Source organism: Anguilla anguilla, chromosome 5 (assembly GCF_013347855.1).
Source record: "Anguilla anguilla isolate fAngAng1 chromosome 5, fAngAng1.pri, whole genome shotgun sequence".
NCBI lineage: Eukaryota > Metazoa > Chordata > Actinopteri > Anguilliformes > Anguillidae > Anguilla > Anguilla anguilla.
This window is the reverse complement of record NC_049205.1, coordinates 45,656,160-45,787,927: the sequence shown is the minus strand read 5'-3', so window position 1 is coordinate 45,787,927 and position 131,768 is coordinate 45,656,160. Positions and strand designations below refer to the sequence as shown.

Genomic DNA, 131,768 nt, shown 5'->3' with positions numbered 1-131,768 from the left:
TCTCCTCATGAAGGTCATGTTGGATTAGTTGGGTTTGGAGTCAGCTCGGCAGCAAATATGGCTCACTATTGCAGCGTCCATCCTCAACCGGAGATACTGTACTTATGTCTATATTAAGTTTGTATTGATATTCATTACTGGAATGTAAATAATTTTCCGGTAGTTCCTGTTTGTATCCCTCCCTCTGACTCTGGTTGCTAGCATGGCCTTACTATTATGTCAGATGTAAAAATATAAAAAAGAGGCTCCAAAAATATGAACCTTCAGTATTGTCACCTTAACTTGTTTGACTTTTGGCTGCCTTTTTCCAGAGGGAAAGAAACCTCTGTCTTCTGTGAAATATGAGAGATGATGTTTTAATAAGATGCACATTCTGTGGAGATAGTTGTTTACGTGTCCATCTCCCCTTTGAATGGTCTATTTTGAAGAAAAATTGGGTCATTTGTTTCTTTTAGATAGCTAATGATAACGAATGGTGATTGCATATTTTATTCTGTGAAAATGAATTTGGTTTTATTTCCATGGACGACTAACTTTAATTAAAATGCAAAGAAGTAACTTTGCCTTCCCAAGATTAATCATAATTTAATTCCATCACCCTTGTCTTTAGTTCTTTGTAAAAGCAATAGGGGGAGAAAGTTTTTCCCAACTTCTTCTTGGAAATCATTCAGTTACATAGTCATGCATTAAGTGTTTTTAATTTAAAAGCTAAGTAGTGGACAATAATGCTTTAGAAATATAAATTAAGTTATACAAGAAAATGTAAAAACTGCACTGGCAACCAGTTTCTTTTGTAATCTTTTGTTTGCAACAGTTTACTGTAGTGGGACATGGGTTTTAGTTTTAAGTAATAGAATGTTTTTTAACTACGAAGGTCAGCTGATTACTGATTACTTTTACAGTGATGAACTTGGGAAGAAACAGATATAAAAACAAAGCAGTCAACTGTGAGATGATTTGGTGACCGCAGTGAAACTGCGATTTGATCAGAAACTGTTGTTCACACCCCTGCCGTTGGATATTAAATAGTTTAAGAGTCAGGACCTGGCCCAGGTTTCAGGATAGTGGCCACCCGGCTGTAAAAGGGAAGTCAAGTCACATCTACAAAAATTACTTTAATAACCTGCATGCTTTGCTGAGCAAATGAGTGAGTAATTCTCATAATAAAGTAAATGGCCTCTCAGAAAGGTCACAACAGTTAAAATAGATTTTTCTTGGGGGTGAAGCAGGACATTGCATAGCATGCTACCAGACCTCTCACAGAGTGGTTGGAGAGGTCAGGCATGCCATCATTTGCTGTGCCTCTTTGTTTTTTTATCATATTCAACATCTGTGCATCTTCTTCATAATTTTCTTTCTCTGTGCTGGAATAACTGTTGTCATGGATCAAGAAAGGTAATCCATGACAACATAAGTGAAGTATTGCATGTTTCAGTCTTTTTTTCACACATCAAAGCAGGATGAGTTATACCTCTGAATGAAGATTCAGGTTCAGAAAGTAAAAGTCATTCCCAGTATTGTGTTCCAATCACCTGGAATTAGCACAGTTCTTCAGCCAGGAGGTAGAGCTAATTAGTGAAATCAGCTGGTTGAGTTCATGGGTGGAAGAAATATATGGCAGGACTTTTACTTTCTGGCCCCTGAACAAGCCGCTATAGGATGTTGCTGTTAGACATTGCCAATGAAAATAATTTCTAATGAGGAGCACATGGACTGGCAGTGAGTCGTGTAAGTATGTAGTGTTGTTTGAAGGACAGTGGACGTGTTGTGAAGGGCCCACACAGTGGAATGGTTCTTCATAAATTACACTCCAGTAGCTGACAAAATAATAAGGAAGAGGTATCATAGGTGCATCGTCCCACAGAATGAGCCACTGATGTCTTTTTCATGGAACAGAGCAATGTGGTATATGGCATTTTCTCACTTGGAGCTGTGCTGTTGTTATTATTTTTCATTTATTTGGCAGATTGTTCCAGTGTGACTCACTGAGTATTAGAAAACTTGGTGCTGAATACAAACAGCTTGCATGCAAAGGGCAATACAGCCCATAGCCTTCAACTGCTTAAAAAGCAGATCTATCTTATTGAAGCTCAAGGTCAAATGTTTGTTTAGTTTCTTGTATTTTTTATTTTTAATACACTGACCTTTGCCATTTATTGTGAAAAGAAACAGGAAAGGACATATTTTCATTTCAAAAGAAAAACCCTGGAATCATGTCTGTCTTGTTAATTGTTGTGCATTTTGTGATATCTAGACCCACCTGTTGAGAATAAATCTTTATGAGCCATTGATTTTACCAGCAGTTTTGAAATGTTTGAAACATGATGTACTTGGTGTTGGAGCAGTCCAGGAAAGACATAAGTGGGAAAATGAGAAAAGCTGTTATTTTTCCTTTGTTGTTTTAGAGTATGTTTTCAAGGCTCTGGCATAGTCTGATGGTATGGCCTTGTGGTTGGAAATTGCAATAACAAAGAAGGGTTTTATTAATGGTGTGAGACAGATCCTTCTGTCAAACTCATCAGTCCAGTGAAATTCATTTTTCACTCCCTCTAAAAGGGTTTAGGATGTGGACAGCAGTGTGTACAGATGAGCTCAACACTTTAAAAGTTCAAAGTAAAGCAGTTTGTTATTTGTATTTATGTTTTTTCTCTCTTTTTTGACAAAATGTGTTCAGTTATCCTGGAAAGTTTTCCTGAACGGTTTTAAGTTTTGATAGTTTTAAAGCAGCTCATGAAGAAAGGGACAGGGTTCGGCTGATTTATTTTTAGAATTCTACATAAAGTAAAATGGCAACAAGAGAAAAGAAAATAAAGTTAATAAAAGCATATTGCATAATTTTGTCTGTCATGTTTTTGTACCATCTCTTCTGCCACCATCCACCCCTCACTCAAATACCCCTCCAAACATTTGAAATCCCCCCAAAATGTTGCTTATAAAGGGGGAAAATCCGCCTCAAACCAAAAATGAACTTTAAGCCTTGTGTTAATTGGCTGAAGTTAAGCACCCAGAAATAGTCCCTAAAGTAAAGAAAGGTTTACATTTTATGTTGTTGTAAGATAGGGGGGAGAAAATGGTGGCGGGAGAGGGGTGATAGGCTTGAGCAATTGTGGTTAGATTTATTATAACCCTCATTGATTGCTTTGGTCCGATTACATTTTTTTTTGTTAAACTTCATTTTCAATACACACACACACACACACACACACACACATTGCCACAGCTTCCCACTTTTAGGGACAGATCTCCACATAGAGTTCAATCATCGTTTATAAGGATTGTTTATAAGTATAATGATATATAACAGCTGCATACCAAAGGGGTGTCACCAGCAGCAGACCCAATGGCTGTCACCATGTATAATCCTTACTGAGGACGTTCACACTTGGCAATTGCTACACCTCTGACCAGGATACTTAAACCCTCACTTGTGGCTGTCTTGTTGAGATTTGGACGGAACGCTTGTTGATGCTCCTTGCCGAGTCTTCCTTTGCATAAAACCTTTTTTATTCGGAAAGGGGTCATAAGTGTGTTACTTCACCGGTCCCGACTTGGTTCCACAAAGGCATAAGATTCCCAATAGGGGGAGCATGGTTGCACTGATTGGGTGAGGTGTGTAGGAGTGGTGTATGTTTTAGCAGCAAGTTGACAAATTTACTTATCAAATGTTATCAAATGTTGTGGGAAGCAGGGCTAAACACTATGGTATTATTATAAAATGATTCATAGTTTTAACCTATTTTTAAAGAGACCAAACATGAATATGTCAGAAGGTAATCTAGCTCAGCTATTGGATTCCTCTAAAGAAAACATGGGAATTTCCTTCTGCTTCTAACAACAGAGGTGATATTTGTAGCCAAATGTAATAAAACCCAAATCGTGTGGGTTTCCGCTTGAAACTGATACTGCATATAAAAATGTAGTTTTCAACTATCAGGCCTCAACAACCATTATCTATATAGATATTAATATTTTCAATCACTGATATCAATTAAATGTCACAGATTGCATTCAAACTTAAAATCAAAAGGAACACGTCGTTGTGTGTTCTTTGGCCATGCTGAGCCCCTGGCCCCATACATAACTTTGCGTTCTGTGTCTTCCAGTAATGAAGGAATTACATACACCATGATGCGATTTTATGCCTATTCCGGGTAGGGGGAGAAACAAAGGCCATCAGTGTGACTTCGATTGCACTAAGGATGTCTCCTTTGGTGTTTTTGATGAGGGGAAGAGAACAGACAATATTCCTATGGCTACACAAAGCAGGTTTTCCAGATCAAATTAGCCTATATTGTCTGTTTCTCAAAGGTGATAATCTAAAAACCAGGTATCCAAGGTTGAAAATAATGTGTAATGTGCATTTAGAGTCACTGATTCCTATTTGGTTCTTTATGATTCTGTATGTATTAGAAAGTGACATATATCAGTTGGCCAAGAAAATGAACAATCGATGCAGTGGTGCTGCTTTTTAGTTAATTAATTAATTATGTTAATTATGTTAATTAATGAATATGTCTGAATCTACAAGTTTATTTGAGTGTAGGTTAGTCATTATTCTGTTGTCCCTTTTCATCTCCTTTGTCTTTAGTAATGAATGTCTGTAGTAACTAAACTGAATCACATATATCATCTGTACTTACATTTGCGGTATGATTTCATGCATTTTTATTTAATTAAACCCTGAACTTTAAACAAAATATAGCACAAACAATGAAAAAGAGATGAGCAATGACACGTTTTTGGCCATGTAACAGTCATCAGCATGAATGTTTCCTCTATAAAACTCAGCCTTGCGCATGCATGCTGGTAATGGTCTGTAGTGAGGACATAATGAGGGAGAATTGCTCCATTCATTAAGATAATCCCCAGGGTGACCCAGTGGTTGTCACTGCCAGTGCCTAGCAGTAATGCCAGGGAGAAGTGTACAGCTGAAAGAAATGTGTTTGTTTGGTTGTAGTAAAGGTTCCCCATGGAGTACCTTTGTAATCTCAGCAATTGAAAGACCCAGTTAGTTGTGTGAGTTGTGTGTTTAGTGTTGCCAATTGAGGCAAGCACAACATTTCTGGAAAACAATGCATGTTTCATGAACATCTGGGAACATGGTGCTTAGCTGATTTTGTTGTGAAATAATGTTATAATGGGATTTTTCCCCGAAGAGTCTTAGAATGTATCTATTGTTCAAAGCAAGTTTTGTCAGTGTCCAAGTGTGCTAGGCATCTTGTATACAACAGCGACTTACTGGCAACCTCCCCATGATGGTTATCATAAAAAATATTGAAACTATATTTTAAATACAATTTCAGAATGGTTCAAATGCAATGGCAGAATTGCACAGCGTTGCCTCAATTTCTTATAAAATTAGATGAATTACAAAAATGATTTGGGGACATTCCTGCAATGTTCATTGTGACTTAAAGATAACATTCAAGGGACATCCAAGAAGCTATAAACATCCTGTATGTGCTGGAAACCTTCCTAGCATTGAATGTTCCAAGTACCAAACATTGTTAGCTCAAATGGTACTACTGCTCTAGAGAAAGTAATACTTTCATATTCAGGTATCACTCAATATATATCTTATAGATATTAGGATATTGGCTGGTAATGCGATGCACCCAAGAAATAATAAGCAGATTAAATGTGTGGTGATGGGGAGGGACACTTCTGTGGCCTTCACCACTGTTCATGTCTAGCTGATCCAGCAACAGCTTTGGCGATTGGGGTGTTTTTTGGCTGTTCCTCAATAGGAGGGAAAAATGATTGCAGAGATGTCATCCTAGAAAATGGAGCCTATCTGTCTCACAGACATGGCTGCTGTACTTCGTCTGCTGTTGCTTTTGTTTCCTGATGTTTTTGTTGCCGTTGCTCTTTGCTTACTAATTAAGACCTTTGCTAATTTCTCCAACCCCTTCATTAACAGAAGAGGGCAGTAAAATATATCACATCACCCTGTGTTTTGTAGTGTTGATTGCCATGGAAAGACCTCATGGTCCTGATTTAGAGTCTTTATCTCTCATTAGCTCTTTGCTTGACTTCATCTCTAAAGTGTCAAGGTTAATTACAGCATTTATATGGTTCATATTATGTATATCAAACTAATGTGTTGAAAAGAAGTAGATTGTTGCTAAGGACGGCTCGGAGCTCCATAGCCACTCAGTGTACACTGATCAGTACCTCCTCACTCTTTTGCTTATCTTTCTTTTTTTAAATCTCTGGCTTGTTTTGTGCATTCTTTAATTGTATTTCAGCCATGTGTGTATGAATGTGATGAGGGAATTACTCTTTAAAACTTGACAAAGAAACCCACATTTTGCAATGCGTATCTTTTACTCATTTGATTGGAATTGTTACATTAGTATTGATTGGGAAAATCTAGTTGTATTACATTTACATGAATTGTAGCAAATTGTCTCGTAATTCACAAGACCTTTTGAATATTTGTTACTTAAAAACTGATTAAAATATAATATGAATTGGTGATGCATTTCTCCCAGTAGAAGCACTGTTTTGATAAAAGAGGTTACCTGTTCTCAGTATTACAGTGTGGGATGCAATGTACTATAAATAACACATGCCTTGCTGTGTTCCTGCTGTTAAAGTGCACTGCATAGATCTTATTGTCAACTTATTGTCAATTAGGGAAAGCACAGTAAAGGTGTGGACAGCTATCAGTAATAGTGGTGTCCTCTCCTAGTGGGGAACAGCCAGTGTGGGTGCAAGCTTTTATTGTAGCCCAGTGCTACTATGTTTCACTTTATGCATTGATCGTGGTGATCAATTAAGATTTTGATTAGTTGAATTGGGGGTTTGTGCTGGGATAGAACAAAAGCCTGCACCAACACCAGGCCTTTTCAAATAGGTTTGGACCCCTCGTCTCGACACTTGCAGCCCCATACTATTCCGCTGGTCAGTCCTTTGACTGCTTGCCTCTGATTATTACAAGACTGTAGCCTGCAGTTTATGCCTTGAAAATAAGGATGGGACTACTGGTTAATTGTTTCTCAGGTCACATGTTCAGGAAGAAAAACTCCTGACCCCAGCAGTATTAAATGTGACAGTTTTTTAAGTGCAGGGGTGCTTGGCAAGAGAGGCCTTAAACCATATTTTGATGATAAGTTATAAGTGTGATCGTGTACGTTACAACATGTCAAGATGAAATAAGTCAACAATCTAAATTTGAAGCCCTGATGATTTAATTGTTCCACACAGCATCAAGATTAGTCCATACTATTCCCATGGTTCTATGCAAAATGAAGTGGAGAAATCCTGTCTGTACACACAGTGAACTGACAATTCAGCTTTATTTCAGAAACATCTCGTGTTAATGGTGAATACAGCTGAATGAGTTTAAAGTTCTAGCTGCTATTTCAATTATGAGAGATTGTAGTTGTTGTTTCTTCACTAAATGTCTTCATCATTGATAAATTTTAAGTTTGAAGCATTCAAGCCTTTTCTTCCTCATTTTATCAAGACATTGGTTGGTAGTTATCTTTCCCTTTTTCATTTGGATATTGAATTTTTTAGGAAAACTTGTGTGGTGCAGGTGTGTGACTGAATGACTGTGAATGCTAGATTAATTACATTTCATTGCCTCATGGTGCTAATTGCATTTAGCTGGATTTAGGAAGGAGCACTCCTCCCATCCGTAATCAATCCATACCGGAGGGCTCAGAAAAAGAATTTGAAAATTTGATACCGTCTTTTTGTTCATTTTAGCTCAAAGTCAGAATGTCGCAGGAATTAGGGCATCTTGGAAGACACTTGACTCTTCTCTGCAACTTCCTGCTTCCTTAATCCAGTATTTGTGCTCAGAGTGTATCTGGATGGCTTTTAAGCTTCTCATGGGATTACTTCTGCTTTTATGGTACTTTCTGTCTTAGTTCTCTTTTACTCAGATCAGTGGTTTTACATAAGTAGACAAAAGTCTGTGCTCCATTTTGGATTCCAGCTGAGGAACTGTGGCATCATGACTGGAAAGAGGTAGTCTTCAGTGGGTCTGGTTTTAAAGCCTTTTAAAATGATTACAAAATATAAAGCAATCGTATGTCTGCATACAAATACTTGTACTGTATGTACGTATGCCAAAGTATCATAGAAGATGATACTACCTTTGACTCCAAATAATTGCATATTATGAAACAGAAGCTGAAAACCATAGCTAACAGCATTCACTCACTAGCAAAGATGCTAATGAGGAACACTGCAGCTATAATGCTAGTTAAACTGTTGACTAAATATGAAGACACATTTTTATGACATTACAGCATTTTATCTAGGTTATTGGCATAACCTTGACATGTTCATGGGTGCTTATGTAACATTTCTCACCTTAAAATAATGAAACAATCCATGTAGGCCTACCAGTGGGCTATTGCTCCACTGGCAATAGTCACTGTCATATAGGCAGTGGGAAATTTTGTAAACTGAAGTTCTCTGCCAAACTACCATGAAAAAATAACGGGACCCAGACAGACGTGATTTTAAAGTTTGTTTTATTTGAAATGGATGTTTGATATTTTGTTTGAATTTTGTTTTGGTCATATTTGTCAGTCACGCCACACCATTTCTGTTCACTTTCCAGCAGCTCTCAAACGATGTGTAGTCCTCAACTAAAGAGCTGTAATGCATTTTAATCAGTAGGCAAAGTACCAGGTTTTCCTCGTAGTTACAGTGAAAATGACTGTTACAATGGGTAATTACTGGAATGTGGCATGTGGTAGCATTGTACATACATGATAACATTGCAGATAATCTGGCTGTTTGCAAATCAAATAGAGCTCAAAGTACCTTTGCTGTGCTGCTGAACAATTACCATTGATAAAATGTCTCTCTGGTGCATTTCAAATGATAATGTTCAACATGTGCTCTGATTTATTAGCATTACATCATTGTAACATCATGTTTATCAGTTACAGGATCATCTGTTGGATTGTTCTCTCTCAAACAGCTGAACCAGTTTTTGTCAGTTGACAGAAAGCTGTTGATCCTTTCAAAATGTACAATCAAATGCCTATATATGTAAAAAATAATTTGTTGTTTCTTATATCGATGAAGACAACATTGCAGTTAAGATATTGGTCACTACAAGTAATATAAGTAAGAGTATCAAGTGTATAAGCAGATGTGACTATTAGCGCTGGTCAGTGTGTCTCTGGTCTAACAGAGCTAACTTGACAGTTTAAACAAATAGGAGCTTATGTCAATCAGAAATAGAGGGTTCCAAAAAGCAGAGTATTAGTTTATTCAACATTGTATGAATACCTAGAAACCGTGATAGCTTCTTGGCTGCTGCAGGAATTATGTCTCCAGGAATCAGATGTTCTGACTCAGCTCAGAGTCAGAGATATGTGTGACTCGTGTTGCTCTTTTGAGTGTGGTTTTGGAGGGCTTTATGGGTTCAGGGTAAAATATGGAGTGTTGAATATGCAGCTGCTGGAGGGGGATTTCATCTGCAATGCAGCAGCTTCTGGCTTTGTTTAGAGCAGCGAGCTCAAACCCAAATCCTGGAGGGCTGATGGATCTGCTGGCTTTTGATGTGCTCCTGCACATACAGTAAGCCATTGATTGTGTATGCACAGCTTGTTTCCAAGGCCTAAACTGGCTGCTGATTGAAAGGAAATCCCAAAAACCTGCAGTCTGCAGCCAGGAGTGTGAGACCCCTGGTCTGGAAACTTGAGTTAGATACAGAGTACCCCAGGCAACAACTACCAAATATTTAGGAGCTGAGTTCTGCTGAACTTCTATTTCTCACCATTAATCCAATGCTCTGTTTTATATTTTACGGATGAATCAAATTGTGGGTGCTGTGTGGTAGGCAAACACATTTTGTCATATTGTCAGAAATGTCTGACTGCATAAAAATGCCTTGAAACATGTAGATTTTTGGGGCAGCAGAGGCATAAGGTTGTCTTTAAGGACTGATATTTTATAGTATTATTACCATGACTTATTATTCCCCCTGCTCCGTCTTCTGGGATTTGCATTGTGTTTTTCCAAATTCTATTCATCCAGGCTGACTCATGTGCATTTACGTATTTACACAGGCGAATGTAGGTCGTTTTAGAAATGAATTTATGAGTTATTTCGCAGTTTTGTACCATCTTCTCAAAAGGAGTAAAAGACTGTTGGTGAAAATTAATTTTGGCTGAGCTAAGTTGGCAGAATGACATGTCTTTCCTTTCTTTTTAAAGTTAAATTAGCACATTTCCCTTTGTTGTCACTTGATGGACTGTCACACAAAACACGCTGAAAAAAGTGAAGACAGGGACCTTTGGATCGGGATGAAAGAAGACTTCATTTACTTGCCTCTGATATGCAGCCCTTATAATATGCCTGTCTAATATTCTCAAATGTCAAAAAGGCTGAGCCTTTAGAGTGTCAATCATGAAAGAATTTCAAGTTTTGTCCACACTGGATTCGCTTGAAAAAATGTAAAAACGGAAATATATCCAGCAGCAGTGTGTGACATTAAATCACCATGCACAGTGTGTGGCCATAAATTATGACCGTTTTGTTGGTACACAATAGAGATGATGTCCTAGACCTTGAAAGGACCTGAATGGCATATCTGCTGTGTTAATGGATAGAGAAACAAAACAGCCTGCACGCTTTGCAGGGTCCTGCAGAACAGTCGATTTTTCTGGCTCTGGTTCACCCGTCCACATACTCAGTAAGCATGCCTGCATCTATTCAGCAACAACTGCAGGCTTCTACAAAATGTACTGAGTCTGGTAGCTGTGCACAGGATTTCAAATGAGTAAAATCAACAGACGATCTAATTCTCTGGGTCATATGACATATGATTGCAGTGACATGCAAGTAGGTCACTGAGAAAAGCTAACTGTGTACTGGAGGGGGTAATTGTGAAGTGGGACAAAGGCAATAGCGTCTGTGTTCCTGTTCTGGTTGGGCCAGGACACCGGTGGAACAGAGGTGATCATTTCAGCATGACAGTACCCCACATGAGTCGCACATCCTCATTCTTTGGTCACTATAGAAACCAGAGCATCACCCAGTTAAGACACTGTTCTAATGCATGGATGGCCCCCCACAGTCCAGGAATACATCCTGACTGTACCACTTCTGACTGTGGCTGGTAGCCCTGCAAGGCTGCACTGTGCTCTGTGGGGTGCTTATGTGACAGTGTTTCTGGAAAACATGCTATACAAATAAAATTGAATTCAATTGATGAATTATCGGTAGCATAATCCAGAGTTGGAGAGGCTTCAGTCAGCTGGAATTCACATCTCATCGTTCTCTAACGACCCCCTCTGATTGGTTGGGCTCCCCCAGCCTGCTTACTAAAGCTGCACATATGAAGTGTTGTCCTCTGACTGATGTCTGTGCATTTTTGGCTTGTGGTCTGTGGTGTGAAAATGAGCAGCTGGCAATATCACAAGTTTAGGAGGAGAGTGCATGCCTGTCTACATTCTCCTGCATCAGCTGTGGAGATTTCAGAATGAGTGCAGCTGTGTACGTTTCAGACTGGGTAGAAAATGGGAGGAAAAGCATTAAAAATTCTTGTTTTCTTACTGCTGATAACCAAATAAAACGGACAGATGTTCTAATCTTGCAAGTCGGGAGCCGCGCTCCATAATTCCACACATTATGATGTGTTTCTTTCTCGCAATTGCTCTGCATATGGGGAAAATTTATTTTTGCTTTGAATGCATATGCGGAGGCATGGCACAAAGGACACTATCTAGAACGTGTATGGAATTAAGTGAGGGTAGAGATACATTTAGCGCTGCATTGAACCAGAGGATTTAAAAAAAGATCTTGGTCAGTATGAAGATTGAGAGAAAGCTTCAAGTCAGTGTGGTCCCTGGTGTCTGCATAAGGGAAGGAGCCTTTTCACTGCGTGAGCTCATTGACCATCTGAATGATAAGTGAGTTTTGCACTGACCACACTTACTCAAACGCGCACACACACACACACACACACAGAGCAATTTCTCAGATATATGTGTCCTTTATGGGCCAGTAGGGGGCGTAGGATGGTCATTCCTGGAATCCGCTTCTCCGAGTCCAGCCCTGAGGAGAGAGGAAAGGAAAGCAGTGAGTGATCGACAATTAATGACTGTTGGTTTGAACATCAGCCATCAGTCTTTCCTCAGTGTTACGGAAAACCCCAGGAATAGGGACAAATTCTAGAAGACTGATATTGAGTGGAATTGATCCAGAGGCCAGATACAAGCAGGGAGTTTAAACTTCAATTCCTGGACACATTTAGTATACATTGCAGTCTCCCTTTGGTATTACTCCTTAACATAGGATGTGTGAAATTCTGCTTTTACTATTTCGGGTCAAAGTGATGTAAACATAAATGTTCTTCAAATCCTCTGTTTAAATGTTGTGGTTTCCGCTGTGGTCTAATGAAATGTAAAGGTATCATGATGTTCACAGGATGTGTTTTCATGAAAGGAGCATTTGCTCCACTAGTTATCTGGAGCATAAAGTACAACACAGTTGCATAACAGCTATCATGACGTAGTGTTTGTTATTCTGTTTATAATACCAGTGAAATTCTCAGTTTGCTTCTGCACGTTCCGTTGCCTTAGTGCATTAGTAATTAGGTATTCAGCCAATGATCCAAATGAGGTTTTAAATTTTCAGAATAGATCTGTTATTGGAAGGAGAAGTTTGCAAACGTAATGCAAGTTCCCTGTGTGAACAATTGTGGTGTGTGAAAAGGGTGGGTATAAAAGTGAGAGGGGGAGCAGAAGAGAACGAGACACCACAAAACACGGACAGAGGAAATGTGTATCAGTTGTCGCCTGAGGTGACGCTGGGCTGATAAATTAACAGCAAGGAGCGACACGGCGATGGCACCGTGCTGTCTTCCCAGCAGACGCGGGCTGACCGTTATCAATACCGTAGCCACTGCTGTGCCACTGCCTTCTCCCAGTGTCACATGTGTTTTTATCTGCGAGCCGAGGCTTTCGCTAAGCGCATTTCACTCCCATCCGGGGGGGGAGGGGGGAGGGTAGGGGAGGTGGGGAGTGGGGGAGTTGCTTTCCACTGATGCGCTGGGTGGGGGGGGTGGGGGGAAGCAACTCTTGGAGTCGAGGCTGGGGGAAGGCAGTAGCAGTCCATCAATGACTGCCACCCCTTTAAAACAACCGCGAGGCATGCTCTGTCCCAGAAGCTGACTGCATCAGCATCGCGGGCTACTACTCGCACAGAGGAGAGAAAAGAAAGGGACCCCAGGCTGTCAGTTGCAACATTTAAGCACCGTAACCAGGAGAAGAGGGGGGAGCGGAGGACAGGGGAAGGGCTGATTTCTGCGACTCCGGATTGAGAGCTATGAACTGTGCTGAAGGTTTGTGGCTCGAGACGGTCCAGGTTTGCAGAGAGCAGTTCTGGGAGCGCTATGGAATTTGTAGGAAAACGCAGAACCCCTCGCTGACGGAGTGCCGGTCTGCACTGGAGTTGGGCTGTTAGGAGGCTGCTTCATGTCGCGCTGCACATTTGCTTCTTTTCCCAGCTGAATGGGGAATGCCTCGTCCGTCTTTTCTCTCCGCTTGCTTCTGCGTTAGTGAGGGGAGCTGAATTGCAGGAGCTGTTGCTGGTGGGTAAATTTAGTTGGCTTTTATAAGGAGTCTCAAAAATCAGGTATGTTCAGTAGTTTGAAGATTGACTGTGTTGTGGTTGTACATGGTTTGTGTTCCTCATTGCTTTCCAGCTTTTTTATATGCTAATACATACATGCTTTCACTCATTGAACCGTCAGGTTCAGTGGTTATAAATGAGTGAATAATTCTTCTCAGTAAAAGGCTCTATTATTGATACCAATCAAATGTAATCTAATTGAATCTAAGTTGTGTGATGGTGATGCATGTTGAAGGCATCTGTATTAATTTAATAGTGCAAATAATTTAATAGTGTAAATTATTTTAGCATGTGATTTTTGTTTCCAATGTCTAGTTATTCACGCAGTGCATTAAACCATAGGGTGCATTTTGTTTTGGGTGAAACGCATAGCTTTCATTTGGGAAGTGTTTCAAGATGAACTGCTTGCAGCGCTGCTCTGAAGGAATAGCATGACTTCATTAAAAATTCAGCGTTTTCCTTGACTAAAAACAGAAAGCCTCCTAATGCCATAAGCTTCTACGTTTCGTTAATCTGTCACTCTACCCTGCCAGATCTCACAATCTGCGGGAGAAGAGGAGCATGGATGGCACGGTGATGCAGAACAGCAGCAAATCAGCGCCCATTTAAAGCATGCATATTGAAATAGCCCTTTAGCTGCTTTGATATCCTTTAACATTCAAGTCTGTAATCCGGAGGAATTCAAAGTCTGTTCCTTGGAATTGAATCGTAATTGCCTTTGTTCCCATTAAGCAATTGGGTATGAAAATAACGAAATGGCATACATTAGAAGCGTTCAGGTGTCCCCCCAAAGCTTTCGACTGTGTTAGTGGGTGGGGCTTACTGTGGGCCCCATAGTCTACCTGATGAAGATGCTGTCATGCAGGCTAAAGTTTACCTAATATATGGCTAAGACTAGGATTCACAGATCAGGTGTTCTACTTTGACCACAAGTTGGTAATTTTTGAATTCCCATAGTGAGAGAGCCTGCCACACACTTGAATAATCTTTTACTAATGTACCAGTAAAAACATAAACTTTCCTTTTTCTCATATTGCACCCCCTACACACAACATCTGTATACATAGCTTTTTTTCATAGGGCTTGACTTGATTGATCAACTCCATTTTTCCAGTGTCAGGCATTATGAATCATGCTGCTTAGATCTAAAGGCGCAGTAATAGTCTGTGGAGGTGGAAAAGAGCAGGCAAAATTGGTGTTAATAAAATGGTTCAGAGATTAAAGAGCCTTATTAAGAAGTGCATGGCTGCACTGAAGTGTTGGTGGTACTGGACCACAATGCAAATTCTAATTTGAAATATGCACTTCCTGGCATTGGGGTTGTCACCCAGTTTTTATGTTGAAGTTCATCTGACCCCAGTAAGGAACTAATGTACTAATTTTCATAATTCTACAAACTTACTGTATGTCATCTCAATTTTCATTTGCCTCTGCATCGCTGCCTCCCTAATCATATTATATGAAATGTCCCTAGGGTGACCTCATGTCATTTGCATGCACAGTCATTCTACATACATGGAAATTGGGTATTGAATATAGTAGATTCAGAGTCAGATTCAACTGTCCATTTCTTTGCTGAAACATTAGAATTCCAAAGAATTAGTAATAAGTATCACTAAGTTTCAGTATTCTACATAATGATGAATTCAGCCTTCATGTAAATACAGCATGCAAGTGGATGCCCCTATACAGTACTCAGTACTTTGCACCTACCGTAATATAGGCATTTAATAAATTGTCAGATATATTTTTGAAAGGTAGTCATATATGAGCAGTCCAATTAATTCATTTTTTTATGCAATATAGGCTTGTGCTGTCAATCTGGCCATTTTATTACATGTTATTTGTTTAACTGTAACAGGATGTAGTTCTGTAGCATTACACCAGGAATAGTGGGCAGTTGGAGAGCAGGTTGGGATTTATGGCTCAAACTCTTCTGTTTTCTTCCAGATCTTATTGTTTCCTCATTGCTTTTTGTACTGTATTGACTCATTTATTACTAGAAATAGATACCAGTCATTTATTTATGGTCTCAGACAAAGTAGGCTACTTATTCACTGTCTTTAAAGCTAACATGTCAATAATGATGTACACTGATGCTATTGCATAGCACGCCCAAAGATTGAGGAACATAATATTTTCAATAACTGAAACTACATTCACTAAGCTGTTTGTCATACAGAGCAGCACAGGCACACAGTTCTGTAGTACACACATCCACACATACAGGTTAGTTGTCATGTGGTGTCTTGTTCAAACCTTTCAGTGTCACAAATTTCAAGTGACACTGAAAGGTTTGAATGGCATCTTAGGAAAAATGCAGAAAAGCAGTAAGTTTTGAAGCGAAAACAATTCACTAAACTCACAGCTAGATATAATTTCATTGTTTTTAGTTCAAGCCATAGAAAAATGTTATGGCTTGAATAGTTATATAGGCTGGCCTTCATGGTGTCCTTGTTGGTCCTTTGGATTGAATAAACAAATTCTCAGTTATATTTCTATTTATATACATTGGGATGTGCTTCCTCAATGCCATGTCCACAGTTCAGCAGCACATCACTAATAAGGATTAGGCCAATTCATGTAATTGCTGTGCCCCCTGTTGTAAAAGGTGCATTTTGGCGAGGTTCCTGTTTATTGACTTTGATAAATCTATACATCTATATCCAAGTGCCAGAGAGCATGCCTAATGAAGACTGCCCAAGCAGTTTTCTGCTGTGTTTTAAAATGCAATGAGTCATTGTACTGCGTTCACCTCAAAAAGAAAAATCCACAAACAGATTCAATTGACTACAGATATAATGATAATGCATAATTGTGCTATTCCTCCAGTTCTGGTGGCGGTTCGTCTTGAAAACATTGTTTTGTGTGGTGCATAGCTTTTTAAACTATGAGTAATCTGTGATAAAATTGATCATTTGGGCACCTGATATGAGCAGATAAGTGTTGTGTTGAATAGTGATGAAACAACTGTGTTAATATACTTATATACACTTATTTTTCATGTGTGCAACTGTGTTTAATCTTTATTTTATATGTAATCAATGGGTTTCCTTTGTAGAGCAATGCGGTTAGCCACAAGGAGAGTCACTGGATTTTACAGTATTTCTGGGCCTCCACTAGGATGTACAGTTTTTGCGGAGTGGTATGATCACCTTTGAAAGCAACCCGCTGAACTTTTTTATCCTGTCACTCAGGGTTAACATAAAAAAAAAAACTTTTTAAGTGCTCCTTGTATATTTTGTCACTGCTGGATTTATAAGTCAGTCCAGTTTTACTACGTTTGGAAAGCAGCACCAAAACATTGCCCTCCATGGTTTCTGCCCTACTCAAGAGCCTCCCATCATACATTGTAAAGATTTGCAAAGGAATGTTTACAAAGAAATTGGCAAATCCCACAAAGAAGAAAGAAAGTAGCGAAAAAAAAGAACCAAAATTGACCCTGGAACCGCAGGCACGGAATCCGACTTTTTCCACAGCTCTGAAAAGCACAGTCAAAAAAATCTCCAAATGTTCCTCAGCTCGCAACATATCCCTTGAGGAGGACGACGGAAAAAACGATCCCTCATCACTTTCCCCGACATTCAGTTACCGAGTTGCAATAGCTAATGGACTTCAAAAAAACGCTATTTTGTTTAATAATAATGAGAGTCAGCTCCAAGAGGTCTTATCTATCGATAGCAGTTACTCTGACTCTCTGAGTGAGGTTAAACTTGCCCATAGATTCGATGAACAAAAAGCCCACACTATGCCAGTAAGACGGAACAGGAAGAGTTTGACCAGCCTGGCACCCTCTGATGGAAGTTCAGAGGGGGAAAGGGTGGAACGAAGCAGTCTGCACACCCTCCGGCTGGGAGCTTTGCGAAAGCTAAGAAAATGGAAAAAAAGTCAAGAATGTGTCTCTTCAGATTCAGAGGTCAGCAACTGGAGGAAAACTCTAGGTATCCGGAGCAAGTCTCTGGACAGGGCTGGACGGCAGCAGAAGGTAACCTCGCTGGAGCCTGGATCCAGCTCAACAGGCTGCATCAGCCAGACTCAGGACGTCATGGAGATGATTTTCAAAGAATTGCAGGGGATCAGCCAGATCGAGACGGAGCTCTCTGAACTGCGAGGGCATGTCAACGCCCTCAAGAACTCCATCGATGAGATCTCCAGCAGTGTGGAGGTGGTGCAGAGCGAGATTGAGCAGCTGCGCTCAGGCTTTGTCCAGTCGCGGAGAGAAACGCGAGACATACATGATTACATCAAGCAGGTCCACCACCAAGGTAGCAAAGCCACTCTGAGATTCATAAATGTGCCTGAGGAAAAGCATGAGAAAACTGACAGTCTTATTTACCAAATTTTAAAGGAAAAAATGGGGTTTACTGAAGCACACAAGACACTAAAAATTGAACTTGCCCATCGGTTAGGGCAACAACGAGAATGTCCTAATGCTAAGCCACGTCCCATCATTGTTATCTTTTCCACCTTCCAAGACAGGGATTTAGTTTTGAAAAAGTGTTACAAGCTCAAAGGCACGGGCATTTCAGTCTCAACTGATAGTCTTGTACATGAACCAAAAGACAGGAAAGACAAAGGGATGACCTCATCGCAAACGTACGAAAGCATGGACATAAAAGTCTCAACGAAAGAGAAAACAGATACTGATGACTGGGACTCTATGGACAGTGATAAAGAGTTAGAGGACTTGAACAGAAATAAATATGCAGTTGTGACTAAGGCCGCAGTCAAAGGCAAGTCTGATAAAAAAAAATCCCACGATGGACATAATCGGTCCACTGATGCCGGCATGTATTCTGGCTCAGTGCATTATGCTGAAGATACCTTCCAGTCAGCAGGATACGAAGACCAGGATAAGCAAACAAAGCCTTATTACACAGACCTGACTCCCGTGTGGCTTTCCCAGAGTGACTACTCCACACCCAAACTCAGTCGCTCAGAGTCAGACTGTTCAAAACTGTGCCAGTCTTATTCTGAGGATTTCTCAGAGAGCCAGTTTTTCACTAGGGCTAATGGCTGCTCCTTGCTGTCATCCTCAGATCAGGAACTTTGGCAGAGGAAGCAGGAGGACTTGGCATCCTCTTGGTATGCAAGCCCACCCAGCCAAACCCTCAGCCAGGAAAACCCACCTTTTGTGGAACCAAATGAAGCAGAGACCGCAGAAACGGTTGACAGCGGTGTTAGCAATGGGTTAGTCTGTGCATCAGGTGACAGGAGCCACTACAGTGGTTCTCAGCTCTCTTTGCAGGCTGACCTTTCACCATGGAAGGACTGGCACCATTTAGAACAAGGTGCTGACTCAGGCCTCGATGCTTCAACTGAACAGAACTTAGTTTCTGAGATCAGCAGCCCTTTTGACCCCACAGCTAATCCTGGTTTCCCTGAAAATATTACAAAATGCCAAGAGGTGGACCTGCAGTTTGAGGGTGAGAGCTACATGACACTTGATAGCACTCCTTCTACTTGTCCTGGTGTGGAGAGTGAATCTGCAAGCCAACCTGATGTCCAGAGTGACCCTTTCCCAGAAGTCAACATTAATCACATTTATCAAAATCAGAACAAGACAGCCACTATGTATCGGAGTCAGAGCGAACTTCCCATTGAGAAATGTGAAGAGGTTCCCAAATCCTGGCACAGCCGGCTCAGCATTGACCTCACTGATAAATCCTTCAACTTCCCAACATTTGGTTCTACCCTACAGCGAGCCAAATCCGCATTAGAGGTAGTCTGGACCAAAAGCTCCCAGAGCGTTAGTGCAACAGAAGAACCAAGCAATTCCTCATTCATGAGTCGGTTCAGAACTTTATCCCAGTCTACTGCAAATGATTCCAGCACAACCATTGATTCAGATGTGTACACTGAGCCGTTCTATTACAAGGCTGATGAAGAGGAGCTCAGTGAACAGCCCGTGGACAATGAGACACATTATGTGGAGGTCATGGAGCAGGTACTTGCTAATCTGGAGAACAAGAAAAATGCAAATGAACCCCAGGAACAGGACCAGCCGGAAGAGTGCCAGGAGGAACAGTCTCCACAGGACCTGATCCAGGAGGAACAGTATCAGGAAGATGAAGAACCTCAGGAAGAAAGCATTGTGTTAGAATATGACTGTAGCTATGATGAGCAGTATGACGAAGAGTACAGCGAGGACTACGATGACAACCAAGCAACAGAAGAAACACCAGAGATTGAGTCAATGGTCTATACTGAAGAAACCGAGGACACTGAAGATTTAGAGGAAAGTGAGGGAGCAGTTGAACAACAGGATGAAAATCTAAATGTTACAGCAGAACCATCGGGTGAAACTGCACCCAAAAAGAGAATACGACCAACTTTCAAAGAAGTAGCACTGAGGGCATACAGGAAACAAATGGCTGAGCTAGAGGAACAGATTCTTGCTGGAGGTACATACAACACTGTACATTTCATTTTATTTTGTAATGCTCAGTGTAAGGCTGTAATGATTTGAGAAACAAGCAATATTAAAAAATTTGGAGTAGGAGATATACACACATACATGATATACAATATAACATAATAGCATATTAAAAGGAAAACATACCTATGAAATATTATACCATTGAGATAAATTTGTCTTTAAGACATACTTGACACTACAGTAGATGGAATAGGATTAGTCTGTCACTTTTACTTCAGAAATACAGTACAAAATCATCAGAGTTTTTTAAACATTCTGAAATACATGGTAGCTCTCAGGCATAGAAGCTGAAATGATTGGAAACCCCAGACTCTGTTTCAGTGGTGTAAGGGACGTCAGTGAGGCAGCTAACATGGGTTGTCATCTGGAGAGGTCTTGTTTTCTCTTGGTCTAATTGGAGTTGATATTTGACTTTGTGTGTGGTGATGAATAGGCAGGGGTCAGGTATTTCATGCATAATAGATGATGGCAGTACGCTCTACTCTCTCTCTTTTTCTTTCCCTCTCTGTCTTTCTGTCTCTCTCTCTCTCTTTTTCTTTCTCTCTTTTTTCCGTTAGATTAGTAATTGCCCTAACTTTCCTGTACGTCTCCCTGAAACGGTTCATGAGTCTTTAAACTCAGATATTTATTAGTCTTGGTCATGCTTTTTTATAAATATGTAACATTTGAATGGTGAGAGCCATGCATGCATTTTAATTGATTTTGAACATTGGTTTTATTGTTAAATGGATGGACATATATGCATAAACAAATTATGAAATCAGTATGCCCCATAACACCCTGATGTTGGCAGGTCTTTCAGATAGAAATAGCTGCCCAAAACAGTCCATGACAAATTTCCACCTTGATGGCACCTCAATGGAACAAAAATAATGAATGGCTTTTAATCACTAAATTGAAAGTGGTGTATATATAACTTTTATGTTTGGCTTATTATACTAGTGGGGCATGTTTGCTATTATTGGAAGGTAGCAGTTGATCTGTTATTTGATGGAATGACATTCTTATATGTAGACATTTTAAAAATGGTTTGTTGGGAAGCATGTTTGCACTTATTCTTGGTGTACTTATTTAGGTATCTTAACATCGGCCATTGTTTTCTCTGGATATTTTTTTATAATCATTAACGACCAATCAAGTGTTTCAGAAGCATGAACAATAACTAGATTATTTCCTCACCATGAGGCTGTGGTACTCCTTCCAGTGCTGGTTGCATGACTTCCTCCCAGCTGGCTGTGATATGTCTTCCATATGCATATTGTGCTGATTCTTTTGTTGCTTTTTCTATTTTGATTTGTTATTGCCTATTGATGAATCATTTTGGGAATAAGCATTTTATCATTGATCTATACAGCTCCTATTTATTTGTATGACTAAATGAATATTCTCGGTCATAAATGCATGTTTGATTAACAGTTTTTATTTATATAAAATGTTAAACACTGCTTTTGCTGGCTTTATTTTGAGACACAAGAATAATGTAAAAAAAGACTGGCATTGTCCAGTTTTCTGAAGCAGGACAATGACATGAGAAATTTCATGGCATTGATTCTCACCAAGGTTATGGTGGATATAGTTTTTCTTTGCACAATAGGGTTGTATTAGTGTCAAATTACAAATCATTTCGTAACATGCAACAATTGAAACAATATCTAGACAGAACTGTGGCAACAGCAAAATCATTCTCTGCTCGATACACATGACAGATATTGACCGAGAGACAGGAGGAATGGGCTTAGCTGTGCGATGGGCTTAGCTGTGGAGAACAACATACTCTGCTTTGAGGAGGACACACTTTGGTAGTGGTTTTCAATTACAATCATCAGAGAGCCAATGGACTCTCTTCCGCCTTATTCAGAATGCTCCTAACCCAGATTTTTGAAACTTGAACACAAAATACAGTACCAGGGTCCCATAGTCAGGCATATGATATATAGTTATACATTTTGGTGTTATGGAATGGCAGGTATTTACAGGAGCTTAGGTTTAAATTGGGGATGCTCAGAACATACAGTAGACCAGGGCTGCTTGGGTCTTAAACAGGGCAGGGCCTGCCAGAGCTGTTCTTGGCTTTCTGTGTGATCTGCAGCCTTTCTTTTTGGAGAGCTGTTGGAGGTTAGTTGAGTTAATTAGCTTGCCGGCTTGCTAAAGTTAGTAGCATATGGTAACCGTTGTGTATATTTTATTATAAAAGGAAGTGTATGGGTACACCAGCCACTGTATTCACAATAAAAACAAAAAAATCTGCTGGAATTGTACTAGCCTGCTCATATAGTTGTCAGTGAATTTTAATATTGGTGTAAATATTCGGGTTGTTGTGTATACTGACAAAGCTTTCACTGTATAGGGTAGCCTGCTTGCACTCAATAAAATTTGCTCTGTGTAACACAGAGTAGAAGATCAGTATCCCTGTAGAAAATAAAGACCCTGATTTGTTTAGTTGTTATGAATGTTTAAATACTCAGTACGTGGTGTCAGTTATTTTTAACAGATTTTAAGATTTCAATATATCAAATTTTGTTGATTCAGCTTTAGTTGATTATCATGATGGCACATGTTTAAACAATTCTTGCTCAAGGAAAAAGCTATCTTCATTAATTAAGAGCAGAAAAGCACAATGAATTATTAAAGTGTATGTAAATTACTAGGTTTCTAAGTTACAAATGTCTGGGAAAGCCCAGATTGGTCAAGAGAGACCTTTGTCAGAGCTCATTGTGGGCAGCATGATTATGATATGAGTGCACGTTTGTTTAAACGTGCATTTCAAGTCATCTTCAGCATAAACTGGTGCCCAAGAACACAGCAGTGTAGAACAACAACAGAACCGTAGTGTGTGAACATTTGCATTTATATTCTATGCGCACCTCCAAAATCACGCTGTTCATGTTCATAGCTTGGCAGCCGAGTCTTGATCTTCTTGCATTGCCTGCCAGCCCAATCTTCACTTTGCTACAAGAGGCTACTGTATTCAGATGCTAATTCCTCCATCCCAGGGGCATTTTTTAACCAGGTCAGCTTTGTTTAGAATATTTATTGCAGTCTAGTAGTGGGCTGCCATGTGTTCTGAAGATGGGCTGAGCTCCACTCCTTCCCTCTCTGTATCTGCTTCGTGCAGATGGAAGGAGCATGCCTGCTCCAGATTTCAGTTTGAACCTGTCATTAAAAATAGAGGTCTCAATGAGAGAGGGCCATGTTGTTTTATCTACTGCGCAAATACGATTTGTGAGATACACATTTACGTGGTTTTCTTGTGAGAAATGGGCACAATTTTTTTTGTAAATATTCTCTAGGTATAGTCTCTGAATTCAAACACTTTTAACTGACTGTTTATGAACATTGAGATGTTCACGCTATATGTCTTTCCTTCTTTCTTCTTCCACACTCATACAAGAAGCACTGCTAAGTAATATGCACCCCATCAATGTAATTGCACTTGAGGCGACGTATATTTTGTACACTTCAGTCCGCTGTTGGTATCTTGCCATCTTTTCCAATCTACTGTTGATGATCTTTTAAAATCCAATATCTTAATATTTGTGTGATTGAATTCCATAGTCCTCCCAGGTGGGGCTTTATGTGTTTTTAGACTTCTTTATAGATTTCTTTGTTCTGAAACTCTGCACGTCTTCATTTGGAACTCATATATATCGTTGTTGTAGACAGTTTAGGCAGAATGTGGTTGCAATTCATTCCCCAAGAATTTCTGGCTGACTGAATTCTAAGTGTACTTGTTTTTGGACCATTCCTTTTCAAAATTAACTGTGTACTCAGTGACACACATGCCCTAATGTGCCAGCCAGTAACTGTTCTCTCATTGAAGAGTGCTCTGTGTGGTCTTACATGACCAGGTGGTGTTTTTTTATAGTAAATAAGATTGCAATGCCAGGCCATGTCCTCTTATACAACACACTGATGATGTGCAATGTGGGATACATTTTCTGGTGTGAGATACATACATACATTTGGAAAATTGATTAATGCCAAAACACAATACAATTTTTTTAAATTTTAAAATGGGATGGCTACTTATTTCTCTATGTTTTTAAATGTATTGTTGTCCTTCACTGTTTTTGGCTCTTACCCAGTGATTGCTCCTGCTTATAATGCAGTTTGTTTTGGTTCCCATGAATAATATTGATATGATGATTTTTTTTAGAGAATTACAACTGGGATAGAGGTAAAAACATCATCTTTTGGTATTGTTACCTCACAGACGGAACCACTTGAAATAACACTATGTGTGTTTGTAGATGTGAGGCTGTTATCGCAACACAGTAATTGTGTGTAGATTGCTTTAAAATGACAGGGACACTGAATTCAAAGAAGATAAGTAACCTTCATTTACAGTCTGATGATATCATTAGTATCTCTTCAACCTTTGAATATAGTCCCATTGACTGAATTCCAGCTGTTTCTATGGTAAATTCCAGGGTTTCCTGTTGGAAAATAGTTTGTCTCTGTGGCAAGTGCTGACCTGGGTGGGTGGGGAGTTGAGGTGGAGGTGGTTGATTGAATTGGGAGGGAGGGGGTCTGTGTGGTTCGTCTGCTCATGACAAGTTACAATCAAATGTCTTCATATCGACCTTTATTGAACACACTATACTATTTGATTTAAACATTGTAGTTCTGTTTTCCAAAACGTATGTGCAATTGTTTATAATACTGTGCAATCCCACTACTTCCTTTTGTCCAACTTGCACTTTGGGTTGCTTCATGCCATTCTTATGGGCACTGTATGTCAAAGAATATTTACAGCACCCTCTGGTACTCCATGTCCTCTACTGAAGGCCATTCTCACACGCATGCACAAGTGAAAACTTTTATTTTTTTGGGAAGTACATGAGATGTCGATTTTGGCAATTATGTCGTAATCCAAAAGAAACGGTTCACACAATACAAGACTATAAAAAGTCACTTTCAACTATTTATTATCTTATACTGTAGCGGCAGGGGAACAAGATACACAAACAGTTCTGCAATATGCCTTTTTCAGTGTATAAAGCTACCATAGGTGCAGCTGACTATAAAAGTGACTCAGTTGTTACTCATTAACGAAGTGATAATTAAATAATTGGCACCAATTTACTCTCCAGGGACATCATGTTCATTTACACAAATCGAAAATAGAGTGCAAACCGCACGATTTGCAATTGTGAAATATAGCAGCTCACCGCAAATTGGTCCCGGTGTACTGTTGAGGCTAAGTAGGTCTGAGGGAAACCCTGCATTTTGATAATAATATTGTTGGTTTATTACGAAACAGGCTGGTAAAAATATCAGCCCTTGTGTGGGCTAACAGAAGGGGAGTGCTCTAGATAATGCTTATCAGTATGGTGTTTAACCATCCATGTCTGCTTCATATTAACAGCAGAGATTTAGCTGTGCAGGCTATTTCATAGTGGTCCTGGCATTCCTTTTAAGGCGAGTTATACTTGTACTTCATTGCCTTATGTTGTCTAATATGCAGTAGCCTTTTATGACTGTAATACTCATTTGTTTTAGATTTTGTTTTATTTTATGTAATTGCAAAAAACCAAAAGCAGATGTGTACAGATTCTGGGGTTTCTATGTAGACAACAGGACATTTATACCAGTTATATTGATCAGTGGCTTATTGTATGCAATGTTTTTCAATTGTCAACTGCAGAGGATATGAAATTTATTCGAATTTGGTTAAGATTAAGAATCTGGAGCAGTGATACATAACATGCATGAAAAATGAGCTGCTCTCCACAATTCCCTGATGCACTGGCTGGCAGACAGTTCTGAATTATCTAGATGGAAGCACGATTAATTTGTTGATATCAAAGATGAAAACATTTTCAGGGTGGTATAAACCGAATGCCTTACAGTGGCAACAGTCCCTGTCACAGAAAAAAAATACAGAATAGCTGCAGAAAACACCACTGACAGTTTAATATTTATTCCAGGGTTTCTTGTAAAGCCTGAATGATTCAATACCAGAGGACTATTAGTATTATGAATGCAACAATTCACAGTCAGATATCCCTAGGGGCACTTTCACATTTTGCAAGAATAAATCTCAAGTCTTACAATGCCGCACTTGTGCGAAAAACACTTAGCATTGTATAATTCTCAGGAAAAGTCTTGTCAGAAAATACCCCTTAAAGGAACTTTTCTAATGTTCTACCTTCCTGTCCTTGGCTCTCTTTTTCAGATAGCACTGCTTTGGATGCACAGGTTTTAAATTTGCTGTTCCTCATATTTCATATTTAATATTTATTTTATCCTCATGTTCTTTTTCTCTCTTTCCTTTCTTGTCAGTGTGGTGTATCCATGACCATTTCATTCAGTCACTGTAAAGCACTGCATGTGATTGGAGTATTTTCATTAAATTCTTTCTATGTATTTTTGTTAATCATTCTTTTATTTTAACGCCATCGCTTTGTTTTCTTTTGAAAATGCAACTTGTTGCATTTGTTAGACAGTTCTCCAGAATCAAGGACATTCTATCACGTGGTGCATTTTACAAGTGATGGTACCCAGTTCAGTAAAAAGCATGCATTATAAATGAGAAAAATAGTGCTCAAAACTGTGAGCTGGCACTTCAAACTTAATAGAGGCATTGCTCAAATTACACAGAAAATAATAACTGATATTGTTTTCCCTTTCCTGGATTTTGACCCAGTTCTGCTCTTTTTACTCTTCTGTGCCTGAACCGTCCTGCAGATAAAGTGCACCACTCTAAATAACAGTCAATTTGATATGTATTGTGTGTGAAGTAATATTGGAGGGGCTTTACTGTCTCTAAAACAATGGCGTGTGATAAGACTCCAAAGTAACATTTTCACTGTCTCTTGTGTGAAGGCACGGCTTGTAAGCAGCAATGTCCTGGATCCATCAAAACTGGGGAGTGCTGGAGGGTGAGTGGAACAGATTGTTAACAATCAGCACTGGGGGGGGGGGGGGTTATCTTCATGAAGGGCTGATGGTTATCAGATCCAGTTATATTTACGGCATATGTAAATGTGAAAAAAAAAATTGTAATTTCAGAATTACAAGCATTCATTTGGTACAAATTGTTCAATGTAGAAGCATGGAAAATGTGGAGCAATATCAAAGGCTAATGTGGCACCCTTCATTATTATCACATTTGACATAAACAGTTGAAAATACACAAAATATATATTTTAATTTGTGCACAAAGCTAAGGGAAGCAAATAAAAGAGCACACTACCAATGTAAATTGAATGTAATTTAAACAGACATGGTTTTCTTTTTTAACTACTGCCTAGTTTAGCTAGATGACCACTTGAGTTATCCTCTACAAAAACACACTCCACAGAATTTAGAATTGGACATTGGAGGAATTATCTCATAATTTATTTGCATATTCACACGTTCATTGAACATATATATGCATGCATATAAGACAACCAAAGTCAGGTCATAGACATGTTGCCTCTTGTTTTTTTTTCTGTACATTTTTAACCCTATTACAGGAAATGTAAACAGGACAATGTGAAAAGCACATCTGAAGTAATTAATGTTAGAGATTATGGCCTGCTCTCCTGTTGATACTGTGTCCTGCCAGCATTGTGCAGTTAACAAGCTGGTCCAATGGAAATGTGTTCTGGCTTGATTGCTTGCAGAGATGCAATTATAAACATCATAAAAAAATAGTGTTATCAATGTCAATGTTATTTGTATAGCAAGAGGGAAAGAATTTCTGCCAAATGTGCTACTGTTTGACCTTTCTAAAAGTATAACAACCAAGTATTTTCACCTCCAAGTTGCATGAACCTAGGTGGTAGTGTGCTTTCTGAGCTACAGTTTTTTCCATCTGATAAATCTCACATTATAGTGACTTGCGAAGACACTGCTGAAACAGTATCAAAATCATATGGCCTTTAATTGGTCAAAGGGCAGCAAATGTGCAGAGCATTGTTATGTGTCTCATTCAATGCACGGTCTGGTATACAGTTATATTGCTTATAACTGCGGATGATCTGATGAGGAAATTTTCAGACTGAGCGAAATGCAGTGTTAGCGTGGGTTCAATCAGTGTCTGCTCTTTTATTTGACGAACACATGCAAATGTTAGTTTTTTTCCAACTTGAGATTACTACAGCATGCTGCTATTATATGTGCATCTGTCAGTTGAGAATTTTCAATGACCACTCCTGTAGGCAGGATTAAATAAGATTTTATTTTTGTTACATTTTGTTATTTTCATTCCATATAATGTAACCTGAAGTCAAAAACAAGGCCATACTGCAAAGCATGAGGACTAAATTTCACTTGCTGGCAGAGAGGTTCAGACAGTCGCTGTTTATCAGAAATTCCATCAAATAGAAAAGCACTCTCTCTCCAGACCACGCATAAGTGTCCAGACCGCTCCCTGAAAATGCAGTCCGCACAGGTGAAGTGTCTGGGTCACTTTTCACACAAATGCAGTCACCCTATGTGGCTGGGGATCGAGTGCGCGTCACCTGGTGGGACCCCTGGCGGGGCTGGGGCGTTCCCTGTGCGACATTGACACCCACCCACCTGGGCGTGACGCTCGCCCCGCGCACCGCGGCGGGAAGGAGCAGCTGGGGGCCGCGCAGCCTCCCGAAAGCTGCACCTGAGGATCTCTGTTTAAAGTCACCCTCGCCGTCACTCAGCTAAAGCCTGCCCTCCCGCTGTCGAGCCCAATGGCAGTGCCTGCTTCACTGCGCTGCGCCCTGCTGGCTTGCCATTTGAAGGAGGAGGTGTAAAACGTGTTAGCTGTTCTTACTGTGGGGCCACGCAAGCCAAAACCGTAAGACCAAAAAATGAAATGACGTACGGTCGGCGCCGGGCACCGGTCACCGTTACCGTAAATCAAATAATCCTTTCTCTCTCAGTCCTGTTATGTCTTACATGTACAGTGCACAGCATTATTATGATATTAATATGCACTAAATCTGTCTGCTCCACCAGGCCGGGCAGCATACTTTACGGTATCGACAGCATGCCAGATTTACGACGCAAGAGAACTATGCCTATTGTCCGAGACCTGGTGAGTTATCCACCTCAACAAGGTTACTCCTGATTTATGGAGAATTTATCTGGCTTCCAATATATTATGTAGGACAAGTGTTATTATAGCCTTTGCCTGCAACAGCTCCTTGTGTTAGTATGTGCCATTATACTTCATAGACTTGTAATTCATTCATGCGAAGAATTGCCCAATAGCATTTACCGTATGTGTGTCTGATCATTTTAGTATTTCATATGTTATTATTTTATAATTGGGCTGCATAAAGTATGTTCAGTATAATTCATGTTCATAGCACATTGAATTGTAAAAGTGTAAAATTGTTGAGTAAATCAGTACAATTAATGTCCTGCCAAAGATACAATGGCTATTTGTATTAATTGACAGCATAATGTAAACAGAGGTTATTGCTCTGATATTTTTTACATGACAAATGCTTAAACACTGAAGAGCAAAAGTTGATGCTTGATGATTGTATTTGTCCATATCTCTCATGAAATAAAAAAACAACTTTTATCTGGGTAAGTATGGGCTGTCATATTTTGGGTTTTGCGTATATATTACCATTCCCACATGGCCCCATAATGACTATGGGTGATATTTTTCAGTGAGTTGTCAGATTTCAGCCCGAGTGCTATTCATCATCCCTCTGCCGAACAGGATATACGTAACATTGGCGCCATTTGAAATGTTGACAACTCAACCCAAAAATATATACGAGGACTTCATTGAAATCTGACTGAACTGTGCCAAGGCTTTTAGTCATGTACATGTGATGCGCCAGAAAGCCTTCCGCACCCCAGATGAAGTCACCGAACGCAAGCGGTTTAATCCGGCTCCCGTCCTCCCATTCCTCTCCTCTGTTTTCTCTCCTCAGTGGGCTGTGTGATTGCTTCAGTGCAGCAGCAGTGTTTAGATAATTTGGGGGAGGGTGAGATGGGAGGAACCTGCAATAGGGGCGGGGAGGAGGTTGTAAAAACATATAGCCAGCCCTGTTTAAAATTTGGATGCGCGTCATCCCGATGCCTGCAGCAACCTCGGCTGTTCTACACTGCATGACCAGGAGACTTACATCAACATTTACGTTCATGTACAGCTCACTGTAACCCCTCACCTACATTCCCGTGCTTTCGAAGCCTGTGGCATTCCATGAATCTTTACCATGATTCTGGCTGTAGCTGAGGGGCGAATGGTAAAGAAAAATCCAATATTGTCAGCTGTCAATGCCTGCATTCCTATTGTGTTGCCTGGACTGGTGCCAATTGTAGCCTACCTTTCTTTAACCACTTGGGCCAAGGTCAAAATTCACTCCTCAATGTAACTGCGTCAGTCTTGTGTTGCTGGCTTCACAGTGAAGGATTATAAGGGCCTCTTGTCCGTCGGTCTGCGTCCTTCTGAAACTGTGCATTATAGACAGCAGAAATATTATAAATTCCTTCTGTAGCAGGCATAAGAGATATTGCAAAGCATGGTTGAATTGGATTATTGCAGTCTGTAATGCTTGCATCAGTAATGACTTTTTGATCATTTCTCAGAATTATATTTTAAAAGTGCTTTCATGAACTTCACGCTCTCCTCCTGTATAATGATAAGCTGTTTTTGCATGGCAACAGAAGCAGAATATACTGTGTGCGCAGTTTGTGCAGGGCTTCTGTTGATATAATTTTAGATCTTTTATTCTCGTCCTTTCCCTAACTGAAATTTTTTGTCTTCTTCTTTTTGCTGCTGGACCTCTCAAGGCTTTGGTAAGAGCTTGTTCTTGTCTTATTTTTGCTTTTGTCATTATCTTGCTTAAAAGGTAAATTTTTTTAGAAGGTATCACTCAGCATATCTCTTAGCTGTTGTCCTACAGTATACCAAATTACAGTTCTATTTACATGAACTTGTGTACACAAGTACACACACACACACACACACACATGGTATACATTGTTTACATCACATTTGATAGATGCATGACATTATCCAATTAAGGTATTTTTAGCCATGCTATTTATGGTAGGGAGTCAGAAGAACATGGTGGAGGTGGGGCTCTCCGTGGGAGGTTCAATCTGATCAATTTGACTTTAATTGCTTTGGAGGTGTAAATCCCTCTGTACTCTGGGGGAACCATGACCAGTGTATAATTTTGCATGCTTTTGCTTTCTTTAATTGGCTTGTCTTAACTGATTATAATTTGAGGAATTATGTTTTGGCTTTGGATTTTAGAATTAATTCCCCTAAGCCATATATTCACATTATAGAGAAAAAGAACAGAGATTATTTTTTCATTTTTCAATATAGAAAATGAATATGTGTTATTTCCATTAGTTTTCACACTAAACCAAAACATGCAAAGCATTTAACTGTTTTGTTTCTTGAGCTATAAAAGTTCTGGAATTTACATCACAATTGTTCAGCTATACTGAATTCAAAATAACAGCTTTCCTTAAACCCCCTCTGACTTCTAGGAGGCTCTTTATCTAATTGTAACACTAAGGAAAAATATTCAGTTTATCGCAGACCAAAGGGCTGTGGCTCTTTGTGATTCTTTTTTACTGCATGGCAGTTAGCAGGAATAATAGGAAATTCTCTCAGAGCAAAACAATCAGGCCAAATTGTTGAATATGTGATGCTCTGGTAACCCACCCTCTTATCACAAAGAGACGCCTGCATGCTGTTTTATTTTTACTGCAGAACTCAAAGGAAGGAGAATGCTTTTGCCAGAGAGGAAATTTTCTCCTCTCCAAAAAACCCACATTTAAAAAAAAAATTTTGTCTTCATATCTTATAGCTACGAATCCAGCATGGCATTAACAATGGAAAATGTATAAATACTGTCGTCGAGGAAATTTTGAGAAGCAAATTTTTCCTGTATTTGCACAGTATGTTTTTTATGTCCTGTTTTAACTGACTGTTTAATTTGACTCTCATTCTCGGGGTCACATTATTTTCCATCTGTTTAATTTCTTGCAGACATTGGCTGCTCGAAAGGCAGGCATATCTTTTGCCCTTGTGACCCGATCCACCTTAAACAATGAAGACCTGGTAAGATTTCTGATGCTCTGCCGCTCTCAGAAATATTGCACTTAAATCAGAGTCTAGAGCTAAACGGAGGCAGCCAAGTGTGACTAATGTAAGGTAATCCCAACAACTGAGGCATTCACAGGAAGCAGGGTTGTGGGAGAGGGGACAAGGCCAAATTCATACTGACAGACCGATTCACTGAGTTCAAACAGGCAGGTTTTCTCAATTTGACTCGTAAAAATACGGAGTTGTTGGTTGGTGCACTTCTAATGCATTGAAGAATATAAAAAATAAACTAAATAGAGCTTTGCAATGAAGTGTTGTCTTCAGAGTCACACATCCAGTGGGTTGTGCTGCAATTAATTCATTTTCAGCAAAATTTCTGAAATGACCTGCTTCATTTTCAGTCTACTCTAGATTGTGAGACTACTGTTTGCAAACTGCTCTAGATTGTGGCAACAGTGGAGCTTTGTAGAAGGCTTCAGTCAGTGAAGAGATGACCTATCTCATCAAATGTAAAGAAAACCTCATACAATATAACAAGCTAATGTTAGTAATGATTCATGCAATGGAAGATCACATCTCTTGGGAGGGCACTTTAACAGGGGTCTTATGTCTTCTGGATGTATGTACATCACGTCATCTTGTTGCATCAGTCCTAATTTAATGTTATTTTTAATACACGGGGAATTGTTGAGGGAATTTCACCGTGCAGAGAAGCATCTTTAATGTATTTGTTTTGGACTTGGCGTTGTTTCCTAACAAGGCTAATCCTGTCCTTTCCATTTGCGAGTGGAGCTGGTTTGAGTCACTGGATTTATGGGGGCGACGGGGCATAGCTCAGCTCTAAACAGGCAGCCGCGAGCGCGGGCCACAGGGGTGCTCGCGGGGCCTCAGATCGCGGTGGCGGCTATAGGAGTAATTTTAGGGCCGGCCAGATGTCCGCGTGTTAGCCGCTGCGTTAAGCACACAACCGCGCGTCCCTGTGAGGAATCCCTCTCCGGCATGTTCCGGCAAACTGAGCCATATGTTTTACTGGGGTTACAGAGGAGAGCGACATATCCACCCTGAGCCCTCCATTTGATTCGGCAGTCTCCCTCACATTTTGGCAAAAAAAGTATGCTTCCCTGCATGGGAGGTGTAGTTTTACCCAGCTCCTCTCCCTCTCTCACATCTGCTTTAGTGTATATTGCTGTGGCTGTTTTGCCCAAGGGAAAGCAAGCTACTGCAATGGAACACAATGGGCCACATTCACAAAACTTTTCTTAAATTATTCTTACTTTTGTTCTTTAAAATGTTCCTACGAAAAACCAATATGGGATGCATGACATATGTGCAGACCTTTGTTTTTGTGCGTATCCCAGGTGTGTGTGATGATGAATGCTAACTGTTTGTAAATTTTATGCACGATCCTGTTTGTGTGATTAACATAAAATAAGGAAACAGCCATGAACAAGTACAGATTAAAAGGAGATCGTTCTGCATCGCGTATCGTGCCTAATTACCCTACACTTGTGTTGTCACCGCTACTTAAAGCCAAGCGTGTTCCTGTTAAACATCATTAGTGTCTTCAGTGATGTTCTAAATGGGCTTGTTTCCGTATGTCTCCTCAAGTATTCAAGGTGCCGCAGCTTGAATTTTCCATTAAGGTCTGCAGGTTTGCTCTTGCATTGCGCATGTCCCAGTAGGAGTAAAGATGATATTGTTTCCCATTGTGTAGCCCTCATCAATCTCAGCAGCAGACAGGATCAATAATGCATGTGTCAGGAATGTATCTCCCTTTATGGCACGCCTGACATTGTCACTTCCGAGTCAAAAATAAATAATCAAAGAAGCGGAATTGATGCTGTCTAACCACAGGGCACGGAATATGGATTTTTAGCAGATTTCAATACTAACGTCCCAGTCTCCACACCGCATTAAACTAAAAAAGCTAGCGTGATACACTGTCAGCTATTTACTACAGCAGGTGAGTCATAGGCAGTGTAGTAAAACAGGGATGGGATTTCGAATATCAGCTTAGACACAGTGTGGTTATGTCAACAGAACAGTAAAAAAAAAAGGCCGGTGAAGCAAAAAGCTGTGGTCAGATATAAAAGACGTAGTGTAAGACGATGCCAAATGCCTCGTTTCATTAATGGCGGCTGGCAAACGACGGGGTTTATTCATGAGGTTTTGAAATGAGCCAACCTGAAACCATCGGAACCATTAGAGCTTTCGGCTGTGTCTGTCTGAGTGTGCCAAGAAGGATTGGGAAAGTGTGGTGAGACCATGGAGGAGGGGGGAGAGAGAAAGAGTGTGTGTGTGGGTGGGTGGAGCTCACCATATTGCCCACACTGCTTAGTGCATGTATTAAAACGCTCAGCTTTGATTAAATCTGTGGATGAGAGATTCTTACTGTGGCATGTTGCCAGGATGTGAGCTCAGCAGATAATGTGTTGACATCTGGGTTGTCTAAACTCCTCTGGATCGCATGTGAAGTCATTTGCCAATCACTGCTGAGTGTTGGATGTTTTATTAAATTACAGTAGATCACCTCACCCATCTTGTCAGCTGCTATTGGCTACAATAGGTCTCTGCTTTCATTCCACAGAAAGGTATTTATATGTTTGGTGGCTTAACATTCAATAAAAATCTTTTTCCACCATTCAGAAATATGAATTTGAAACTTTGGTCATATGTTTTGGTCAACTTTGGTCTTATATTATAAATAATGAATGGTATGTTATGGAGCACTAGCAGTTGTCGGTGGGGTGTAATAGATGTGTGGGTAGTTGACTGCTTGATGGGGCCCTCAAGCAAGCTGAATTACACTAAAACTGGTGCAGCTCTGTAAATGGGTCGTGGGCTCTCACATGTACAGTACAGTTCACTGAAAATGTTCAGTGTAATGTGTTTGTCTTTACCTTACTATAGGTCTGCATATTACAAATCAGTGAACCAATTTCATGCTTAAATCTAACTTTCCTTATGGAATAATGTTGAAATCTGACACCAGAGGCAATTCTATGCATTTCAGTGATCCAGAATGGTTTTTAAAGAATGAGAAAGAACAATGTGATTTACTAATGCTATTTGCAGAGATAGAGGGAGAGACAAAGCAATTGACTCTGGGCTGTTTATGAATGATAAACAATGAGGCTTGTAAAGAAACCACAAAATCATCTCAAATTGGATGGTGTTCTTTTTTATTCAGACAAGCACCCATAAAAATCTGTGCAAAAGGCTAAAATTCATATTCAGAGTTTTTAGACATTCTTCACAAGTTTGTGTAGATAGCTAGTCAAGCGCATATATGACATATTGTATTCATAATATTGTAACTGTATACATTTGTATACATTTAAATAGGGACTATTTAACTTAAATTTAACTTAAATCTCAAGCACAACAGTCGAGGCTTATGAAAGAGAGAAGGTGCTCTCAGTATGGGACGGTACAGTATATATAGAATAGTATTAGTATACCTTTGTTGGTACAGTGTATAGTTCCCTGTGAATAAAGGTGGTTTTGGTGATAGGTGTCTCGTAAATATCAGTGTTGTTCTCTTTTGGGATCCTTGCACTTGTAGTAAACAGCTTAATATAAATCAGTATTGAAAGGCAGTAGAGGTATTAGCCTAATATAAATCAGTATTGAAAAGCAGTAAAGTTATTAGTTTAACATAAATCAGTATTGAAAGGCAGTAAAGGTATTAGCTTAATATAAATCAGTATTGAAAAGCAGTAGAGGTATTAGCTTAATATAAATCAGTATTGAAAAGCAGCATAGGTATTAACATGCACATCCAGGTTATTCTTCCCTCCTTTGCTTATCAAGCAGAGTATGCACAAGGCAAATACAGCAGATGTTATTTCCTCAGTTTAGTTGTCACATGACAAAGCCTCTCAGGACATTTAGGCAATGGGCAATAAATGTTCCATACTGCAATCACTGCAGTCTGAAAACTATTTACATCGCTTTAATCTTCACTTTTCATGTAATCTGATATAGGTCTTAGTTTTGGATTGACTTTAAAATATATGGTGAATAACAAGCATTTAGTGTGACATCCCAGGAGACTGGCAATTATCTTTAATATGGTACTGCATGTAGCCTTTAAAAATAAGGATTGAACTAGAGTATATCATTATGACATTGCGTTTCAAATTGGTTTATGACATTAGGATTCAAATTTTCAAGTTAAATATGGCTCAATGGATGGATGCTGTTTGAAGTAAAGTTTCTCAGAGGTTTTAACAACTTTAGAAGTGAACAAGCGGGAGGAAACAAAATGCTAAATTTAACTCGATCTCCTTGGTGGAATAATTTTATTTCTTCACAAAGTGCTATTCCTATTGTTGCCCTGCAAGAACCCGCATCCTCTCGCACCCTGAAAGGTTCCCGTGTGTTTGTCTCCTTCCAGAAACTGCACGTCTTCAGGAAAACTTTGCAGGCCATGATCTACCCGATATCCTCCACCACCCCGCACAACTTTGAGGTGTGGACGGCGACGGCGCCCGCGTACTGCCAGGAGTGCGAGGGCCTGCTGTGGGGCATCGCGCGGCAGGGCATGCGCTGCTCCGAGTGCGGCGTCAAGTGCCACGAGAAGTGCCAGGACCTCCTCAACGCCGACTGTCTGCAGCGTGAGTGCCACGCGGCAGCGTGAACTGCATACCGCCGTCGCTGCTGCTGCCAGCTGAGCTGCGCTGCAAACCGCCACTGCTCCTGCCAGCTGAGCTGCGCTGCAAACCACCGCTGCCACTGCCAGCTGAGCTGCGCTGCAAACCGCCACTGCCACTGCCAGCTGAGCTGCGCTGCAAACCACCGCTGCCACTGCCAGCTGAGCTGCGCTGCAAACCGCCGCTGCTGCCAGCTGAGTACTTAATACGTGGCTAATGGCCGGCTGCTATTAATACAAACTGTACAAACTAAAAATAAATCCGTGTAGTGCCCGGGGCCAAGTTAACAAGATACAGAAAGGAAATGCAGTCTTCTGGAATGTAGGATGGCCAGAATCATGCACATGCACAAGCCTGCATGCATGTGTACACGCACACACGCGCGTACACACACACACTCACACACACACACGTATTGTACAATACAATTGCATTATTAGTCCTATTTCATTGTATGTTTGGGCAAGAAGATTACTGGTACAGTGTAGTGAGGTTAGGTCTTAAAGGACTTTTACAAATGTTTGGGGAGCTTCTCCTCTATCAATTTGATTTTCTGGGAAAGGTGAAGTAAGGATTTGCTATGTTTCCCTTGGCTTTAAACACATAATGGTGTTGAAAACCTCTTACAATAGATCTGTTATAAGATCATGAAGCAGATGACCCCCTTAAGAGCACGGCGAGAGGCCTGTATGCCTGTTAGCTCATGCCATTCCATTCCATTCTAGCTCTCTCCTCTGCAACAGACTCATGCCAAATCACAAACTGTTGTTCAATGTTCTGTATCTGTAACTCATTAGGTAAACATTCACAATTGGGAATAATCAAGGAAAGCCTACCATCATATTTGGACGCAGTGTTCAATTATACTTTTGATTTGCCAGAAAGGAGACCCTGGTCATTATTTGGTGGTATAATGTGGTTTCTTAACACACTGTCGATATTGACAATGATTTCTGCTTTGATGGAGTTCAATGAGGGCAAAGCTTGGCTCAAGTCTTCTATTGTACTCTGCTGTTTGAGAACAACACCTCACCACAGATGAGATGGATTAAATGAAAGAAATAATGTGAAAAGCTCACTTTTACTGGAGAGGCAATTCTTTGAAAAAGGCTTTTACTGCATGGCTATTATGAAGTAGGCTCAGGCTCTAGATCCTCAGGCTCTAGATCTTCTGCTCAGTAATAAATGGTACACATAGCGAAATAGGTAAATGAACTCCATTTGATTTATTGCTGTAGCACTCAGTGTCATACTAATGCAAATGTGCAAATACAGCAGGAGAAATTATTCTGCAGGATGCCTTTAAGGCCATGATTATCATCATTCTATTCAGTGTAAACCATTTATTTTCAATAAATGAGATTAACCATGCTCAAATTGATTTTCAACTGATTTTGTTTGCGAAATGATGATACATTTTTTAATTTAAAATCTAATTTGAGTTCATGGTCTCAGATGAGATGATTAACTTGATAAATCAATCAGAGCCAAAAAATAATACGAAGGGGTCACTATTACAGAGATACATGGTATGCAAAAAGGCAGTGGAGTGGTCATTGTCTTCATTTCTTCTGCATTGTTGTCGTTCATTGCCTTGACATGATGTTTGGCCCGGACATGATGTTTTCTGTGTAGGTGCCGTGGAGAAGAGCTCCAAGCATGGCGCCGAGGACAAAACCCAGAACATCATCATGGCCATGAAGGAGAGGATGAAGATCCGGGAGAAGAACCGGCCGGAGGTGTTCGAGGTCATCCAGGAGATGTTCCAAATTTCAAAGGAGGACTTTTCTTCCCACCTGAAAGCAGCCAAGCAGGCAGTACTGGAAGGCACATCAAAGTGGTCTGCGAAAATCACCATCACCGGTAGATTTGCGTTAATTTATTCATAACTCTTTTCATATCTGTATCGAAATTTTACTGTGCAAATAGCATAGTAGTACTTCTGCTCATAATACCTTTACCAGCGTTGTTTCAACACAGAAGACTGAAGCAAAACAGTCCCCACCCCTCTGAATGTATTTTTTCAGAAGATATTGAATTTCCTATTTATGAAAGCATTCATTCATTATTTATGTTACTTATTTGCTGAATAGAGACAAAGCTTTATTGATTTGCACTAGTTTGGCAAGCAATGGGAGAGAAAGCGATAATATTACAATATTGGCATTATTATAGGATAATTCCAGCCATCGATTCTGAATGCCCCCTTTCACACTGCAGTAGGGAAGCGCTTGCAAAACTCTTCACTTAAGCAGCCCTGAATATTTCCACATTGATACGTTGGGCCAAATCGGACAAACCAACCTCCCATTGTTTTCTTATAGGCAGATTGTACTGATGCTTCATTGCTCTGAATGTTAATGCTGCATTTTTCTTCCTTGTGGCCTGAGACCAGTTTCCAGTCAGTGCTAGGCGTAGTAACCACTAGCCGCAGAATATATATGTAGGTTGAATAATTAAACACGTCACTCATTTATATTTAATGCTTGGCACCCGTGAAATACTACTGCCTCGGTGAGTAATAGTAGTGTGGTCCTCTTGGCTTTTCACTGACTGACCCAATTTATGTGACTATGCACACTGTATAACAGCATCACTTGGCTCATGTGCTTATGGGTTTATAACGGTCTCTTATTTGCAAAACTAGCTTTAGCCCCAGAGACTGTATTATTGGGGCTGATGGGACCTCTCCTCTTTCCGCCCAGTCTTGTGTGCTCAGGGTTTACAAGCCAAGGACAAGACTGGCTCCAGCGACCCTTATGTGACCGTGCAAGTGGGCAAGACCAAGCGCAGAACCAAGACCATCTTTGGGAACCTCAACCCTGTCTGGGATGAAAAATTCTTTTTGTGAGTATTTCTGCGAGCGCTGGATAGCCGTACATTAAAGGATTTCCAGCCAGCTACTTTCTTTTTTTTTTTTGGTGGTGGTGTGCTTCTCCTGACTCTGATCAGCCTATTGATGTCAGGAGCCCTGCAGCCAACTGAGCAGAGCCTATGTCACAAAAACAAAAAATATAATGTTTTTGGGGGGTCCAGACAATCTGATAAATAAAATAGATTCTTCTTTTCCGGGGTTGTCACGTGTGGGAATGATAATAGCTGTCTCAGTCAAGATCAAATGTTGATATAGGCTCATAGACGTCTGATGCTTCATCTCTCTCACTGCATGTATTGCAGAAAAAGCAAAAAAAGCAGCAGGTCCAACTCCGAAGACTCTGTCTTCATTATTTAAAAACCTGTTGGCCAGTACAAAATGATTTTAAAAAATGTTTGCTTACCTTAAAATGCTATTTAATTATGGCATCCATGATACAATGTGTTAAGTTTATTACTGTGATCAATAAACAGATCATCATTCATTTCAGAATACTCCTGGCAGGACTTGATTGGTTGGGCCAACTTTCTTTCCCCCAATAGCATTGTAGCCTGATGTGAAATCTAAATATGCAAGAAGTTGGCAAAATGTACACCCCCCTGGTCCCCAGCTGGCCACTATTCCAAACCAGCTGGAAATTGCATACACTAGTGGAACTCCCCAGAACATGGAGGTCAGGAGAAGCGCTGGGCAATAGACAGGAGCCTATGAATTAATTATTGAGAACCACTGTTCCAGAAAGTGAGTAATCCTAAAACATTTCCCCTAAATTTCGGTGTGACTCAAAGCCATTTCACTTTAATGTGTGACGGGCTTCTCCCAGAACTGCGAATGCCTCCAAACTCTGAGACCTGGGTACTGAAGAATAATTTGTCCTGTGTGCATTCTAGCTTTTTCATATTAGCAAAAAAAAAATTAATTAAATTAAGTGGCTGATATAGTCTGCCTCAATCATTATAGTACTACTTGAAAGCACTTCAGGGTGGCCGAAAATGTTTCAAGTCAATTTACTATTTCTATAGGCTGTAAAGTAAGATAAGGTACTTTTGACTGTTTATAACTGTAAATATATGCCATTTAAAGTATAAGGTGCATACTACACACATAGTAGCTGCACAATGTGCTGTGAATGCCTGCATATTGTCCAAGGAATGCAAAATATTGGCATTAACGCTTGATAATTCTTTGCTGGTGTATTCACGCACAAGTTCCTATGTGCAGAATGTACAGCAGAAGCTGTGAATTAAACAGAATGAACGCATGGGCAATTATTACTTTTTAATTGTTGAATTATTTGACGACACCTACATTTATGTCCCTGCTGAGTTTTTAAATATACTGTCTTTATAGTGTTTTTACAGACTGTGGCTTAGCGATTAGAGTGCTTGTCACTTTTATGTACACAGTGATGAGTGTAGCTAATGGCAGAAATTCCCTTCCCTAGCTGTCTGCGCAAGCTAATACCCTGCCATTAGCTTTCTGACTCTGAGTTGTATTTTTTCTGTATGAATGTGGATAAGAACAACATATCACAGCTTTCATTGGTTAGAGTATGAAGAATGTTTATCACTGAAATTTTATCCTTTAAATCATGGAAATCCTCTCTACAAGCATCTCCAACTTCATAGTTTGTTTACACATATCACATTCACTTTTTTGTTAGTTATACAGTGGTCATAATAGTTATGAAGCAGTGACTTCTTAGAGCGAATTTCTAAGCTGTATAAAGACATGCACATTGATTAGATTTAACTGCTTATTTCTTCATAGTTAAAATTTTCCATGTACAGACCACAAAGTCCTGGACTTTGTCACAGTACATACTTTTGACTCACAATTAAGCGAGTAATTCTATATTTAAACAAGTATAACTTTTATTTATTGGATGGTTAAACTTGGGAACAGATGTTGACTGACTCCAGACCAAAGTCTTCCTGACCCCTGCCTGACCCCTTCTACAGATCAGTTTCGCTTTGTTTCCCATTCAGTCTAATGCTGTGATGAACCCAGGGATAAGAGAAATGCTTTTCCCATAAAGCATGGTGGAAAGCATTTCCTTAAAAAAAATCACTGTTGTCTTTAGACTTGGTGGCTTAGTCTAAAGCTGCATATAAGTTTGCCTTACCCGAAACAACCCCGTTTTCATTTTGAACAGACAGGACCTTATGTCTTGCATTTGAGACTTTTAAGTTCTTGGGATACTGAGTGCAGTCATCCTCTACTCCGACCTGTTCAGAGATGGGATGTAGTCCCCATCATCCTTCTCATAATCAGGCAGATCAGTTTAAACCACAGGAAGGGAAGACACGTGACACAAATATAAAATGGAAAAAATCCCTGTGTTGTTCAGAGGGAGCATCCCTCAAAATAATGGGAGTTTTTTTATATTGATGATAGCTAAGGCCATCAGCTTTGCCAATATTACATGGCAATGCATTGATCATTATTTTATCACTGCTGCAAGGGGCCCTGTGGAAAGGTGGAAATAGCGAAGCCATGCTCTACCAGAGGCTTGTTTCCTTGGGTTTTTGCTTGCCCTTGCGGAAAGCAAAGTAGCATTCATTAGCAAAATAGATGTATCACAATGGAAAAAAACCTATTTTCACTACTGACCTGTATCTTTTTGCATGGATTGATTGGTCCCTGAGATCTTAATACTGTGGTAATTAGCATAAATCTCAGATATAATGTAACACCTGAAGCACAGCCAGAGCACTGAAGTATTGTGTAAAAGAAGTATGAGCTTGCAGTGGTTTCTTAATGGTGGAGGCTGTCCCCTCTCAGATATCTTCTATTACTTCATTACACAAACAGCAATAATCTCCATCAGTTTTGGATAAAACACTAAGTGAAACTGGCATGCCAGTTCCTACACAGCTCCTGTAATTTGTCTTCTTCTCTATACATTGTTAAAAATTTGCTTTGTCATGCAGTATTACTGTGACCATGAATCTGTAAGCGAGATTGGCCCATTGTGCTGTCCCATATTGCAGTTTCGCATTTTCATTAGCATGTTTACAGTTTCAGTGCTAACTTTAACTGTTTGTCTGCAGATTTTTCAAGACCCTTAGATTTGGATTCAATTTGGTTTAATTAATAGGGGGCTAAAATGCTTTCCTAAGAAAAGCAGATGGATTTAAAAAAGAAAAAGAGTTTTTCTGGCATATAACAGTGGGCAATGCAGGCTTAATTAATGTCTACATTTGTTCCCTGACTGTGGAAGGGCCATCACTGACTGCTGCAGATCTGGACTGCACTCCTCTGATTACAGGAATTCTAGTTCGCAGTCATACTGCTCTGGTGAGATATGGCTTTGGCAGATGCAGTTTCAGGACCATGGACAGCAAATAGCACATAACTGGAAGCAGATCTGGTGCACATGAGTGTCTTGTTAAAATGGTGTGAACAAACAGAATCGTAATGGGAAAACGGTTGGCTGTATTCTTAATCAAAGAACCTTAAGCAGTTCTTCGCCTAGGCAATATGATGAAAAAACCAGCCATTTAGTTATTTTGAATAGGGTAATTTGGGAAATTTCTGAGTGTTTATATTTTTGTGTTTTTTTCCATGTTTACTTATTTTCTCCGGGGAGCATGGATCATTTAACAGCTTTTAAATCTACAGCTTTCTTCCATCTATTCATTTTATGATTACAAAAGCAACATTTGACCATTCTTTCTTTAGTGGTAAGACTATTAATTAATATCAGTGACAGAAAATGCTATTTTAATTGCAAACTGTTTTCCTTTCCACTGAGGCTGTGTGTCATTGGAAATATCATTTTCATCATGGGAGAAAAATCGATTTCATCTCCCTAGTTTGTCCTCTGACCCCTTGCTTATTTTATACCCCCAGTATCTCTGGTAGCAGGCAAATTCTCAGATGCACACTTTTCATGCAGTGACAGGGCGTTTTTATTGAAAAACCACAGAAGAAATTCATTTTAACCGGAATAGTTATTGTGACTACAATAACGAAACAGTCTATCTGCTATGACTCTCTCTAAGCAGCCCTATGTGTATGTGTGTTTTTGGGGTCTTTGAGGCTCATGAGGCTTTGGTGGGAGAGCCTCGCTGCAGGTCCTCACCCTGGGGAGCACAGAGGAATTCCCTCTATTCCATCTGACAGGCTCCTCCGAGCCCCACTCCCACCTCTTTGCCTGCCGGGCACGTTCCATCCGGGGGGGTGCTGTTCCCATGCCCCCCTCAGACAGGCTGAGGGCACCGCGGTGCTCCCGTGGGGGCAAGGCGGGTGGGGGAGGGGGACACGTGGGGTTTCCTCACTGAAAGCCTGACAGGCCTGATCTGATGCCAATCTCATTTGACAGATAGGACCGTGGGAGAATGATGACTCGCACTCTTTCTACACCAGCCCTATTTTTATCTTAGCCAGTGTCCTTTATGCAAGGGACAATTTGACTAACTACAGAGAACAACAAAGCTGGTTGGTTTTATTTCCTTATTCTCTAGTGGATTATATATTTTCCCCACATGAGAAACATGAATCCTTGCTTTCGCTCTGCTGTTTTTTGAACGGCGTGCGATTGTAGTCGCTGTTTACACGCTGTAAAGGGCACGTCATCAAGCAACCCTGCATAGGGAACAGACTTTGTTTGGGCATTACTGTCTGTCTGCTTTGGCAGTTTAATGTTCATTACTGTGCCTGCTTACTCTCTGTGGCTATTATCAGACTGCTACAAAACCGACTCTCTGAATGTACTGGTGTCTGTTCAGATATGTGAGTGGGTTTAAGCACTCAAATTGATCTAACACTACAAATGTATTTTAGTCTTACATTTAGTCTTAAAATCTTATTTCTGGTAATTTATTGCTAAATAAGACAAAAGGATGATGTGAGGTGAGACTGTTTGACTTGTTTCAAGATTTGAGACAATTTCACTTTTCAAGCTAATATTTTCTACTTGTGAGAAACCATAAGATTTTGAGTCTCATTACAAGACTAAAACATTTGTTAAGACAGATTGTTGTGATGTGCAGTGACAATAGAAGTATATTGTCTGACTTAGTTGTTTTGTCACTGTACCCTTTTCACAATAGATGCTTTAGAGAAAGAGCATCCATCATTAGTTCATTCTTTTAAGGTTGGCTTTGACAGGCTGTGTGTCGGGTAATTCAGAGCCCTGACCTTCTGTTCCAGTTCAACTGTAAGGAGTGCATCCACTGATTGGCACATCCAAACATTTTTTTCCCTTTTTATGAATTCCTGGCACCATCATTTTCCTTTCACTGCTCAGATCAAGTGTAATTGAGTGGGTGAACTGCATGCTTTTTGCTCCTCAAGGAATTACTTTGTAACTTATGACACACCGTATTGCGCTCCTGTTGCCTTCAACATCAAACTATTTCCCTATTTCATTTACAAATTATGTGTTTTGTCAAACTGCTACCCGGCAATGGGAGAATAATTGTCAGGCTTTTAAGTTCAACGAAGTGTGTGACTTAAACTCTGTCGAGAAGCTGAGTCTCACCATATTGTTAGCTTTGTCACTTCCACCATTGCTCTGTGTTCCAGTGAGTGCCACAACGCCACTGACAGGATAAAAGTGAGAGTCTGGGATGAGGATGACGACATCAAGTCTCGGGTGAAGCAGCACTTCAAAAAGGAGTCGGATGATTTCCTGGGGCAAACCATCATCGAAGTCAGGATGCTCAGCGGCGAGATGGACGTGTGGTACAACCTCGGTGCGTTCATGCCTTTCACCCTGCTCTATTAGCATGCTATTTAATTAAAAAGGGGCTGACATTCACCTATGTGACTGTGTGACAATAGCACCACCAAAAGCTGCATGTCAGGAAATTAAAAGAAACCAGGCTCAGAACAAAGAAATAGAATTCGACATTCAGACTTTAACATATTTCCAAATGGCTACTATTTCAAAGTTAAATTGATTGAAAAGAAACAAATCTATTGCTTCCCTTCTTCCAGCATGCCCTTAGAGTTCTATTTGCCTCAAATAACGTGGACTATTTGTTGCTTTGACGGAAATGTTTTAAATATACATTCCTAAATGATTACCGCTGTTGGCTGGGCAGAAGGTTTGACATTCTCCCTCCTCGCACTGATTCAGCGCTGTAGGCTGAGTAAAGAAATGTTATTGTGATGTCTTGGGTCAACGAGCAGCGCTAGTTCAACTGCAAAAGTAATAAATTGCGTGGTCAAAATGACCTCCGCTGAAGCCATAACAGACATGCTCCGGCGCTGGAGGAGCGTTTGTTACTGCGCTTCTCTTCCAGCTCAGCTGACAGCTGGGCAAGGCGTTCTTAGAAAAGATAGCGCTGAAGGCACGTTCCGCTAGGGTGCTTCATGCGCGGCTCCAGCTCTCCACAATCAAACCAAACAAGATGTCCGGGATTAACTCGACATCACAGCAAACAGTGATTACCTCAGACATTTCTGTGTCACGATTAGCTGTGTTATTGAGTGGGAGGAAGTGCATAACTGCTGGTACACACTAGGGTGTGGCAGATATTCACAATACATTTGAGGGTCATTATTTTTTCCAATATTTGTAATTGAGTCTCCCCCATATATCATTTTAAATTATGAAGTGTGTGCGCTTGCTATGCCATTGCCCTGTCATTGACTGTCAAGTCAATTACACATGAGGTGTTGTGTTAGCTACAATTGTAATTTGAAGGAGAAATGTTCATGCTCACGTGCTTGCTTGTGTTTATTTATTTATTTTACTGTGAGTAAGACTCACTTGTGTCTATCATATATGAATCATACCATATTGCATATTCTATAGCCTCATGTGTTCAGTGCTGATACATAGCCAATGTACTCCCAGCTCCCATTGCACACACAGTACAGTAATTGAATGCTGCTTTGTGTAAGGCAGGTAAAAGAAGAGAGATGAGATGTGAATAAAGAACGGATACCCAAAGCACTGAATGACCGTGTCTTCATATTTGAATCCATACATAGAAAAGCGGACGGACAAATCTGCAGTGTCTGGTGCCATCAGGCTGAAGATCAGTGTGGAGATGAAGGGAGAAGAAAAAGTTGCACCGCCCCATGGTCAATATACCTGTTTACATGAGGTACGCCAGACCTTCATGCAATATCTTTTATGGTGTTTCTTTTTGTTTTTCATCGATTTGATAAAACACAATGTGCAAGATGGATTGAGAGTTGAAGCAAAACTGGGGTGTTATAATCAAACATACTGACTTGCACTTGTCTGGGGTCCAGTTTTACTGTGCTGTCCATTAGCACGCCAGATGTTGAGGGATGTACTTGAAAAGCCACGTGGTAAATGCAAGGAGAACTGACTGTGCAGGTGCCTGTAAAGTAAAAGTCCTGGGTTTCTGCCTCACCAGTGTCCTCAGAAAGAATTGTTTCCACCCTTTGATACCCTCAATAATTAAAAAAACTTTGTCTCTCCACAGAATCTGTTCCACTACCTGACGGAAGTGAAAAACAATGGGATTGTGAAGATTCCTGAGGTCAAAGGGGACGAGGCTTGGAAGGTCTACTTCGACGACGTCTCTCAAGAAATTGTGGACGAGTTTGCAATGCGGTACGGTGTGGAATCCATATACCAGGCAATGACGTGAGTAACAAACGAGCAGGCGCAATCATATAATTAAGAAATCCATCATCTGTTTTCATCAATTTGTGCAATCATCTCAGAACTTCTGTACCGACAGGTTTACTGCAATTAAATTTGGAGACCACCTCATTGGTTTTGGCAGCTTAATAGAATGATGAATTTTTCCTCGAAAACACCCTGACCTACTCATGCTCTATGGATTACCTTAACACGCATAAATAATGAGCATCGATACTACACATTACTCACCATGGGTGTTGTTCATGAAGCTGTATTCTACCGCTGACTTGCTCTCCATGAACATAAGGAGGTTATAAACACAGAAAGCTACTGTGAATGGTGGCACATTGGCCACCTGTGATTTGCCCACAGGTAAAGCTTTGGGCTTGTTTTTGGGGAAGTTATGGAAGTCTGACTGATGTGGATGCGCTTTATGGCTTATTGTGTTTCACCAGAAATTAATATGGAGTTCCTCCCACTGCAGGCTTTTTACTTCTGACCAGTGACTTATAATCACTCCTGACAACAAATGCGTAAATTGTTGCATTCCTCCAGTTGGCTCAAGCTTCCCTCAGAGGGACTTTGTGCACTGAAGGTGGGGACTGGCCCTCTCAGCTGTTGTTGTAGCTCCGCCCACGCTGAGGCCACTCAGACCACTCTGGACAGCACACACAGTGTGGAGTAAAGGGGAAAGAGGCTCTGCAAATTCGTCACACAGAAATAATTCCCTAGAAACACTTGCCAATATAAGGGGAGTTTTGTTGCGGGTGATAGATTGAAGTTTTCTCCTTTCTTGTACGCCATCGATACTGCTGCTGTTGTTTGTTTGTTTGTTTGTTTCATGGCAGTTTTGGACAGTGAAAAACCAGTTGTAATTAATGAGACCCTCCACATGCATCTCTCTGCGCTGGTTCCTGGGGAAGGAGGAAATTGCAGTCTGTTATGAATCATGTTTTCATGCGGCATGTCTCCCACCTCGGCCTTCCCCCTGGGGCCTTCATAACGGCGGAAACAGGACCATAAAATCTGATGCTAATGGTTCCTGGTGGCAAGCTTTGGGAGCTGGGGAAAGGTGCAAGCAGGACACCTCCAAGAATATGTGTGCTTTCCATGCACCACTCTCCCTCTACATGACTATGAGATTACCATGAGAGACATTCACAACAGCAGCCATGTTAGGTGAAAGCCTTTGCGCTGCTCTTGTTTTGTTAATCAATCCCATCATCTGCCAAGGGTCACACCCTCTTTCTCCTAGATGCTTGTTCTGTTTTTGTCTCTGGTACCAGGCAAGTAGATGATGACTCTGTTCTTTGGCTTCGATTAGAATTGGAATTTAAAAAATTTGGATTCAGTTGGAAGACCTTTGGGAAGAAGTGGTGTGGAAGCACATTTCAGGACGGTAGTCATAATTTAGGGTGTTGCTGCTCTGTATCCAGCCCAGTCTAATGGAAGATACGCTATCTAAAGGGAAAAAGCGACTGAAGAGCCCTAAATGCTGTGCATGTATTAAATTGTGGAGAATTATTGTTGTTATAAATAGTAGCCCAAATTTAAATATCTAAATTTCCTGATTGCTTGGTTGAACAGTTAATAGTGGGAACAAATTAACAACTCAAAATGAACTCAATATCAGGTTCAAGCTTAAACATGTATTCAAACATGTACATTTAAAAAGACATATGATTGAAATCATGAGAGTGCGAGAGAGAGCAAATTAAAACAATGTAGAAATCAATAATGTAGGCAAACACAAAACTAAAGAACCACCAAAAAGAAGAAAACCCATTTTCTCTGCTCCAAAACATAACTCAAAACTTTAATATTAAACTAGCCCGCAACTCAGCAGCTCAGCAATGAAGAGGGATTAGGTTAAATTATGGCAAAGTAAGACTTATCTAACAAAATTACTATGAGTAAAAGTAACTCTTAGATGTCAAAAGCAGGGCTAAGCACTGTAATATTAAGACAGATTTGTTGCTTTAGCTTCTTTTCTGCCAAAGAATATTGCTGTTATGTCAAAGGCCAGTCATACAATGTAGCCCAGTATTTGGTACAGATTGAAAATGTAAATTCCGAACTGAGAGGCATTAACAGCTGTAACCTATGTGGAATTCAGACAGTGAATTGATATTTTCAGTTGAACATAACAATGTCTTGGGGGTCACTTATAGGTTATGCTTTGGTATAATAAAGTAGTCCAATAACACAGCTCCTGTTGTGGGTATTTCAAAAACAACTCAGTGGGGTCTACTGAATAGCAAAATGATAATTAATTTGAATCACACTCTAATAATACTTTGACCATAAAATAGAAGAGTAAATGAGGTTTTGTATCAGCTAGTGCTAGAGAAAGAGAAGGTGAGAGGATGGATGGTTTCAATTACTGACCATGTTTGATTTATGTAGGGAGCCACTGACACTATTTAGATGAGCTCTGAGAGATGTTATAAAACTCAGAGCCATTGGTTTTCTGAAAAATGTACTGTAACCAGGAATGTTCCTTCCCAGGAGCAACCTTTGGATAAGTCCACTCAGCTGTCGTATAAGAGCACTAAATTGTATGCTTTAATTTAACACAATGGGAACTTCTCCCCAGGAGTCCTTCAGCAGATTGTGCAATGGAGACAGTATTTCTTTTCCTAAAGGCCACAAGCCTCGCCTCTATGGCTTGTTCGCCCTCTCTGGGGTTTAATATCAAGTAGAACCTTCACGGTGTAGGACTGGATGGGGCCAAAAATGTGGCAATCTACATTCATTAGAGAGGATTTTTTTTCTTCCTCAAAGGTGAAGACAGTTGTTCGATTTGCATTTCATCTGTCTCTTGATAGCTTGCCGTACTCATCCCATCGTGAGTTACAGCGTTTCTTTTAATTGAGAGGTCCTGCCATAGCCGTCACATTACAAAATGATTTCTGCCATGCGTGGCATCCATGCCTGGTTCAGCCCAAATGAGACAAGTAAATGGGTGAGTGAAAAAGGTAAAGGGTCGGAAAGCACGTGCTGATGTGAACAAGGAGCATGACTGCGATTTGGACGGCGCATATAAATCAAATCCCTCGACACCGTTTTCATAGCTGAAAATGAACTCCCGCGGTCTTGGCTCTAAACTGCTTATTAGCTCCCCTAACTGCTGCGGCTGAGGTCCGGGGTAATTAGCACGGCCCCGGCTCGGCACCTGGGAAATGGACCCGGAGCGAGTCTCATTTGCCGGGTCGGGCTGCGCGTCGCCGATCCGAGGACGTGCGCCGCCATAGGCCCGCACAGAGAGCGGTCAGTCATCTTCAGTCCCCGCCTCACACCAAACCCAGCCATGTAAACACTCACAAATGTGCATTCAGCAGCATTTAAATCACTTAGACGTGTGCCACTGGCTCAGCGTGCTCTTGATAACCTTCATTAAATTACCACGGGGATTCCTGTATCGCAAAAGGTTCTTGCTGTTGCCAGTTTTTATTCCTTACTTGCATTTTACCCAATACTGGAATTCCCTATTGTATTCATAGGCCTGTCTCTGTACATTCATTTTAGAGAGTGCAACTAAGTGTGAATCTTCTTGTGAAGTATGCACTGCCCGGTAACCCTTCTTCGCACTGTAGTTTATCAGCTCAGCTGCACTACTGTTCATGCACAGCTGACACAAGCAGACTGCGGGCACTTGATCCACCACAGGAGTCTCACCGGTGCAATGAGACAAGGGCATCCCCATTTAAACCTTCCCTCCTGCCCATTTACTGTAGGCGGCACACTGCCAGGCTGCTGAACACGGTCTCCATTGGCAACGATGTAAAACCTGACCATGACTCCGAGCACTACACAAAATAATTCATGTTAAACTCCTGCAAGAATACCCTCAGATACACCAAACAGCGGAAGTATCTGAGTGGTTAAGGAACATGTGTAGTCTTACCTGGTGTGACCGGAACGGGATTCATTTAATGTTAACTGCAAATGAGGGGCTGTAGCCTCTTTCAGCCAGTAGTGTGGCTCTATACTGACTGCTGTCTACCTTGGTAGATGTGTACATGCCTCTGGCTTGTGTAGCCTACAAAGATACAATTGTGTGTCTTGCACCGGCACTAGTGTATATGCGAGTGACTACGGGGTGCAGATATCCTGAGCTCTATATGTATGTTACGACCTAAAAACTACTAAATGTGCAATGGTAAGAGTCCAAGCAGAATGCTAGGTTAAAGAGAATGCAGTTGATTGTACAGTGGGTTCAATAATGGCAATACACAATGGTGCAAAATGTGTGTATAGTCGAATGGCTATACACAAATGGTGCACATGAGATTGCGTTGATGAGTCTCCTTGAACCATTCCAATTTTCCCCTTATATAGCCAAGGATCAAAGCTAAATCCAAAGTTATCGAACAGAGACACAATTGCAACAAAACATCAATGGCCCTGCTTGCATTCTCTCTATAAGCGTGTCAAACCAGGTTAAAATGTCTTGTGTTACCTTCTGTTCAGTTTTGAATTGTATTCCAAGATCTTTATTCAGCGCCCACTTTACCACACCATCAATGACACCAATTTGTTCCCCATGAGATTGGCTTTCCAATTACACCACACGTGATTACATTGTATATGGAAAACCTAGGGTTTACCCAATGCTATTTCAATGATTGCATCTGTGCAGTATTGGAGCAATAACACTGTCTCTTTATTAAACCTTGCTGACTCCCTGTCAGCACTGTAAACATCAGCCTGCTGTTCTTTAGGGTTGTGATAAGGGGCACATTGTGTAAACCATCGTACACAGAATAACAGTTGATACCTCCTATTGCATGTGTCGTTTTCTGTAAAACTCTTGCAGGATCAGTGCTAATTTTACTGACCTGCTAAACTGTGAGCTGCTTTAGCCCTCTATCCTGCATGTGGAAATTCTGAATGTGGAAGCTGGGTGTACCTTTTTTCACAGTTCATAATTAGTTTTGCGCAAGATGCCCAGAGGACCAGAGAGCTACACTGTAATAGTGTTCTACTAGTTGCTAGTGTTCTATTTTCTTGCCAGAGTGACAGTATCAACTGTACTATAATATTAAGATACACCAAAGTAACATTACCTTGTTTGTTTCAAATTGAAAACTGAATTGAATTTAATTTTACTAAATTACAGTTCATTCTTTTCTGACACTAAATATGTGTATGAATATCTTAGTACTCAAATACTTTTACAGGACAGAGCACCATGCATTCATGTATTTTCTTATTTTCATTTTTCTGTTAAATTCATTCATGGCAGGCCACAATGTTATGGCAAAGCATATGGCAGAGACAGAGGTTATAATTGCACTTCAAGCTAGAGGAAATCACTCAATTTGTATGCAATAGTACAATTATTATTATGTTTTCTCTCTTTCAGCCATTTCTCCTGCCTGTCGTCTAAGTACATGTGCTCCGGTGTGCCAGCGGTGATGAGTAATCTGCTGGCCAACATTAATGCCTACTTCGCCCACACCACTACGGCCACCACAAACATCTCTGCATCTGACCGTTTTGCGGCCTCAAATTTTGGAGTGAGTCTGCACCTCTCATTCTGTCACTCCCTGCTGCAAACCTGGGTCAAATACGTATTTGTTTTGGATTCAAATACTTTTCTACGCTTTACTGATCTTGTCTGGTGTAGTGGAACCAATTAAATACTCTCAAAAAGTGCAAACCTACCTGCTGGTCATATTGGCAGGCTCAATTACACCAGGCAAGATCTGTATAGCACAGAGAAGTATTTGAATCCAAAACAAATATGTATTTGACCCAGGTTGCCCTGCTGCTGTGCCCATTGCAATCCTCTCACGCGCTGAAATCATTCTGCATGTATTGTATTGCAAATATGTGTCCTCTAATACGTGTTCCACATTTTCTGCAGAGGGAAAAATTTGTCAAGCTATTAGATCAACTGCATAATTCACTGAGGATTGACCTGTCTAAGTACCGGGTATGTATGAAGGACATTTTGCTGTTTTAAATCTCTTGTAAACAGAGGCGAGCAGAATATATCCTAATAGAGTGAAGTGGGGAGAGATTATCCATCCATTCAACCCACTTATTCCTGGTTGGGGTCGCCCTGGGGAGCTGGAACCTATCCCAGCATCACAGGACTCACACACCATGTGTGGGACTGTGGGAGAAACCCAGAGAACCCAGAGGAAACCCACACAGACACTTGGAGAACATTTGGAGAACATGCTAACTCCACACAGAAAGGCCTCGGCCAGGATTTGAACCCAGAACTTTCTTGCTGTAAGGCAAAGTGCTATCTGCACCGCCGTGCCAGTTGTGGAGAAATTCTTTGTTCCTTCATTCTGTCATCCACTTTATCATAGCATTGCCTTGTTTGTTGGATAATGCTAGAAGACATTTACATAATTTTCAGACTGCTGCATGTCTTAGACCACATGACCCAGCTCTACTGCATAGTTGTGGATGTTCTTCTTCATTTTGACAGGACTTATCAAATTAGGGGGGATCATATTATTAATTTTGTTTTGTGATACCAGTGTTTTCATGAAATTAGCATTTCTGTTTAATCTTTCTATTTCTTCAGCGCATAATTTTAAGTAAGAGTCTGCTTAATTTGTCTGCAGTGTTCTCACTCAATATTGTTGGGTTCCCCAACACCCTGGCATAATGCAGTAATTTCATTTCCAGACAGGAATTGATTTTGGACGTATGTGAATCTTATAAGATTGATCTGTTTGCCAAGAATAGCCGGCAAATATCTTACTCACTCTGTCTGATTCCACGCGTTCTTCAGCTTTCTCGCCTAGCAGGGAAATCCTGCAGGACGGTGGGACAGTCCAAATAGGTGGTGACTCACCACAGCAGTATAGATTTGTCCATAATGAAACTCTGAACAAAACTGAATTAGTTTTTTCATAAAACAGAGGGACTTATTCAGCAGAAATGATCTGAGGCACCTGCCACTGTGCATTTCAGAGCTGTCACATCTTGCGTCTCTTTTTTATGTTTTTTTAAACGGCTCGAGTCTCATGCCAAGGTTTTATATCACAAACTTGGATGTGTCGTCTGTGTCCTGCCGGCTTTCAAGTGAAGTTTTATCACTTTGCACTGCCTGTCAGACTCGGATTAGCTGAGCTTACACGCCATTCAGGGGAGGCTGACAAAAGAGACTTGAAAACGTCAAAATCAAAGATCTTTTCAGGCAGTCGAGGAACGCAAGATGTTTGGGTACAGATATCGTTTCCCCCTAAACAAGCTAGCCATTGCTCCAGAGCCTACAGAGACACTGACCAGCTCCTGTCAAAGTGCTACTTATATCCATTGTAATGATTGTTTTCCTCTGTGTTGAATTGAATGTTGTGTGCTTTGTGCCCAAGGACTATTATTATTAATAGATAATAACAGACATCATTTGGGTGGGAAAATAGTTTTCAACTGATGATTTATTTCATTCTATATAACTTCATAGTACTGAAAATAACTTTTAGTGGAAAACAGATCTTACTTCCATCATTGAGAAAAATCTCCTGATATATTTCATATGTCTGTTCTTATTTACAGCTTAGTGAAAACAGAAAATTGCTCTGGGGTTCTGGGAAATTTCCTGAGCACTTTAGAATGCAATTGAAAGTTCACTTTGTCCTCATATAACTTACACACAACAGGATTCACTGACACATTTGAAGTGCCACACGCAGACAACACTGTTGTCAGCGCAACAGAATCACTTTAAGGGCAATCAGGAAAGAGCCAAATTCACCCTACTCAAATTGCTCCTTTAGATGGGGTGGCAATTGCAAAAACTTAAAGCTGTTCTTTGATGCATTGCTATAATCAGAGTTTTTATTAAAATGGTCTAATATGTGGTACTCTTGTGATCATGGCTGTCAGGCAAGGTCGTATCAGCTTTATTGAAGTACACTTAGACCTCCACTAGGAGCCTGGCTTTTTGTAAATATCGTAATGTGCAGTGTGGAGTCAGAGACCAGAGTTTAATTTCCATCTTTATCAAACCGTCTTTTGCCTCCTTGAGAAACTCCTGCTCGCCACACTGAACTTAGTGTTTGAATAAGCCTACATAATCTGGCAACTCAAATACTGACTGTTTAACCTTAGGTTGCAGTCTAGATGCAGATGGCTGATTTTTTTATTTTAGTTTATTAATGCAGTAGTATATTTCATATTGAACTATAGCTGTCTAAAATTCAGCAATAATATATGTAATATATGTTGTAATGGTACATTTATTCTTACTGAATTCATTCAGTTGTTTATATTATCTGTGCTAGTGAAATGAGTTTCCATATATAGTAATAAGAGTATTTCTACCCATCTTTTCATTACACATCCACTGTAGAACATAGCAGTGCCCTGCTTCTATTCCTTAACGATCGCCCTAAAGCATGGCCGTGAGACAACAGGCAGCAGCCCTTCTGTGTATATCTCAGCTTATTGCCTTGCCAGCTGGATAATGGCGACTGTCTTACTGTTTAAAGTGAGCAGCCGAGGTATCGTCAACACAGATATCCTAATCGTTATTCCAGAGTTTCTGTTAAAAACAAAGCCAGGATCAAGGTTAATATGTATTGGTTTACGAGAGAGAGAGAGGAATACAGAGGACAATGGAAGGAGGACAGGATGCATTGAGTGTAAATAAAGGAGAAAACTGAAAATAAGTGGAATGGGTCCTTACTCCCTCTTTCTTATTAACAGGATAATTTTCCTGCTAGCAACCCAGAGAGGCTCCAGGACCTGAAATCTACTGTGGACCTGCTAACCAGCATCACATTCTTTCGAATGAAGGTAAGGAAGCTCTCTGCTTTCCTTTCATCTCATTGTGTGTTATGCATGCATGTATCTTTGCATTAACACTGTTAATTAGTTCTTTCCTATGGCTGACTGTTGATTAATTGGTTTATTTCCCTGCTGATGTTGACAGCAAATGCAAACATTTCTACTGTATGTCTGAGACTAATCATATGAATGATGGCACTCAAAGCCATCATTCTTATTTTGTTTGTCAGTAGTCATGTGTTCATATTGTGCAACTTTATGTTTTTCCATTTATTCTGTCTCGCAATGCATGGGTCCCATATTAGAAGATTCTCTCCGGGAAGCAATACCAGTGAATACATGCAAATTACGAGTTAATGTTAATTATGTTAGCTTTTGTATTAAGACATGATACAATAAAAATGTTAAAATATAGTAGGTGCTTTCTTAATGTATTTTGGAAGTCAATAATTGTTCCAATTATTTCTGTGGGAAGCAGAGCTATTCCTGACTTGAACCTTCTTGAACACTTTTGCAGCTATAAGCTCTCTTAATTAATTCATGCCCTTTTTCACCTGTTATATTCTATAGCTTCCAAAATATACACTCTGGCAAAGGCTGTACTGAGGGATGATAATTGCTTCCAGTTCAATGCTATTGGAGATTCTCCTATTGTTCCTTCGGCACATACTGTAATTTATGGATGGGAATTTTATTTCAAAGCAATTCTGGCCATGAAATGTCTTCATGTTACATATGCAGTACAGCGATAGATTTATTTATTTATTTAGCCTGCCTATGAATTTAATTTATCCACAGCTAAGTACGACTCGTACATCTCTATGCCTTGAGAATATTAATTCCATTTCATTTGTTTTGATGTAAGGTAAATGATATGTGATACTGTGATACTCCTTTGAATTCCTGAAGCATTTCATGTCCTAAATGCCAAGTATTGACTGGGATTAGTCTGTGGGGTATAAAGTCAAGGGAGAGCATGGTGGAACGTTCTGGTCCCGCCTTAAGCTGGAATACGTGCAGCTCCTTAATATCTCATATAAAAGATATATTCCATGCTTTTCCCTAACCATACTCACTCTATCCCCTTTTCACTCCCAGGCACGTCTTATTTATAACACCAATCTGAGCCGCGTGGAGACAGATTTGCACTCTAATGAGTGGCAGTTCCATTTACTTGACCGTAACGGCCCGGCCTGGCTAAATATCGCGCAGAGCCTCTCAGTCAGCCGCGTGGCAGAGAATTAAAGCTAAGAAGCTTTGTATGTGCAAATGTATGTGTTTGCCTTCACTGCAGCAGGGCATGGACAAGCTCTGGGAGTGTGCTGAACGTTGAGCTGAATTCACAGTAAATCAGTAAAACAGCTAGCAGGGGTGTTTCTGGGGGTTTTGTTTTAATGAATGTGTTCCTTGTTAGGCTTTGATGCTCTGCAACAGATGAAGTGGATCTGATTGTAAAAAAAGGGTTTTGTGGTGCTGATTTTGTTTCAAGCGCAATGTATTATTACTGCTACACTGCAATCCTCCATTGGAGGAGTTGCAGCTGAGCTGGTGGATTAAACTATGGCATGGCCCGGTTGTTATACATGTTTCGGTCAGAGAGGTTTGCAGCAACGATTCTGAAATTTCAACTCCAAAGAGAATGAAAAGAAGAAATTTCTCCTAATTTCCATTTTTCAGGTTCAGGAGCTCCAGAGCCCACCCAGAGCCAGCATGGTGGTGAAAGACTGCGTACGGGCATGCCTTGACTCCACCTACAAGTACATTTTTGACAACTGTCACGACCTGTACAACCAGATGCTGGATCAGGTTAGTAGTTAAGTGTGTAATTCATGCTTCCTTGATTTAGCAGGGGGTCATTTTTTTGATATTCCACAAAGTATTTTAGATTTTTTATGTTTAGATTGTATGGAAAAAATATTTAAATGCGTTTTCATTTTCAGAGGAGAAAATCAGAATGATTGAATTTTATTTGAATTTTATTTATGTATGCGGTTATTTCTGAAAAACAGACATTGATTGTAGAGTACTGTAGTCTGTAGTTGACTGTTGACTTAAAATTCTATATATGATGTCTCTCTTATGTAATTAACAGACAGTTTCAATGGAAAATTATTTATCTGTGTTCATCTTTGGACCTTTTGAAAGGAGGATATGCGATTTTGTGGATCCAGTTTGCGGAATGTAAATGAAAACGGCAAATGTGCAGCCACATGTGATTGTTGGGTCACACATACATGCATTAACTTCCCAAGCATATCTAACCTTTAGCATGACATTTGCTTTACCCTACACTTCTTGAAAACATTAATTCGTGAAAATGTAAAACATGCCTCTTGTTCTATCTTAAGGATTTGGGAATCTGTAAATATATGTTAAGTGGTTCTGACATTTCCTTAGCATAAGACAGGGATATAAAGGAATTGTATGCCACTGCTTCCAAACGTTTCATTTTGGTGATATATGGGCAGTGTTAATTAATGAGACATGTACATCTCCCCCAATCTAGGGACTTCCATATTAATATGGCTTTATATTTCCAAAGGCTGGCTTAATGGAAAAAGGAAAATTCACTGTGATTAATGTCATACAGAACAGCAATTTGCATTTTCACATCTATTGTCATTCACACGGGATTTTACACAAGCCTCTCATTTATAGTGTGCTCCTCATATTCCTGTCAGATGGGTTCTCATAATTTCTTTAGATGAAATGCAAGGATTTTCAGGCAAGAATCCAGCCCAGCACCAGACCAGTAGTGGGGATCAAAGCCGACTGCAGTGAGCTATATTCACAATAGTGGAACAATGACATTGAAAGATGAATACTCTTAAAATAAAAGTAAAGAGCACCTCAGTTTTATGCTTTGCCGAAATACCATGTTCAAAAAAATGATGGAAAAGCCCTTACTCAACACACAGAAACGGCCTTGAAATCTTTACTTCTGCTGGAAGTTAGAGCACTGGGAACTACCTTCTTAAAGTGAAATCACAATGAAATGACTGAATCTTCCCTGTATCAGAGGCTACAGTGAAGGCACACAGCTGAATTGTATCTCTTTTCCACCATAATGGTGGACATTAGCTACTCCCAGATTGAACCAGTACAGTACAGTTGTTTTTTCACTGAATTAAGTTTAGATTAAGTTTAGTATTGTTGGGAGGGGTGTCTGATACATTATTCTGAGACATTAAAAACTTTTGTATAAACTATATGAAATAGATAATTATTTGGTTGGCCTTGGCCAGGCTGCATGGAGGAAAAGTTTGCCTCTGGTGCATATGACCAAAGCTCTTGGGCTGTTTCCCTCTTTTCCTGAATATGCTGCATAGGGAACACATTCTTTGAGAAATCACATCTCATTTACAGTGTGTGGGACAATTAGAATTCTGCCTATGCAGTAGACAAGCTAGAGTGGTTTGACTGGACATAAGCTCATGATGGAAATCCTGTTGCAATACAAACAATTTCAGTTCCCAAGTCCAATCATGGAGATGCCCTCGCTCTGGAAGAATAAAATACCTAGGCCAGCCTTCCTCTAGGCAGCGAGTGTGTGTGCGTGCGTGCGCGTGTGTGTATTTGTGTGTGTCTGCATGAGAGCATCTGTTATTCTGTTATTACAGTTGGGTTATGTCAGCAGGGCTATGCGTACTGTGAAGTTGACAGGCATACTTGTAGGTGCCTGGGAGCTTGAAACCCTTATTATTATTATTTTGATCTCCTGAACAATTAGATTCTAGAATTCCTTAGACCCATAGAAATATTAGTAAACACATTACATCAGGCACTCATTACTATGAGATGAAACTCAGATTCTCTATTGAAGGTGTAATAATGCAGTATTTCCTCAAGATTTGTTTTCCCACTATACTTGCTCATGGGGTGAATAGTTTTCTCTAAGAATTATGTGCAATCTCTTTAAAAACATTTTATTTAATGTATCTGTATTTACATGTATACCTAGTAAATATAAATAATGTCAGAATATTCAGAGTGATTGATTGTAGATTTACTAATTCCAGAAAATATAGAATCCTGGTAGAGATAATAACCACCTGCAAAATAAGAAGGTTAATTCAAGTTGAACAATGTTCCTCTCTTAACTTTATTTGCTCAAATAACCAAAGGGGTCATTGGCAATTACCCCACCAGAGAGATAGATGCTGCTGCTAATTACATCCGTGTCCACAGCAATTGAAAAATTGCAATCCAGTTAATCAACAGTGTCGAAAATAGAGGAGCTATTACTGCTAAGATAGCTTTGAAGTGATGTGACAATGTAACTAATTTGTCTAATTGTTTTAAAATAGGTATTGTTCATAATCTCAGTTCTCAGTTCAGAATACTTCATGGAAAATGCATGCATTTTTTACTGCAGCTGTAGAGAGTGCACACAAGAACAAAATGTCTTGTTTTGGAATGAGAGCAATAAAATGCCCTGGTCACATCCTTGGAGAAATAGCCTGAATACTTTATTATTGTTCTTGTACAGTGAAGCAGTGTCTCAGCACATAAGTGTTTGGGTAACAGAGTAAACCATATTCACACTGAGAGTTATTTCACTGCTGGATTTGTTCTTCCTTTTTAAAATAAAAAAATATGTTCACAGTAATTCCAGAGGCATGTTATGTAACAAAAAAAAAAGCTTTCAAGATACTGTTGGGCAGGGGATGCGTACAAGCTCAAATGAACAGCTAAAGCCTCTTGGAGAAAGACAGATTTTAAAAAAAGAAACAGAGAAGCATTTTTTGAAAAGGAGCACAGTACTCTTCTCAAATCTCTGCCCTGCTCCCGTTCTGCGGAGTACATCAGCTGTGAAGACGTGAAGAACGTTGCCTAGGGCTCCGAGGATCACGTGGGCTATTCTCCAGCAGCCAGATTAACCGGAATGTTCCACTGAGCTAACATCGCTGGCTGTGGTAGTGTGGGGTAGGCATCGAATGGAAGCCAGCATTGTCTGCAGAGAGAAAATAAATCTGAATTGATGTATTTTCTGCTTAATATTTAATTACCCCCCTCCCCTACCCGACTGACTGGTCTGTCCTAAATGATGGCAATCACAAACACTGATGGAATTTCATCAGCTTTCGTTTACCTTTTGTTTATATTCTCTTACAGTTCTAGATTCTGCATGGAGAAGTGTTTAGGGACAACGTAAAGTGTGTGAATGTATGTGTATTTACATGCACAGCTTCTTGTGTATGCTCTTGAGGGTATGTTTCACCTTGGTTATTTAGAATGTTTGTACACTGCTTTTCAGTGGACGTCAGCAGCGAGAGGCAAGCGTTATATAGACACTACCTCCTTGCTGGCAAAGCATGTTTTGTCCAGACATTTCTCACACTGAAGTGTCTGAGAGGAAGAAAGAAGTTGTGGTAAACAGAGATAAGTGATTAACGTCCTGCCCGCACGGCGCTTGCAGTTTGGGTTTCCCGTGGCTGACAGTGCAATACCGCCAGAGGCGGTGCTTTTTATGGCAGTGGGCTCTCCACTGAGCCCGTGCACGACCCCGCGCACGATAATTACTCTGTCAGGGGCTGGCACTCTGAACTCAGAGAGGCACAATCCCTCAACCAGACAGACCAGAATTAAAGTCAGATCTCATAATTCCAGTTCTGTACTCCATACCTTAAAGCAATTAAGAGATGATAACATTTGTATTGTTTTTTTCTTTAGTGTACTCCTTAATAGTGTTGTCTTCCTGTACTTGCTTTTCATTCAATACATTTTGTTATGTTCTTTTACAATGTTCATTTTTTAAGTTAAATGCTTGAAATGCTCCAGTTTGTCACCATAGAGGTGCCTTTTTAAAATTCTTTTTGTGGTGACGTCACTTTATTTCTCTGTGCGTAGAACATCCATTTTCACAGGGGGGCCTAATCAAATAAATCCCCATTTGAAGGTTGAAATGTGAACAAAAAAATTAGGTAAATGCCACCAGACAAGTTTTGAACTCTGTGTATGCTGGTCTTTGAGTCTGTTCCAAAATTAGTAGATGTTTTCTTTAAATTGAACATGATGACTATGACACCTTTGCTGGAGGTGTTGGCGCCAATTTAGCATACTGTTTCAGCTGCTGTAGTGAATGCATCAAAAAAACTGTATTTTCAACAGTTTACCACATACAGCACGCGACAAGGAGAAAACACAGTGGGGCACAGTTCTAATATGAGACTGTGCCTAATGTTGTAAAATGCCCTTCAACAAACTCTGTGGTGATTTGCATAACAGATCCACCTCCCACTGTGACGTTTATTTCATTATTTATACCGCCAATTAAGCAGGCGCAGCGTCCCCCCTTTGCACAGCTCCATGTCAGCGTTTGACAGACCAAGTCCCAAACAAGCTGTGTGCTGTAGATGATGCCAGTGGTACTGTAGTGGTTACGTGGGGTCGTATTTAAAATCACATTCTGGGATTAGCCTGCTCCGGGGGGGGCGGGGGGGGGGGGGGGGGGGGGGGGGGGGGTTTGAGCTGGTGCAGTTAAGACTGCTGAAGGAGCGCGGACACAATTTCTGTGCCCCCTCCAAATGGCTAATGATGGAATCAGTGGGTTCTGACCTCTGGCACTGACTAAACCTGCTGTGATGCGTGTTCATTAAATACCCCCCCACCACTTAGAGGTGGTGAGCTCTGTCCTTTGCCCTTATTAAGTCAATTTGAAATTTCCAAGTCTAGTAATTTCATAAGTGTATATTTTAACATTTTGTTCGTTAGTATTTTCTGGATTATTTTTAGGCTTGGTCATTGTTTATTTCTCTTTGGTGTGCAAATAGTAATCTTCAAGGTCAATCCTGTTCTTGGCTACACTGAGCAGCAAAGATTCTTTTCTTTTTCCCCTTTGCTTTCTTGCTTGCATTCATATTGTATCTCACATACATTTTGTTCAGTGTAAATGTCTATACATAGACACTGTCACTGTGTCTCATCTGCATTCTGTAAAAATGAATGACAAAGACAGCTAGATGTACTACTACTATCCCCGTTACTTTTTCCATGTGTTCCTCTTTGTATTTTTTCATATGTTTTTCATCTCACCAGCTCAATAGGACCACAATAAAATAGTCTCTCAATTATTTTCACCATCACAATCCATTCATGAAGCACAATTACTTGTTGAATGAATAGTATATCACCTGACCATACTGAAAATGTTAGGTGTTTTTATGTATGTACTGTACTGTATGCTTCAACATTATGTACCATGTACATGTACAAATAAGCACAAAGAGAGTGAAACAGGGAGGGGATGTATGACATTTGGCTCTGAGACAGTTATCGCTCCTGCTGGTGATGACAGGGAGCATCTCATTGCCTGCAGCAGGGTCCAAACGGGCCCTTCCGCAGCTGTCCTCAAAGGCAAACTAAGGACAGGACACTTAGCCCTGGCCATGATTGTCCCTGCCATCCCTATTGAGCATTTGCATAATGTGAGGAGGGGGTTGGGGGGGGGACAGTGTTGTGGGCGTCTCCGGGACTGGACCGGGGCTGCCTGGACGGACAGTGCCAAGGTCCTGGCACCGTGCCCGCTCCCATCTCCTCTGCTTGGCACTCAGTTGTATCAGAGGCCTCAGTGCAATTCTCCAGTCCTGCCCTTCTCTGTCTGCCAACACATCATTATTGCCTGATTTATTTTTTATTTGTATTTGGATGATGTTCTCATTGGGAGTCACCTGTAAAGGCACTTTGAGGCAATATTATGTTTAATGCATATTTCAGGAGCCCTAAGAATAACAGCTCAAGAACGCACAGTACAGAACAGTGATTGAGTATCAAATTGTGCTTAGATCAAAGCTGTGATTGCCTGACCATGCATAGTGTGCATATAAATTGCTATGCTTCAGAATGATAAACTGACATCGTATTGCACTTCCACGTACAATGCTTTTAAAGACAATGTTCTTATGTGAAGTCCTAATGTTTTAATAATGTTTATATCCCAGTGATGTACGTCATAAAAATAGCAACAACTATGCGCATGCTAACATACTTTGCTCATTCTCATGTTACTAAATAGTGTGGTTAAGGTGCAATACGATGCAGTAAGTGTCATTCAGCCTTTCATAATATAGCGTGAGGCAAAATATGTCCTGTTGATATTCAGTGTTGCACATTGCTGTTGTGTTGTTAGGTCGACATCTTGGTTTCACCATTGATTGATAAGAGTTAGAAAAATGAAATCAGAACTACTTCAAATGGGTCCTTCAGAAATTCTGAATGCCATGCCGATGTAATTCGGCTTTGGCATGGCATACATTAAATTTCAAATGAGCAAATTTGGTTTAAAATTTGAATTGGGTAGCTTTAATTTATTATCGAAACGTGAACTTTGTCTGAGATGTTTGTGTTGTTTGTTTTGTGTTTACTTCTCACATCTCTTGACATCATTCTTGAAGCGAAAGGACAGCCCTCATTTACACACCCGTCGAAGCATCCGGCCGTGCTTGTTCAATAAAACATGGGAGGGCTGCCTGGTCCTTCACTCACTGTGAATTATTCAGATATGCTGCGTATCGTGAACCTCTGCTCTTTCTTCTCTCCCTCCTCTCCCACCACCACCACCACCACCACCACCTCCTCCGCCTCCGCCCAGGCGAAGAAACAGGATGTCCCACGCGAGGAGCAGGGACCCTCCATCAAGAACCTGGACTTCTGGCCCAAGCTCATCACCCTGATGGTGTCGGTAATCGACGAGGACAGGCTCGCATACACCCCAGTGATCAATCAGTGAGTCACCAAACGTGCCTCTCCTTTTGCTCAGGGGTAGAATCCCGCCCCTCATATTTTCAGTTGTGTGTCACCTCCATCATGACTGTTGCCTCGCAGCACTGTGTGTTTCAAAATGAGGCCACAAACAACAGGCTATGTTCTGCACAATCGCATCTTTTCTACTCCCTGCCCCAAATTCTCTGGGCTTGCTCAACATTCTCCATTCTAAGTTTCCCGGATTAGAATTTTTAGTGGAGATATATTAGACGCAATAGCGATGATTTATTTGAGAGAGACGTAGCGCATAGTAGCTTCTGGAGTGGAGCTACCTCATTCCAAAGTACCTCAGCACTTACACATCACAGGAAATATTTTTTAGCATTTTTTCTGGCAAGGGGCCACATACAGCCAAAATAAATAACGTGCTTAAAATATATGCAGTAAAGAGACTCGTTCTGTCCTCTGCCACCACAATGATATACAGCACCGTTCATGATGTTAATTTCCTATTTTTTCTTCCGTTATCCACACACTTTATCTACAGTATTCATGTGTGTAATGCTTATCATGCTTCATTGCTTGTGAGATGTCTCAGAAGAAGTATATTTCCCTAATAACGAAACCAAGAAGGAAATGTTTGCCTTTTCACAGAATTCACAGTGGACTCAATAAGCTTGATCCTAGACTCACAAGCCCATTAGGGCTCTGTAAATTCAAACAAATTCTGGTAATATTCTGTGCGATTGTTAAAGTTATATCCACCCTCCATCAGATATATGGTAGGCCCAGTTTAATTTTGCTCCACTGACTTGAGTCTCCCCACATTAGAACAATAAGGGCTTGTCCATTGTTATGATCAAAAATGATTTATTATGCAGCTTATTTTTTTTTTTTTCCTACTCAGATGCTGCTTACTGAAACCAAATCTTGAATAAATAGATTATTTATGTTCGGTTAAGGCATACCTATTTATGTATGAAGAAAGTGGTAAAGTGATGCCTAATAGCCAAATGACTAATATCTCTCCAAGGGCACAAGGAAACATGACAGCGCAACTGATTGAAATTCATGACGATAAGAAAAATACCCGATAATGTGACCAAAACATGTACGATTGACATCTGTACATATTTTTGCCGCCTTGATTTTCTGTGACAGGATTTTCTGTACACATTCTGTACACATCGCTGCAGTTAGGGTGAGAATAGATTGTATGGTATCCCTCCGCCCACTCCAAATCGAGTTAGCGAGGCGTGCAGGTGGAGGAGGGCGACAATGTGCGCATCCTGAAGCAACCGGTGGATAAGCTATTAATAATCATTTTCAATGGATTGCTCTGCAAATGTGTTGCTATAGAAACGTGATAGTTGGCTTCATAGCAAGATGTTGAACCTGTGAAACACCCAAAGTGAAAACGGCATTATTTGGAGGAAGCTGCATATTTATCTTTCCACATCATTGTCACAAAGACGGGCGGGTGTAGTGTTGATTTCAAACATTTAGGGATTGTATACTTCAAAATTACAGTAGATGGACAAATACGCTGAAGTAAAATTTACCTTTTGCTGTAACGGTACGGTGATCCTGTTTTCAGTATAATATGAGGAGGCGAGCTCAATATCACAAATTAATACACAAACTCCATTTCAATTGTCACTAGGTTCCCACAAGAGCTGAACATGGGGAAGATCAGTGCAGAGATGACATGGAACTTGTTTGCCATGGACATGAAGTACGCCATGGAAGGTAAGTGTGTGCGTTCATGTGTGGTTTGTTTCTGGACCGATTCTTTCGACCATGACTCTATTGGAAGGGCCACAGTTGTACCATGCTGCCTCATGTGTTGGCCAGTCTAATTCAGTGGCTTACTCTGTGGACAGATTGGCTGTGAGACACGGTCTCTTTGGGTTACAGTACAATGTGTCTCCCTTATTGATTACCTCCTGTGGAAAAGGTCATATAGTTGTTCTGTTTTTTTAATCAAGATCGTTGGTGGTGCCCCATGGTTTGCAATCACTACACCCCCCCCCCCCCCCCCCCCCCCCCCAGTCTGCAATCGGAGAATCGCTTCCCCAGCTTTGGTACTGCTTTCTTTTTTTTACGTTCTGGGACCTCTGAAATGCTTCGGTCACCTCCCTCACACAGGCACTTGCTGTTCTGACACCTCCCGATTTACGGATTAAGCACTGATTGTCATAAATGATAACTAAGTGTTTATAACGTAGGGACTGTGTTTACAGACCTAGGGACCAGAAAAGATGTGCTTAAGAGCTCCTTGGTGTATTAAGATGGATTGCATAGTGTCTTGGTTTGGACACCAGGTATAAATCCTATGTTGGGCATAAATTCAATATTAGAATTATTGATTGAAAATATGAATTATTAATTGAAATCTGCCAAGATCCTGCTTGTTATTTAGGGTTTCACATTCACTAGTTGTTCCATGAAATGGTGCTCTGTTGCAGGTATTAAGACCCATTGTTGTGATGGGGCTGTAATAAATGTAGCACTCTGTCCTTTCTGAATTACCCAAGAGTCTTTGTTTCTGACAGATGGACAGTGTGAAATGTCATCTATAAGCCTTCTCAGAGGATTGTGATTGAAAATGGTTGGGATTTCTCCTTGGCATTAACAACCTTCATTAAGCAGGCATAATTTATTCCAATCCGAGCAGCACCACTGCTATGTTCCAGGTCTTGTAATCTGTGAGCATTGCCATGGAAACCAGGTACAGAGATAATGTTAATCGGTATACGTCTCGCACTGGAACATGCATGGCATAGGTGAAATGTGTCTTTTAATGTCAGAATAGCTCTTGCGCAGCCTCCCTCAGTGAACGTTTGTGCTTCCATGATTTCTGCACATTCGCTGATTACATAAGCAGGTAACTGGAGCTTCCTCTATCTCCATGCATTAGGTATGGAGCAATCTGTCAAGAAGCGTTTACTTCTTTCCGCTCAGGATATCATCAAGTCCACATTCTTTCATATGAAGTGACACTGTGATGTGGAGAAGTGAGAGCTAAAATCCCCACAATGCTGGGGATAATGAAATCAAAGTTAAAGATGCTCCAAGGATCCACCGCCCCTAATCCGGGGGAAGGGAAACCCTTTTGACTGCCGTGATTGTTCTACCTGCTCTGCAGTACTGATCAAAGCTAGACCAGGAGTCGGTGATAAATTTCATAACAGTGAAATGTCATAGCTGGACTATTATTATTTTTATCTTATCCTGCTTATTCCTGGTCAGGGCCGCAGGGGGGGTGCTGGAGCCTATCCCAGCATGCATTGGGAGAGGCAGGAATACACCCTAGACAGGATGCCAATCGATCGCAGGGCACACACACCATTCACGCACACATTTATACCTACCTGCATGTCTTTGTACTGTGGGAGGAAACCGGAGTACCTGGAGGAAACCCACATGGAAAGACCCAGGCCGGGATTAAACCCAGCTCCACCATGCCAACCTATTATTATTATTATTAGTTCCCTCATTTTATACATTAGCATAATCTATTATAGGCATCATACTTACTACATGGTTGCAAATATTCTGTATTTGATGACTGCCTGAAGTCTGACCCGTAGATCTCAGCAGATGCCGGGTATCTTCCCTGGCAATTCTCTGTCAAGCCTGTTACTGCTTTATTTCAAATCCAATGTGCTAGAGTACAGAACCAAAACAATAAGAAATTGTGTCACTGTCCCAATACTTCTACATTTAATTGCATATTAGTATTAGTAAGAAAACAGAGGTAGTCAATAGGATAACTGAGGATTACTGTCATTGACAGTGACTTTGAACTAAATAACTGTGGGAGTACAAATGTGTTTTTTGCTAGTTCTGTTTCATTCCTGGAATAGCTATTTTTATGGGATTAAAAAGAAAAGTTATTGCAAGCGCAGATAGTTTATTTTATATTTGGATGCCAAGATGTGTTGGTTCTTTTTTAAACCAAAATCAAATAAAATTAAAGCAACTAAAACAAAAGGCAGTGGGCTTTGTAATTCGCAGCTGAAATTGAATCCATTCTGTTTTCTTCAGTGAATACGCCAAAAAAAGTTAAAATCAAATATCCATGTAGTGTTAGTGAAATGTTTGTATCCTCATTGACCCTAGACCTGTTCTATTTCTTATTTATGTTCATTCAGGATCATAAACTTCCAAGGAAGAAAGAATATATGTGCAAAGGAACTCAATGAACAATGAAACACATTTGTTATGGCCCCATTTACAATAGGAATGTCACAGAGAAATGTACAACACAACAAAGGGATTTAACTAACAGACAACTACTGTATGATAATGTCGGGAATAGGTCTTTGTGATAGCTCCATATATAGTTATGCCTCACTTTAAATGATGGTTACATCGTTGTCAAAACCGATGCAGAAAGAACATTAAACATGAATGAGTAATAGAGGTTTAGGTTCCACATCCCCACTGGTGGCATTTTCACCTTTTCTGTTGCAAGCATTTGTTATTTATTCAGTCATTTTTTGTAATTTAAAGTGGAGGTACCTTGGCTAAAGGGAGTTGTGTACGTATGTAGAGAATTTTAATGTTGGTGATGTCAGAGCACCCTTAGCCTATATAGCATTTTTATAGATGGGGTAGGTTCAGGTTTACAGGGGTATCTCAGATAGGGGGTATCTTCCCAGCAGTGTTCTAGATGTCTGTAGGCTCACAGTGGTCTTCATTTAGAGATACATCTGTCCTTTTATCAGTTTTAGCTGTCTTCTGTTCTACTGTGTGGACTGTTGCAAAACAGTTCATAAATGAGAGTGCACAACTTGTACAAAGCCATGCTGTGTGAATGGTATACTACAACTTTACCTTGAGTAGCACATTTGATTGTAAATTGTAGACAAAATAATAATAAAAGAGAGAATAAAAGGTAAGAGTGGCAAAGTGGCAAAGCAAAATGATAGAAAAGAAATGAGGAAGACTTATAAATCATTTCACTAAAAAACTGTTCAAAATTATAGAACAATTATGCAAACATAGGGTGAGTTATACAAATGATGAGAGACAGGAGAACAAAATGAGAACTATTATAATTGAATGAATGGAAAAATTCTGAGCAGTCGAAAAAGATGATACAATTTCATTTTGAAACATTGTTAACTTCAGGTCTAATTACCAACAGATTGTGAATCACAGTGTATTTCATATTATCATGTATTTGTCCACAGAAAAGAATGACTTTGTTTTTCCTTTTTTGTCAAGGATAATTTTGACAATAGGAATATGGGTTTAGACAAAGAGCTGCAGATATTCAATAGATTTGATTGACTATGCAATTTCTGTTATTCGCTGACCTAAGGGAGCAAATCAAGCAGAAAGCCTGTTTTATGAAAGGGTGGTTAACTTGCTCAATTCCTGGCCCAGATGCAGTGCCACACATTTGTTTTCAGCAAACATGAGCTGGATGTCTTATTGGCCACTGAGTGATGGACGTAGAATTACCCCAGAGTTTTAAACCTCGGTTTCCAGCAACATAGCTCTGATGCCATTGTTGCTATTCAGGACTGTAACCTGCTTGGTCCAACAGATGAAACAGACCCTTCATGACCTCTTATGGTAATGTCCAATGTATCATCGCTACTAATATTTTTTTTGTTCCAACTGCATTGAGGAACCTTTTGCTTTAGTCAGAATCTTGAAGCTAACATACAACAGGACTGCAATTGGATGCAAATTCATTGCCTGTGGAAAGACAAGGTCTTGAGATATTTGTTTTGTTTTCTTACTCTTTCATTTGATACATTAGTACGGCGGGCCAAAGGATGACTTAGAACAACACAAACTCAAGGCGGCAGACCACCACCTGAGGTTGTTCCCGCCACTGTCAGATGAAATTCCGGCAGAGGGTCATAGAGATTTTTATGGCCTCGTCTCTACGCGCCGCTGAAGGGGCAGTGGTGGGGGGGGGGGGGGGGGGGGGGCTGTGTGCTGAAGCTGTGGACCTTCCATGCCTGTGCGAACGATGGGCCCAGTCCCACAGCCACTCTGTCATCCCTCCTTTATCCCCGTGCATCTGATCTCAAGGACGACTCAAGCGCACTCTGCCTGCTGAAGAACAAGGCCTGAAGGCTGGTGGAGAGATGCTTAACTTCCAGATTTCTCAAAGATGTGCATAAAAGCGCATGGCTGTTCAGTACCTTGTACTGTAATCAGGATTCTGAGAGAGTTTTTCTAATTTGGTTTAAAGGGATTAAAGCATGGAGAACAAATCACAGAGTCTTCCTATCCAATGATGGATCAGTTGTGTTGCATTATCACTCCTTGCTCTAGCTAGAAATACGTGGGCATGGCAAGCAAAGAATATTCTTTCAAATGGTAAGCCTATATAGACAGAATGGCCTGTACGCATATGCAGTCTTGTGCTCCTGTATTCTTGTAAAGTCACTCTGTGTTGCAGCAAGCAGAAGAAAATCGATTCAGCCGTGCACACTGAAGGGAGCACGGCACAGTTTTTTTTCCGCCCTGCTCAACGAGGCTGCTCTAATTAAGATACCCACTCCAGCTCTGCCCATTTTTTTGCAACAACAATAAATTACTGGCTGTGTTGGGGAAAGGTTGAAATGACAGGAATGAGTCCCCAGACCTTTACTCTCCATCTGCACATAGTTCCCCTCAGACACGTGAATGGTGTTCAGCTATGCTCATGGGCTATAGAACAAGATAACAAGATGGCCTAGATGTGTGTCTCAGTGGTGCCATTGGTTGCTTCTCTCGCTCTCTCTCTCTCTCTCTCCGCCGTCTCTCTCGTTTTTACACTGTCATAAAAACAATGTTGGCTTGAACACCACTGCCAGAGAAAGACACTGGTTGAGGTATGTTGTTCCAAGTGTTCAAGACATTATTTATTGTTTTATTGTTCTTTGAACAATAGTGTGTTAAAAGTGTTATAGAACGAGTGATAAATCTTTGTAATCTATGCTTGGTTTATAATTTTTCAGTTATTATTTGCCATTAGAATTCTGTTTTAACAATTTAGAAAACACTGTTCCTACAGAATGTTAAATAAATGTCATGTTTTATTGTCTTTTGGCATGGAATAGAATTATTGCTTGGATGGGAGTAGAATGCTCTTACAGATGTACTATACTTCTTTTTAATAGAATAGATTGCTTCCAATCAGAAAGTAGCTGAAAGGACATTGAACTCTGGCTTGCACTTCAGTGTCCAATAAAAACAACAGAACTTAGTTTCCCTGCCAAAAATATTGGTTGTAGATTGCCTATACTCTACTGCAGGCTTGGAGATTCATCATTTATAACAGAGAGATTAGAACGAAGCTCAGCCTATAGAATAATATATCTCCACAGGTACAATTTGTGTCACCAAAACCTTGTGGGCTATAGCACAGTGCTGGAGAATCTCTTTAGGATGTGTTCTGAGACTGCTGTTAATAGCTGAGCTATAGAGACTATGCCTGTTCCAGTTTGCCATCATTTGTGGATATTAGTATATCATGCAAGATGCCTGGCTGCTTTTTGTCTGGGAACAATACTGCAGATGCTTATGTTGTTCAGTTAGCAAATGGTGCAATTTGAGAATATCTCAGCCAGCTGTACGGCTATTCTCATTTTCATTTAGGTCCTACTGCACTACAACAAGATGTACTGCTGCTTACAAGACTTTCTGTATTACAGCTTGTTTTTCCAGGCTAATTGTCTTTAGTGTGTTGAATTAGGCAGAAATATTAGAAATATCTTTCTCTGGAAAGATAAAATTTAAACAGAAAAGTGACTTTAGGTCAGGCTCCAGGTCTGGAAATCAGAATCCTGACTGAAGCATCACTCTTTGCTTTGACAAATGAATATTCTTGCGAATTTCAATTCATCTTATTGCCCTAGGCACCTATAAATCTTGCACGTTTCTGAGACAGAGTGTTATATATGTGTGTGTATACCTTCTGCTTGCCTCAGCCCAGCTAGCCACAAGATAACACTGAAAACGAAGTCTTGCATTGATGAGAAGGGTCTTTGTTTCCGGATGGACCCAACCATTATGACTGCACAACCACCTTGAAGTAGTTTATTTCTCAAAACAAAATTAGAAAAAAGTTTGTGGTTTCAAATGAAGAAACTATGCTGTAGGCCTGTTCCTTCCAAGGCACTTTCCAAGAATAATTTGTCTGGATGGGTGTGGGGGTGTGTACATTGCAACAGCGTCACTATCTTGTGTTGCACCACATTCTGTGTGGGGGGGGGAATCATTTGCTTGATTTGTATGCAAATGAGAAGTAGAATAGCATGAAAAGCTGAATTTCTTCTGAAGTAGCTGTGCCCCTTGTCTTCTAAGTGGTTGGAAATAATTATTTGTGTCCGGTTTATTCACTCATAGCAAGTTGGAGGGACAGGAATAAAAAATTGCTTCTACACAAGGAGCTCCAGACTTTGATGCATTCTCTGGTTTTTCCTTCCTGAGGTGGCACTGGGGTGCTAAAAGCTACTTTGCTAAATTTAGCCTGCTCTGTAATTTATTGAATAGAGCACGGAAGTTTTATCGGGAGACTTGTGTGTTAATTAAAGGTATGAGTTATGTGACGGCTCAGGAGCGCTGAAGAAAAATGGATCTCACCTGAATATGTCTGTCGGTATCTCCTGTTTGTGACCTCTTTGTCACCTTGTGCTGCAGTCTTAATTGTCAAAGGAAAGTTTTAGAATGAACATTTATCTTATTAAATATTAGTCCTCTGTTGAAGGTACTGTTCGTCTCCCTTAAGCTTGTTTTCTGGGTTCAGTCCTGGTCTTATCCTGTATAATCTCTAGGCTGGAGGTATACAAGGATAACAATGCTTATTAGCAAGGGCTTCGCCTTATTTATATGCCAGTGCCACAAATATCAGTCTTTGTCCTTCTGAAAAGAAATGCTGCCTTTTGCTTCAGGTTCATTTCATAAGGATTCTCTGCTCTGAGAGAGGAGTAGAAGAGGGGGAGGGGTGAGTGAAATTCAGTGTTGAGTGCTTCCCATCTTGCAAAACACAACAAGCTGTTTTGTTCTAACTGTCGCAGCTCGGTTATTGCATTTTGTTGGCAGGAGCCGCCGGTCTGTTTCCCAGGCTTCCTGGGAGCGTTCTTTAGATTGCGCCAAGTCTGTCTGTCAGTGCCACCTGGCACTGCCCTGGCCATAACATGGGACGTGGGAGGGCTGCATGGCCCTCAGGAGAAATGTGGCTCACTATGCATGTGTCACAGGAAGCTACTGTTAACCAAACAGTGACCCACTTATACACGGACCCCACCACCCCCATCCTAGCATGGCTTGAAGGAAGGTCACTGTTGGGCAGGGGCAGCTTGGATCTAAATATGCCTAGGGGAATTGTCAGCAGAACCAAAATGAGATTTAAAGACTCTTTCTGGAAGGCAAACATAGCATTAGAGCCAGTGGAACCACAAGGGGGCACCGGGCAAGAGGACACCAGAAAGCTGAGGGACAATAGAAACTCCATGGTGATAAGATGGCAGAGAGATTAGGGACCAGGGCTGAGGGAACACCCCTCTCACCCCTGTGTCTGCATTGTCATGTGATTCATGGCACGAGACTGTTTCATAACCACACCTGAAAGAGTACCATTTAAAGCATTATAAGGATCACCATGGCGATAGCAACGTCCATTCATTTCTAGTGATTGAGATCGATTTCATTGTGTTGCCCTGCACAGTATTGGTACTTTGCTCAGTTTTTATGAGCTGTTCAATTGGAGTATTAAAATTTATGCCAAGGCACCAAGAGTAATTTGGCATTACCAGCTCAAATCGTGTCTAGGGAGGGAGATGGCATTATTTTCCATTCACACGAATGGAATAATAAAATGGACACTTTTGAAGTGTTAGTGTGTAATCCAGTGCTTTTTTACTGTGCATTGTTCCGACTTCTCTCTGTGATGAGCAGGTATTGCCCAGTGAAGACACCATTGAGCATGCGCCATACCATACCCACTCAGTCACCTAATGTTTACGTCAAATTTCTGAATCATGGCTATAGCTTGTGTGTGTGTGAACATTGTCAACTGAAAACCACTTATGACAGCCAGTGCAACCAAATATTATGAAACCTGCTTATGGATATTGTGCTCTGAATCCTTTCAGTGCATGGAAAATCACAGTTGGCAGTCCTCATTCGATACACAGTTGGACTTCACTTTTAGTGCATTATGTGCCAGACAGAAGGTTTAAGCATATGTGAAATATTTCATCTGTGACTTTTAACATCATCGTGTAAGAAACCCGCTGAGTGAAAAGAATCATGAAAAAAATCACTGAAATAATGCTTGTTTTATTTCAGTCACCACATACAGTTGTGTCTATTATGCAGTGAATGAGAGGGATGAGGAGATTATTAAGGATTGTGAATGCATTCCATGAGTGAAAATGTTCGAGACTCCGTCCAGACCATAAAGAAGGGCTCAGCAGTGTCAGTCTCCACACCCTCTGCTTCAAAGTGCGATGTGTACTTTGATAGGAAGACAGAAAGAAATCTTCCCTTCAAAATTCTGCTGTACATATCTAACTGAACCCAGTGTTTAAAGCACTCCAGGAGGGAACAATAAAACTGAGCATTGAAACAACATGGCCCCAAATCTCCCGAAGTTCGGTGGAGATGTACAGTTTGGGTTAAAAAAATATCTAACTTTCTTTCTGTTGCACTGCTCAAAGCCAGGAAAGCTGAAGCCATGGGACGTGAGACAGGGTTTTCCTGAAACAGCAAAAATGGCATGCATGCATAATTTATAACAGGACACACGTTTTCCCCCACTTTTGACTTTTCCAAACTCAGATCTTCAAAACTTTAATCTGATATGGTCTTAGATGGTACCACTTCACAACATGTCACCACTAGGCTTTATTTTATTTTATTTTCTTCAAATTGATGCCCTGGCATCTTGCTGAGAGTAGATCTGTTAGATGCAAATATATCTCTTGTAAAGGCATCCTGTGACAAGGTGGAACACTCTAAGAAATATAAACAGGCAATGTCAGCAGTTAGGACTGCGTATTTTTCACAGTTAATAACAATAAAAACAATTCCTATTTTTACACCGTGGCACAGCTCATCCAGAAACATCCATCTGTTCTTAATTTTTTTAATTTACCCAATCAGGCACAACGCTATTGGTTTTCACCTCCTACTCTGAGGTATTCCACCACCTCAAATGGCTGTACCTTCTCACAGTTAAAGGTGATCTCCCTTGAGACCCTTACAGAACTTTTAACTATCAAAACCCACCACCTGTATCCTGGACCGCATTCCATATAAACGTTTTGAGGAATTGCTTCCAATTTTAGGGGAACCAGTTCTTAATATTACTGTATAAACATATTGCTTGGGCTCTGTCCCAACAGCCTTTAAAAGGGCTATCATTAATCTCAGGACATAACCTTGAATATTGATGGCTCTGTTATATCACCACAATGGTGGAACACCTTTGTTTTATTTTTGATCCCACTTCATTTCAGCTGCACATCAAGGCTATTACCAAGACAACATTCTTCCAACTGCAAAAAAAAAATCTGTCCTATGCTTTCAATGGAGGATGCTGAAATACTATTACATGCATTTGTTGAGTATTGCAACATCCTTCTCTCTGGCCTTCCAAAATTGACCTCTACAAGTCTGCAAATTGTTTTTTTGATTGCATAACACCCATTCTGGCCTCTCATCACTAGTTACCAATTTAGGCCAGAACCTCCTTACCTGTAAAGCTTTAAATAGATTAGCATCAGCTTATTCAGCCTTTATACACCTGTGCACCCTCTCCAGTCTATGAACAAAGGCTATTTATTTACCCCAAGGGTTATTTGGAAACAGAGCATGTGCCTCCCGTACTCTTTGTCTCTGGAATGCCTTTCCTACATTTATTAGAAAAACAGGCACAGTTAACATTTTTAAATCGAAACCTTTTTCATGTGGTTCTTGTCTACCATAGTGTTGTCGGGTGAACAGCTTTGATTTGTTGAAGTGCCTGATTGTGATTGTATGGTCCTCTTAGTCATATTCATTTAATTTTCTTACTTTTTCACCTGTGTGAATGTATGTGCATATTTGTGTTTGCTGCGTGTGTATGCATGCTGTTTTATTTTATGTATTCTTTGTTTCACTGTAAAGTGTTTATAGTGATATGTTGGTTGGTTATAATGCACTTTAAAATAAATTTGACTTCACTTTGACTTTGACAGAGGAATATTTTTGTAGACAGCATGGTTTTTATTGACATTTCTGTAATGTCAATTTTTTCAGTTTTCATTTTTTCCAGGCTTTGTTCTGCTGCACTTTGCAGAATTTTTTTTGTGGGCCTTTGAGAAAGGAATTCATCTATAACATTTGGGATTAATTTTCCAAACGAGTCCCAAATCATTTTTCTGCAGTCCTTTCTCATTCAGACTCCATCTGACAGCATGTCCTGACTGGCTGTTGGTCATTAGGTTTGAATTTCACTTTTGCAATGAATCAGCATCTCAAAATTTTTGTCTTGTACTGAAACTACAATCTTCAGCCATTTTCATTTTCTTTGCATTTATAGAGCTTCCTTATGGAATAATTGTCTTTGCTAGAGGGGAACTCCTTTTATACAACAAGCTGCTAGACCAACAGAACTCCAATTATTGTATTGTGCTGTCAGGCATTTTCACTGACATGACGAAAAGACTGTAAAGCTAATTATGAAGATCCTTGAACAGGACAGCGTTACTGTTCAAATGACTAACCCTTTAAGGCTGCCTGTTTGGGATTGCAGATTAATTCTGTTTGATAGGTGGGAAAGACAAAAAAAAGGAACAAGATTTTGTGAGCAAACTAACAGTGACAAGTTTTGCTGCCGTCTGCTGTTGTTTCTTTGTTTTGAGTGTCATTGAACTGTTATGAGACATGCAGAATAATTGCTCCTGGCGTGATAGTAATTCCTGGCACAGCTGACCCTTGTTGCCCGTAACATCCATGACAATTCAACTTTGCAATTTCTTTTTATGCTTTGTGTGGTGGTTGTGAGAGGCTTAATTCAACTGCAATCTGTGTCAATGGCCTCTTCTGTGAATAATGGGTCTGTAACACTGCAGTCATACTTGAGTACTGGGTGGACTGAGTACTAGAAATGTACGATGATAAATGACAGAGTCAAATTCTGAAGGGTGTTTTTTATTGTGCGTACACAGAGGAGCTAGAATACAGATTGGATTTAAGAGTGCTTTTAAAGGAAAATGTCTATTGCCTAAATCTTTGTACTTCGTAGCTTGACTGCCTTTGCCTTTGAAGTGAATTTCCGCTTTTCACATTTTCAGCATCTCCCGAGAGTTCTTCAGAATGTATCTGAGATCTACAATCTTTTTCTGTATTTTAATGGAACTCTTTCAAAACCACAAGCTATTAAAAGAATGATGTATATATATATATATATATATATATATCTGTGTGTGTGACCAAAAGTATCTGGACACCCTTTTCTGCTGTAACAGCCTCCATTCATCTGGGAAGGCTTTATACTTGATGTTGGAGCATTGCTGCAGGGATTTGCTTCCATTCAGCCCGAAGAGCATTAGTGCGGCCGGGCACTGATTGGACAATTAGGCCTGGCTTGCAGTTGGCTTTCCAACTGATCCCAAAGGTGTTGGATGAGGTTGAGGTCAGGGCTCTGTGCAGGTCAGTCAAGTTCTTCCACACCATTCTCACCAAAACCATGGTCGTCGCTGTGTGCCCGGGGGCATTGTCATACTGAAACAGCAAATGGTCTTCCACAAATTGTTAGGGAAGCACAGAATCGTCCACTATGGTCACATAGTGTATATGCTGGCATTTGTTTCCTTTTCTGAGTCTCTGAAGCCAGTAGAATTTAAGGACTACTTTTATATAATGTCCTCTCATCTGGAGAGAAAAGGCTCAAACATGACCTGTATGTCGCTTGACATCCAATAGCTTAGAGAATTGAAATCATTCCACGAAAGGAACTCCCATTCATATAAGATGCCAGATTCAATAGCCACTGTGGGATTCAGCAGAAAAGGCATCCTCTGTTTATAGGTTAGCAGGTAGATCAATTTCTGTTTACACTTACATGGCCTTGAACATTCAATGGCGAGCACCCACAACTCCTACAGAAAATCACACTATGGGAATCTTTTGTGTTGTCAAAGCATAGAAGTTATTCCCTGCGACTCGAGAACAAAACTCAGGACCTGCTGTGCATAATTTGCGATTCCTTTGCCCAGGAATGGTGGGATTCTGTCAGCAGTGACGTCCCCCTCTCATTGTACGGAACTTTCCAGAACATTTAGAACTGGTGCTAATAAATAAAGCTATATTATTTTGGGGCTTGGTGGCTCTGAGTCTGAGTATTTTTCTGTGTCTTTTTTATGTACACTGAGTTTTGAGCACTTTGAAAATTTCCCAAAGGTCTTTGTGTGTTTTCTTTGGAAGCTCATTTCAGGTCTCAAGGTCTCACGATACGCTTGATTGCTGTTATTGTTTTTGGGCTAAGACCGAATGTTATTAATGTGTTCCTTCATACTTCTACTTGTATCTAGTCTGGCTGGCTTCTCTCTGGCAGCTAATAAAAGCTTATTTTTGGGTGAATGTGTACCCTGGTATGACCCTGATCGTGAAATGTACTCTGCTAATGCTACGACTGCACAGCTTAGCTTATGAGCAGCCAAGTGAAAATAAGCAGCAACTGCAAGCATGAGCTTCAAAAGAAAATGAATCCTTGTCTATGCCCTCCAAAACTCCAAGGGCAGTATGGGAGTGATGTGGCAGTCCAGTAATAAAACGTGGCATTTCAAAATGGAAGAAAAAGAAAGAAATGAGGATCAAATCAGTTCTGAAAGTGAATATGAAGGACAGGAACCTGTTCAGCCTCCCGTGTCCCTGCTATTTGCTCGACAATGATATTCCCGAGATCTTACATGTAACGACACATCCTCCAGGAATCCCACAGAAGTTGAGTCAGTCAGAATATTGCTGCCAAGGGAGTTTAATGAGAGTGACAAGAGCAGTGACAGAATCACTGTTGGGATAGATTAAGGGGAGAGGGCTTACATTCCGTGCTCTTGTCACTGTGGAGCAGAGGGACAGAAAGCACTGAGTGTGTGTTACAGTATCCCTTTCCCCCACATTCCTGTCCTCTGCTAAAGAAGAAGGAATGCTCGGCACTGTCTTCATGCTGTTTAAATCTCAAAACCACCATCAAACCTTGAAAGCTACAATTATATTCCTACTCATTATCTCCCTCTGGATCAGTTCCTTTACATAGACTCCTGGGTCTGTCATCTCCCAGTCCATAGCAGGCTGTAAATACCCCTAATATTTTTTCTGATTTGTGAGCTAATACACAGACACGCATTGCAGTATGAATGTCTTTAAGGACATTGTTGTCACTGTCTTTCGCTATGAATGCATAATTTGAGTGACTTTTCTCCTGTGTAACTCGTCAGGTGCTCTCCACAGGAGGCTGCTCACTGTCTCTTTAGTGTGGCTTTAACCATTTACCTGCGTGTAGAAAGGTAGATAAATACTTCATGTATAGCCAGTGGATCGGGAAATCAGTCAGCTCTCGTACATCAGCTGTCACAGGATAACATAACATAATGACGAAGACAGGCCATTCAGCCAAACAATGCTCGCCAGCTCAGAATGTTTGGATGCACCACCCTTGTACCCCAGTATGTGACAAAGATGCATATGGTTTGAATCCTTCATTATCCATTTGTTCATTTGCTGAAGGTGTTGTGCCTCAAGTTTTTGGGCTACAGGCTAACTCTAAACATGGTATTTTGGAAAAAGTAGCAACCTGTTAAGTTGAGAAAGATTGAAGAAAGAAGGTTTTCTTTGCATCTATGTAAAGAAGGCAACAGTGCCTGGGAATCCACATTATTTTCATTTCTTAACCTGTGCCTAGTATTGCTGAGGTTTATTTTAGAAAGGAAGGATTGCCTTCTTGTCCACTTTTTGGCCCCAGTCAAGTTGCTTATACATGAGGAAATTGCATTCTTCAGACAACACAGCATTGTGAAATTGGGATAATATAGACCCTTGGCGCAAATATTTCTGGTCTTCATAAATTGTTTTTAAAGGGGTCTGTAGGGTACAGTAGTTATAGAGAAATAAAAATTACAGAGAAAAATCACTGGTGTATCTGACCAAGTAGATAATCTTTGTAACTATAATGTATAAGTGTTTTGTATGTCCTACCAGACACTTGTCTGTTTATTATGATATTTTTTGTGAGAAAGAATCCAAGACCCTTAGGTTCATAAGCTGTTGTCCCTATGTGGTCTGTGTGCACATAACAAAGATACTTTGAAAAAGGAAAATATAGGAAATTGTACCAGAAACTGCCATCCATAATTCCATGACTGATTCCATGCATCAGTGATAGCTCAGTGCAAAACATTTTTTATTTTTTATAGCCTTTTTGCAGAGACTTACAGTGAGGAACATGAACATAAATCTCCAAAGATGAGGATCGGTGTACACTGCCCCCACCTCACAGCTCATTCTACCCTCCTGTGGACACACTTGCTTGATCCCTCAGCAGAGTCAGTGCTCATTACCACTCAGCTGCTCCTGGTGTGTGCCAGTCATGCTCTGTCGTGCAGAGTGGGAAGTTGAAGTGTTATGAGGAAAAGCTGTGAGATGAGGATGGTGCTTTCTTCCCACTTGAGTTAATTTGAGTGTTCCACCTCAATTCCCTCTCCGTCACCTCAAACACCTCGTCGCTCAAAAACACGCATCTGCGAGAGACAGAGAGGCTGTTTTTGGCCATTTTTCTGAGATCAAAATAGAAAATCGTATTTGTAGACCTATGGCGTCACTGCAACGTGCATGCATGCGTGCGTTCAGGAGAGTGCGGACTAGCACGCGTGTCCCCTCAAGCGCGTGCTGCCAGTCACTGCTCCGTTCCACTCTCTAGTTGGCCAGCTGAGCTGCACTGTCAGTCCATTGATGGAGTGTTCCACACGCACAGCTGGCGCATGCAGACTGCAGCAGCCCGTTCATCCAGAGGGATTGCTTTTGTGTCCTGGGACGGGGTAAACCTCGCTGGCTGAACACAGTCAGACCTGGCACTGTGAGGTTCCCATGTGCAAAGGGCTATTGCTTCAGCTTAATGTCTGTGAGGATCAAAACGGTCCTTTATGTCCAGCAAAATGATTCGATTCAAAGCAAAGGCCTAGCATGGACACTGTTTCCTCTGGGAGCCTGGCTTTGTTTACACACCGTGTAGGTTTTGCTGGCTGCAGGGTGATATTTGGATGATGCATGGGGTCGTGAGGATGCCCGGGACATCATCGCAGAGACAGGGGAACCCAAGCTGCTCAGGGCTGCCCTGTGTCACTTCAACCTACCGTTTAAAATGTAGCCGCATCCTCTGCAGTGCCATGCTGATGCCCACAGTGCCATGCAGCCAGAGTTATCAAAGTGGCTGCATGTCACACCGTGTCTTGTCCTGGTGTGCATACAGGGTCCACTATGGAGATACAGTTCATCTACATACCACACCAGTGCTGGGCAAAGAGAGTGGCCCCTGAGAGTTCTGTTTTTACTGAGCAACATGGATTGCACGGCGGACGTATTTGCTTTTCACTCAGTATTCAAATATTGTTTCTCTCATAGGAGTAGAATAAAGAGATTTTATTAGAATGCCTTTAACCTTTTTCCATTTCCACACAAAACTGCATGTCAGGGGCCTCATTTTTTATCCTCTGGTGCCTGAAAAAGTAGGGATGTGGGTGTAAACATGGATTATTCGCAATCTCTGAAGTGTGAATTGGAGGATAAGCTGCATTGTTCAGAACTCCTTGTAGATTTGCTTCATTAGCAGCATACTCTCACTCTGCCGTAGCTGCAGTGTTCCTATCTGCTGTTCCAATGCTTGTGGGTCTTTATGGAACAATGCCTTCATCAAAACAAGACATTTCTTTTTTGAGAAGCAGCCATTGTCTTTATCTGAGGTGTATTTGCAAGAGTTGCACACATTTTCAAATACAGAGAAGAGATTTAACAATCCCAGAATGAAAACTGTCTTCTTTTTGGCTTGTGTAAAATTGTAAGGATGATCTGTGGTTTTTAGCCTGCTGACATATTTAGTCTCACATTTGAATAATTGATGCAAATATGACTGTGAAGCATGTGTTTACAGTGTGCTGTGTGATAGCCATGCTCACAACTTCAAAGTGCTATTTAAAAATGTTTTTTTTTATGTCCTCGTGGCTAATCATGTGTATGTGCTATTCCAGGAAGGACAGAGACAATAAAAAAGCCATATCTGCGGAGCATTATTGCCTGCCTATAAATCCAGGCCTTGCATACGGTTGTGTAAAGACAGCTGAGATAACCGTTTTGAAATGTCTGTCAGTTTCCACGGTAAAAATATGTATGTCCCACAGCACTCCTACTTGAGATAGAGGGCGTGTGTATTATCAGCACCCCTGAGTCTAAATGGAAGCCCTGTTTGTCCGGAACAGAAGCCAGTAGACTACAAGCTAATTTACATTTTATCACGCAACACTTTCCATGCGTGTCGTTCGACAAAAATGAATATTTTGAACGTAAAATAGTGCCTCTCAACATATTTTCTCAATGTTGCGCACGTCTAGGATTTTGTGAAGTCACAGACACTGACATACATTGTTGTGCAGTGTGATCAGACAGCCTGAGGGAATGTGGATGGGACAGAGGAAAAACTATCGGAGGAAATAAGAAAGCATCTATCCCTCGAAATATTAAAGCCAGCCAATCACATGCCAGCTAGGTCATGGCAAGAGACTGTGAAATAAGGATGGATGTGGTTAAATAAGTCATTGAACCATTTGGCCGACATCCTAAAATATTTGAAATGTGTGTCTTCATCCAGCATTTCACACATTTGCTTAACTAGAACATATTCTCCCTGGTTTTCTCTCATTTAGTTTATGGGATGGAGGGACCACCTTCTTTTTCTCATTCACATTATAGTATATACTGTATTCCAAACGTCATGTGACACCTTTATTTTTGCAAGCAACCCTTTTGTGAGACAAAGTATAAATGAGCCCGTTAGATGCACCAGGCAACCCGAGGTCAATGCAATCAATGGGTCTGAGAGGATTTCTCAGTAGTCAAGTGGTGCAGATATTGATGCTGAACACCTCTTTTCAATGAGCAATGTCAGTTTGAGAAAGTGCATTAAAGTGTTCTCCAAGTGAACTCTGTATGTGTAGTAACTGCATAAGACACAACTAGATAAGATTTTTATTTTCCGGTTGTGCAGTGCATCAGATTGTACCCAGGTGGGAGAAAGTTAAGAATGTCAATAGCAGCTTTTATCTAATTCATATCTGCCAAGCTGAATCAAATAGCTACAAGACATTGGCTGATACATATCCATTTTGGTTGGGATGCAATTTTCCATTTCCATTTATCGGAATTGCAAATATGGTAATTTTGCCATTAACCAAAACTGCAAGACTGCCTGTCTTTTTCCTGCTTCTGTAATGCTTTTATAGCTGCAGTCATACTGTAAGTTTACTTTTTTGCCCTTTCAAAAATTTGTTTTTGCTTTATTCATATTGCTGTGGCAAAAGTGTTTCATAATTAAGCCTTGTCAATGTTGCTTACAGTGAAGGTCCATGCTTATTGTTTCATGTGTTGGAGGTTGACATTGTTTTTTCTTTCCTCTCTCTTTGGGTGTCTATACTGTCTGTTGTTCTAAAAGGATTTCATGGACACGGCTGGTCCGTATCCTCCTGATGTGACCGTACAGAAAATACTTTATCCAATTGAACTTTCATTATGTAACATGTCTGGTTTTATTAGACGGTGTGTTCGGACAAGGTCGTGCAGGTGTTTTCGTGTCTCGCTGCATCTTAGCTCTTCTGTTTCTTACTTAGGCTGAGGCCTTTTTCTATTTGCGTGTTGTCAGCTGTATCAGACACACCATTAGGCCTGTGGGATGGCTGAAAAACAGTGAAGTCAACCTTCCCTGTCTCTAAAGATTGAGCTGACACAAACTGCCCTTTTGCTCTCCATATGTCTTTGTTCTATAGAAAATGAACATATATTTGGCAGAAAGTTGGTAGATATATATAGATTATGTTCACAGAGGTAAATAAATGGTTAAATCAATACTGGCTGCTGTGAACATGTGCTCAAATGGGTGTGAGGTGTTAAATTCTGATGTTTTTGTATTGTGGCAGACAATGGTTATATTTCCCTATATGACTAGTTATAGGACATTCTGTCGACCACATACCATGACATACAGTGTACAGATGTGATATGCACTACATAACATTCCCCCTTTTTTCTCGTATTTGACATCCACAATTTCTGTATTTAGTCTGAATTGTGTTTTGTCATTCTCACTGTAGCTGAAATGTGTGCATTTCTCCAATATATTCTTCCATTAAACAATTATTTTTTTTAATTAGGAAACTATTACCTAATGACCCCTGACCAAATTAAGCCTACCTTTTCCTGTAGCCAGCTGTGTCTCACCATTGTGAACTCAGCAAGGGTCAGTCCAGATTCCAGCTATCATTGTTTAGTGTGTGTACATTTTATTCAAAGGCAGTACTGTCACCTAATGAGATGATGTTGTTTAAAATGGCAGTCACACACTAATGTGCTAACTTTCCTCTCTTTGTCTTTTTTGCCTTACAGAACATGAGAAGCACCGGCTGTGTAAGAGCACAGAGTATATGAATCTGCATTTCAAAGTGAAATGGTTTCATAATGAGTACGTCCGAGATTTGCCTGCCTTCAAGGACTCCGTGCCAGAGTATTCTCTGTAGGTATCACTGAAGTTGCCTCCAGTTTTTCCATTGGAGTCTGTCTTGCTTTTGACAACAAACTTCACACTTCAGTATATCAGTCCTTCCTCCTCCCTGTCAATTTAAATTAATTGCAGTTTGCATATTGTGGCAGATATCATATTGTGCATACACGGATTTCCTTATTTATCAGATGGCTTGCCCACTGCCTCCACATTGTGAAGGGAGGGTAGTAATCGCTGCTTGTATTACAAGGCATGTTTTGTAATGTTACTGAAGCAACATCTTGTCCTCTTCTGCTGCCCTGTTGCTGGTGGAATAGCATCAATCTATTAGTATGAATTATGAGTGGGGGTTGGGATGGCAGCCAGGAACACAGCCTGGAGCTGAACGCCTTGGCTGTCAATCACACAACACCACGTACGATTGATTTTCCCTTTAGCTGTCTCAGGTGCGCAGAGCGGCTTGGCCTCTCTTACGGGAGCGCTGCAGCCGGGGGCTCCCTGCATGCAGCTGCACCTGCATCTCCTTCCTCAACCCTTTCCCACATCTCACTGCTCCCTCTGCCTCAGTGTCTCTGCCTCTACTCCTCTCTCATCTCACTGCTCCCTCTGCCTCAGTGTCTCTGCCTCTACTCCTCTCTCATCCCACTGCTCCCTCTGCCTCAGTGTCTCTGCCTCTACTCCTCTCTCATCCCACTGCTCCCTCTGCCTCAGTGTCTCTGCCTCTACTCTTCTCTCATCTCACTGCTCCCTCTGCCTCAGTGTCTCTGCCTCTACTCTTCTCTCATCTCACTGCTCCCTCTGCCTCAGTGTCTCTGCCTCTACTCCTCTCTCATCTCACTGCTCCCTCTGCCTCAGTGTCTCTGCCTCTACTCCTCTCTCATCCCACTGCTCCCTCTGCCTCAGTGTCTCTGCCTCTACTCCTCTCTCATCTCACTGCTCCCTCTGCCTCAGTGTCTCTGCCTCTACTCCTCTCTCATCCCACTGCTCCCTCTGCCTCAGTGTCTCTGCCTCTACTCCTCTCTCATCCCACTGCTCCCTCTGCCTCAGTGTCTCTGCCTCTACTCCTCTCTCATCCCAATGTCTCCCTCCTTTTACTCCCCCACCCCATTTTCCTCTCCAGTCCTTGTGCTCATCCCTCTACTCCTCCTTTACCTCAGCAGCCCTCTTTCCACCAATCTGCCCTTTTTCATCCTCTGCAGCTCCCTCCTCTCACAGCCCCTCTGTCTTCTCTTCTCTAATCCTAGTGCTCCTCTCTCTGCTCCTCCCTCTGACTGCTCTTCCCTTTAGGTTGACTCAGATTACTGCATATCAATGTCTCCCAGCTCCTCCCTCTCCACCCTACCCTCTTGGCTGGCTCCTCCCTCTGCATCCTGCACACTGGGCTGGCTCCACCCTCTCCACCCTACTCTCTGGCCTAGCTGTACTCCACACACTCCACATGCTTTACTGCTTTGATATTTATTTGCTCTGCTCTCATTTGCATTAATGCCTTTGAAAAGTAGTAAATCCATCCCAAGATTGATAATATATTACAAAGAGCAAGCACTATACAACAGTGTATACTGCAGACTAACAAAAAGAATTCCTCGGAAATTGAAGGACTCATGTTTAATGCCAAATAGCAATGTTTCCAGCTCAGTGTAACAAGGAGATATAGGGCCAGGCTTGCAGCCTCAATTAGAACGGTCTTGATGCTGTCACACTTAAGTTTCAGCTTATATTTATTGAGCAATCATTTTGAAGTCATTCAGATTTAACCACGAGGGCTCTTATCTTTTGTTTCACTTTGTAATTCAGTACAATCAGTTAATTGCAGCTGTGGTTTCACTCACTAGTGTGTTGGTGAAAACATGTTTCTGTCTAAACATTGCAGTACACAGTTAATACATTCTCCTTTTGATATTTAAACTGCTTACTCTATTGTAGCAATCAATGTAACTTGCAGTTAATATTGAAGTGTTTTCTTTTTTCCAACATCGAACCCATAAGCTACAGTACATTTGCCTCCAGGTGCTAATTGAATCAAATCAATGGCACAAATGTATTCTAGCCTCTGTGATGAAATTTCTCCAGTGTGTCAGCTCATTGGAACACTGCATTTGGGCTATGCAATATGTCCTAAAATTTATATCACAATATATTTTGAATTTGGGATGATAACGATATATATAAATTACATTTCCAAAAGTATGTGTACACCCGAACATCACATCCCCCCCCCAAAAAAATATTTTGCACTGACACTGTAATGTAACCATCAGAATCTCTCCTCTACCGGTATAGATGATCTGGCCAAATTCATGTTGTGGCACATATTTCTACCAGTATGCCCTTTATACCCCTACCCCACCACTACGCTACATAAAACAAAGCTTACAGAAGACACAAGATGCAGAGTAGTAGAAAAAAAAGGCAATGCTCACATTAGCTTTACCGCCCCTTCAGATTTAGAGCAGTTGTCGATGCAGTGACCTCACTCGCACATAATTTCACAAGCTATCACGCGTGCAGCCTGTGAGAGGAGACACCGTTCACAGGTTACAGAATGTGTGTTTTCCAAAAGCCGTCTGCTGCAAAGGCACCAAGGGGTTTCAAGAGGCTGTGTGCTCCTCCAAAGTGGAATAATCGTTAAAAAACTGTCCCCCCCAGATGGTTCGATCCCTTTGTTATTCAGTGGTTGGATGAAAACGAAGATGTGTCCATGGAGTTTCTGCATGGAGCCCTGGAGAGAGATAAGAAAGATGGTGTAAGTACTGCATTGGCGTGTTATATCACCTGTCACAAGTTTTTTTTATTTCAGTTGCTCATACTCAAAGGGGTGTTGGGTTTTCTTTTGCCTGTGGTTCATAGAGTACCTCAGGGTGCTTCCAGAGTCGAGTGGCAGGGTTTTTTTTTTTAGAAAGCCAATTACTGTTGCTTACTATGAACTCAGCTACTGTAACACATTCACAAATTGATGCTAATGATCTCAAACTTCCTTCAAAGAATGGACTTGTACTAATATTTCAGAAAATTTGAGAACTTCATACAAATTCTGTGCAGTATCTGCAGATCTACCAAACTTGCAGAAATAAAAACATTAATATTAATTGGAAATCACGTTAATTGGTGTGCTACTGTGGCATTTTAGATACGCACACAATCTGCTTAAATTTATTGACAAACTGCTATTTTTCCTTCTGTTTGCCTATCTGAATGCTGGAGCAGTGCCAAAGAATGTGTGAATTATTTAAATGTTCAACATTTCTTTAAAATTAGTTGTGCAGAAGTGACAGGTTGAGAGACAGCCGTATGTTGCATTATGACTAACGTAAAGGACTGCCTTAGAGGGGAGTTTGAGAAGGCCTGGTTCATCCACAGTCTTCCTGCTGTCCCCCACCTGCAGTTCCAGCAGACCTCCGAACACGCCCTGTTTTCCTGCTCTGTGGTGGACGTCTTCACGCAGCTGAACCAGAGCTTCGAGATCATAAAGAAGCTGGAGTGTCCCAACCCCCAGGCCCTGGCCCACTTCATGTGCCGCTTCGCTAGGGTGAGAGCCCATCTGCAGGGAGTATGCAGCCCGCAGAGGCTGATCGCTAACCACGCTCATGGACAAGAGAGCCAGAGAGATGAGGGCGGAGAGGATGATTTGGGAGACGGAGAAACAGAGAAGCCATGCCAGAGAGATGGAAGCTATAATAGAGAGTGTGAGAGAGAGAGGTGATAGAGAAATGGACAGAGAGGAGAAGGATAAATTGGAGAAAAGCAGCAAGGTTTTCTGGGGGGCAGTCTGTGTGTGTGTGTGTGTGTGTGTGTGTGTGTGTGTGCCTGAGAGAGATAGATAGAGAGAGTGAGAGAAAAAGAAAGAAAGAGACCAAGAGAGAGAGAATACATGGCAATTTATAATTACATTTGAAAGGTTGTGAAGACAGTTGCAGCGATGATAAGTTATTTATAACCGGCACAGACACGAGCCTGTCACTTGGCTTCCCTCCCAGTGTGACAATATTGGAGATTTCTGCAGTCCATTTCATCTTAGTCAGGTGTAATTAAAGCTGGTGTCCTCCCTCTGTATCTACTTTCTTTCTCTAAAAAAAGATGCTTGTTTCAATGCAGTCTATTTTGGACTGTAATCTATACTTTCTCTAAAATTGGACTCCACCCACCACAGATTTAGCCATCCGTATTCATCATTTGGATCATGTTGTAACACTCACTTATCAATTTGTTTCTGTGCCTGGGGATATGTGGCTTTAATCAGGATACAGAGGATGTGGACTGAGTTCAGCTTGTTAAAAAGAGTCTACGAGTATAGTCATACATATATTTAGCTTGCCTCACTAGAGCTCTTTTGGGTTCATTCTACCAGGAAATAATGGGTACAGGATTCTTGGAGAGAACAACGATTCCCTCGATTTCACCCTGCAGGAGATAAATTTCTGCTGCCTACACCACAGATGAATGTTCAGTATGAGTTCTCTTGGAGTTTTTGTACTTGTATAGCTCTTATAAAAAGAGTTGTGTTCTCTGGCATTCATAGCATTGTGAACACAATGTAGGTCACAGGGAGGGCCGGTGTTCATGCTATGGATCAATAATGTTTAATGTGTTTGCCTCAGACACTTAAAGAGTTTCCCGTAGCATACAATTCAACTCAGCTCCCTGCACTTTAACACTAAATACATGTTTATGGTCTTTCTCACAGTAAACGGGATCCTTTTAACATACATTGGAGGGGTTAGATGAAATAGTACCATATTTACTATATTAAATGTATTAATATAGAAACCTGTACTATCCAGACACATTTATATTCCAGCGTCTATACTAAGTTAAATAAATGGGCCATTCTGATATTTAGACTATTCTGCTTTTTCTACAGTCATAAGGATATGTCATTTAATCCAGATATTTATTTATGGTTGAGGGGGAGTTCTGACTTACTCTATTATCAAGTAGATTGCTTTTAAGGCCAAGGCTGTAGCCTGGATTCAAGGTTCATCCTTCAACAGTTGCCAAAATAAACCATCCAAACTGTCCTTTTAAAGAGAAAGTACACCTGCAGGTATATGTAAGTCACAGCTGAGGACACGTTGACTGACTCCAGGCCTACATTTTGTATGTTCCTAGTGTAAAAAATATTGCCGGACCCAGAAAATGGCAGAGTGAGAATGCTTGCAAAAGATAAATGGAAGATGAATAGATCTGCAAAGATAAAAAGGAACAAGAACATAGATACCGTTGAGGATAGTCAGGTGTACCTTCTTAATAATCTTTAAAACATACAAATGGGAGAGGCCACAGACTAACAAGCCCAATCAGTAAAATTAATATTGCTGTATTAATTTTGCCAAATTAGGTGCTGTTATTATAGCTACTAATCTCATTCAAATATATCAGATCTTTGTCATTCTCATTCAACACAGTTAAGAAATATATCTTCATTCATATAGTGTAGTTTCACCAAGTGAGTGTTTTAAGAAGTAACAGGTCATCTTTTTTTCCACAGACCATTAACAAAGTCCTACTTCAGTATGCTGCAATCATATCAAAGGATTATTCCTCCTATTTGAACAAGGAGATAGTGGTAAGCATTAGTATTTGTCTTGTCTTTGGTTTGGAGTTATAAGGGATCAGTTGTGCACTGTATGCCAACATACAGCTCATCTTATTTGAGGGACCCTGTTGACCGCTCTTACAGTCCAGTAGTGTATCCCACAACTGGCAGCTCTGTATTTAAAAGTTGGCCTACTACTCTATGGAGTTACTATAGCAATTGACTAATTGTACAATTCAGTTTTGAGATGCTTATTAAAACTATTAGTTGATCAAATATGGGGAGAGTCGGGAAGTAACATGAACATAGATGGAAGTTTGAACGTATGAAAAGCATGTCTTTGAGTCTTTTGTGGTCCTCACTCCTGGCTTGGAGAGCCACAGGATCTTCCGACTTTAGTTGTTACTGGACAATTGAGTAGCACAGCGATTGATCAGTTAAAGCAGTTGATTATTCAGTTAACTTAGATCACCTGATTTCTTGAGTTTGAATCAGTCGCTGATCTTTTGGCCCTCAAGGAACAGGATTGAGTATCACTGCAGTAAAAATCAAAATGCCTCCGTTTAAACCATGAGTGTTCTCCAAAGGGCTGGTGTGGGTTCAGATGCTTGTTTTGGACCAGCATTAAGACATCTGTTTTCACTTAAAGTCTTGATTGAAGACCATGATTAGTTGAATTGTGAAATTTTTTTATTTACTTTTTTGTGCAAGTTAAATTTTTATATTACTCTCATTTTAAATTTGAAGTGTGGCCTGATTGTCTCTTCCCTGGTTTACCTTTGGCAGCCCTGCATCTTGCTCAACAACATTCAACAACTTCGCATCCAGCTGGAAAAGATGTTCCAGTCCATGGGTGGAAAGCAGGTCTGTGTCCTCCCCTCAACTAAAGCGCTCATGAATCCTTATGTGTTACATTCTTTGTTTAAATTGATGCCACTACTTTATTAATATAACATACATGAAGGGCACCTGCGGCCGCTGTTGATCTGTAGTTTACATTTGTTTTACAAAAGGTATATGTCATTGATGTAACTGGGTTTTCTGAAACGTTTTCTAGAATTCAGTCACTGCATTTGAAACTGAACCCTATGCAAAGTGTTTGGCCTGTGTGCAGTATTGCAAAATACATACTTGCTTTTCACATACAGTACTTCTGAACTTGGTAATATGTACTCTCAAGCACATTACGTGTTGTCAGGTATGTGATTGTGCAGTATGAACAAAATGTTTTTACATCATCACCATGCTGTGAACTTTGCCTTTACATACAAATTGTGTACATTCATCATATTACAAATATATTTTAATATAAGCTATCAATATTACCCTTAAGGTAAGTTTGTTGAGAAAACAAAATATTTGCCGGTCACCAAGATTTTTATACAAATATTCTTATCATTGCTTTCTTCTGAATTTCTCTGAATTTTTCCTCTGAATTTCAATTAGTTGGACAACTTTTTGGATATTTTTGGAAGAATAAATATGAATAAGGTATTCTTGAATGTGTCCTAGAATTTTCAGTCCTTGAATACATACAGGAGCACATCCAGGGAATGAAAATGCACACTTACCTTAGCATACTTGAGTTTTGGAGAAGCAATTCTACATCAGCCACAAACCATAATTACATAATTCTCTGTCTTCAAGGTAGCATGCCAGTATGCATTTTGGAATACAGCCAAAGAACCCTACAAGGGCAAACAATTTATATTTCCATGGTGCATACAGCCAAGTACAGTGCATTCCTTGGGATTTGTATTCCATTAAACAAACTGAGGTGCATTTTAGCATTTTACGTGTACCTAACCTGTAGACCAATGTGTCAAGCACTGTAATAATGGCCTGGATTTAATCAACATTTATCCTTGGACATGACTTAGAAATATAATTGTTCCTTTTTTGCTCACAAATAGTTTGGTGAATTAAATTGGGTACTTGTTACAAACTGTGGTTGTGTAGATAGTTTGCTTTTGTTTTTGATGTGTTTTAATATATATTTTCAATTGGTCTAAAGGTAGAAAATAATAGTTTTTTTTTTTTAAACCCCAGAACATTAACTGTCCTTTTTATTGTCAAAGTTATTGAAGAATATGTATTGAATTCAAGTCAATGTCTACTGTATTTTGCATGTAGGCTTCCAGCATACTAGCCAGTAAAATGTCATGCATGCTTTTTTAGTTATGCTGTTGTCAGTTTATTTGTGTGTGTGTGTCTGCTGGGGGGAGGGATATTTTGGTATTTTGTGTGTGCAAGTGTATGTAAGGTGTTTGCTGGTGTTTGTGTGTGTTTGTGTACAGTATTTGTAGGCGTGTGTTTGCGTGATGTCTGTGTATGTCTGTGGTGTCTGTATGCGTGTGACTGTGTTGTCTGTAACAGGTCTGTCTCTTGTGGCTCTGTTTCTCATTCCCCTGTGCTGCAGGAGGAAGGCACTGTGGCCTTCTGTAAGGTGTGTTCACAGGACTCGCTCTACTGCTGTACTACCATCTAAGCGAATGAAACTAAATGCACGCCCTGCCCCACCCCACCTCCACAACACCCCCCACGGCACTCACCCATTCGGGAGCATGTGCTGCAGTCCTTTAGATAATGGAAGTAATCCAGCATGCAACAGCACAGAGCAAATCATTCTCAGAGCTTTCATGACAAATTTCCAGATCCACACTTCTCTCACTCCTCTGTGTATTTTTAGCAGTCTGTTCTGTTCATTCTATAACCGTAGCAAATTTAGCTGTCAGTTTTTTCCTTTAATTCCAACCTGGCATCAGTGCAAAGTAGAATCTGTCCCGCTTTTGATCATTTCCACTGTTTGCTAAGCTGCGGCTGCAAAAAGAAGCAAATACAAGATTTCAGCGTCAGTTTGAAGTGGCCACTAAACAGGTAGAGATCTAGCAGGGCAAAGACACTCTTTCAACTGCCAGAGGTGTGAGTGTGAGGTTAAAAATGAATGCAGGCAGTATGCAACGCAACAGAGTGTTAATTCGTAGATCTGTGACTCAAATGCGGTGTGATCACGCTATTAAATCTGCAAATCCTGTGTGTGGACCTAGAAAATAATACTGCATACTGTAGCTCTATAAACAGATTATAAAGTAGCTGTGGGAAAGTAGCTCAGAGCGTGCTGTAACTCAAAACGTTTTGAGCTATTCAAAAATCAGAGAACACATGACATTCTCGCCTCTCTTCCTGCCGACAGCTATTTTTATAAAAAAGATTGTTGTTTCCCATATTGTGTGATGTGAGCTTAATTCTGTAATAAATTGAAGCGGGGATACAGCGAGGTTTGTCAGATAACGTTTATTGCACAGCTCTCGTGCTCCTTCACCGCTCAGTTCCAGGTCGCATGCTTCGCTTGGGCATTGAGGATGATTTGCGGCCATCTTCTTCACCCAGGATAGGCTTGAGTCTCCTGTAATGGAATGTTGTCTCTGGCTTCATAAAACATCAGCACCATGACCACAGGGTCTTGAGTCATGAGATCTCTCTTTATTATATTTTGTTTTCCATTATGTTTGAGGTGTGATGGCTGCATTGTGACAAAGAGAGCACAGTGTGATCGGACATGTTATGCTACTAATGAGAACAGTCTTCAAGGCTGAGGGATCCTTAATCCCTTCTCTAAACTCTGAAAATATTAAATATTCTTTTCATAAAGAGGCATGCAATCAAGCGCTTCATGCTTTGTCTGGTTTTACACTGACTTTCTTCAATTTCAGAATTATACTCTGAAATCAATGTGGAACATTCATGAAAGACAATTCAAGACATCTCAAGGATGTTAATTTCATTGTTTAGATTACTTCCAGAAGACCTGTCAAGTGTTACATCTTGTTTGATTTTGCTTCACATTCCTGTTGAGAAATGCATGTTTTTTCATGCAAGTCAAATTTTCAAATGACCAAGTTTCAGGAATATTCAGGTAGAAACAAACATCTTGCTTTTAGTTGTTATGGCAGTAGCGCTGGTCTGTTATGTCATCTTGTCATATTTTATAAGAATGCGCCCAATTCACAATAAAATTCTTAAATTGTTCTTACTTTTGTTCTTTAAAATGTTCCTATGAAAAACAATATAAGATTCATGACACATGAATGCATACCTTATACCTTTGTTTTTGTGCATATCCCAGGTGTACAGTTGAGATGATGAATGCTGGCTGTTTGTAAATTTTATGCACAATCCTGTTCATGTGATTTGCATAAGGAAAAAAATACAGACAAGAAAAAAATGATGAATGCCGAAATATTCTTGAAAACGTTCTTACATGCAGTTTACAAACGAATGTGATCGTACATGTTTCGTGAGTGGCCCAGTGTTTTTGTGCTAATTTGATTGTTCAGTAATCATAATAAGCATTGACGGAGATCAGACAGGAAATACAAGTTAATGCAGAAAAGACCAATGTGCTGGGATTCCAGCATCTATTAAGGATTGTGTTTTTGTTTTGAGAGGAACAGCCTGCCATCAGTCAGATGCTTGCCAGCTGCATTTGAACTGTATATTTAGCAGTAGAGAGGCTTGTCAGTGACTGAAAAGCAGGCCTTTCCACATCTGAAAAAAAAGTGTTATTTGCAAACTAAGCTTGTGTGCTTCACCGTACTCATCTGCCACTTCCCATGAGATAGCTCCTGCTAAAAAAGGAAAGCTAATGAGCTGGCACACTGCAGAACGCTAACAGATCGTTACATTACTGCTGTTTATAAATGGACTTTTTCTGTTGGGTGAGGTGGCATCACCCTCCCAGAGGAATGGGTGCTGCGATACACCTCTTCTGGCTGGCTAACAGCACAGCACCCCCCATGTACCAAAGGCCACTATGCCACTCAGTATCACACATTTTTGTAGCCATCACAGTAGCCATATGTGACCCCAAAGTGAGGAAGTTCTCACGGCTTAAGGCTAGGAGAACACTGCATTTGTTTTAATCCTACAATTTTCCTTATTTATAATTGAACACCCATGTTTTGATACAGGGGGCGTCCTCAGCGAAGATAGACAAACAATAAAAACTAATATGTGTTGTCCATATTATAAGCATATGGCCATAAATTAAGCATTAAAATTCAAAACTTCACCACTAGATCATCGTGATGTCTTGAGAAGCATTGTAAAATGTTTGTGACTGCTGATTTTAAGCATGAATAGCGAGGCCCTGCTAGTTGTCTTTGTCTTCAGAGCCCTTTAACAAGTGACGCATCAATTCATAGCTCTATATGCAGAGCAGAGCGTTCTCTGAAAATGATAAATCTTGTTCAGTAAACCAAATAGTGTGCGTGTTTCTAGTTCATAATGCAGTCAATGAGTAAGGCCTCATGTTGTCGTATTAATCATAGGCTGTGTAAACAGCTTGCGTAGCGTGTGAAATTGCTTGTTGTACACATTAGAATCATCTGTTATCATCTTTACTAGCATGAGCAGATCTTATTCACGGTCCCTCGCTGAACGCTTTGCCGTGATTACGCTGACATTTGCCTTCGCCAAAAGCATGAATGGCTTCGCCTTATTTAATGGGACGTCCCGAAATCACATCGACAGGCGGTGCGCGAATCGATGCTGATACCCGCCCACTGGCAACTGAACGAGCGGCGTAATGACACACAGCTGATCGTCGCGTTTCAAGTCTCTCAGCGCTGCGCCACGCTTGTTAAAATCCCTCCTAACTCCGGGGTTTTATCCACCGGTCGGTGTTCACGAGCGCACAGGACATTTCTCATTTTTGATTGCTTCTATTGAACTAAATTTTCTTTTACTGCTTCTTTGAAAAATTTACATTGATATTAGCATGTATACAGTATTAATGAGCATCAGAATAATTTACTATCAAACACTTTGGTTTTGTGGAAGTAAAAATAAAGTGTTATATTTCCTGGCACTCTACAAGCAGAGGATTGAAACAGTGGGGAAATGAGATCAGTTGGCTGGAAGTAAAATTAATTAATATTGTTATTATTCTGAATGTAAATGACACTTTTTTAGGAAGCTGCTTTATGACCACACACTCATATTTCTGTTCCTAGTGTATGTATGACTAACCATAGTTTCATTTTAATTTTCTTTATGAGTCAAACAAAAATTATGCCTTCAATTATTATGATACTAGATATATGCCCACAGTTTTTCATAATTGTTATGTCCCTTATTTAGAATACTGTATTTTGGCTAAAGGTAAACTTATGAATGTATTTGTTATTGTTGTTTTAACACTTTATCACACTGTATCAAGTCATGAGTTTAGCTACAGTATGCATTTTTAATGTTGATTAACTAATTAATTCTAACTAATTCATTAACCTGAACTGTACTGTATTTCAGTATGTTTATTAATTCCTGAAATAGATTTATTTTTCGCTCCGTTCTTTCTGGATCTTCATCTGACATAACTGGTGCTGGTGACATGGAATATCACACTGGTCAAAACAGCAGACTGGTTGGATAAAATGAGATTACTGCAACTGCCCCTGCTACATAGCATGCCATTCTCAGAATACTGATAATTGTCATAGGCAGTAATGGTAGCTGCTAGTTGCTCATTTGAAACAAATACAATGCATGTATTATTATTGGGAGCATGGCCTGGTGACGAAGGAAAGAAGAGCTTTGTCAAATAATAATGGCTGATGCCTGTAAGTATCTGCACTACCCCGTGGAGATGGATGATTCAGTATTCACAGCCACCCATGCAAGTGCATGGGAGACTATGGTGATATTTATAATATTGGAATGAGTTTTTAAATAATTGAAGCACTTTATACTGCATACACTGGTACACATCTCCAAAGCTAACCCTTGTTTTCAGTGAAGAATGCCATTCCCCTGGAAGCACTGTAAATAATTTGCAGGAAAGTCACGTGGAAGGAGATGTAAGCAGAGCTGTTCTGACAAAATCTGGATGGCTTTTTCACCGTTAATTGGGCTGCATGGAGCCATTTCCTCTGCTGATTTTCCAATGCTAATTACTTGAACCTGCACTGTATCCCTTCCTTTGTCCAGATTGTGATATACTTCTTTTTCTGCGTATACTAGAGATCTGTTCACCAACCAAGAAGCTTTTTTATGAAAACGGAAACATATAATTTGCATATATAATGCCTTCAGCACAGTAAGTCTTCGCTGCATTGTCTCCAACTCCATTCTACAGCCTTTGTGCTGAACCCTCCTCTTTCATTGTTTGGCACATATGGCTTATTATTATTATTATTATTATTATTATTATTATTTATTATTATTATCATCATAATAAGCTACTGTGCACTGCTACATCATAAGCTGCTGTGTACTGCTAGCAATGTCATTGAAACAGGAGTGACCTCACCAAGAGAATTCCAGCTACTACTGGAATGAGATCATCAGTTTGTGTTGAGGCAAAGTAGCTGTCCACATGCATTGACCTGCAGTCCTTTAGAACTGGTGGCCAGACTCTGCTCAGCTAGTGCCAACGATTACCGTGGACTTGGCTGTATTTGCGCCAGCTTTGTAGAAATGCCCTATGCTTCTCCTCTGCAGCTGGATGCCGAAGCCAGCGACCTCCTCAAGGAGCTTCAGAACAAACTGAACATCGTGCTCGATGAGCTCAGTGGAGTTCTCGCCTCCAGGTAATTATTCAATCAGTCCACTCTACGACCACACCAAGCTAGCCATTAGTAATTAATAATGTCATTTAATGTGTGTTGTTTTGTATATTGGTCATGTGTATATGATTGACCAGAGGTCTGACAAGAGGACATACATTCGTTCCACCAGAGTCAAATGGGTAGTCAACCAGGATTCCTTGGGTTTCTGCTGCATACATGTCCCATAATTACAGTACTTACCAGGTACTGAAGGGTAGCCATCAGCTCTAGCTCTGCCCAGTGCTACGCTCTCTTGTAATATTCTGCATTGTAGTGGATTCATATTGTAGACATTGATTGGATTATAGTGTAGAACAGTCACTGGCTCAGAGGAATGGCTGTGCTGCAGTGCCTTGCAGGTGGCATACAGGTGAGAAAGGGGGTGGTGGGAATGCATGTGAATCACAAGAGTGTATTACCATAGATTTTTGTGCCATCTGTATTCTGCCACTGACACACAGGAAAACAGTGTAGTTTCTCATTGTCTCAGGTCATTGTCTACGATAAGCTGCTAATTGGCAAGGCTGAGTTAAAATCAGCATTCACAAAAACTATTGTTAATATTATTTAATAATAGTGCTTTAATTTTATTAGCTAACCGGCAAAAAACCTTGATGTGAAATATCGGGAATTAGAGTGATAGAGCGTAATCAACACAATAGGCCTAGTCAGTTAATGAGCTGTTGTTAATAGCTGTTATTATCCGGAATTCTCTTCACGGTAAAGTGCACCTCACATCGCTGCTACGGCTCTCCCTCCTCCGCTAGTTTCAAGCCTGTCATTGAGGACTGTGTGAAGCAGATGAACCAGGAGCTGGCGCAGATGAAAGGCAATGGGGCAGCAAAGAAAAGCAACGCGGCCATGGACGCAGAGACCGTGCTACGACCCCTCATGGACCTATTGGATAAGAAGTAGGGCCTCTCTCTATATCATTCTCAACCACAGTTAACCACAGTGTGTTTATCAACAAAATGTTCAAAGGTTTTTTTTTTCTTTTCCATATAAATGAAAGGTCTTCCAAGCATGAAAACTATGGTTTTGATGAATTGTCAAGTGGCGTATCCCACTAAAGCACTGGTTCTATATAATGACATACCCTGTGATCTGGTAACAAATCCTCGCCATTACTGCACTGTTTTTTGGCACACAGTAATTGGTCATGGCATTGCCCTCTGAGGGAGAGCTGTAAAGAGCAGAACCATCCTCATCTCATTACACCAGAGCAACTTGTCTAGTAGATCAGGTTCCTGGAGTCTGTCTGCATTAACTGCACAAGCAGTATGGCTGGTGGGCTTTGCTTGTCTTTCCCAAATTTATTGGCCCCATTGTACTGATGAGATGAGCTTGCAAATACAATAGAAAATACCACAGTAGGAGAAATTATAGAGGTGTAAACAAATAAACACTAAATAAAAAATAAACATTAATCACAATAAATGAATTATATAGTCTCGTAGAGAATTGTCCATGTATTTTTGTACTCACAAACGCATGCTCAAGAACTCTACTTCTTCAGGTGTATTTTTTAAATTGTGCCTTGGGGTAGCGTTTTATTCAATCTCCGGTATTATCATGAGGTATAATTCTAGGATATGGTGAAAAATAATGCATGAACATTTGTTTTTATGTTGGCTCGTTGAAATTGTCTCAGTTCTTCCATCAAAGTAACATCGAGGCCAATGCGGTATTACAGAGAATCCTCTTAATCATATGCAAATACTAAATCCTTTCTAGTTGTAAGTTTTTTTTATGACTCCTAAGCCGATGGTCGTATAATTCAGGAAGATTAAAACGTAAAGCTGCGGCATTTATTTTACATTAGGGGTTACTGAACTCTGACTTATTGTTTACCATTTTTGAAGGTGCACCCTCAATCTTGCTTTACTGTTGAGCACTGTTCATAGTACGATGTGCTGTAGGCTTTTTTCACTGTGCAGCAGGTTTTAAATAAGTAATGTCACCGTTTATAATAATTTTCTGCTCTTTTTTCCCGCAGCCTGATGCTATTTGCGAAGATCTGTGAGAAAACCGTTCTGAAGAGGGTTCTGAAGGAGCTGTGGAAGATCGTGCTGAACACGATCGAGAGCCAGATCGTCTTACCGCCGTTAACGGACCAGACTGTGAGTCATTTTCACTAGTACTACGGCCCCAACTCTCCTCAGCTTTAATTTTACATGAAGCTGTACACATTCTTTCATCCGACGGTTCCTACTCATTTACGTTAATCCTACTATATTTTCTCCAAATATGGCGCTGGGGTGGAAGCGGTGGCGGTGGCAGGTGGGGTTCTCTCATACGCTACCCAGAATTGATTATACATCTGAAATAGAACGTCTCGCTGATCCCCGAGACGGGGATTCCGTCAAGACCTGTTTCCGTTCATCTTGAGAAATAGGGCACCGTTATCTCTTTCCCGCACATGTCAGACACAGATGCAGCCGCTGCGTTCCGCTCCGGGTATTAAACATTCATAGAGCTCACCTGACTTTGTGAAGCCTCACTGCCAAAGTGAAATGCATATTACAGAAATTCATTCTTTGTACCGTACCAACATGGGCGGCATACACATTATTACACATAGCCTGTTCATAAACTCTTATTTACTTATTTACAATTGACCATGTGTACGGAATGATAACAAGCTGCAGTTTCTGTCATTTGCAAAACTCGTTATGAATGTTTTTTGATATTTATTTGTTTATTTATTAAGTAGACTTATGGATATTGTTGGTTAGTGCTAAATAAGGCTTAACTTTTTCCCTGTATTTACCATATTCGATGTGGTAGTGTAGTACATTTCCACTGGCGGCCAGATGTCAGTCAGTAGCATTGGATTGCCTTAAATGCATATTCATGTGCCTCTTGTTGTCTTTAAACAGCAAGGAGCTCAGATGATTTTCAGCGCTGCAAAGGACTTGGGGCAGTTGTCCAAACTCAAGGTATGACTTGTCCATTGCTGACATCTGTCTTGCCATAGGGCCTGTCAATGACAAGCAGACAGATGATTCCACCCACCACCAAGAGTCCCATTCCCCTGTGATTCAGTGGGAATATATTGCTGTCCAGATATATTTCTACTCAAATTGAGAGTATTCATCTGGTATTCTAAAAGTCTTCTGAGAATATACATTCCTTTTTAGTGACGTGTGTTTGTAAGCCTAATGTGCACTACATGGCCAAAAGTATGTGGAAACCCGACATCCAAAATTATGGCCATTAATATGGGGTTGATCCACCCTTTGTTGCTATGGCAACCTCCACGCTTCTGGGAAGGCACTGATAAGGCCTGGCTTGCCGTTGGCTTTCCAACTGATCCCAAAGGTGTTGGATGGGGTTGAGGTCAGGACTCAGTGCAGGCCAGTCAAGTTTGCCACACCGTTCTGGAAAAAACCTTTCTATACGGACCTCGCTGTGTGTCTGAGGGCATTGTCATGCTGAAACAGGAAAGGGCCATCCCCAAACTGTTGGGTTAGCACATAATTGTCTAGAATGTCATTGTATGCTGTAGCATTAAAATTAGCCTTCACTGGAACTAAGGGGCCTAGCCCAAAACATGAAAAATAGCCCCAGACCAAGGGGTGTCCAGATACTTTTGGTCATATAGTGTTACAAAGCTGTTATGACTGGGTAAGATATGCCCATCCAAAAGTATAAACTGGCTGCTTTATTCAGAATGTTTCAAAATGAACATTTAAGTAAACTCAGCAAAATGTTATTTTGTATCTACAAAGATGTGTACAGACTACACAGCAGTCTACTGCTGATGATACATCTGAAAACTAGTTTTGGCTCAGGATGGACATTTTGAGGAAACAGACACGAGTGAAGAAATATTCTGCTCTTCACAGATTGAATATTGACATTGCTGTCTGGCCTCTCTACTGCACAGCCAGACAAAAAATAAAATAGTGTGAATGAGTGTGACAGTAACATAGCAATATTAATAAGGTTTTCTACTACTTCACCATGCAGAAATGTACTGCCTGCTTCTGCTCAATTTTTTGTGCATTGGTCACATTAGGCAGTGTTATTCCTGCTGCAGTGCATCGTGGGCCGGCCACTTGCCTCCTGTGATATAGTCCCTTGCTGAGCATCACTGTGCCAAACCGAAGCCACTTCACAGCTTAGCAGGTCTTATGCAGACAAATTTCTATTACCAAGCCGCCCTTTCAAAGGACCTGATTCAGACCTCCAGCAGCGGAGTAATCTCTGCAATCTGGTGCCCTTTGCTGAAGCACTTAGATTCCTGTATGCCCATAATAAAGCCCCAATCAGGATAATAGTGCCTAAAATTGTTTCAGATTGGACATTTTCTTCTGCCCTCCTGCCATTAATTCACAAGGCATTGGATTCCCTCCCATGCTATTTTTAGAGTCATGAAAGTACATTAAGTTTTCTATTACATTTAGGACATTAGGTGAAGCATTAAGAGGAAAAAATATGAATGTGGGGTAAACAGAGTATTTGTTGCTTAAGCATCCCTGCTTCCCACATTAAGCTAGAAATGATGTTGTGAGAGTAGGATATGACGTCTTACAACATTTGGTGTTTCTGTGCCTTTAAATCCATATGGAATTCTTCTTAATCCACAAGGCAATTAAGATGTTTTAAATGGTGTAATCCAATGGGACACAATCAAGAAACACAATAATTGTACATCCATTTTAATAAGTTGTGCATTTCAAACTCATTTCAAATACCCGTTTTTGAAAGTAAGGTGGTTTCATTTCATACAGTCTCACAGAACATGTCCAATAGTACATTTTATTTGTACTGAAAACCTTCACCCTCTCTCTCCAATTGTGTGCATCAGTTCTGCAGTTTTGCACTGAGTTACAATGATTGTCAAATAATCCACTCTCACACTGACATGTCAGGAATGAAATCTTTGCTGGATCACTGCTCTCAAAACAATAAACTTTGTTTCTGTCTTCTCTGTGAAAGTGCATACAATTGGTTCTATTGACATAAAAGTAAGGTTATCACAATTATATATTATAAGTAATACTGTAGAAATATTGATGTCTCCCCCCTCCCCCCATTCCATAAACATTTATTTGGGCCCTTATATGACATAATTGAATCCAACGGTTGTAGTCAGTGAACCGAAATAGTTCCTTGCAGACATATCATAATCGGGACTTAATAGCAAGGCCAGTGGTTGCGTCTTGACTTTAATAGAGCGTAATAGGGAGTCTTGGACTTTCCCAACCTCAGCCCTGTCACACCACATTCAACTAGAGTTAGCACCTAATCAATGAGCTTCGACAAAGCATTAAAACTGTTGTTTTGGAACTGATCTTTAATAATTGACCAATGAGACAGAGTAATCAATGAACAGCTTCTCTTGTATTAAACCTCTCTTTGACTGATTGAAAAAGGAAGTTGGATCACCATCCTCAGTACCTCCCCTGCACATGGCTGGAATATCAGAAGGCATTGTTGGCGCTCGCTTGTGCGATTGCGCAAAAGACAGACGAGACTGTTATATTGGCATGTTGTGTTCTGTCTTTGGGCCACCAACACATTGAATCGTGTCACAGGTAGTGCCTTTTCCAAAAGAGAACCAGGACATGTTAACTGAAAGGGCATGTTTTAAGACTGTTTAGCCATAAACTTTACCGATTTCTCTGTGTCGTGACTTCAAGTTTGAACCTCCTGCATCCCTTTGAGTTAACTTGCAAAATGTTGCAGACTGTTGGCAATATAAAACTGTTATATTTGCCTTATCCAGCGGCTGGTTTCTGGTGGGTAGCACAGAGCTGTGGATTAAAGACAGTTTGTTTTCTTTCTGTGCAGGAACATGTGACCAGAGAGGAGGCACGGAGCCTGACCCCTCGGCAATGTGCAGCCATGGATTTAGTCCTTCCCACCATCAAGGTATCAATCCCCCATTCTCATCCTCCTCTGAATCACGCAGTGTATGCTCCATCTCCTGTGGCATAGGAGGGAGCAAAATTCTGCTTACGTCATTTTTTCTTCTGTTTTGTTAATTTAGCAGCTCCATTTCATGGTTAATAACTAGATACTGGGCCTGTATTTATTTATTTTTTACACCGCACTGTTTATTTCCCTTATATTTCCCTTCCCTTACTGATTATTTATTGATTTTTTTACTGTAGCCCATTCATTATCAGCCACCAAGGGTGTAACTTTAGGTTGAACTTTGGAGAGGTTGAGGTCAACATCCCTCTAGGTGGGGTCTGGGAGCATGCTCTCACGGAATTATTGTTTTATTTTTTTGCAAAAAGGCTATCAAATGGCTCTTTCTATATTAAAACTCATGTTTCATATATTAATGTATATGAATTTTGTATATGTATTTCATACTAATTTTCATGCTGCATCACAGGGTCTTTATATACCAAGAAGTGGGCAAACTGACCATGTCAGCAAGTTGTCACAGGCTAACATGACTAGTCCATAATAGTAATGTAGTGTAGTTCTGTAGGCCAGTTGAGCAGGTAGCCAGTGGTCTAATACTTACAGCTCCTAAAAAAGATATAAAACCTTATATCTTGCCTCCTCTTGCAATTGCTCTATATTAGGAATTTGAGAGAAAATAGATCATACTTTTTGCGGTGTATGGTCAGCACAACAGTTGATTGAGCGATATTACAAAGCTAACAAAAATAATCACTTGTTGTCTACTTTTATACACATTAAAACACCTAGAGTGAAACTTATCCTCATCCTAGCTAGATTACATTTATTAAACCAATACATCAAAAGATAAATTGAACACAAAGGCGTACCATTTTTCAACTCTCTTTAGTCCTCACCAACAATGACAGCTGCTATAAATGAAACTTGTCTACTTCTCCCTTCACAAATGAAGCTTGCCTGGGCACAACCAAGTTTTAGAATGTAGGAGGGACAGAGAGTTTCTTCACTAATGGGCATTAAATTGGAAAAAACATAACTTTTCTGTCAGAAAATTTTTTTTTTTTTTATCATAACATTTTATTGTGGGTTTGTTCTGCCCAGTTATGATTACTGAAGGGGTTACCACCCCTTTATCCCCCATGGTGATTACACCCCTTGTCAGCCAACTACAGTGTCATGAAAAAGTATTTGCCCACTTCCTAATTTCCTCTATTGTTGAATATTTGTCTCTGTGGTTTCAGACTAAATGTAATATTAGACAAAGAGAACCTGAGTAAAAACAAAACACGTATTTAAAATTATTATTCAATATATTTAATCAAAAAAGTTATCAAACACCCATGTGAAAACCTAATTGCCCCCTTAAACTTTATAACTGGTTGTACCAGCAGCAATAACTGCAACCAAACTCTTCCTATGATTTGATTTCAGTCTTTCACATCACTGTGGATGATGTTTAGCCCACTCTTCTTTGCAGAACTGCTGTAATTCAGACAAACTGGTGGGTTTTCGAGCATGAACTGCTTGTTTCAGGTCCTGCCACAGTATCTCTATTAGGTTCAAGTCAGGACTTTGACTAGACCACTCCAAAATTTTGTTTCTTCTCAGCCATTCAGATGTTGACTTGCTTTTGTGTTTTGGATCATTGTCTTGCTGCATTACCCAATTATGCTTAAGCTTCAGCTCACGGACAGATGACCAGACATTCTCCTTAAGAATTTTGTAGTACCGAGCAGAATTCATGATTCCTTCAATAATGGCAAGTTGTACAGGTCCCAAGGCAGCAAAGCATGCCTACACCATCACACTGCCATGTTTGATTGTCAGTATGATATTCTTACTGTGAAATGATGTATTTGCTTAGTGCCAGACATAATGTGACCTGTGTTGACCAAAAAGTTCCACTTTTGACTCATCTTTCCATAGAATATTATTCCAAAAGGCTTGGGGATTATCCAGGTGCTTTTTCACAAATATGAAATGAGTTTTGATATTTATCTTGGTTAGCAGTGGTTTCTGCCTTGCAACTCTCCCATGAATCCCAGTTTTTACCAGTCTCTTTCTTATTGTGGAGTCATGAACACTGACCTTAGCTGAGGCTAGAGAGGCAGTTTTTTAGATGTTCTTCTGGAATCTTTTGTGACTTTCTGGATGAGCTGTTGCTGTGTCCTTGGAGAAACACTTATTTAGAGGGAATTCCCCCTCTACACTTATGAATTCAGATGTCTCTATTTGACTTTGTTAGTGGATTATTCCGTCAGTAAGGGAGAGGAACCACAATCAAGCATGTATATAAAATATAAGTTTTAATATGAAATAATCCAGAAAATAAACCAGTTTTGTTGTAATGCTGGATAAAGATACTGGCACAGAATGACACAATGCAATGCTACACATACAAGCTAATATGAAAAATGTGAAAAATAAGACATGAATGTATTTGTATTATGATTGTACATGTATCCACAAGGCTAGATGCTTTACTAATACAATTCTATACATGTCTGGTTAAGAGACAAACACTGGAATGGAATGGTATTATACAGTAGCTTATACAATCCGAGGTTATCACACAGTGTGAGGTCAATGTGGTGCATGGTTTGCAATGTGCAAACATTTGGTACTATGCCTCCACAATATGCAAAGAGGTTGTTAATCCACCCTGTGTCATCTGTAGCTTTAATCTTATAATTATGGGTGTCTGGTGTAAGGGATCTAGAGATTAGGAATGGTAAGTGGAAGAGTGTTGAAATGTTGAAAGTAACAGATGCAGGCTCAATTGGGAGTTCATGCAGAAATAGCATTTTATGCCCTCAGAGAGAGTACTGCAGAGAAACGACTTACGACTGCCCTATAAACTATTTCCTCATCTCTTCTGGAACTTCCCTTTGGAACCGTGGCATGGTGTGCTTGTAGAGACACTATGTGTTTTTTGTTTACTTCATTTCCTTTTGTCTAATATTACATTTGGTGTGACAAATATGCAATAATAGAGGAAATCAAGAAGGGGGCAAATACTTTTTCACAGCACTGTATGTATCCATGGTGATTACTTTTATTTATTTATTTATTTATTTTTATTTATTTACTCATTTATGAATGTATTTATTTATTTATTTATAACCTTATAGCAACAGTGTAATCACTTTCATTGTGCTCATTGTATAATAGCCTCACTTTTTGTGGCCATAGCCGCTAACAGTTTGATTAATATTATCCCTTTGAAGTCATTTTTATTAAAACCACACAAATCTATGGAGCTGCATTAGGGTTGATTTCATTCTGTGATACCACATCTTTATATCAGGCTTGTAACTTAGATGCACAAAGGAAAAAAGGCATGTTTCTGGGGCTTGACTGGTACAATGAGAGAGGAGTTAGTGTCTGCTGCACTACATGCAAAAGCTTCTCTACGCTGGCGCGGCGCGATGCCTCGTAGAATTTAATTGATTCTCGCGTCTCCAAGGAGACCACCTCCTAGCTGAGATCAGACATGATGTAGAAAGCCTTTCATCTGTATTCCAAGGAGAAGGCGCAATCATGAAAGTTAAGTAAAGCCTTAAGGAACATTTTTCCAGGCACCAAGCTAAACTGACTTCATGCTTGGCTTAATAAAACAGTTTTGTTTTTGCAATAACCGATACAATAGAAAAGCACAATTACCTCATGTGGAATCCATGCAGTTACAGAGCCCTGTGTTTGTGTTTGTGCATGCTTGTCTGAGTGGGGTAGAGAAATTGGGGAGGGGCAGTGTACTGCTGTTTTTTATGCAGTTATGTATGTGCTGTGTGTGTGTGTGTGTGTGTGTGTGTGTGTGTGTGTGTGTGTATGTGCGCGTACGTGTGTGGTCTCCCTGGAAAGAAGTTTTTGTTCTGGTAATTGATAACATGCTACGATAAGCTGATAAGCTGATGGCAAGCTGTTTTGGATAAAAATATTTATTGGTTCGGCGGAAGTGATTTAAATTATATTTGGACAGAGATTTAAATTAATCCACTTTATCATAGGTGTGTGGTTTCATTCTTATAGAGGTTAAACAGTTGTTTTTATTCAGATATTTTTATGATAATTGGTGGTCACTAGAGAGAAATTAAACATGGAGCGATGCAGTTGGCAGTTGTGTATCGTCCCTGTGGATGGTCGATTATGCCAACTATGTGTCAAGCCTGGCAATACCCAGATTCAGTCTGAGACCATGGGGCTCATCATGCATTAGTGCAATTACTTGACAGAATGAGCCATCTAGCTGCCTAATATTCTGCCATTTTTATTAAATAAAAACTATTCTGAAAGAAAATCCCTTTATTCCTGAAATTTGGTATTCATTGGGAGAATTTGTTTTGATATTTTGACTATCAATTAACCTTGCTTTCCATTTTTCCACTTGCCTCGAGGAACTATGTGACCTATTCTTAAAGTTCACCAAAAAGCACTGCCAATTAGCGAAGGCCACTGCCAATATGAGCCCACTCTTTTTTAATGGAGCTCAGAACATTAGGACGTTTGAGAGAGGTCCAAGCATTTTGAAACACAAATAGCCACCTTACAGAATCTCACAGCTGTAGCATGTGTGCACACAGGTATAACCCTCATTCTCTCTTTCACTGAGCAGAATTATGGTTTTATAGCAGGCCGTTGAACTATGCAAAAAGTATCAATTGACACATCCACCTGGCAAATCAATACAGCATTGAATAGTCTGCAGAGACAAAGCCAGAAGGTAAACAACACAATTCATCAGCTGCTGAGAAAATTAATCTTCTGATGAAATCCCAGCCAAGAGAAAGCAATTATCTTATTTTTCTCAAATTACGGGATCCGTTTGCAAGATATAATTGTCGGGGCTTTGGTGGAGGGTTAAGCAGCTGTCTTGAAAATGACACGGGTCTAGACAGCATTTTAATAGGCCCTTGCCCCCTGCCCCTTTCTTGCGTCTTTGTGGACCAATGGTAGTGGAGGAGACGAGGAGAAGCCTGACAGAATATCACCCTCCTGTTTGAGAGGATGGCAAGGGGAGCAGTGCTTGACATTAGGCAAACCTCATCTGTCTTAATAACTCAGCATACAATTTTTTCCCCTCACTTCCTTTCTGCTGATTCCAGCAATCTATTACATTCCCTGGAGTAAATATGTTAATAATAGAAGATTTCTTTTTATAAGATGTAATGTGTGGAATGTCAGCCTCAAGTTAATGTAAAAACTGAGGAATTTTATTTTTCAATTCTCTGCTGTCATTCCCGATTCTGGAGTCTTGCAAGGCTGAACATATATTTATAAATCATGAGTTTGAGTTTGAGTGTGCGTGTGTGTGTGTGTGTGTGTGTGTGCACGCATGCGCGTGTGTGAAGGGGGGGCATTAGAGCGTATTGTATGTATACGCTTGAATGAAGGTACAATGTGTGAACATTTGTTTGCTATATTGCATGAATGTATGAATGCACTGCAAATTTAAATACACATTTTGAAATAAATACACAAACATTTTTCCCACAGCAATATTTCCATGCTGGAGGAAACGGCCTGAAAAGATCATTCCTTGAGAAGAGCCCAGATCTGAAGTCACTGAAATACGCTCTTAGCCTTTACACACAACCTACAGATGCCTTGATTAAGAAGTATATATGCACCCAGACCTCTCAAGGTAAGGTTCAAACAAGCGGTTTATTGTTTCGTGTTTTTTTTTTTCATGAGTGTCATTTTACAGCAGGCCATAATTTTGCCCATAGATACATTTTTAGTAATTTAAGCAACATATTTTGTCTGAAGGATACTCTTTACATCCCTCTCGAACAGCTCTTGGACATCCCTGTATAAAAAAGAAATATTTATTCCGCAATCCATTACAGTACATGCCAATTTCTTCTTGAACTTCAAAATGTGTCTTTATTTTATTAAGTATCCCCATTCTGGCCACAGTAAGTCTTGCAGAAATCCGGGGAAATTGCAGGCTATTTGTTGATGTGCGAAAATGTTATTTGCTGTACTATGAACCACGGAGCCCCCCGGAAACTAAATTCTGTCTCTCCTGATCTGGTCTTTTTACATCACTGATTAATCTAAGGATAGGGCTTTTGTGTGTGATTATGTGTCTGTGTTTATATAGGCTTTGTAGTGAAAATGGTTTACTTGATGTTGGCCGGGATTCAATCGACAGTTTGTCTTAGTCTTTGCAAACACGCTTTGGCAAGGTAAATTTGGCTGAACTTTTTAGAGCATGTCGTATGTGTATGTGTTCATATTGTCATTAATGATGTCATTCTAGATGCGTGTTAAGCAGAACCTTTTCATTTTAAAAGACATTGAGAAGCACATTGCTTAGCTGAAAATAAAATATCTTTATGCATGTGCACCTTGCTTACTGCACACTGCGATGAGACGGTATTTGGGACAGGGTCACAACGTGGTTAATTCACAGGTATATAGGGTAGAGTACAGAAAGCCCTTGGTTCCTCTAAGGCCATCGACGAAAGTCCTCCATTTGATTTGGTTTCCATTCGTCAATGTTTCTGTAAGTTGTTTACGGGGTAGGGTAGTCAGCCCAACGCCCAGCCCCCAGCCTGTGTGGTTTGGTTGAACCTGCCAGGGGTATAAACACCCTCAAGCTGAGCCCTCAGGGTTGTAGGAGTACACAAGCCTCTCCACTGCAGTAAGGTTACAGTCCAGGAGAGGCAATAGTGGTTTAGCCTGTCCAAAATGAATTATTTGTATTTTTCAGTGCTGATAATGAGTCCAGTGTGGAGTTTGAGTTGGTTTTTTCAGTTTTTATCAATTCAGCATTGCTAATAAATTCAGCATGGAGTCTGTTTGTGTTTCTGTTTGTGTCAGTTCAACGTTGGCAATGAATCCAGTATGGATAAGTGGTGTGTGAGATGGGATTCTGGGTCTGTTGGGAACAGGGTCTAACCTAACATCCAACTCACCCTCCCACCCCCCACCCTCGAAGAAATCCAGTAAAGCAGAATGTCCCGCTCGAGCTGCGGTATTGATTCTGTCTCCGAGAAATAAATGACCTACATTGGAAGCCTAACAGAAGACCTAATCCCTGAGGATTTATTGAAGATGCATACATTTGAAAGTTGGCAATGTCTCTCAGCATGCAGTCCTCTTTCTCTCCCTCATTTTGTGTGTTTCATCAGCACAATTATTTCCTCTCTGCAGCCTGTCTCCTGTCTCCGGGCGCTGCTTTTTGCCCACATGTGTAGTTAAAGAAGTCTCCCTCTCTGTGCAGTCATGTCGGTCACCATAGTAAAAGTGCAGACCTCTGAACTGCTCCCTTGCTTGACTTTTACTGACTCACTTAAATTAAGATCTCTTTAAATATAAACCTTATATATAATATTATTCAGCAGGAGATGGGAATTCTACATTCAACCAAGTCAAACATACCCCCGAGAGCACTGGAGCTTTGATTCCTTGGTAATCGAGACAGATGTTCCTTGGTAATCAGGACAGATTTTCTTTCCTTCCAAAAAACATGCTCAGTGTTTTGGTTAAGTCTTATTTAATTGCAATGTCCAATTCTACATTTCGAATCATAAACGATGGGGCGCACGGAGTGATTTAATTGAATATGTTGTAAGTATAATTATTGTGGCAGTCAAAGGATGTTATGGTAATAAATCTTGCTCAGTTTCAGATGGTGATGTTTGATCAAGGGCGCCATTATTTACTCTCATTAATCATCTAGACTTGTGACAAGATGTTAAGGGCTAAATAAACGCATGGCGCAACTACTGTTCCTCCCCTCTTGCCTCAACATATATATATAAATTGTCAACCATTATTGCTTGGTGAAATATTTATAGAATATATACATAATATACATTAACAAATAGGTTTTATTTGTTTGTTTTAACATTAGCCCATATCCACAGTGGCATATTATACAGATTTTGTATACATATATCGATTATATATGGCTAATGTTGGTACCCACTACCTTGGGTTTAATTAGGAATCTCTGAAGTTGAACTTGCCTGAGCCTTTTATTCCTTATCACTCACAAGCTGGCAGTCTGTCTTATAGGAAAACCACAAACTCCCTGAAGCACAAGATTGTGTACACAATTAGAGGGAGACACACACGCTTCATGCTCTGCGACTGTTTTATTCCCCAGAAACCCCCTCCCCTATTATCACTCTTGCTAAGTAAAACATGCACTACAACTCCTACAGCCCCAGCCCCACCCCCACCCCCACCCCTTCATATAGTGCAACATCTACACAAAAACATAGGATAGGAGTAGCATGCATAACAACAGGAAGCCACCAGGGACTAGGACCCAAAATAGTTTCCATATCATGCTCCTTAACCAGCTGCCAACATTTTTTGGCAGGGGGGACTCTTGTTATGGCTCTCCAGGCCATCTCAGACTTTAAAGACAACTGAAGACAACTTTGAAGACAACTGAGTGTAAAACTAGAACCAGCCCTGCAGGAGTAGATCTCATATCTGAGTCAAAGAGAACATACTCCACTCTAATGTTGTCTTAAGCACTATAAAAATTGATACCTTTTAGGTTTCTTTGAGAAGTAAACTCAATCAAGTTCCACAAAGGGCACTTTTCTGAACTGTTTGCCTTGATGGCTTTTGACAACCTGTCAAATACACACTAGTTGGACTGAAATGTTTTTTGTTTCTTCCATGCTGGACCAGCAGAGCAGTGTGTAAGAAAGGCACCTGCATGTTTGATTATCAAATGGGACAAAAGGGTAACCTCCACAGAAATATGCAGTAGACGTCATCCATAAATTCAATACTGTTCAGACATGAATTCCTAGGAATAGTGCAAACCACAAGTATTGGTGATGGCACAGGACAAACCACAAAGGTCTTTTAATTTATTGTGACAGCTTCGTCAATTACAGCGCACTATAGGGGCAAACACTTGAAAGGAAGCTCCACTCTCTAGCCCACTTCCTGTTCTTTATCATTACTTTACAACGTATGTAAGACGCACAGAAATAATCTATTGATCTGCACAAAGAAACAGAATTACATTTTCTTTGAAGCTCCGTCACGGTCAAGTGCATTGTGAAAAGATTCTAAATCTTTTGCATTAGCTCTGCATTTTCTTGTTCAATAGTCAAAGACTATAGACTATCTGGCATTTGTCATTTATCTGATTTTAAACATGGCAGCGGTAGCATATACTACAGAGTCTGTTTATTGAAAAAAATGGCTAGATGGTCCCGATTTTATTCACTGCAGTCTTCTACTATCAGCTATTTTAGTTGCAGTCCACCCCCATGGTATTAAATAATACTGGGCACTGAGAAGGTGTACAGAATACTGATATTAAAACAAAAAAGTATAGGGTCTTAGTGTTTGTAACAAGTGGCAATTATGTCTCCACAGCAAGAAAACTGGTGAAGTTTCCATTTTCTGTCATTCCAAGCTGCTGCCTGGATCCCAAAATTTCTTTCTGCTGGGGTCTACACATGTTGTGAACACAACAAAGGAAGAATAAAATATGTTGTGTCTCTTCCCTGTGGCTCTTAGATGTATATATTAAAACTCCAAAAATTCACTTGTTGAGATCTTGACTTCCAAATATGGTGAATAATTACAATCAAAAGCTATACTGTAATGCCTGTTTGGGGTATTTTTTGCATAATTTCCTTGTTCTCATAAAGCACAGCAAGTAAGAGGCCGTCTGGTAGCTGTGCTGCTAAAACACTGTCATAGCAACCCAAAGAAATGTGCTTCACGCACTGTAAGCCACATGAAATAATGTCCATGAGCACCTTTACACGAACATATCTTCTGATGTGAGAGCTACAAGTAATAGTATTGAAACTAGAGAGTGACAGTCCTATCGGCTTCATTTTTTATACTAATCATACTTATTAAGGGGAGAGGTTGTGAATATACCTTTATTGTCTGTCACACTCAATGTGCAGTTGAGTATGAATATGCCAGTTTGTTGTATACTGTAGCTTTATGTCATTCTGTAAAGCGATGACAAGGCCCTTCAAGATAAAAGATCTAAATTATGGCCAAATTAAAGCATAGATTAGTAGCTGTGATTTATTTAGTACCATAGTACTGGTCACAAGTGGAGGAATTAATTTTGAAGATGTGCCTCAGAAAGGATAGAGAAAAATCATTACAGCTATATCAGAATGAACTGACCCCTGCCAGCGTCAATGAGCTGCAAAGTAGGCACCTCTCACCGGCTTGGCACTGTCCAAAATGTGTGCTCTTGTTTCGATTCTGATCAATGTAATATACTGTACTTCAGTTTTCTGATTTGACACCCTGGGCTGTACACTCGGAAAAAGGGGTTTGACGGCTGAATGTTGCCTGCAAACCTGTCTTAAAAACACAAAACAAAATAATTGGTTGTTTTTAGAGGCATGGTCAATTTTAGTGGCAGTCAAAAGTGCATCATTATGATATCCTCTTGGCAGAGTCATAAGTGTTGGCAGCCAAGTACCTGAGGTTGTAAAAGAGCTTGTCTTAATCTCCCCATAATGTTGTTAGCTGGTCCCTTCATCCAAAATGACCTCCTCCCTCTCATTCATTGTGATTAGGCATGATTATCATCCATGAGAAACTCCTAATGTTTCATTATCTTTGCCAATACGCAGTACTTGTTCTGGCAATTACTTATTAGATTACATGCAAACTTGGAGTATGTTATGTACTGTGTCATAGTGACAGACTATCTATTTTGGCTCTGTACTTTGACTCATCCTCTTCACTCTCTGTGGAGACAGACCTGCCATTTGTTCTGTGAATAGCTTTGCCAAGACCTTTCAGCCTTGAGAGCAATCATTATAAAATCATTTTATGGCTGTACTCATATAGAGGATTAGGATTTGTTTAATTTTTTTATTTTTTATTTAAATACTTTTATTAACTTTAGATATAAATATTCAGATAGTGCTCTCTTTACTGATAAACTGTGAATGGACTTTTGGTGGACAGTTTTCTCGGTACTGTAGTTGTAGCTAGTGTTCTGTTTGGTTTTTCAGGGGGGTGTATGTAAATGTAATGTTCTCCCTGCTGACCCACATTCTCTGTAGCTCTGCTCAAGATGAGGGAATGGTGTGAGCTCTGTTTTATTACCCTGTTTTGTTCTCGGGACTGCAGTTCCGTCATCTAATGGAACAGTGGGCGAGGTGTCCATGCAGGTGGACCTGATCTCTCATCCCGGCACCGGGGAGCACAAAGTCAGCGTAAAAGGTAGGCCTCGCTGTCCCCAGCAACTGTTTGGTAACTGTTTTGTACTTACAAAAGCTGCACTAAGCTTTTCGGCCTGCCTAGATTCATTTAAACAGCTGTTCTTAACTCTGACTGAAATATAGTTCAAGTATTATGTTTTATTCTTCCACAAACACAAATTAGGTAGTTCAGAAATCACCAACATTAACTCCCCAAACTGTGTTTTTGAAGACAAAATGTAATCCTTGAATTGTAATAATGAATTGATCTACTGATGTAATCCTGGTAAAAGTTATTAAGCCATTGAGAGACCCTGGCGGCTCTGCACCCTTTTGTCCTCATTGCCTGTGTCTGTGTGCTCTCCTCCCTCAGTCGTGGGAGTGAACAACCTCAGCTGGCAGACCAGCGCCATGTTCCGCCCGTTCGTCGAGGTCAACGCCCTCGGGCCTCAGCTTGCTGATAAGAAGCGCAAATTCAGCACCAAGACCAAAAACAACAGCTGGTCTCCCAAGTACAATGAAACATTCCAATAGTAAGTTTAAAAAAAACACTCACAATGTTTTACAAATCATACAAAAATGGCATTGACAGTAAAGTTTGTGTACATGCATGTACGTGTACGTGTGTTCTGTCATTATAAGAAGTGTAAAAGAGCATTGTAGTTCTCTGTTGTACAATCCATTTCTGCCATATTCGCTGCAGTAGGTTTGTACGTACGCATATGAAGCTGTATCACCCGGGTAACCTCTATTAGCTACATGGTGTTGACCATTGTGTCTGAACAGGCAGCTGAAAGTGAAGCGCTCCTACTGACACACTGATTTCTGCCTGTTTTTTATCGCTGTGGTCGTGTAGCATTTTCAGTAACGAGCACGGGCCCGAGGCCTACGAGCTGCACGTTTCCGTGAAGGACTACTGCTTCGCCAGGGAGGACCGCATCATCGGGATGACTGTCATCCAGCTGAGAGAGCTGCTGGACAAGGGCAGCTATTTGGCCTGTCAGCCCTTGGTCAAGAACGTCTCCATGGACGACACCGGATTGACCATCGTTAGAATACTCTCTCAGAGGACCGGCGACGAATTGGCCAAAGAGTTTGTTCGGCTGAAATCAGAAACGAGGTCTACTGAAGAAGTATCGTAAAGAAAAAAACGACATTAAAATAAAAAAGACATTGGTGTATGTCTGAGGGCTCGACTGCAAATAGTCGTGTTGTTTGTATTTGTGCATGTATGTAAAACATCTGTTGGAATGTTCATTTTAAACTACAGTATGTAAAAGTGTTTACCTAAAGTATACTTACTATAAAGTACAGTATTATATTCTACAAGTTATGTTAAGAGATATTAAATACCTTTTTGTACTACAGTAAAACTTTAAGTCTTTTTGAACAGGACTTTGTTCAGATAAAGTGCCAAACCAGAGAAAAAAATGACTACAATAAGTGTTCAAAAGAATGGTGATGTTGGTATACTTTAAATTTGCTTGATTATTTTGTCCTGTGTTACTCATTCTCTTTAACTGTGCTGCATTATAATTGTTGACACATTTCATTAGCACTGCTATTTTTACAGTTTGTTACACAACACTTCTGTTGTGCATGTCCTGATTTAGACCTGGCTTCCCTCCATGGGCTCACAGTGACTATTGGCTTGGGTCTTCCATCGCCGCTCCAACACTCTTTGTACTTTTAGGCTGCCCTCAAAAGCGACCATTTTATAAATAATGGCAATGACTGCTATGTAAACCTTCATAGATGTTTGTAATTTTATAACTGTTAGTAACAATGCAGAGTGTCCTTGTTTTATCAGTCTAAAGAGAAAGTAAAGAAATTTTCTTCTTTCTCTAATTTTTTTCTCCCCCCCCCCCCAGTCATTGGCTTCCAGCCATTCTGAATATCACTGTGAACATACGCTTTGGAAGACTAGCTTGCATAACATCATTGACAGTTTGATATTGTTGATTTATCTCTAAAAATAACTTTGTTCCCAAGAAACTGCCAAAGTTACATAAAAAGTCTGCAACAGCAATCCATTACCTTTATGAACAGTATATATCTACATGTGCTATGACTTTTTCCAATACTACATATCTGGTTGTTATTGGGGTGATTGCTTTACTTACCTAATTAGTTATAACAGCTTCAGTCATTTTTATTTTTTCTTTAAAAAGGACAGAGTTTAAATATTTGGTAATTATGCAACATTCCTATGTATTGCACTGATGGCGAATTGTATGTCATGTAAATATATTTAGTGAGAAATTCTAATCCGTCATATTGTGTTATTCAACCCAAAGGGGCTGACAAAGGGTCAAAAAGGAGTTACAGGGAGTGATTACATGTTTGAGCTGCAGTTAGAAGCTCCAATCTGTATACAACCTTTGCTCCACACTTTGCACCATTTATCTGCATAATAGACAGCATCATTCACAATAACATGGCTTACATTTTTACATATAATCCACACTTACAGCTGAATATCGTTGGGGAAGAGAGAATTTATTTAAAATCACAATATCCAAATCCAGCCGTTTTTACAGCTGACACCCTTTTTTATGTTTTATGTTTAATGTTTGTCACTTTGAATACAGAACAACTAGAATCGACGATTAAAGTATACAGCAACACCATGTTTTGGCCTGTCTCCGCCCACTTCACAATTTTATAAGATGGGAATTGGGGTTGAGAGTGAGAGCACAGAGGGGAGGGGAGAGGAGGGAGGGGCGATATAACCAGTCGGTAATGCGTCGTACGCACATAGGTGGGGCCAGCGAGGGGGAAAACCAGAAACCACTGAACTCTATGGGAAAACAATCCCACGCCTGTCAAAAAATGGGGGGAAAAAAAATGTTTCTGTCACTGTTCTGAATAGGGACCCGCTGCATACAGTGCGAAAGAACAATATAAAAAATGGAACAAAGAAATACTAAAAGGGATTTCTAGCTAAGCTTATCTAGAGAGAAAAAACACTGTACTGACTGTCACAACTCGACCGCTGGCAGTTTGAAATGAGTAGGGTAATTTGTACAGTCATATTAGACGGGTTGAATACATAATACTTACCCATCAATCAAGAATAGGGGTGGAGATTTTGACTTGTTTACACAGAAGTAGGATGTCGCGTATGCGGGCTGGGCTCCAGGCAGAACAAAACACAATTTTTCACCTTTGGGTGGCAGTGCATGACTCTTTCTTGCACAAAATGCGGTAAAATGTTTGGACCGCAACACCCTTTTAAAATATTTATTAGACCATAAGGACGCTAACGTGTTTCAAAGATGGAATTCTTCATCAGAAAGTGATGATGGATTCTGTCTCTTGAATGTGTTAGCATCTTTCTGGTTCAATAAATATTTTAAAAGGATGTTATGGTCCAAACATTTTTTGCTACTTGTAAAATAGATTTAATTTGTTTATTATTATTAAACATCTCAATTCAATATCAGTTAAATCACCAAATTCATTGGTCGACGATCAATCTGTTGGATCAACCTTTATTAAAATGTACAACTCACAACCAGTTTAAAATGAAAAGATTTATTAAATTAGAACAAGTATTCAATGTCTAATCTAAAGATGAAGGTTCAACTACCTTTACAATAAATGTTACAGACATAAGCAAGTTACAGCCACAAAAAAATTAATGAAGAAAATCACATCTTGTATTTCCGAATTTAATCCTAAATTGCGCCAAGACCAAGGTTCAAAAACCAACAGACAGCAGGATGTTCCAAAAAGACCTGGGATGAATTGTAAAAGTTGGGTGAGCTGTGAGACCAAGAATGTAAGACCCCAGGCATGGCCAGACAGCAAGTGCTAGATCCAGATGCAGGATTTAGATGCCAACCAAAAAAAGTAAAGACAGGCCAAAATTCTATGTAGTTGAAAGAGGGGGAGGTGCACACCCTCTTCTCTTGGCCCATGCATGCTTAATGAACGATGAGAGCAGGATGCTTGGCCTGATTGGCTGAGTTAAGGCATGGAATGGGGAGGGATTTCAGACCAAGACTGGTTTAGCTAAAAGCTGACAAATTTACTAATTAAAGTGCCTTTATGTTGTTGGAAGTATGGCTAAGCACCATGATATTATTATCAAAAGATTCATTATTTAGCCTCTTTCTAAGGAGGCCAATCATGAATATGTTATGAGGTGATTTCGCTCAGCAACTGAATACCAATACAAGATTGAAATTTACTCCTGCTTAGAACAACAGAGGTGATGCTTGGCAATAATTGTACAGCTAGTAATGTCATCATCTACCTTAATGCAAAATATTATCCATGTGACAAGACCAGTCATACCATGCTGACCTCCGCTTGAAACTGGACCTGCCTCTAAAAATGTAAATTCCAAACTGGCAAGCCTAAACAAACATTATCTATATAAACATAAAAACTTGATCCTTATGGTATTCTGTGGCCATGTTGAGCCCTGAGCCCAGAAAGAGCATTGTATTCTAGTATCTATTCAGAGGTAGTTAAACTCTATAGGAGAGAAGACATCATTACACCCTAGATTTGTATACATAGATAAGGGCTTCAGCATGGATAATTGCCTAAGGACATTCCTTTTGCTTGTGGAGGAGGGAGAGAGAGAAACAGGCTGCATTTCTACAGTCAGGGCAAGCAGAGTAGGCCACTTAATGACAATGTAATATTGCGTGGGCTATGAGCAAGCTTGCCACGTCGAATTATATTGTCTCTCTCAAAGGCCATAATCTAAAACCCGGTTATCTCACAATATGTATTGAGTATTTAATGAATTAAGGCTATTTACTTAGTGCCTCTGTAAGAATTTAGATCTACATTCCTCCACTCATTACATATACAAGTGAGAAAGCAAATGTCATACCCACCAAGGAGTCTGGTATTGTCAGTGTATGGTTGCTCCTTCTGTAAGACTGGGCTTCTGATGATGGAAGTTTTACATCTGTTAATATACTTCTGCGCAATACAATGATGTCACTCCAAACCCAAAAATGACTGGCGCAAGTTTTTGCCATACGTCCAGTGTATTGAACAAACAGGGATGAAAACATTCCAGAAGTCCCCACACAGCTCTGCACTGTTTCTAAAGAGAGGTCTGCTCCAAGAAAATCTTTTTGCATCCTCAAAATGGTGCCCATGGAATGAATGAAATCTGTAGGGGGATGTCATTCTGAAAATCTGCTGATTTCAAGTTTCCTATTGCAATACGTCGCATTGAGTCTTCAAACCAGACTTTAATTAGGTTACACAGAATCAGAGCAGGCCTACAATGTGCTTTTTTATTGGCTTACATTTGCAATCATTACCCCTTATTACTGATGATTCTGCTATTTTCATCCTTGGCCCATTTTTCACATAGATAAATGCAGAAATAGCAGTAACAAGAACAATTACTTCTCTCAGGCATCATGGTCTTTGGTTTATTTGGGTATTATGGTTTATTTTCAGGAATGTTGATATAATATGTTTGCGGGCAGGCAGGCCATTTTGATTACAGTTAAGTCATTTTATACAGAGCATTATTACCTGAATCTTACAGGAACTGTTTAAGGTGGAAAGTGATTGAATGATTAAAAACAATCTGAAATAACAGACTGATTTCTTGCGAATTCATGAAGGTATAATTGTAATCATATTATAAATTGATGAATAATGACTATTATAATATTCACAAATAACATTTGCTGAGTTTTTTTATACATATAACCAGTCCATGTGACCCACGTAAGATGAACCTGTAACCCCCCACCCTACAACATTTCTCCGCAAATGATTGGAAAATGAGCACCTCCCCCCAGTTTCTTCTCTGTGAAGATGCACAGAGGCACAATATGATAAATTGCCAATTCTGGACTCTTTCCTCCCATACCCCCCACAGTGTCAGCATGGGTTTAACTGCAGTCTCACGAGAATACTTGCCGGTTACCATGGAAACCAAGTTTGCAGCCCAGAGGTGCTGAGGCGAACGCACTGCCAGGAAGCTAAGGATATGGTGGATCTCCCTGCTTGAGATTAACAGTCTGCTCAACATTGCATTTTTTTACACCAACACATATAAAAGACAAGAACATAAAAGGTTACACACTCTCATTGATACTTTCTTATTTTTTTGCATTGATGATTCATCAGTAGACTAGAGTGAACATAGGAAAAATAGGAATAGATTTTTGCCCCTAATTACCATTTGCTCAGACTTGGGAGCCCAATGATCAGAGAGTGAAGCACATAAGTAGATCCTACACTGCTTGTGCGTTTCAACAAGAAGAAGCCTCTATGGACATCCAGGCAACATCTAATGTTTTTTCCTTGCACATAGTTAATTAATATCTTGTAATAAAGTGTTTTATATTTTGTTATGATGACAGCTGAATAGAAGCTGGTTAAGATATCAGCCATTGCTAATCTGGACTGTGTCAGTGCTGAGTGTGTCCGTTAGCTCGATGCACAATTGGAAATTGTGTTTGCCCAGGATATGGGAGGGAAGGTTCAGTCATTTAGTCCATGATCCTCACTATCTAGCGACTGCCACTAGTCGATCAGGCGCACGTGGACTGCATGCTAAAGCCGCATGTTAAAGGTCTTCCTCCAACTCCCGCTCTATGCACGCTTAACTGTGGACTGTGTGAAAAGAAGAACATGGAAACACCACGTGTTTCAGAGGAGAATTGTGGATGTCTACACTCTCCCAATTCGTCAGCGGGGTTTGTGAATGAATGCGGCTGTGGTTGCAGACAATTGGCTGTTCCAAGTTAGGGTGGGAATTGGACATGATCAGCCCCATGTTGTTTGCCAGTTTTAATATAATATAATAACGTTATATTATATTATATTATATTATATTATATTATATTATAAATACATACATAAATATGATGTGATTGCAAGTGAGGTCTGCCTTTTCAATAATCACCGGATTACTTGCATATCAGTGAGAGGTGTACAACTGGGGAAGATCATAAATAGATGTTTATGCAGGTAAGTTTTTTCAAAAAAGCATGGTGCAATATGATAAGTTTAGGTTAAAGAATTTTTCCTTCCTGGCCATCCATCCAAGTAACATCTCCATTATGAATTCTTGGTTCAAAAGATTTTTGTTAAATCCAATCAACGCATCATTATTTTCCGCTTCAAATGGCTCATGTTTAAAATCAAGAGTGTACATGTGTCTGAGAGTAACCCAAACCCTAACGTTAACCCTAGCTATAACCCTAACCCTAACCCTAGTGGTAGCCCTAACCCTAACTCTACATGTAACCCTAACCCTAACCCTAGCTGAAACCGTAACCCTAACCCTAGCGGTAACCCTAACCATAATCCCAGCTGTATCCCTAACCATAACCCTAACCCTAGCTGAAAACCTAACCCTAGTGGAAACCCTAACCCTAGGTGTAACCCTAACCCTATCCCTAGCTGAAACCTTAACCCTAGCGGTAACCCTAACCCTAACCCTAGCTGTAACCCTAACCCTAGCAGAAACCCTAACCCTAACCCTAGCGGAAACCCTAACCCTAACCCTAACTCTAACCCTAATGATAGCTTTAACCCTAACCCTGACATTAACCCTCGCTGTAACCCTAACCCTAACTCTGACCGTAGCTGTAACCCTAACCCTAACCCTAGCGGTAACTCTAACCCTAACCCTAGCCGTAAACCTAACCCTAATTCTAGCTGAAAACCTAACCCTAACCCTAGTGATAACCCTAACCCTAACCCTAGCAGTAACCCTAACCCTAACCCTAGCTGTATCCCTAACCCAAAAGCTAACCCTAACCCTAACCCTAGCTGTAACTCTAACCCTAACCATAGCTGTAACCCTAACCCTAACTCTAGCTGAAACCCTAGCCCTAACCCTAGCGGTAACCCTAACCCTAACCCTAGCTGTAACCCTAACCCTAACAGTAACCCAAACCCTAACCCTAGTTGTAACCCTAACCCAAATGCTAACCCTAGCAATAACCCTAACTCGAACCCAAACGGTAGCCTTAACCCAAACTCTAGCTGTAACCCTAACCCTAACCATAACCCTAGCTGAAACCGTAACCCAAACCATAGGGGAAACCCTAATCCTAACCCCAGGTGCAACCCTAAACCGAACCCTGACCCTAGCTGAAACCGTAACCCTAACCCTAGCACAAACCCTAACCCTAACCCTAGCGGTAACCCTAACACTAACGCTAACCCTAGCTATAACCCTAACCCAAACCCTAGCGGTAGCCCTAACACTAACTCTAAATGTAACCCTAACCCTAACCCTAACCCAAACACTAGCTGAAACCATAACCCTAACCCTAGCGGTAACCCTAACCATAATCCCAGCAGTATCCCTAACCTTAACCCTAACCCTAGCTGAAAACCTAACCCTAGTGGTAACCCTAACCTTAACCCTAGGTATAACCCTAACCCTAATCCTAGCATGAACCCTAACCCTAACTGTAGTTGTAACCCTAACCCTAGCCCTAGCTGAAACCCTAACCCTAACCCAAGTGGTAACCCTAACCCTACCCATAGCTGTAACGCGAACCCTAGCGGAAAGCCTAACCCTAACGCAAGCAGTAACCCTAACCCTAACCCTAACCCTAGCTGTAACCCTAACCCTAAACCTAGCGTTAACTCTAACCCAAATCATAGCTGTAACACTAAACCTAAAACTAACCCTTACGGTAACCCTAGCCCAAACTCTAACCCTAGCTGTAACCCTAAGACTAAACCTAACCCGAGCTGTAACCCTAACCCTAACCCTAACCATAGTCATAACCCTAACCCTAACCCTAGCAGTAACCCTAACCCAAACGTTAACACTAACTGTAACCTTAAGCCTAACCCTAGCGGTAACCCTAACCCTAACCCTAACCCTAGCTGTATCCCAAACCCTAGCACTAAACCTAGCTATAACCCTAACCCTAACCCTCGCGGTAGCCTAAACCCTAACTCTAGCTGTAACCCTAACCCTAACCCTAACCCTAGCTGAAACCGTAACCCTAACCCTAGCATGAACCCTAACCCAAACCCTAGCCCTAACCCTAACCCTAACCCTAGCTCCTACCCCAACCCTAACCCTAGCTCTAACCCTAACCCTAACCCTAACCCTAGCTCTAACCCTAACCCTAACCCTAGCACTAACCCTAATCCTAGCCCTAGCCCTAACCCTAACCCTAGCCCTAACCCCAACCCTAACCATTCCCCTAACCCTAGCCCTAACCCTAGCTCTAACCCTAACCCTAACCCTAACCCTAGCTCTATCCCTAACCCTAACCCTAGCTCTATCCCTTCCCCTAACCCTAACCCTAACCCTAACCCTAGCTCTAACCCTAACCCTAGCTCCAACCCTAACCCTAACCCTAACCCTAGCTCTAACCTTAACCCTAACCCTAACCCTAGCTGTATCCCAAACCCTAGCACTAAACCTAGCTATAACCCTAACCCTAACCCTCGCGGTAGCCTAAACCCTAACTCTAGCTGTAACCCTAACCCTAACCCTAACCCTAGCTGAAACCGTAACCCTAACCCTAGCATGAACCCTAACCCAAACCCTAGCCCTAACCCTAACCCTAACCCTAGCTCCTACCCCAACCCTAACCCTAGCTCTAACCCTAACCCTAACCCTAACCCTAGCTCTAACCCTAACCCTAACCCTAGCACTAACCCTAACCCTAGCCCTAGCCCTAACCCTAACCCTAGCCCTAACCCCAACCCTAACCATTCCCCTAACCCTAGCCCTAACCCTAGCTCTAACCCTAACCCTAACCCTAGCTCTATCCCTAACCCTAACCCTAGCTCTATCCCTTCCCCTAACCCTAACCCTAACCCTAACCCTAGCTCTAACCCTAACCCTAGCTCCAACCCTAACCCTAACCCTAACCCTAGCTCTAACCTTAACCCTAACCCTAACCCTAGCTCTAACCCTAACCCTAACCATTCCCCTAACCCTAGCTCTAACCCTAATCCTAACCTTAACCTTAACCCTAGCCTTAAGCCTAACCATAACCCTAACCCTAGTCCTAACCCTAACCCTAGCCCTAGCCCTAACCCTAACCCTAGCTCTAACCCTAACCTTAACCATTCCCCTAACCCTAACCCTAACCCTAGCTCTAACCCTAACCCTAACCCTAACCCTAGCTCTATCCCTAACCCTAACCCTAGCTCTATCCCTTCCCCTAACCCTAACCCTAACCCTAACCCTAGCTCTAACCCTAACCCTAGCTCTAACCCTAACCCTAACCCTAACCCTAGCTCTAACCTTAACCCTAACCCTAACCCTAGCTCTAACCCTAACCCTAACCCTAACCCTAACCCTAGCTCTAACCCTATCCCTAACCCTAACCCTAACCCTAACCCTAACCCTAACCCTAACCCTAACCCTAACCCTAACCCTAACCCTAACCCTAACACTAACCTTAACCCTAGCCCTAACCCTAACCCTAGCTCCAACCCTAACCCTAACCCTAACCCTAGCTCTAACCTTAACCCTAACCCTAACCCTAACCCTAGCTCTAACCCTAACCCTAACCCTAGCCCTAACCCTAACCCTAGCTCTAACCCTATCCCTAACCCTAACCCTAACCCTAACCCTAACACTTACCCTAGCTCTAACCCTAACCCTAACCCTAACCCTAGCTCTAACTCTAACCCTAGTCCTAACCCTAACCCTTCCCCTAACCCTAACCCTAACCCTAACCCTTACCCTAGCTCTAACCCTAACCCTAACCCTAACCCTAGCTCTAACTCTAACCCTAACCCTAACCCTAACCCTAACCCTAGCCCTAACCCTAACCCTAGCTCTATCCCTTCCCCTAACCCTAACCCTAACGCTAACCCTAGCTCTAACCCTAACCCTAACCCTAACCCCTCCCCTAACCCTAACCCTAGCTCTAACCCTAACCCTAGCTCCAACCCTAACCCTAACCCTAACCCTAACCCTAACCCTAACCCTAGCTCTAACCCTAACCCTAACCCTAGCCCTAGCTCTAACCCTAACCCTAGCCCTAGCCCTATCCCTAACCCTAGTCCTAACCCTTACCCTAACCCTAACCCTTACCCTAGCTCTAACCCTAACCCTAACCCCTCCCCTAACCCTAACCCTAACCCTAGCTCTAACCCTAACCCTAACCCTAACCCTAGCTCTAACCTTAACCCTAACCCTAACCCTAGCTCTAACCCTAACCCTAACCCTAACCCTAACCCTCGCGGTAGCCTAAACCCTAACTCTAGCTGTAACCCTAACCCTAACCCTAACCCTAGCTGAAACCGTAACCCTAACCCTAGCATGAACCCTAACCCAAACCCTAGCCCTAACCCTAACCCTAACCCTAGCTCCTACACCAACCCTAACCCTAGCTCTAACCCTAACCCTAACCCTAACCCTAGCTCTAACCCTAACCCTAACCCTAGCACTAACCCTAACCCTAGCCCTAGCCCTAACCCTAACCCTAGCCCTAACCCCAACCCTAACCATTCCCCTAACCCTAGCCCTAACCCTAGCTCTAACCCTAACCCTAACCCTAACCCTAGCTCTATCCCTAACCCTAACCCTAGCTCTATCCCTTCCCCTAACCCTAACCCTAACCCTAACCCTAGCTCTAACCCTAACCCTAGCTCCAACCCTAACCCTAACCCTAACCCTAGCTCTAACCTTAACCCTAACCCTAACCCTAGCTGTATCCCAAACCCTAGCACTAAACCTAGCTATAACCCTAACCCTAACCCTCGCGGTAGCCTAAACCCTAACTCTAGCTGTAACCCTAACCCTAACCCTAACCCTAGCTGAAACCGTAACCCTAACCCTAGCATGAACCCTAACCCAAACCCTAGCCCTAACCCTAACCCTAACCCTAGCTCCTACCCCAACCCTAACCCTAGCTCTAACCCTAACCCTAACCCTAACCCTAGCTCTAACCCTAACCCTAACCCTAGCACCAACCCTAACCCTAGCCCTAGCCCTAACCCTAACCCTAGCCCTAACCCCAACCCTAACCATTCCCCTAACCCTAGCCCTAACCCTAGCTCTAACCCTAACCCTAACCCTAACCCTAGCTCTATCCCTAACCCTAACCCTAGCTCTATCCCTTCCCCTAACCCTAACCCTAACCCTAACCCTAGCTCTAACCCTAACCCTAGCTCCAACCCTAACCCTAACCCTAACCCTAGCTCTAACCTTAACCCTAACCCTAGCTCTAACCCTAACCCTAACCATTCCCCTAACCCTAGCTCTAACCCTAATCCTAACCTTAACCTTAACCCTAGCCTTAAGCCTAACCATAACCCTAACCCTAGTCCTAACCCTAACCCTAGCCCTAGCCCTAACCCTAACCCTAGCTCTAACCCTAACCTTAACCATTCTCTTAACCCTAACCCTAACCCTAGCTCTAACCCTAACCCTAACCCTAACCCTAGCTCTATCCCTAACCCTAACCCTAGCTCTATCCCTTCCCCTAACCCTAACCCTAACCCTAACCCTAGCTCTAACCCTAACCCTAGCTCCAACCCTAACCCTAACCCTAACCCTAGCTCTAACCTTAACCCTAACCCTAACCCTAGCTCTAACCCTAACCCTAACCCTAGCCCTAACCCTAACCCTAGCTCTAACCCTATCCCTAACCCTAACCCTAACCCTAACCCTAACCCTTACCCTAGCTCTAACCCTAACCCTAACCCTAACCCTAGCTCTAACTCTAACCCTAGTCCTAACCCTAACCCTTCCCCTAACCCTAACCCTAACCCTAACCCTTACCCTAGCTCTAACCCTAACCCTAACCCTAACCCTAGCTCTAACTCTAACCCTAACCCTAACCCTAACCCTAGCCCTAACCCTAACCCTAGCTCTATCCCTTCCCCTAACCCTAACCCTAACGCTAACCCTAGCTCTAACCCTAACCCTAACCCTAACCCCTCCCCTAACCCTAACCCTAGCTCTAACCCTAACCCTAGCTCCAACCCTAACCCTAACCCTAACCCTAGCTCTAACCTTAACCCTAACCCTAACCCTAGCTCTAACCCTAACCCTAACCCTAGCCCTAGCTCTAACCCTAACCCTAGCCCTAGCCCTATCCCTAACCCTAGTCCTAACCCTAACCCTTCCCCTAACCCTAACCCTAACCCTTACCCTAGCTCTAACCCTAACCCTAACCCCTCCCCTAACCCTAACCCTAACCCTAGCTCTAACCCTAACCCTAACCCTAACCCTAGCTCTAACCTTAACCCTAACCCTAACCCTAGCTCTAACCCTAACCCTAGCACTAAACCTAGCTATAACCCTAACCCTAACCCTCGCGGTAGCCTAAACCCTAACTCTAGCTGTAACCCTAACCCTAACCCTAACCCTAGCTGAAACCGTAACCCTAACCCTAGCATGAACCCTAACCCAAACCCTAGCCCTAACCCTAACCCTAACCCTAGCTCCTACCCCAACCCTAACCCTAGCTCTAACCCTAACCCTAACCCTAACCCTAGCTCTAACCCTAACCCTAACCCTAGCACTAACCCTAACCCTAGCCCTAGCCCTAACCCTAACCCTAGCCCTAACCCCAACCCTAACCATTCCCCTAACCCTAGCCCTAACCCTAGCTCTAACCCTAACCCTAACCCTAACCCTAGCTCTATCCCTAACCCTAACCCTAGCTCTATCCCTTCCCCTAACCCTAACCCTAACCCTAACCCTAGCTCTAACCCTAACCCTAGCTCCAACCCTAACCCTAACCCTAACCCTAGCTCTAACCTTAACCCTAACCCTAACCCTAGCTGTATCCCAAACCCTAGCACTAAACCTAGCTATAACCCTAACCCTAACCCTCGCGGTAGCCTAAACCCTAACTCTAGCTGTAACCCTAACCCTAACCCTAACCCTAGCTGAAACCGTAACCCTAACCCTAGCATGAACCCTAACCCAAACCCTAGCCCTAACCCTAACCCTAACCCTAGCTCCTACCCCAACCCTAACCCTAGCTCTAACCCTAACCCTAACCCTAACCCTAGCTCTAACCCTAACCCTAACCCTAGCACTAACCCTAACCCTAGCCCTAGCCCTAACCCTAACCCTAGCCCTAACCCCAACCCTAACCATTCCCCTAACCCTAGCCCTAACCCTAGCTCTAACCCTAACCCTAACCCTAACCCTAGCTCTATCCCTAACCCTAACCCTAGCTCTATCCCTTCCCCTAACCCTAACCCTAACCCTAACCCTAGCTCTAACCCTAACCCTAGCTCCAACCCTAACCCTAACCCTAACCCTAGCTCTAACCTTAACCCTAACCCTAACCCTAGCTCTAACCCTAACCCTAACCATTCCCCTAACCCTAGCTCTAACCCTAATCCTAACCTTAACCTTAACCCTAGCCTTAAGCCTAACCATAACCCTAACCCTAGTCCTAACCCTAACCCTAGCCCTAGCCCTAACCCTAACCCTAGCTCTAACCCTAACCTTAACCATTCCCCTAACCCTAACCCTAACCCTAGCTCTAACCCTAACCCTAACCCTAACCCTAGCTCCTACCCCAACCCTAACCCTAGCTCTATCCCTTCCCCTAACCCTAACCCTAACCCTAACCCTAGCTCTAACCCTAACCCTAGGTCCAACCCTAACCCTAACCCTAACCCTAGCTCTAACCTTAACCCTAACCCTAACCCTAGCTCTAACCCTAACCCTAACCCTAACCCTAACCCTAGCTCTAACCCTATCCCTAACCCTAACCCTAACCCTAACCCTAACCCTAACCCTAACCCTAACACTAACCTTAACCCTAGCCCTAACCCTAACCCTAGCTCTAACCCTAACCCTAACCCTAACCCTAGCTCTAACCTTAACCCTAACCCTAACCCTAACCCTAGCTCTAACCCTAACCCTAACCCTAGCCCTAACCCTAACCCTAGCTCTAACCCTAACCCTAACCCTAGCCCTAACCCTAACCCTAACCATTCCCCTAACCCTAGCCCTAACCCTAGCTCTAACCCTAACCCTAACCCTAACCCTAGCTCTATCCCTAACCCTAACCCTAGCTCTATCCCTTCCCCTAACCCTAACCCTAACCCTAACCCTAGCTCTAACCCTAACCCTAGCTCCAACCCTAACCCTAACCCTAACCCTAGCTCTAACCTTAACCCTAACCCTAACCCTAGCTCTAACCCTAACCCTAACCATTCCCCTAACCCTAGCTCTAACCCTAATCCTAACCTTAACCTTAACCCTAGCCTTAAGCCTAACCATAACCCTAACCCTAGTCCTAACCCTAACCCTAGCCCTAGCCCTAACCCTAACCCTAGCTCTAACCCTAACCTTAACCATTCCCCTAACCCTAACCCTAACCCTAGCTCTAACCCTAACCCTAACCCTAACCCTAGCTCTATCCCTAACCCTAACCCTAGCTCTATCCCTTCCCCTAACCCTAACCCTAACCCTAACCCTAGCTCTAACCCTAACCCTAGCTCCAACCCTAACCCTAACCCTAACCCTAGCTCTAACCTTAACCCTAACCCTAACCCTAGCTCTAACCCTAACCCTAACCCTAACCCTAACCCTAGCTCTAACCCTATCCCTAACCCTAACCCTAACCCTAACCCTAACCCTAACCCTAACCCTAACCCTAACCCTAACACTAACCTTAACCCTAGCCCTAACCCTAACCCTAGCTCTAACCCTAACCCTAGCTCCAACCCTAACCCTAACCCTAACCCTAGCTCTAACCTTAACCCTAACCCTAACCCTAGCTCTAACCCTAACCCTAACCATTCCCCTAACCCTAGCTCTAACCCTAATCCTAACCTTAACCTTAACCCTAGCCTTAAGCCTAACCATAACCCTAACCCTAGTCCTAACCCTAACCCTAGCCCTAGCCCTAACCCTAACCCTAGCTCTAACCCTAACCTTAACCATTCCCCTAACCCTAACCCTAACCCTAGCTCTAACCCTAACCCTAACCCTAACCCTAGCTCTATCCCTAACCCTAACCCTAGCTCTATCCCTTCCCCTAACCCTAACCCTAACCCTAACCCTAGCTCTAACCCTAACCCTAGCTCCAACCCTAACCCTAACCCTAACCCTAGCTCTAACCTTAACCCTAACCCTAACCCTAGCTCTAACCCTAACCCTAACCCTAACCCTAACCCTAGCTCTAACCCTATCCCTAACCCTAACCCTAACCCTAACCCTAACCCTAACCCTAACCCTAACCCTAACCCTAACACTAACCTTAACCCTAGCCCTAACCCTAACCCTAGCT

General features: G+C 40.9%; 1 protein-coding gene across 4 annotated transcripts; it reads left to right on the top strand.

Annotated features, from left to right (window-relative positions):
- Positions 1-13,046: 13,046 nt before the first annotated feature.
- Positions 13,047-117,840, top strand: LOC118227632 (protein unc-13 homolog C-like). Of its 4 annotated transcripts, none has more exons than XM_035418319.1 (34): positions 13,047-13,570; positions 16,673-20,015; positions 26,229-26,251; positions 26,879-26,934; positions 28,976-29,054; positions 30,773-30,778; positions 31,989-32,060; positions 36,445-36,664; positions 38,336-38,563; positions 39,406-39,547; positions 45,108-45,277; positions 46,524-46,639; positions 46,988-47,151; positions 52,520-52,673; positions 53,024-53,092; positions 55,831-55,920; positions 57,589-57,717; positions 64,502-64,635; positions 66,278-66,363; positions 85,261-85,387; positions 88,025-88,121; positions 88,761-88,904; positions 90,864-90,941; positions 91,698-91,775; positions 93,331-93,357; positions 98,412-98,500; positions 99,286-99,429; positions 100,515-100,638; positions 101,398-101,457; positions 104,318-104,398; positions 109,898-110,045; positions 115,502-115,594; positions 115,946-116,105; positions 116,429-117,840. In XM_035418319.1, exons 2-34 carry the CDS (start codon positions 16,925-16,927, stop codon positions 116,712-116,714), a joined length of 6,765 nt encoding a protein of 2,254 aa, XP_035274210.1. In that variant the 5' UTR covers positions 13,047-13,570; positions 16,673-16,924; the 3' UTR covers positions 116,715-117,840. The 4 variants fall into 4 exon arrangements, with proteins under 4 accessions (XP_035274210.1, XP_035274209.1, XP_035274211.1 ...); XM_035418318.1 differs by having other exon boundaries at positions 13,047-13,614; XM_035418320.1 differs by lacking the exon at positions 30,773-30,778 and having other exon boundaries at positions 13,047-13,614; positions 32,007-32,060.
- The last annotated feature ends 13,928 nt before the right edge of the window (positions 117,841-131,768 follow it).

What these genes read in the sequence shown, in the direction of transcription:
- LOC118227632 (XM_035418319.1), top strand. Translation starts at nt 16,925, where the DNA reads ATGGTTTCTGCCCTACTCAAGAGCCTCCCATCATACATTGTAAAGATT. An exon ending in GGACGTGTGGTACAACCTCG is followed by an intron (nt 45,278 to 46,523) that starts GTGCGTTCATGC and finishes ATCCATACATAG; the next exon opens with AAAAGCGGACGGACAAATCT. An exon ending in TTGACCTGTCTAAGTACCGG is followed by an intron (nt 53,093 to 55,830) that starts GTATGTATGAAG and finishes TCTTATTAACAG; the next exon opens with GATAATTTTCCTGCTAGCAA.